The sequence below is a fragment of the Gastrolobium bilobum genome, unplaced genomic scaffold (genome assembly GCF_033153095.1).
Source record: "Gastrolobium bilobum isolate Gb01-03AN ecotype WA unplaced genomic scaffold, APGP_CSIRO_Gbil_v1 utg8703, whole genome shotgun sequence".
Lineage (NCBI taxonomy): Eukaryota > Viridiplantae > Streptophyta > Magnoliopsida > Fabales > Fabaceae > Gastrolobium > Gastrolobium bilobum.
The window spans coordinates 198-144,376 of NW_026895474.1; the positions used below are offsets into that span (position 1 = coordinate 198).

The 144,179-nt window shown below is 34.6% G+C and overlaps 5 protein-coding genes across 7 annotated transcripts; 2 read left to right on the forward strand and 3 right to left on the reverse strand.

Moving 5' to 3' along the window:
* The first annotated feature begins 39,669 nt into the window (after positions 1-39,669).
* On the forward strand, positions 39,670-40,434 carry LOC133313539 (uncharacterized). The gene has a single exon (XM_061514931.1). The coding sequence runs from the start codon at positions 39,670-39,672 to the stop codon at positions 40,432-40,434; it is 765 nt and encodes a 254-aa protein (XP_061370915.1).
* Positions 40,435-48,827: 8,393 nt separating this feature from the next.
* On the reverse strand, positions 48,828-75,541 carry LOC133313565 (1,4-alpha-glucan-branching enzyme 1, chloroplastic/amyloplastic-like). 3 transcript variants are annotated; one of them, XM_061514956.1, is made up of 22 exons: positions 75,316-75,541; positions 74,274-74,428; positions 72,767-73,056; positions 68,634-68,732; positions 68,371-68,413; positions 67,742-67,801; positions 60,478-60,558; positions 59,160-59,276; positions 58,496-58,579; positions 57,111-57,232; positions 56,807-56,926; positions 56,504-56,633; positions 56,286-56,396; positions 54,295-54,423; positions 53,593-53,696; positions 52,618-52,762; positions 51,761-51,908; positions 51,524-51,624; positions 50,508-50,585; positions 50,035-50,190; positions 49,491-49,565; positions 48,828-49,310 (listed from the first exon to the last, which is right to left on the reverse strand). In XM_061514956.1, exons 1-22 carry the CDS (start codon positions 75,443-75,445, stop codon positions 49,197-49,199), a joined length of 2,592 nt encoding a protein of 863 aa, XP_061370940.1. In that variant the 5' UTR covers positions 75,446-75,541; the 3' UTR covers positions 48,828-49,196. The 3 variants fall into 3 exon arrangements, 2 of the variants coding, with proteins under 2 accessions (XP_061370940.1, XP_061370951.1); XR_009751830.1 differs by lacking the exons at positions 48,828-49,310; positions 49,491-49,565 and adding an exon at positions 51,314-51,425 and having other exon boundaries at positions 50,139-50,190; XM_061514967.1 differs by lacking the exons at positions 48,828-49,310; positions 49,491-49,565; positions 50,035-50,190; positions 50,508-50,585 and having other exon boundaries at positions 51,520-51,652.
* A 4,668-nt stretch (positions 75,542-80,209) lies between these two features.
* On the reverse strand, positions 80,210-83,044 carry LOC133313530 (tyrosine-protein phosphatase RLPH2-like). The gene is made up of 4 exons (XM_061514923.1): positions 82,461-83,044; positions 81,339-81,406; positions 81,027-81,206; positions 80,210-80,534 (listed from the first exon to the last, which is right to left on the reverse strand). The coding sequence occupies exons 1-4, from the start codon at positions 82,975-82,977 to the stop codon at positions 80,364-80,366; spliced, it is 936 nt and encodes a 311-aa protein (XP_061370907.1). The 5' UTR covers positions 82,978-83,044; the 3' UTR covers positions 80,210-80,363.
* Positions 83,045-84,626: 1,582 nt separating this feature from the next.
* LOC133313554 (serine/threonine-protein kinase D6PKL1-like) lies at positions 84,627-90,260 on the reverse strand. Its single transcript, XM_061514949.1, has 2 exons — positions 88,314-90,260; positions 84,627-85,711 (listed from the first exon to the last, which is right to left on the reverse strand). Exons 1-2 carry the CDS (start codon positions 90,038-90,040, stop codon positions 84,865-84,867), a joined length of 2,574 nt encoding a protein of 857 aa, XP_061370933.1. The 5' UTR covers positions 90,041-90,260; the 3' UTR covers positions 84,627-84,864.
* Positions 90,261-138,919: 48,659 nt separating this feature from the next.
* LOC133313522 (monodehydroascorbate reductase) lies at positions 138,920-144,043 on the forward strand. Its single transcript, XM_061514911.1, has 10 exons — positions 138,920-139,037; positions 139,503-139,574; positions 141,079-141,130; positions 141,424-141,504; positions 141,674-141,792; positions 141,890-142,109; positions 142,649-142,767; positions 142,850-142,975; positions 143,054-143,194; positions 143,446-144,043. Exons 1-10 carry the CDS (start codon positions 138,990-138,992, stop codon positions 143,767-143,769), a joined length of 1,302 nt encoding a protein of 433 aa, XP_061370895.1. The 5' UTR covers positions 138,920-138,989; the 3' UTR covers positions 143,770-144,043.
* The last annotated feature ends 136 nt before the right edge of the window (positions 144,044-144,179 follow it).

Sequence of the window (144,179 nt, forward strand, 5' to 3'; positions counted from 1 at the left end):
CTTTATTCAGCTGCCGGTAGTCAGTACACAATCTCATTCTATCGTCCTTCTTTTTCACAAATATTATCAGTGTTTCCCATGGAGACACACTCGGTCTGATAAAATTCTTTGCAGATAGCTCTTCAATATGCTTCCTCAACTCAGCCAGCTCCAGTGGCGACATCCGGTATGGAGCCAAAGAGATAGGCCCCACACCAGGCAACAAATCAATCGAGAATTCAATCTCTCTCTCAGGTGGAAATTCTGGTATCTCATCAGGAAATACATCAGCAAATTCATTAACAATCGGAATACTTAAAATTTCTAACTCCATATCACCAACTAATCCACCCAAGAATACATAACTCAGATCACCAGCCTTCAAGGCTTTAATTGTTTGACAGATAGAATGATAAGGAGACAGACAAACCGAGGGTTTCTCGTGAGATAGTATCACCCTCTTTCTGCAACAATCAATCATTGCGCAGTTTTGAGACAACCAGTCCATACCCAAAATCAAATTAACAGAGGCCAGGAGCAAGATAATCAAATCAATAGTGTAACCCCTACCTTCGTAGACAAACCCAACCTCTTTACGAATAAAGGAGGAATCACTAACCTCTCTTGTAGCAGTAGTGATACGCATATGGGAAATCATTTGTGTTACCTTTAGGCCCAACCCCTTAGCAACATATTATGCCATGAACGAATGCCTCGCTCCCAAATCAAACAAAACAGACAAATCAATATTAGAGATGAAAATTATACATTTAACTAGATTCGGTGCCTTCTCCGTCTGCTGCACATTTGTAGTGTACACATGTCCCACAATAGGGACAGATGGCAAGACCTGCAGATTCGCAGCCTGCCCAGTATTGCTATAGCTGTCTCTTGCAAAATGCCCAACTTTACCACACTTGAAACAAGAATTCGGAGCCACAGTACAAGGACCTCGATGATACCTTTTACACTTTTCACATTGAGGAATAGAGTTTCTGTCATTGTAGCCACTCCTCTGACCACCACCTCTTTTAAATTGACCAGGAGGCTGCCTTACCTACAACCCCCTACCTCTGTTGTTATTATGATAGTAGCCACCTCTATTCATATTTCCAGAAGGACCAGCCGTCCTCTTAATTTCTTGCTCTCGTGCAGAATTAGGCTTCGAATATCTGTCGTACACAGTCTTAACCCTTTTACACTGGGTCACCAATCAGCAAAATTTCTAACAGCAATATTAGACATTCTCTACGCAATCTTTTCACTTAATCCTCTTTGGAATTTGGCAGATAAGAATTCAGGAGTCGACAGCACACCCCCGTAATTCGCAAACTTGACCAACTCATTAAACTTGGCCAAATATGCATCAACAGCCATGGTACCCTGTACCAATTTATCAAATTCACTCTGCTTAGCTTCCTGGAGATCCATGGAAAAGTACTCTTCATGAAACAATCTCTCAAACAAAGCTCAAGTCAATTCCTCTCCCTGAATGGTGAATGGGCGAGATGTGTTGCACTACCACTTGTGGGCATCTCCCTCCACTATATAAACAGAATACAACAATCTCTAGGGATCCTGGAACCTCATTACCTGAAAGATTTTGTCCATCCCCATCAACCATGTAGTAACTACCTTCGGGTCTCTTGACCCCTGAAATACTGGTGGTTCGTGTTTTCTGAAAGATATGAGCCTCTACTCATCAGTACCAGCAATTAACTGCTCAGCAACCCCAGAGGACTGAGCAACAACAGTCAGATCAACAGAAGGCTCCAGAATATATGTAGGATCCACAGTGGGTTGACTAGCCTCACCAGAATGACGACTAACCTCACTCCCATCCTGATGAGGTGTAGCAGATGGCGTAGTTGTAGGAGTCACCATAGCCGTATGTGGAGAAGAATCATCCCTGCTGTGCCGAGCTCTATCAGCCCTCATCTTAGTCATGAAGGCATTCATCATATCCTGATTATTTTTCATCAGGTTCTCGGTCATTGTTCTATTAGCAGCCGTCTCCGCCTGTGGAGCTTTCAGAACTGTAGTAATCGGATCAGGTGCAGGAGGATCTGCACCCCGTGTTCCACAGCGACCATGAGCCCTCCTCATGATATCTGTACATATAACACAAAGGAATGAGCTGATCATACCCACCCTGAGGAATCACATATACATTAGTTATAAAGAGTTCACAGATAGCTATACAACACAAAATACAGTCATACATAATCAGAGTTCCCTAGTAAACTGCTATGATACCATAAACTGTAATAGCCTATTGTACACTGGTATTGTTAACATTGATTATAATATTAAGCGAAGTTACAATCACAGCAATTCATTTATAAAAATGCGAGTAAACTTTTTCCTTTTTATTACGTGAGCATTGAAAACAATAAAAAGTGTGATAAATAAAAGCTATGACCGTAACTGAAAAATCTTTGCGAAATAATTTTTTAAACTGTCTAAATATCATAATACACTTCTCTAAAGTCACTAAGGGGTTCCCATAAATCCACTTAGCCTAAATCTCACTTTTACGTTTTCTACCTATCCGAACATGGTTCGGTCTTTTAATTACTACGGAAAATCCACAAGCCGCGCGCTACTCATCTTTTATTATATTATTCTAGACTTAATTATCTTTCTAACAAGCTATCACACGAGTTATAAAGTTCTCGTTTTCTCTGGTTATCGCCGTTTGAAGTTGGACAAGCAAATCTGCCAACCAACCCCAAACAGGGCACCAAATATCCCTCACTCTCTCAACGATTCTGGAACATCCACTCATCCAATTGCTCTCAAATTTTTATACAGTAAGATAGATAACTCAAGCTTCAATGTGACATATATACACCTAAATTGGCCAAGAAATGAAGCGGGAATAAAATTCCCAAAATCTTCCATAAGTAGCCCCATGTGCAGGGGCATTCTGAACAGTCCGTGTTCTCTGTCTCCTACAGGGCTGCGTGGTTCTCCTTTGGTACTCAAATTTAAACAAAAGATAGTTGACATCTCAAGCTTTAAAATGGCGTATGGCACGTCCCTATTGAACTTTTGAGGAGGGAGATATGCTCTCCCAAATTTCACCCAAATTCTGGCAATTTCTAAAAATTTCGCTAGAGTTTATTTTGTTTTTCCAATTAATCCCACCTTTGAAGGTGTGTTATCTAACCTCAATTTGTACCTAATAAACATGGGTGGCACTCAAGGACCAGCAATGCCTTGGTGCTCTTACAACCCTTCACAATTTATATCAATTGGATCAATATACATAATCATTGCTTACTTTCTCAAAGTTAAACTAATTTCAATCATAATATCCATTTGCATGCATCTTTTAAACATAAAACATAATTTACATCCTAGAATAGGCCTATCGCCCTTTCATCATATATATGCTCCCATATTACATCAAGTCTCCATAATACAAATTACAAGCTTCGTTACAAATATTACAATAAGCTCCAAATAAAAACATGCTAAAACATAAACTAAACTTAGCCAAAAATGACATGAACAAAGATGACAAGAAGAATAGTCCTAGCTGAATGCGATGTTCATGTCCTAAGTCTAACCTAGGTCATGTGACCCCAAATTGCAAAATCCACAATACGCCCAAGAGCATCATCCTACGGGCGTCTTGTCCGCTGCTCCAACACCACTGGCACTACCTGAAATAAAGTCCCAAAAGCGGGGCGGGATATATGGATATATCTAGTAACCCATAGGTTTTGGAGAATACTCCGCCCAATGGCTCGCTTCGATGCATATCAATAACATAATACAACATTTAAAACGGGATAAAGCAAGGGATTTAGTGAAGTAGGGAAGCATAGGGAACAAAACATGATGAAGATGGAATGGTCAATGCCAAAGCCACGCAATGTCCGACCTATTGGCCTCGGCATATAGCCTACGAGTTTCAAACCAAGGAGGGTTCCCAGAACATCAACCAAGGCACCCTCCATCCATATACACCTGAGACTTCCTAGTGTGCTCCTCTACGGATGACACACCACGATCCCAGGTCAACTGGAACTCCCTCATGGAGACCTGTCCAGTGGAAGTCCGTAATGCCCGAAGGCAACTGTCTACTGGCCAGAGACTCGGTACATCCTATGTACCACTAAACATACAACAATGCATGAAGATGTTATACTACATTACTAACATACACCTCCAACCACTACCCTCAACGGACATGGTGGAGCACACACGGGGATCAAACCCCAGTACCAAGGGATTACCTTAATAATCTCCTCCGCTTGATAGCTCCCAATCACAGTGTCACCAAGCTTGGTTCACCAGAAATGCCTACACATAGGACATCTCCATTTCAATTTCACCCAACCAAGATATATGCAAGTTTATCAATTATACAAGCATAGGTTCAAGACCACTTACCACAATCCCTTTGGTCCAGGACCAAAGGCAACTCACCAAGCTCATGGTTCCGAGTTCAATTTCGCGGGAAGCAACCTACAATGATCACACAAGGATTATCAATACAAGGTACAATCAACCAAGATTACAAAGCACCAAAATCCTCCCCTCCTACTAGCTAGGTTCGACCATTATAGGCTTAAATTACAACATATTTTTCTTTATTTTCTTTTAATTTTTCTTTAACATCCTAAGACTACCACAACACCATTTTAGATCCCACTTTCCATCCTACAACATCACAACATCATTTTTCCAATTATTTCCTTCTAGGTCCAATGGACACTCTCACACACTCCAAGTATTTTTTTCTTTGACTTTCCATGCATCCACTCATCACACAACACCTCTAAATACCATTTAACAACACAACACATCAATTACATAATTTTTGCATCATCTAACCTCAATCACCCTCTCTTGGCCGAATTATTCATGGCCTCACACCAAAGGCTATCCAATTCAATTTCATACCTCCACACACCTTACAATCCTCCATGTAACTCAAACAAACGCTCAACAACTCAATTACACAATCCTACAATCAATCCAATTCACAAAGTCATGGAACCATGCTCAAAATTCACTAAGTTATAATTCAATTTTCACTAATAATTTTTATGACATTAATCACTCTAAAACATCATTATAAGCCACAATTGTCTAATATACAATTTCCATTTGAGCTCTCTAACTACATCAATCATACAAGTTAGCTCTAGGTTTTCAAAAATTAGATTCATGAATCAACTATTCAAATGTGTGGAAATATACTCACAAGCTAGGCCAATGACTCCTCCAAGGAATACCCAAGCAATGGCTTGAACAAACAACTCCAAAAATCCCAAAATATCCTCCTAGGTCGCGGCTGATTTTGCCTCTTTTCTCCCAAATGAGTGAGTTTCAAGGAAAACTAATCGATGAGATGTGTTTGGATGATGATTTCCAACAACTTTGGTGACAAACTTTGTTGGATTTGAGTGAGTATGGAGGAAGTTATGAGAGAAAGAAAGTTTGAAGGAGAAATGGTCATGGAGGGGGAGAGGGCCGCGGGTTTCATGAGAAGGGAGGAAGGAAAGAGAGAACGAATAGTGGTTGTGCCATGTGGACTAAGTCACTTAAGTGAGGTAGGCCCCACCGCCACCTCACGCGATTTCAAACTAATTCAAATCTCCCACCTATTTCGCTAAATGTCCATAATTTCATAAACTAATTAGAAACTCTAATTTTTAACATTAACTATTGTCTTTTAATTGCTCTTGATCATATGAATCCGGAGTTTTCTGGTCATTCGGAGAAATCGCAGTTTTAAGTTGTTATGCGCGACGTGGGCACGCTTACCCAAACACACTAATTTCCATCAATTTTTTCCAGAAATCATACTTCCTAGTCCTATGTACCATTTATAACTTATGTCCAAACTTAGAGCTCAAAATTCATTCAGCACGCTTTACAGTGCAATTGTACCGCGATATTTTTACCTGGTAAAAACATTAAACTGGATGGTTGGAAAAGCCATTGCCTTTCTTTTGCTGGTTGAGTTACTTTGGTGAAATCGGTCATTGCTGCAATCCCTTCTTTCCATATGCAGAATGGTCTTTTACCAGTAACGTTTTGTGATGAAATTGAGCAGATACAAAGGGCTTTCATTTGGGGAGATCAGGATAGCAGAAGGCGGGCTCATTTAGTAGCTTGGGATCAAATGTATAAACCCAAAGATAGAGGTGGTTTGAGAATAATTAACCTTCGACTCCAAAATGAAGCTTATATTCATAAACTGGCGTGGAAGGTGTTAACTAAGAAAGATGATTTATGGGTTAAGATTTTAGTAGCCAAGTATGGTAGAGGTCAAGACTTAAGGAGAGGTATAAAGGCAAAATCATATGACTCTAAACTTTGGCGTGATCTTGCTAAATGTTGGAGTAATTTCCTTGCTGGTCTTAGATGGGAAATAACAGATGGTTCTGAAGTAAAGCTTTGGACTGATAACTGGTTGGGATGGGAGGAAAATTTGCAGCAGTTGTCGAGCAATCAGGTGCCGTGGGAGGAGAGTCAGAAATCAATTGCAGATTACATGGTGGATGATGGTTTCCGTCTTGAAGTTGTTCATCAATTTCTGGAGTCAGATTTGGCTGATGCAGTAACAAATCATCTCAGGCTTATTCCAAGGAATGAGGAGGATAGATTAGTTTGGATCAATAATCATTACTCAACTTCTTTGGTTAAGGTCGCTTACTGTAATCTTATGAACTTCCCAGCAGATGTTCACACCAGCTTATGGAAAAAAGTTTGGTCGTGGAATGGACCAGAACGAGTGAAAGTGTTTATGTGGATGACTTTGCTTGCTAAACTTTCAGTGCGCAGCAGAACCAGTAAGTGGAGCGGAGGTTCAAATGTCTGTCCCAGTTGTCCAAATCATGAGGAAACTATTATTCATGTTCTTCGTGATTGTAGACATGCTAGGAAAATTTGGCAATCTTGGTTTACAGGTTCGATACCCAATTCCTTTATGAATTCGAATTTGCAGGATTGGTTGACTTTAAATATCGATAACATGTGGTCCTCCAATAAAGTGAAGGACTGGAGGGATATTTTCTTTACTACTTGTTGGTTTTTGTGGAAGTGGAGAAATTTGGAGATCCATGAAGATCATTTCTGTCATGATGAGCAATCACAGGCTTCAATTTGGATGTTTGTCCAACAGATTCTGCAAGCCCGAATTTATCAGCGCTGTGGTGATTCCAACGATAGCGTTTGGACAGCCCCCAAGCAAGGGTGGGTTAAGTTGAATTGTGATGGAGCTTCTTCTAGTGGCATGAAAAAAGCTAGTTGTGGTGGTATATTAAGAGATCACAATGGATCCTTTTTGGGAAGCTTCTATTGTAATTTAGGTTCCTGCAATCCTCTTGTTGCAGAATTATGGGGATTACTGAAAGGTTTGGAACTGCTTTGGGGAACAGGATTAAAAAGAATAGAGCTAGAATGTGATTCTAGCCAAGCCATCCAGATGTTAAAGGAGCAGCATGAAGATCCTAGGGACTCTCAAGTCACTAGCAGATTGAGATTATGGTTAAAAGCAGATTGGACTATTCATCTTGTTCATACCAAGAGGGAAAACAACAAATGTGCTCATTGGTTAGCTAAAGCTGGGCAGACTAATAATCTCCATTTCAAGATTTTTAAAGATCCTCCTCCTCAGTTGATGGAACTTATAGTTGCTGATGCTAGAAATATGTCTAGCTTGTTAGTTTCTGATTTGTAATTTCTTTCTGTTTCTGGGGCTTAGCCCCTCTTTATTTAGTAAAAAAAAAAAAAAACATTATTCACCAAATTTTCAGAAACTTGCCTATCTACTCAATTTTTCGTTCTGAATCCATTTCCAGGGTTAGTTTTCTCATTTGAGACCTCCTACTCAATTTTACTTTCCTAGGGTTACGTGTTTGGCTAATTACCATTTTACACTTCCTTGGTATTTTGACTCTAATCTCAGGATTTTCACTAATCCTACCATTTAATCCTCATTTAATATATTAATACATATTTTAGAAATGTGAGGTGTTATAATACTATAACTTTCCCACAAAACATAGATATCCCAAAACATAAATCTTCATCGATAATGGATGCTCTAACCTTGTGCGGATCCCTTGCCCTGTGAGGGCTCACCTGCTACTGGCGTACTTGAAATATAAGTCTCCAAACGGAGTGAGATTAACTATCTCAGTAAACTCGAGGTTTATGGAGTAGTCTTCACCTATGAGTTCACTTCCTGCAATAAATGTCAGATAACATAGCATAGCCTACATTATATAGCTCAAATCACAACACCCATATAAATCAAATATCTACTGTCATAAAATGTGCACCTAGTATACTAAGATAACACATACACCCCGTACACTCTGTGTCTGGCTCAATTGTGAATCCAGTTGACTAAGATTACATGTGCACCCAGTACACTACGTGTCTATACGAAATATCTAAGAAATATATTGAGCACCCTGTACACTAAGATCACATGTGCCCCTTGTACACTCTGTACCTACATCTCAATTGTATCTCATCACATTATATAATATCATATCATGTCATATATATATATATATATATATATATATATATATATATATATATATATGAATGCAACTATACTGAGTATCTATATTCATCACAATATATGCATATCTGAACCATTATCCAAGTGGACTATAGTGGAATAACATACAGGAGAAAACTCTTAAACCAAGAGCTTACCTGAATATAAGCTTTCCTTAAAACCTTGCTCGTATTCCAAGAAACCATACCAATGTACTTGACAAACCAAGATCACTTATTCAAACATGACATTAGTGTCAATCACCAATCATGTATTAACATTGACTTACTACTCATTCTTTCATATCAACACACTTACTTGCCAATTCATGCCACTACATAAGTCAATACTTAAACTTTCACATAAGCAATTAATCTCACCTATTAGGTAATCAACCTAAACATTAAATTAAACTATGTTTTCAAACCTTAACCTACTTGACATACACATGATTATACTTGAATCTTACATCCAACAATTACTTGACTTGAAACCAATTCCTAAGTCACATTACCTTATAAAGGCCGAATGGTACTAGTAAGGTTACCGTACATTTCTCCAAACTTCACATAGTCATTTAACACACCAATTATCAACTTCCCAAACTCTAATCATGATTTCTCATTAACATGACAAGAAAACAACTTCTTAAACAATTATTCCAAGCATGGCCGAAATGACATCTAGGAATTTCTAACATTAACAGTCTACACTAATTTATGCACGAAAATCCCATTTCTAATCATATTTTCTTGAATTTTTGATATGTTATAGTAGATATGTATATCTTTAATTTGATATAAACTACTCTCAATTTGGAGTCCTATAACTCCAAATATGCTCTTTGCAAAATAGAGGCTAGATTTGCCTCTATTAGGGTTTATCAATCTTTTACAACTTCCAATGATTCCTATTTGTTTCTTTCAACTCCATAAACATTAAATATCATGAATACACATCAACACACATCATAAACACATGATACAACATACCCATGTTCATCCAAAAATCTAAAATTATAACTTGAAAACTAACCATTTAAACTTGAGTTTCTTGACACCAATGCACTCAAAATCACTTAGAGATCATTCCATAACCTTCAAACATGAAAATAGCTTAACTTTTCCCCAATGAACAGTACCAAAATCGCTGCCTTCATAAGAAGAAAACAAGATATTGAAGGCTTTTAAGAAGAAACTAAAACCATGGAAAGATTCGTAAAGTCTCAAGGTTGATTTCTTGTGAAATAGTCATGATGCTTTGTAAGGTTTTCTAATAGGAATGAAGTCTCAAAGCTCTTCAATGGTGGCTGATCTATGCAGAGGAAAATGACAGAAAACTTGCGTGAAAGATGAGCAAGAAACATGAAGATTCAACTTATAAACACTTAAAAGCTAACTAGCCAATTTTGTTTACTTCTTTGATTTCTAACCAATTGAATTAACTAACTTGATGACCAACCTTCTTTCCCTTCTATGTAAGTCGTCCAAGAGCAATTTTGAAGAGGGAAAATCGACATTACTTCATGAACAAGCATGGTAACTTTACAATTAACTTACTTTGTTAACTTAGTAATTATTTTGACCTATAAAAATTATTATTGGTTAATTTTAATAGAACTTTGACCTAATCTTAATTAATTATCTAATCATATTTAGACTAATCTAAGACAATATTAAGTCCATAGAATTTGCTAAACAAATAGATTATACCATTCAAATCGAGTTTAGCCCTAATTTTGCATATTTGCAAAATGGTCCATAAACTTTCTCCTATTTAGACTTTGACCCATAATCTTTTAAATATTTCCCTTTGAATCGTAATTGACTTGCTTGGCATAAATTGTATCCTTGTATATTGTATCATCTTAATTTTATGATCAATTGATCATTACTTGACATAACTTGTCACCATTTCCTTGAACATACTCTACTTGATTCCTTGTAAACTTGATTTGATCTCTTAAACACATGACTTGACAATGTGGGTTGTTATAATCTCCATGATAGTGAGAGAGTTCCCACACACAAACCTTATTCCTCTTTCAGAGATAGTCTGGAAGATCTACCACTAGCCAGCCTCAAGGAGATTGTTCATGCAGAGGAGAGCAGTTCATGAAGAGCAATCAAACACGAGGAGATATTGCATAGCTCTGTGTGACAATAGGTAAATTAGAACAATGATGATCCATTGCATTCCAAACCGCAATGGTTTAAACGCTTTCGCAAGATCTTGATGTTCACCTGTATATCTTTTTTCTCTCTCCAAAACCTTCTCTTTTAAGTTTCATCCAGCGCCTTCTCTGAGTCATGGTCCAAATTTGTCATCTACCCACCGCTTTGATAGATGAAGGAGAAGAAAGAAGAAAAACCAACTACTCGATAGATGAGGAAGAAAAATAATGATAGACATAGGTAATAATAATGAATGAGGGTCATTGTAAAAGAGGAAATGATGTTTTTGATTTTCCCCAAATCGAATACAGCTGTAACTTTCTTGATTTTCTATAAGTAATAAATAGATTTATCAATTAATGCATTGCATTGTATTGAAAATTGAAAGGATTTAAAAAAAAATTAATAATTTCAAAATTGTATTTATACTTTCTTATTTTCTTCATATATCATTTTTTATTTCATCTATATGTATGCAAGTTTATTTTTATTAATTAACTTATTCACAACAATATGTTTAAAACATGATAAATATTATATGTTTGTTTGATTCTTTGTTGAACAATGATGTGTGATTTATTATTTTCATATTAGAATATTTGAAACTGATATTATTTTTTACAAGTATTTGAATATGTTTATATTTTTAATATAAATTATATATTTTCTGTGTCATGCGGTTCAACTAGTGATTTACTGATTGAATCAATAATCCAGTGACCCAATACTTCGACCGGATCTATAACCTCGTCGAGTTTAATAACATTTGATACCGACATTATGTCACAAAAGGAAATGGGCTGGCCGAACATAGAAACAAATGGCACGTCCCCATGACTTCCATTCAAAGCAAGCAAAAGGAAAAAGAAAATCCAATGAAAAAAAAAACTTTAGTTTTTTAACAATTTGGGGGGAGAGGGGAAGTAGAATTGCCTTTTTATGGCTATCCCTTAAAGAAAATTTCTCTTTGAGTTACATGCTTACTTAAAAACGAATAAACCTCAATTTAAAGAAATCATATGTTCTACCAAGACACTCACTAGCGCGATCATGATTTTCCTACCCCAGAGGGAAGGGTCCTTACCCATTTGACCGGTTGTGGGCGAGGAGGGATTCGAACCCCCAACACCAATTCGAATTGAAGTATCCTTCTCATAACGAAATTTTCTTCTTCCAACATTTTAATCTTCCCATTCATTTTCATTATACGTAAATTCCTCTTCTCGTAATTCCTTCCATTCTACCAACAAAGAATCAATAGTAAGTCTTAAATCCAGATCAGATAATTGTTCTTGGATAACAGTTTGCAAATGATCCAACCAAATCGATTAAGAATTAATATGTTGTTACAAGTTACTATTACAAGTTTTATTTGTATTATATATATTTATTGAATCTCAGTTTTGATTAACATTATAGCTAGCTATATCCAACCGAGATACAGGTAAAAAAGAGGCTGACAATGACCAACTATCACTTTTACGTTAGTTTTAACAAGTGATAAGCACAACTTTTTGATCCATGTACTAGTTGGTAGTTGAAGGAAAAAATAAGTAATTTTGTTGTTGCATATTTTTTGATGGGAAATACTTTTCTTATGTTGTAGAAAAATAGTTACCTCATGTTGTAGAAATAAAATTACAAATGGGACCCATAGGTAAAAGGAGAGAGAAAAAAGAGTGGTGGGACCCAATTCTTTATTTTATGTATAGGAAAGTTGTTTATCTCATGTAAAATGAGATAAACATAACCCTTTTTTGATATACATAAATATTAAAAAAATTAATATAGATTTTATTATAATATTCTTTGATTTATAAATTGTTTATTTTGCATTAAATAAATATGCATGATAATATTTTATTAGTATTTAATTTTTTTTCACCTCAATTTTATTAATAGTAATATTTTTAAATAGTTTTTTATATTTATCATATGATTAAATATATTTTGTGTGATGATATAATATATTGTAAATGAGGTTGATGGTTTATCTACCGTGTCATGAAAATGAATTTTAAAAATATGAGTAAATACCCTTTTTAGTCCCTGGCAATATCCACGAAGCCCTTTTCAGTCCATAGCAATAAAAAAAGGGACAAATTGGTCCCTGAAATAACAAAAAAGAGGTCACGTTCATCCTTTCGTTAACTCCTACCTAACAACCCAACTAACGGTGCACAGTTGGCACGTTAGTTTGCTGACGCGGCTTGGTTGTGGGACACCGTGGAAGACGAGACGACGACGTTTTGGTCCCTTTCAAAACCACGAGGGCCATTTTGGTCCCTGTCAAAATGCACGAGGACGTTTTTAGTCCCTGACAAAAAGCACGGGGCCATTATTGGTCCCTAACCAGAGAAAAATAGGCGCATGACTTCATTGCTTTTCTATGCAGTCCAATTTTGCAAAATAGAAGTGCATTACATCAGAAACAGAAGTGCAATTCAATTTTGCAAAACAGGAACACGACATTAAATTGGATTTGTGTGCAGTCCAATTTGTTAAACCAAAAGACATGGATGTACAAGAACTACAACTACGTATATTAGTTAAAAAACATCAAAAATGGTAAACTTAAACATTCATCAACCCTGTGAAACATAATAGCTGGAACATGATTTGAGTATTATTATATTTGAAGACATGGATGTACAGTAGTGCACTACAAAATAAAGCCAACTGCCAGGAATTAAAAGAAAGGCCTCTAATACAATATGGCCAGAATTTACAAAAAAAAACATTGACATAATAAGGCCTCCAAATACATAAAAGCCAGAATTTTCAAAAAAAGTCAGTCACATAATAATAAACCCTTCTCAGTTGGCTCATGCACTACTCCAGGTCATATACAACAGCAGGTCATTTCATTTTCTTGAGGCAGGCCTTGGTGGCCTAAAATCAGGTGTGCTCATGCAGGCCAATAATCTGCTTCGTGTGCCACTGGTTGCTGCATTCATTGTTTCATTACTCAACATCTCATTTGCCTGTTGTGGATTTGATGGAGGTGGGCTGCTTCCTCTCAAGTTGCCTTCATGTGGCTGAGAACTACCAACTGCTGCAGTCCAGTGAACTGCCATGCATTGCAATTATCAACAATCATTTACCTGGCTTCTTCTCTGATTATTCTCTGTATTTAAATATCAACAATCATGCAATTATCTTTTGTAGAAAACTAAATAGTATAATTGTAATGCTACACTACTGAAGATATTGTTTATAAATCGCATAACGCCATGTCTTATACAGACTAAGAGAATTGAAGCAGTTCATAGTATTCTAGGGATCGTAAAAGTTGTTTGCAAGAGCCAAGAATCCTTTTTAACAAAGTGGGAAGCTTAGTTAGAATTGAAAAAGAAATGAATAATCGTTAATAAGGTCGAAACTTCAGTTAGAAACACAAACTTCATAGAAATAAAATGCCAAGAAGGAGTATTTAACTTTGTGATGAAATTTAGTTTAATTACTTTGTGATGAACAAATGGATTGCACTCCTGTTTCTGATGTAATGCACTTCTGTTTTGCAAAATTGGACTGCATAGAAAAACAATGAAGTCATGTGCATATTTTTCTCTGGTTAGGGACAAATAAGGGCCCCGTGCTTTTTGTCAGGGACTAAAAACGTCCTCGTGCATTTTGACAGGGACCAAAATGGCCCTCGTGGTTTTGACAAGGACCAAAACGTCGTCGTCTCGTCTTCCACGATGTCCCACATTCAAGCCGCGTCAGCAAACTAACATGCCAACTGTGCACCGTTAGTTGGGCCGTTAGGTGGGAGTTAACGGAAGGATGAACGTGGCCTCTTTTTTTGTTATTTCAGGGACCAATTTGTCCCTTTTTTATTGCTAGGGACTGAAAAGGGCTTCGTGGATATTGCCAGGGACTAAAAAGGGTATTTACTCTAAAAATAAAATATTTAGCAATTAGGCATTTTCATTTATTATGTTATTTAACAAATTTAATTTATAAACAATTATTTTTATATTTAAATTATTTCAATAATACGACAAGTCATAATTAAATTAAACATTTTTATCCTAACAACATAAATTTATATTTTTTTCACTTTGATTTTATGAAAAATAATTTTTTCTGACTAATCTAATTATATGTGTGTGTGTGGGTGTTATTTAATTATTATTAAACTCGCTCTTAAATAATTTTTATTTTATTTTTAATTTTTCATCCCTTTCTTTGGTTTATCTGTAAGTAACAATCATATTTTGACAATAGCTATTGTGTGTTTGAGTGGTGTCAGAATACGGTGGAATTAAGAGGAGAGGAAGCGTGCAAACGAACCTAGGTCTTCTGGGATAGAGGGTTTCGATGAAAATGTATGGTTCTAAAGATTGGATGTGTTTCTAAAGACAAAGAGGTTCACGATTAAGACTCAATTGGACCCAGTGGCAGAGCCAAGATTCTTAATTGGGCCGGGGGACGAAAATAACCAAAGTTGCGGATAGAACCAAAGTTAGGACATAAGAAAAGAAACTATTATAGATTGGGGGGCGAAAGTAACCCAACTTTTATTATGATTTTATCTAGCATCCAAGAAGAGAAAAGGCCAAAGCTGTAGATAGGGCCATGCAAGTTATGACAAGATGGATTTTAGAGAAGGGTTTCTAGGATATGTAACTCTCACTCACACTCAGTAGAGGAATTGTTGTTGATTCCATTCTTTCAAGTTATTATTGCTTTGCTTCTTCATCGACACACAAAAAGAAACCTCTTTCGGATCAAAAAAATCTCAAGTAAAAAATCTTTCTTAATTTTTTTTTTCGGGGGGCGGGGGGGGGGGGGGGGGGGCAACCTAGGCTCCGCCCCTGATTCGACCTGTGCTTTTTCTATTTAACGAAAAAATTGTGTCTGTAAGATTTTTTTGTTTCAAAATGGAGAAGGTAGCAGTGTGAGTGGTTGATGCAGTTTACTTTATTTTTGTATGTTTTGTGTCATAGGACAAAGAGGTCAAAATCGGCTCAGAACAACCGGTTCAACGGTCCGAGCCACACAATGGATCGATCATGTTCCTGAATCGGTACAAACCGCTTTATAAACTGTGAGAAATTTTGAGAGGAACACATTGGTACCTATATTTTTGTGTGGGGTTCACTATAAAGGGAGTTCTTCTTCCCCTAAGATTTCAAGTTTCATGAAAAAGATGAGTTTTAATGGAGCTTGAGGCCATGGGAACTTGAAGTAAGCCTTCCCCTTCATTCTTAGGTACATTGTTGTAAGCAATCACCTCTTTTTTCTTGTTTCCATGAAATTTTAAGAATTCTAAATTTTGTGATGAATAGTGCATAAAGATGTGAGGATTTTATTGATTGTGGTGGTTGTTTGTGGTATATTCATGTTGTAGAGTTGATCCCACCGTTGTTTTGAGCGATTTTCATGGATTAGAATCCACATTCGCTTGAGTTGGAGATTTGTGGATTTTCACATTGAGGTAAGTCATGGTATGTATAGTTAGAGAGTGATTTGGATATAGCTTTCTTTGTTAAATATGCTTAGGAATGCTTGTTGATGAAAGACAGAAAAGAAATCACTGTTTAGTTCACTATAGAAAATCATGGTTTTTTTGGCTATATGTCAATTTCAAAAATTCAATAGTATGAGTAGTTGGAGGGTGATTTGAAGGTGAGTCCCTTTGTTAAACATGCTTGGGATTGGTTCCCTAAAAGGAAAAATTATAAAATCACCATTTAGAACACTTTGATAAATTAGACTCAAAATCAAGTGTATGTGTCTTGTGTGTGTAGTATTGGAAATTGAATGTGATAGATTAGTTATGTACTATTTGTTTTCACATCTTGTAACTAGGCTGTGACCTTGTGAGAAATCGCGATTGTGACTCTATGGACACGAGATTTGTTGGAGGATATTGTTTGTCAGGTAAGCTTTCAGTCTTTAGGGTTAATTCCCCGTTTGTTCCACCAAACTCCGCGGGAGGGTGGTGGTTTGATATGGTATATTGAAAATGATTTGTTATTTGGTGCATATATATGTATATATATTTGTGTGCCACACAAGACGATGTTTCCTTGTGCATAGTATGAGATGATGTTTCTTCATACGAATATGTTGCAAGACAGTGTTTCCTTGCGTAATTCATACAGTTTATATATTCTCTGGCCAGTAGGATTTATCATTTGTACACTATATTGTCATGCATATTCTGATGCATGCATGGATATTTTATGTACTGTGATTATATCGAAAGTGAGCTTAGGGGTGGAGGAGCCCTCCAAGGGTCCCTAGCTTACTGAGGTAATTATATTATCTCACCCTGCGTTATGGGGATTAATATTTCAGGTACAAGAGCTGATGGTGCTAAGGCATCGCGTGGCAAGAGGCTCGAGGAGAGATATTACCTGGCCTGATGGTCAGGATTAGTTTCTATTTTGGCATGTGCATGACATGTTATTGTTTTGAGTTGTATATGCTATGTCATTCTTTTTGGAGAGTATAGGGGATGTCTATGCCATGCTGCTAGTCTGTATATGTTGTAGTGATGTATGCTCAGGTCTATGTTACTTATTTAATTTTATCTCTTTTTGTTTATTTGATGTAATTATTTAAGTAACATTATGGACATTATATGGAGATCATATTACTATGAGATAGCCTAGGCCGTGGATGGCTAGGCAAGATGTTTATTCATTTATGGCATGCGTATATTGATAAATTGTTAATCAGGTGAAAATTTCTAAGATGAGAATTAATCCCAATAGTTCGAAAAATAGACAGAATGTCGTCCGCTAAATGTAAACAGACTAGATATGGTTGCAATACGTAAGGAAAAAGGAAAAAAATTAACCATGAGCTTCCACATCTAATAAATTAAAATGTGTTCCGCTTATTATCATATGAATGTTAATTAACCGACTGCAGAAAGGGCGTTACATTTTAGCAGTAACCTGGTTCATTAACTTTATCGGTGAGAGTGCATAGTCAAAGCTTTACATTTTTTAGGTTCAGTCAATTGTTTATAAAGAGTAATTTTTCTCATATCTTAAACGATGTAGGACTTTTAAACTCCTTTATTCTCCCAAAGTTCACTTTTACTGCCACTACAACTGGGTCTGGAAATGCGTGTCTCAATTTTTTGGATTTGAGTCTAAAGCTTTATAAAAAAACTAGTGGCATTACGTTGTTCCTCAGTGAGTTGTGAGGGTTGAATTTTGATCATGACAAGCAACATCCTTATGGCAGCAGAAAACAAAAGTGCTGACGATAGTTTCAGAGACAAAATTGGTGCATTGTCACCACTTGTGGCTGCAAAACCAGCCATGGCTGTGGCAATGAGGGTTTAGGGTTTTGATGGAGTTTAAAATAAGCTTGTTCCAATTATTCCGTTGTTGGCCACAGTGTTGTGAAAGCGTAGTGTCGAAACATAAAAATGTACTGTTTCTACGTTTTTATGACAAAAAATGTGTCAGAATAGTAGTTCAAACGAGTTTTGGGTCAAAACAGATGAAACATCGTGTCAACTCGGTTGACTCAGCGAGTTTACTGAGTTGACTCAGTTTTTTTTTTTTAAAAAAAATCAGCGGTATTTTTGAGAAATCACGTCTTCCCCCAAATTAAAAAAAGAATACCCAGCTTGCCGCTCATTCAGGGGTCGTGGTCGTTCATCGTTGCTCACTTGCTGCTTGTTTTTTTTATACATTCATCGTTGCTTCTTCGATCAAAGCAGTTTTTGTGTCGATCTTCCACCAAATCAAGGGTATCCATCTTCTTGCTTCTTCGATCTTGCTTCTTGCTTCTTCTTCACTGTTCATTCATCGTCGTCCTTCCTTGCTTCTTCGATCTTTTTCGTTTCTTCATCCTTCCTTGCTTCTTACTTCTTTTTGCTTATTCATGTGAGGTTGTTCACTTCGCAAGCAGGGGCTGGTGGGTTCAATGCAAATTTTAAATTTTTTTGTTGTGCTTTTGATTGATGTTCACTTTGCTTATTAATCCTATTTTTTAATTTTTTTTATTTTTTTTGTATTGGTGTTTGTTGCAGATTTTGAGTGTGTATTTTCATATTTTGTACAAGGCTAAGAAGGAGAAGCTGCATGTGAAGAGGAAGAACATCTCTAAGGTAAGACAAATCTATACAATTTTTTTTTTGTTAAGTTGAATTTAATCATTTTAATTTTTATCATATTATTAAGTGATTAAGTTGCATTCGTGTTTGTGTAAATAATTTGTGATTGAGACTGGAACAAAAAAATATTAATGATAATTGAAATGATTACCATTTTAACTAAAAGGACAATTATATTTATGATTATAGTTGATTTTTTTCTTAATTTCTTAATTGAAATTGTAATTAAGAATTTGGAAGCGAAATACCAAAATACTCTATGCGTATGATTCCAGTTCGGAATGGAATGGAAGTGTTTGGCGAAATTAGTTAATGATAGTATATAGCGAAAGATTCATCATATCTTCAATTGGTGAATGCAAATATTATAGAAAATTTGTTATGAATGCCAATGATAATGAATTTGTAGTTTAGGTAGTTATGAGGACTTGAATTTCAAAATTTGATGTACTGGAAGAATTAAACTTCTAAATCTAAATGACCACATTAATTAAGATGAAAGATAGTTAGATATCGTTTGGGATTTTTTTATTCCATTTCTTTTACTGGAACAAATTGTAATCCTATATCTCTATTCTAATTTTAAAATATATAACCAGATAATGTTTGGGCTTTTTTTTATACGACTTTTTAGGATGATATTTGTTCTCTCTTTGTTGAATTGTTCGTTACTAAATGCATTTATCTGAACCTTGATTAAATATAGTTTGAAATCATATGGCTTCATCAAGTGTTGTTGGTAGTAATAGCAATGTGGTTTTTGCAAGTGTAAGTAACACTACTCTTGGGGGGAAGAAATTGCCTAGAAATGCTCCTGGAAATAGGTAAGATCCTGCATGGAAGCATTCAATTGAAGTTTCGGGAGCAAAGAAGCTTAAATGCAAGTATTGTCCCAACGTAATGTCTGCTGGAGTTTTTCGTGTCAAGCACCATTTGGCAGAAACATCTAAAGATGTTGAACCATGTATAGCAGTGCCAGATGAAGTAAAAATAGAGATGTTGAATCCTCTTATTGGAGCACAACAAGGAAAACCATTGAAAAAAAATGGAATGCAATGTGCAAGAAGTAGACAAGGAAGCTGTTAGTGGTGGCTCCAATATTTTCAAGAAAAGTAGAACATCTACTCCTGTAACCCTTAACACCATATTCAAGAAGACATAAGGGAGGAGGCATGTCTTGACATTTGTACTGCTATATATAACAATGAGATTCCTTTCAATTTTGTGAATACCGATGATTTCAAAAAGATGTGTGAATTAATTGCTAAGCATGGACCGAGTTTCAAGCCACCATCTTATCATGAGTGTAGAGTGAAATACTTGAAGTAAAAATATGATATGACAATGGCTGTTGTTGAAACACATAAGCCTTTATGGAAGAAAATTGGATGCACAATAATGACTGATAGGTGGACTGATAAAAAAAGAAGAACAATAATCAATTTTTGTGTGCATAGCTCTATGGGAATTGCGTTCCTTTAGTCCATTAATGTATCTCACATTACCAAAATAGTTGACAAGATTTTTAAGATGATTGATCAAGTGCTAGAGGAAGTTAGTGAAGAAAACATTGTCCAAGTTGTGATAGACAACGTTGCAAATTTTAAAGCTGATGGGGCTTTGTTGATTGAGAAAAGAAATAAAATGTATTGGACACTTTGTGCTGCTCACTGCATTGATTTGATGCTGGAAGATTTAGAGAAGAAAATAACCCTTCATAAAGACACAACTTATAAGGGGGGATTACAACTTATATCTATTCAAGAACATCTCTCATTCCAATATTGCACAGCTTCACTAGTGGCAAAGATTTAATTAGACTCGCTATAACTCCCTTTGCCACATTCTATTTGACTTTGAAATGCCTCCATGGCCACAAACCTCCTATAAAAAGAATATTTATGTCAGATGAATGGAAGAATAGCAAATATGCAAAGTCAATGTATGGAAAACTTATTGAAAATGTAGTGATGGACAAACACTTTTGGAAAAGGGTTGAGATTTGTTTGATAGGGGCACTTCCTTTGATTGAAGTGCTTCAGTTGGTTGATTCAGATGATACAGCCATGGGCTCCATTTATAAGGCAATGGATCATGCCAAGGAGAAAATTGAAGATGATTTCAAAAAAAACCTTCATTGTAAGTTATCAATTAATTTGTTTAATTCGAAGTTATAGACATTTTTAACTCAAAATTAGTTCAATTGTTATCTTTTCATTTTTTCAGTTATCAACCTATTTGGGATGTTATTGATGCAAGATGGGCGAGGCAACTCCATAGGTCTTTGCATGCTGCAGGCTATTACCTTAACTCAAAACAACATTATTCTCCTACATTTAAAGTTGATTATGAAGTAAAGGTTGGAATATATGATTGTATAAAAAGGATGGTGGCGGATACAGCTGAAGAAAAAATATATATTGATGAGCAACTTGAGGAATTCAAGCATCATAGAGGTCTTTTTGGGACTACCTTTGCTATGGATGGAGTTGAAACCAAGAGTCCAACAGCATGATGGGAATCTTATGGTGATGGTGTTCCAGAGCTCCAAAAATTAGCTACTCGTGTGCTTAGCTTGACATGTAGTTCCTCTGGGTGTGAGCGAAATTGGAGTGCTTTTGAGACAGTATAATTTTAATATGAAATGTATTTTATTTCAAAAATATGATATTAGTCTACTATTAAATTATTTTCTTGTATTTGTTTAGGTCCACACACAAAAAACAAATCATTTAAAGCAAGAGACAATGAATAATATTGTTTTTGTGATAGCTAACTCAAGATTAGGCAAGACAAAACATAGAGTGTCTCCTCAAATTAATTATAACTTTGATGATATTAAGTCGGATGATGATTGGATTATGGAACCAACATATGACACATTTTTGGAAGATGTTGAAAAAAGATCAAGATCCCGTTGGCTTGGATGATCTAAATGAAGAAGATGGGAACTTGAATGATTTGGAAATTCTCGAATTTATTGGTGAATTTATTAGTGGAGAAGGGGATAAAGAAGAAGATATTGACTTGGACTTCAATGACTTAAATTAGAGATGTTGTTCTCTTTTATGATTTTATTACCTAGGTGTTTTGATTTTAATATGTATTATGTTATGATGACTGAGTTTGAACTTCATTTTTATTTCCTTTAGTGTTTGCACTTAAATTTGTGATGACTTATGTATTGGTGTGTTTTGCTTAAATATATGTTGGATATTATTTTTTTTGGTACGTAGTAAACTCTTATATTTTGTTTATGATTCACGATTTTATGTTTTTGCTCCCTCCCTACCGTTTCAGCGTAGACTCTACGTTTTAACAACATTGATTGGCGAAGGTTGCTGCGCATTTAAACTCTGTCAGCTACTGCCTCTAGAATTGCATAGAGTTGAACAGTGGCCTTAGACTTGTTGGGGTTGTATGGATCATTGTATATTTGCATGGTGACGACATTCTTTTCTAATGGGGTTGTGTCTATAGACCTATTAAATTCCTCAATCTGCATCTTTCTTGTTGGTACTTTTGCATAGCCATTGATGTGCAACGCTGTGAGAGAGAAAGAGATATTCAGAATTTTTTTTTTAAAATATTCATCTTCATTGGAGTTTTTTTTTGTGGTATATGATTTATTATTTTTTATATTAAAATATTTTGAACTGGTATTATTTTTAAATTTTTTATATCTATTTAAGTATGTTTATAATTTTTTAATATAAAAATTATAGATTTGCATATATTTACCGGATCATGCGGTTGAACCAGTGACTTACTAGTTAAACCAGTGACCCAATATCTCGACTGGTTCAATAACCGGGTCGAGTTTAATAATATCGGAAGTGAGTATTTTGAGATTATGGTTGATGCAATTTAGGTTTGTTGTTTCCCCAAGTCCATGTTGTGGAGCCAAATATCTTATGACTCAGAGCCTGTTTGGATCCTCTTATTTTTAAGCTAGAAGCTACTTATAAGCTAAAGCTAAAAAAAAGAGCTTAAAAAAAGAAGCTAAAAGCTGTTTAGAAATTACATAAAAACTTTAGCTTAAAAATTACTTAAAAGCACATATTTCAAGAAAATTATCTCTCTCTCTCTATCTTTATCACTCTTCATTTTTAAAAAACACGCAATTCAAGAAAAACAGATAAGAGTTTAAAAAAAGCTCCTCTTAGGAGCTTTTAGTTTTCAGCTTTTTTCTTCATTATTAAAAAAAGAGTTTTTCGTTATAAGAGCTTTTCTCAAAACCTGTTTGGCCTAGCTTATGCTTATAAGAAGCTTCTAGCTTAAAAAAAAAAAAATCCAAACAGGCACTTAAGGAGGAGCAGGGAAGTTTCACATTAATTATAGATGAATTAAGTGAGAACATAACGGATCATGATATAAATGGGAGTGGATCCTCTCATATATTATTTAGCATGACCATGTCATGTGAGAGAATCATAAGCATACAAGGGTAAATCAATGGTAATAAGGAAAGAGAGAAAAAATATTACGATAAGTAGTTACAAATTTAATTGTCATCATTGATTTACCCTTTGTATAATTAGGATCCTTTCGTATGATATGATTATATTAAATAACACATAAGAGCATTTATTTTCGATGTAAATACTAACAAACCTTTACCTCAATTTAGTTGTTCTTTTTATTAAATGTAATCAATTCATACATGTACACAAATGAGTTTAATATTTTTTAAGTTGTAGGAAATAAATTTTTGTGCTACATGCATATAAAAGTGTGTGAGACCCGTGTGAGGAAAAAAGAGATAAAAAAAAATATGACTCCACGTACTTTTATATATGCTAGGAGATAAATGTATCTCCTACAATGTGAGACATTAAACTGATATACATAAACATTAATTTTTTTATTTACGGTCAACAAGTTTGAATTCTGAAAATTTCCTTTTGTTCTTTTTATTAAATGTAATCAGTTCAATGTGTATATTAACGTTATTTATACATATATCTACACTAACATTAATTTTTTATGTTCTGTTAACAAGTTTGAATTCTGAGAATTTTTTTTTTTAACTTAATATAAACACGAACGTGCAGTTAACTGCTAAGTGTATATGCAGTAACACAGGGTAAGTTACAGCGAAAGAAACAAAAACATTATGTAACCAAGAAACAACAAATCTAAAGCACGCCCATGTTTTGCCCATGGCTCCATAATACCGAACCCCCGAGGAAAAATAAAAAGTTGCAGAACTCGGATTAGTCCTTACTTTGTTTGTATTATTAGATAATAATATAAATCATTAAAAATATTTTCATGTAATAATTTAAGTTTTTTTCATCACCTCCCTTTTCTAGTGGAAATAAATAAACACAAAAAAACAGACATTTGCAATATTCACACATGAGAAATATATTAAAGAATAATATAAACAATTAAAAAGTGTATCACTATTATATATACAAATCTACCTTCCAATGCCCTATTACTTTTATTCACACTCACCTCCATATGTCGGTCATAACCCAATTTTAATAAGGGTTTATTTTTTTAAAGTTACTTTAGATAACTTTATCTAATGTTCGTCGAAACGATATTGTTTTGAGGCGAAAATCATGGTGTATTTGTAATTTTAATTTATTTCAGGGTTACAATAATTTTTATTATTCTAATTTTTTAATTTTTCAACCTTAAAACGATGTAATTTCTGTGAACATTAGACAAAATTATCTAAAGTAACATGATATGTTTTTTCCCCTTTCAATAATCCATGCACGCAGCAAGTTTAATTACAACAAAATTAACATTGATAAATTAATGTGCTATTGCCTGTGCACATCTGCATATGGTCAACTAATACTGAAATTAAATGGGGCAAAGAAAGGTGGTGAGAATCTTCGGACTCCTGTCTTACTTTGTTGTCCTAATATGATTGGGTAATGTAATCTTTTGTTTTTTTGGTAATGGGATGGGTAATATAATCTATCCACCTTTAAACGCATGCCAAAGTGGTTTAACTCTTAAACAATCCAATCATTTGGAAGGAAACTTATCTTCTTCTTTGTATTTTTAATTTTTATTTTTATTTTCTTGCTTTCTTTCTTTCTCTTTCTCTAGAGTGAAGACGGAGCTAGGAATCCCTTTTCACAGCTTTTGCGCTGGAAAGTGGTAGAATAATTGCTCAAGATTTTATTTTATTTTTGTTTGGAATACTTAAGATTGAATTTAGAATACGGTGATGATGACTCGTAAATTTTTAAGAAAATCCACCTCATCATTAGTTTTTAGAGCCCTTTTGTTTTCCTTTTTAAAAAAGTAACTTTTATTTCTTCTTTATTTTAGAAGTCATTTTTATAAAAGTTAAAACTATTTATATTTTTATAAAAATATTTAGTTTCGAAAAAAATATTTGGTTTTTGACTTCTGCTTTTTTTAGAAGTTAAAATTTTTAGCTTCTGAAAAAAGTAAATTTTTGATTTTTTTTGTGTCTTCTGCTTTTTTTAAAAGCAGATATCCAAATGAACTAAAACTGATAAGTGCTTTTTTTCAAGAAAAAAAAATAACTTTTGAAGAAAAAAAAGCCTATTCAAACAGACCTTAATCTCATATGCAACGGATAATAATAACAGAAAGAAAAAAAACACTAAGCACACTCAAGTGTAAGTTTGTGTTTTAGTACGACGCACATACGTTAGAATACAAATATGCACCGTAAACTACCAAGCACATGGATTAATTGGTCGATGTTGTTCCACCTTAATCAATAATTCCAAGTACCTTATGTTAAAAACATGACTGGGAAAGAAGGACCCACGTTAGTCTTAGTCTGTGGAAGAGGAATACATAGGAGGACGAAAATAAAATCTTTCTAATTATTCTTTCTATCAAGTCCATAAAATACGTATAAGACCATAAGAAAACAAGAGACGTTACATAAATTCAATAACTCCAAACAGCTGAAGTAATTTTTCACAATTTCTATGGTTGTGTTTGATGTATATTGAAGGATAATACAAACAGAACAGTATAACACATATGGTTTATGTTATGGGTAAAAGGGTGACTAGAGAAAGACGTGAACCGGTTTGGTTAAGAGATTACTATGGTGTTTAAACTGGTTTAGTAAAAGCTATTGTACATGTGTTGTTAGCAGGGAGAAATGTAAGGACCCGCACCGTTAATTAAGGAAGTTAATAAATTAATTATGAGAAATTAAAAAATAATTTCATAATTAACCCTTATAATTATGACATGGCTTAAATAAATAGGGTAAGTGAATAATAATGTTGAAAGTCGCTTTTCTGACGAAAAGTGCAGATACCGGTTCTGCTACTCGATATAAATGCGTACCGATGAAGTATCCCGGAAAATTATGAAAAGTGTGTATATGTCACTAGAATAATATGTAGGACTGTGACTTCAAGTTTCAAGTCAAAATAATGAGAACGGGTGCCAGAACTGATAGTGGCTATGAAAAAGCGCTTACCGGAAAGGTGCTTCGAAAAATAAAATAAAAATATGATAAATCTTAGAAAAATGAGTAGGTTCAGAATCCTAAGTTTGGAATTAAAATGTTAAGCGTAGCAATTAGCGCTAATACAGTGCGATTAAGACTTAAGTGACTATATATATGATTGGCACATGATCCTAGGTCTAATATTTACACCTCTACGTAGCATTTGCTAGAGCCTTTGTAGTCAGCCACCTTCCTCTCCATCTTTGTGAGCCAAGAGGTCACATTTCCTCTTGGTTTCTTCACCAAACATCCTTGTGTGAGTGAGATAAAGCATTGGGAGTGGGTGAGACCTTCTTGCTGAGTTGGGGTTGCTGTGAGAGGGGTTGTGGTTGCTTCCTTTGAGCTTGGTGAGTGTGTGCACCTTTGGCTTGGCATTTGTGGTGCCAAGAAGTCATCTTTTGTACAAAGAACCAACCTTTGGGGTGCCATTTTCATTTGCCTTGTGAAGTCAGACTTGAGGAGCTGTTATGAGAGCTCCAAGAGCCATTGTTGCTCTGTTTTAAGCTTGGGTAAGTTTCACCATCACTTTGATCATGAGTTTAATGGGTAAAAGTGGAGTCTTGGCATGTTTAATGAGATAAACAAGTAACCAAGGTGATAACTGACCTAGAGGGGTTTAAAGATGCATGCTTTAACGTTTAGAAGTGTTAAAAATGGAACCTTTGGAGTGATATCTCGCGAAAATACAGAACTGCATTCTATCGCGAAATATCCGGATATGGGGTTTTGTGATATCCGGATATGCATATCCGGATATGTGATATCTGAATATGGCCCCGACAAATATCCAAATATTCTGGATTTTCGAAGAATAGTAGTTGTACTGTTCATACAGAAGGCTGTTATGGATTTGTGGACCCTAGATTGATGAAGTAGGACTTCTGTAATAATTAAACTAAGTCAGAATCAAGTGAGTAAAGGCTTGTGGCTTTGTGAGATGCCTTAAGACATGAACACGTAAAAGAGAAGCGTTGTCTTTATGTTATATGCTTATGAGCTATAGTTGTTGATATGATTGCTGGTCCAAAACAGATTGTGATTCTGCTGTGTTTGGACTTGAGCTTATGTGGACTCTTGGCTTGGATAGCTAGCTTGCAAGGTAAGCTTTCGTGTCCTCGGTTTAGCCATTGTGTGGTTCCATCATACCCATGGAGGGATGGTTTATATGCATGATGTGTTTACATGCTTTGATAATTGAAAATGCTGTTGAGCTTTATGTGCAAGGGATTTTAATATGTATATGTTGTTCCACTTAGACGGTTAGCCTGAGTATGTGGCATCATACAAGACGGTGACACTGTGGGTGGGTGATAGTGGCGTCTTGCACTAGTGTGGGTAATAGAAGTATTCCTGCATTTCTCTGGCCAGTAGATTAGTTATAACACACATGACATGATTATCTGCTGCATTGCACTGATTTTGGAACTGATATTAAATTATTGCTTTTAGAACTTATATTGCACATGTAAGTGAACTTGGAGTGGAAGATCCTTGAGGACCCCTTGTCTTATTGAGATTTCTGTTTAGAGATCTCACCCCACGTTTGGGGCACATATTTCAGGATCAGGTAATGCGGGGGTTGAGACCTCTAGCGGCAGGAGGCCGGAGCTTAGCTGATTTATATGCTATTATGCTGCTTATGTTGGATGCTGGATTATGACTGTTGTTTTTATGCTTTTAGCTTCATGTTATGTTAATTGAATTGAGACTGTTGTTGGGCCTTGTTGCCTTATTTGGTGAGCATGGGGATTGTCCATGCCACAATTGTTTATGTATCGTTGTTTAGATTTGACTTGTATAAACTATCTGGGTTGTTCGACTTACGTGTTATAGTGTCGTGACTAGAGACTCAGTTAATGATCTTATTTACGATATGAGGTTATTCAGTATAGATATCTGTCTTTGCATTTACATACAGGCAATGTTTCGGAAATGAATTAAGTAATTCAACTTGGTAATGATAATGACATCATAATTGAAAAGAAAAAGAATATTCCCCATTTTTACTTAAGCGTGGCTTAATACGATGACATGTTAGCAAACCGGGTATACACGGGGTGTTACAGGAATAGTTAGTTAAGATGTTGTTATCTGGTTGGTTAGAGTGCTAGAGACTGATTACGTGTAAGTAAAAGAAATGTGTAGATCAGATTCTATAAAGACCCAAATGTATATTGATTGTGGGTATCTGAATAAAAAAAGAAAACCCATTTCGTTCTTGTTCTGAGTTCTTCCTTTCTTCTTGATACCATCGTGTATCAACTGGTGCTTCCATTGATTTTGAGCTCTGTCATCATGAAACTTCAAGAACTTGCTGAAGAATTCGTGTCTCTTCGCAATGACGTTCAGCAGCATCTGGATCTTCTCAGTGAGCCTTTGGTTGCAATTGACGCTCGTCTTCATGAGATGACGCCTTTAGCCCCAAATCCTGTTCCTTTTCATGTTGTTCATTCGCACGCGGATCAGGAGAATGTTGATGCTCGTTCTTTATGCAAAACAGTGAAGATGGAGATTCCAATCTTCAATGGTCAAGATCCGAATACTTGGATCTTTAAAACTGAATTGTATTTTCAGTTATAGCAGGTGCCAGAAATCTTGAAGGTGCAATTGGTTGGGTTGAAAATGGACGGTGTTGTTGCTCTTTGGTACAATGGCTCTTCAAGAGTGGTACGACAGTTTCGTGGGCTGAATTTTGTGTGGCTCTTCGTCAGCGTTTTGCTCTTCTGAATCATTGAGACATTCGAGGGGTTCTTTCCAAACTCACGCAAATAGGGTGTTTGTTTGATTACATCAAAGAATTCGAGCAGCTGATGAACCAAGCCTTTGAATTGAGTGATGATCTGTTAATGACATTTTTTTATTTCTAGATTACCGCCATAATTAAGAGGTGCAATTCAATTGCATTGGCCCTCTACCCTTCATCAAGCTATTTAATTAGCTATCTCTTATGACTCACATTTCTCTGAAATTCGTTCATCTTTCTTTTCATCATCCAAGAAACCTCTCACTAACCTTATCTCATCCACCACATGGCATCAAAATATGGATAAATAGAATTCATGGAAGCCTTCAGGTTTGTTGACGAACCAATCCCCAACTATAGCTTTACCCTCACCGTCTGATACAACATCAACTTCCCTTCCAATCAAGAAATTGTCATCGGAGGAATTGCAAAAGAAGAGAGACTTAGGTCTCTGTTACACTTGCGATGAAAAATGGACCTCAAAACATAGGTGCAAGGCCAAGATGTTACTTTTGATTGGTGACGAAGACGACAATGGCTCAGAACTAGAGGAAGATATTGTGTGGCAAACAAAGGTGCAAGGTGGAGCTTCTAGTGATGCAACCCTGCATACCTTAGCTGCAAATATTAATCCAAGATCCTTGCAATTATCTGCTAGAATTGTGGATGTCGAAGTGGAAGTGTTAATTGATTCAGGAAGTTCACATAACTTCATTCGTAGACAATTGGTTGAAGTGTTAATTGATTCGGGAAGTTCACATAACTTCATTCGCAGACAATTGGTTGAAGACCTAAAATTGCCCACTTTTCGTTCTAATCATATGCATGTTTTCGTGGGAAATGGAGAGTTTATGATATGTGAAAGGAAGTGTGCTAATATACCTATGGTGATACAAGGGTATGTATTTTATGTTGATTTGTGGATGGTGGAATTAAGTGGCTTGAACGTGATATTGAGCATGCAATGGCTCTGCAACCTTGGTCGTGTCACGCATGACTATACTCAAATGTCCATGTAGTGGCACCAGCGACATTCCAATCTACAATGAATAATATATTCACACCTTTCCTCAGACGCTTTGTTATTTTTTTCCGATGATATACTGGTATACAACAATTCCTTGGAGGAGCATCTTTTACATTTGGAACAGCTACTTACTTGCTTAATTCAACATTCATTTTTTGTTAAACTAAGCAAATGCGATTTTGGTGTGTTTGAGATATCATACCAGGGCCACATTATTTCTGCCAATGGAGTCAAAGCTGATCCAAAGAAAACATCAACTATGAAGGAGTGGCTCCAACCAAAATCAGTTAGACAGCTACGCGTATTCCTGGGATTATGTGGCTATTATCGGCGGTTTGTTCACCACTATGCCATCATTGCAGCCCTTCTAACAGATTTGTTGAAGGAAGATGAATTTGTGTTCAATGAAAATGCAACATTAGCTTTCCAAAAACTTAAAGAGGTAATGTCCACTACACCAACCTTGGTCTTACTTGATTTTTCGAGCCCTTTCATTGTGGAATCTGATGCTTCTAATACTGGAATATGGGCTGTGTTAATTCAACAAGGCAAACCGATAGCTTATTTCAGTAAAAAATTAGGTTCAAGATTATCAGTAGCCTTTACTTATGTACGTGAGTTGTATGGCATAATAGAGGCAGTGTAGAAATGGAGACACTACCTCCTTAGGGCTCATTTTATCATTCGTACTGATAACCAAAGTATACGAGAACTATTGTCTCAAACCATTTTAAACTCTGAGAAACATAGATACGTGTCCAAGCTGTTGGTATATTCATTTAACATAGAATACAAGTCAGGAAAGTCAAAAACGGTAGTTGATGCTTTATCAAGAAAGCATGATGTGGTGCCTTGCTGTCATTACTAGGAGAACCAACCTTTGATGTGTTATCTCAAATTAAAGCTGAGAACAACACCAGTCCAGAGTTACTGTCCATTCACAAGAAGATGTCACGTGAAGAACAGGTAGCTTCAGATATATCATGTAAGGATGGTATGTTATTTCACAAAAATCATTTTCTTTTGAGTTCCAATTCTGCTTTGAAGACATTGTTGCTAAAAGAGGCCCACTCCTCTCCGGTTGAGGGTCACGCAGGGAGCCTTCGAACATTTCTCAGACTTTCAGCCTCTTTCTATTGGCCTAAAATGTGGGTGGATGTAAACAAATCTGTTCAGGAGTGTCCAATTTGCCAACAAATCAAAACTTCAACTCAGGCTCCATTAGGCCTTTTACATCCATTACCCATTCCTGAAGCAGCATATGAGGATCTCACGTTAGATTTTATTGTGGGGTTACCTCGCTCAAATGGATTCTCGACCATTCCAGTAGTTGTTAATCGCCTCACGAAGTTTGCTCACTTTGGCCCCTTGTCAGCTTCGTATACAGCAGCAACGGTTGCTGAGTTATTTTGTGAAATGGTGATCAAATTCCATGGGTTTCCCCATTCTCTTGTATCTAATCCTGACCCAATCTTCACGAGTCAATTCTGGCAGTGGATGTTTCAATTAAGTGGAACTTAGTTGAAGGCTAGTTCAGCGTATCATCCTCAATCTGATGGGCAATCTAAGGTGCAAATAGATATTTAGAACAATATATTTGTGCCTTCTGCTCAGATCAAAACAATTGTTGGTCTTCTTTCTTATGTTGGGAAGAACTTCATTACAACACTTCTGTACATTCGGTGATTGCAATGAGTCCTTTTCAAGCCTTCTATGGTCGTCCTCCACCAAGCATCCCACACTACCCTCGTGGCTTACAGAAAGTCGAAGCTTTGGAAACTATGTTACGACATCGAAATGAGCTCTTAGCACAACTAAAATTCTCTCTTGCTCAAGCTCAAAATAGAATGAAAACCTTGGCAGACCAGCACCGCTCTGATCGTAGCTTTCATGAAGATGATTTAGTATTGGTGAAGCTCCAACCTTACAAGCAGTTGTTAGTTCAACGTCGTGGGAATCAAAAGTTGGCAAAACGCTTTTATGGGCCTTTTCCCATCCAGAAGGTGATAGTAGGGTGGCCTACTAATTACAGTTGCCCAAAGGGTGGAAAATCCACTCTATGTTTCATGTATCAGCTCTTAAACTCTACAAAGGATGTCTTAATGTTCCTTTTCCCCCTCTACCTGCAGAGAGCATGGATAATCAACCATTACAAATGCCCATTGCCATCTTGTCTAAGCGAACTATCTCAGTGAAAGGAAGCCAGTAGCAGCAGGTCCTAGTTCAGTGGTCAGCTAGTGTTCCAGAAGATGCATCTTGGGAAGCAGTATTTGAGCTCTGTGGCATGTATCCATCTTTGGACCTTGAGGACAAGGTCCCTGTTGAGGGGAGAGAACTTGTTACGGGTAAAAGGGTGACTAGAGAAAGACGTGAACCGATTTGGTTAAGATACTACTGTGGTGTTTAAACTGGTTTTGTAAATGTAGCTATTGTACACGTGTTGTTAGCAGAGGAATAGTTAGTTAAGATGTTGTTATCTGATTGGTTAGAGTGCTAGAGATTGATTACGTTTAAGTAAAAGAAATATGTATATCAGATTCTATAAAAACCCAAATATATATTGATTGTGGGTATCTAAAAAAAAAAACCCATTTCGTTCTCATTCTGAGCTCTTCCTTTCTTTTTGATACCATCGTGTATCAGTTTAACTTATAAGCACAATTTTTTCACCCATTGTATGTTATAAGTTTTTATTTTCATTCCACAACTATATATGTTCTAAATCTTTTCAAATTGATCAGATTCATCCCTAAACCATTTCTAACGAATATCCACACAAGATAATATATGAAAACAAAAAATTCCAGTTGAACAAATATCAATTGTACATTTATATATATCCACACAAGATAATATATCTCAGTAAATTATGTCATCATTTCTAACGAATTGTACTTAGCATTTAAGAATAATTTGATTGTTTAAGAATATTCAAAACAAAATTTTAATTTAATTGTGAGACAAAATTGAAACCTATAACAAAATCTAAAGATAAGAAGTATAGATTTACCAAAATTTTGGTTTGTATTGCCATTGTTCATATATGAGTAGAAGAATTTAACATAGAGCAATGGAATATGCTAAATTTCACATTCTTCAAACATTTAAAAGCTTTATCTTTAAAAACCTCTCAAAGAAAAGTGGACTCATGTGGAATATTAAGAAAAATGCTAAACATCATGAAGAGTTTTTTTTTTAATAAAAATGTTACAAATGGCATAACACAATTAAATGTGAGAATAATTATTGTGAGTCAAAAGAGGTTGAGGGTGATTGTTAGTTAGCCTAATTAGACAAACATCTGTGAAGCTAACTTCTGTAAAGTAATAGACTATTTAAGGCATCTTTTAATGATTTGTATGACAGTATAATAATGATAACTTACGAATTCTTTTAGTGTAGTAGTTATATATCATGCCATAAAAGGCATCACGATAGTTAAAGGAACAAAAAGAAACCATAAAGAATACCGAAAATTTGATATAGTACATGCGGTTCACATGATACGTATATTTTATGGTTATAAAAAAAAATTAAAAGCTGCTGAATTAATTTCATTAGCCGAAACCGATGTTGATAAAACTGGACGGTTCGGTTGATCCAAAAATCGATAAATTGATCATATAATTGGTTTGGGTAAAGTAACAGACCGGTCGTATATCAGAATTGGTGCGACCCGGTGCTACCCGATCAATTTTCGTGAAAATCAGTGATCTGGTTGGTTAATCGGTGATTCGGCCCGGTCGCAAAACAAGAAAAAAATTCTAAAAAAAAATCATAATGAATATATTTGAATATTTTTTGCTTGTTGACTTACATAAGTTATGTACCTATAATACTAATATTATCTCAATTATGTATTATACAGGAAATTTTGATTAGATTTATAGTTAGAGATGTCGTTTAATTTACTGAATCTGAAACCCTGTATCACGATCATTATATTTCTGTTTGATCCTTTATTGGATATGTAATTTATTATTTTTTATATTAAAATATTTGAAATTTTTATATTTTTTTAGATATTTGAATATGTATAATCTATTGATTAAACCAGCATCCTAATATCTCGACTGAATGGACAACCGAGCGAGTTTTAATAACATTTGCCAAAACAGTGATTTTTCTCGTAACAGTTTCGGTTATTTCAATGAACGATATATCTCTCAAACTTTACAAAGCTTTATTGTTGTAATCCCCCCCTCTATTTGTGACCCACATTCTTTTTTTAGTCAGTTTTATGAGATCTTTCTTCTACATAGTAATCATCCGAAATTAAATTTAAATATAAAAATATTGAAATATTATTTAATAATTTGGATAACATTTAAATTATCAAACTCATTAAAAAATGTAATAATATATCATTATATTTTTTAAAACTAAATTTAGTCATTTATCTTCTTATAATGAGTATATAGCTTATAATAAAGAATTAATATTTTTTAGTTTTTTGTCGTGAGCCGTGACGCATAATTTTTATGTAAGCTTTTCATCTCTGTTCTCAAAGTGGTAGTTTTAAGTATTTATTAGATAATTAAACACAAGTTTTCATTATAAAAGAAAAAAGGAATCTATATTAGCTAATAATAGAATAATAGTACATGAGTATATGTGCGTTCTACTTGATTCCAATTTTCAACATGCATTTTTTTTATATGTGTAGCTTTGACAAATTTTATTTCTTCACAACATCAATTATCAAAACACAGAAATCAGAATAAAATGCAAATCAAAGTTAGGCGTCTGCTTATTCTTGCAGGTTGGTGAATTAAAAATTTGAATAAGTTGCTCACACTGCCATGGGACAAGGCGACCATTCCAATATTCCATGTAATTTTCAGTATATTATTCACTGTGATTCTCATCAAAATAGTGTTTACTATTGTTGATATTCAATGAAATATATAATTGCAGTTATTTTTATTTTATTTTAGAGAGTATCTCCCAGTAATCTTATAGATTTCCTATGGATTAATCTAGAGTTTGGGACGCGTTTAAAATTAAGACTTTAAAGTTATCTCAAAGATGAAAATGATATTGAGAAGGATCAAAACATGCTCTTACCTACACCTATATCATACGTCAACTGAGCTAGTATTATTTAATAAAATAATTGCAGTTATTAATTCCTATCTTCCTGGTTTGCTTGTAGATATATATGCATGGATCTATATGGCGATTTTACAATTAATGTCGATTTTTCCTTCTTATAACAGACTGATAAATTGAAGCAAGTAAGATTTTATTTTTATTTTTTTGGTACAAAAGTAAGAAATTGTTATATAAGGTCGTTGTTAAGTTAAATTAAAATATTATATCATTTATTACCAAAAAAAAAAATATTATATCATTATTTTAGAAAATTAATCTCAAGATTCATCTTTATTTCAAAAGATTTTTGCAAAGCAATAATTTAACCCAAAAACTTAAATGGTTACGTAAATGTTATAATATTAATAGTTTGATAACACACCTTTTCACCCAAAAATTCACTGAGTTTAAATGTTGGAGAATGCAAAAAAAATCTATAATATTTAATTATTTAAAAATAAAATGGAGTAATCAGAATCGAACATAGAATTATTTGGTCACTAAAATTTAATACCATATAAAGCAATTAATTTAAATCAAAATATTTAAATTATTAAATGAAGCCCACATTAATAATTTCATATTATACATCTCTAATATTTTTAATAATTTCTTGATATAAAGATTAGAACAAAACCTTTATGTACGATCACACGTAATTCCCTGGGCTTTTCTTCCTTTTGTCATTGTTTAACAACTCTGAATCTATTCCATGCCACTTTTTAACCGAACAAGCAAGCTTGTATATAAGTTTCTTCGCATTGTTTATGATTTAAGACAATTATTAATTATGGCAATTACTTACACCGTGACTTTTTATTCAGCTAACAAACAAGGTAGCACTTATTAATCTATTAATCATTATTTTGATTTAACTTCATATGGTAGGTTTGAGATTCCTCGATGTAAGGAATATTAAGGTAACTTACAATGGGAGAGACTAATTGTTGTCCCAACTTTGAAATTAATATGAAATTGTGTGAAAAGTTAAAAAATTTATTTATTTACAAAATTTCATGTAAATTAAAGAAGCTTACTTGCATTAATAAAAGAATTTTTTTTATTGTATAAATGAAAAAAAAGTTTGTTCTAGACCCTTATTTTGATCCTTACATAGTTACATGGTCCATTTATTAAATGACAAAACATCCCTATCACACATATCCTCACCGCCACTTTATACATTGTAGTAAGGGAAAAAGAAGTATCCTTTTGAATGACACAAGTTTGTGTCATTTTAGGTGTTTTACACAAAGTACGACCGGTCGTACTTTGTGTAAAATTGAAAAGTTACTTTTTTCTCTCTCTCTCCAGTCACATCGCTGACGTGTACAGTGAAAAAAGGTAACTTTTCAGAATTATACAGAGTGTGAAAATCACTAAAATGACACAACTTGTGTCCTTTTGAATGACACACACTGAACCCTTGTAGTATAATGTCCCACTAACCCCATCATGCATGTCTTGCAACTCCTCCTTTATGACCTAACAATTTGGTAAAATATATTTACCCCACTAAGTTGTATAAGGAAATCTATAAATGTAAGGCTTCATATCCTTGGGAATGCATTTTTTTCTTCTACGCATTAATCCACCTCTATAACTTGCTAACTCGAGCAAGTCTCTACAAGTGTACCACCACCTATTGCTCATGGTTGCACACGAAGGAATAACTTCACCAACTACTTCAATCCATCATCGAAGGAAACTAGAATCGAAGCAACACATCAGTCCCATCATCTTAAATTGAACTGTTGGTCCCAAATGAACTCAAGAGGAAGATGAATTGAGTTTATTAAAAAATTTGCAGTTTAAAAAATACACACAATTGCGTCAAAAAAAGAGTAAAGGGAATAAGTGATTGTTATCTTAATGTGGGAAAAACTTCAACTGGAGAAAAAAAAAACCTACGATCCCAATTCAGATACCTCTATTCAATTGGGAGACAAATTTATTATCAATCAATTCAAAGTATAAAAATAGACCATATTCTACCCTTACATATAAGAATTAACCTGAAATTTTACTCTAGTTTGCATTTTGCTATTTTGCATCCACTAAATAGCAAAGCCTACATCACAATTCTCACCACTACTCCATACACTGTAACGATAATGTCCCACTATTTGCATTGTGCAAGTCTCATTGCTCATATAAGACCCAACAATTTGGTCACCTATTGTAATCGCTTATCCGAGTAACTCATACGATGGAATCTCCTCTACATTTGTCTATAAAAACAAGGCTCATGCCCCATGTATTCATCTTCTTCGCTATATATTACTCCACTTCTCTTAATTTTTGATTTAAGCGTTAGAGTCATTATAGGTGTACCATCACCTATTGCTCATGATTGCATACGGAGGAGCAACTCACTAACAACTTCAATCCATCATCAAATGAGATCAAAATTGAAGCAACACACCACTTTCATTATCTCATAATGAACAAAGTTAAAAAAAAAACTTATAGGAAACATCACATAAAAAAAAAGTAATCGAAAGAAATGAGCTAGTCGATTTGAGAGGATTAAGAATGTCCAATCGAAGGTTAATATTTTTATCTAGGATCGGTACGCTTGTGGTTCCTATGTGAAAGACACCACAAAAGGTAGCAGATCATTATGCATGAATAGTAATAATGTAAAGACAAAGTATGGATACGCGCTAAACTTTTTCTCTCTGAAAGTTCCTGGGTGTCATGGGAGAAACACGATCGGCGTCGACGGAGGAAGAAGATAATCTGAATCGGAGCATAAAAAAGCCTAAGGGCTTGGAGGTCCAAGATGATGTGATGGATGATCGCATGCAGGGAGGGGATCTTGGATCTCCGAAGCTGAATGTTAAGGGAAATGAGGATCTCTCGAGTAAGCTTCAGATCCCTGGAAAGGCTCTTGCTGATGAAGCTGCGCCACTGTTAGGTGGTTCCTCTGGGAAAAGCAGTGGGCAGGGGCAGAGATTTGTCTCTTACAGAGATAAGCTGCTGAGGCTCAATGGAGCTGATGATATGTCGGATGATGAAGAAGAGGACTGGATGACTAGGCAGAGAAGGGAGGAAGAAGAGGAGGATATGCTGGAAGAAGGATCGGTTGATGCTGTGGAGGATCCTTTATGCCCTTCGTTCAAGTTGTCGAGAAGACAGCACAAAGAGGATTGTAAACAATGGAGGAAAGCGCTGATTATTAAGCTGCTGGGGAAGAGAATGAGAGCTAGGTTTCTAATGGCTCGTGTGATCAGAATGTGGAACCTGATGGGTGTGTATGAGGTTATTGACATGGATAATGGGTATCTGGTGGTTAGATTCCAGGAAGACAGTGACTACAATCATGTGCTCCATGAAGGACCATGGATAGTTGCTGATCATTATCTAACTGTGCAAAGATGGCGGCCTTTATTTAACCCGTATGATGATCAGTTGAAGAAGCTGGCTGTTTGGATCAGAATACCAGGGCTTCCCTTGGAGCTCTATACTACCAAAAATCTTTGGAAAGTTGGCAGTATATTTGGGAGAACACTTAAGATAGATAAGAATTCTATTAGAAGGAATGAGTATGGAGATGGGGATGTAACAGAAAGGGCCAAATTTGCCCGTATCTATGTTGAGGTGGATCTTAGGAAAAGTTTCCTATCGAAGTTCAAAATTGGAGAGAGGGTATTGCAAGTTGGCTATGAGGGGTTACATATGATTTGCTTTGCCTGTGGTATGTATGGGCATAGGAAGGACTTATGTCCTAGCATTGGTGGACAGAAAATCAGTGTTGAGTCTGATGCTCCTGGTGTGAGGGACCAGGATATTGAAAAGAAGGAAAGAGTTGAAGAGAAACAGAAAGATGATGAGGCTTTCGGATCTTGGATGGTAGTCCAGAAACCTGGTAGAGGGAGGAGGATGAGGGTTACTCCGGTTAACTCTACAGCTAATAAAGAAGGAAACCAGAAGTTGGAGGATCAGAAGGATACTGCTGTTGTTGGGACAATTGCTGGGGAGGCTGTGTATACAGATAGCCCTATGCAGGAAGTGGTCTCTGATATAGTGCCTAAAATAGTTGATAAGAAGGAAGTGGTCATGAGTAAGGTTGATGGAGGAAGTGGTAGTGATAAAAAAGCTAAAGGACCTGTTCCTAGTATCCTGTCTTCAGGGTCAGATAAGCAGAAAAAAGGTGGAATGAAGCCTGGCCCTTTTAAAGGAGGCACTTTGGGTCCTAATGGTGTTCAGAAAAATAAAGTCACTAATAAAGGGACTGTGAATAGAAGTCAGGGTACTGAGAATCATCCTCCCAATTCTTCGAGCTTGGGAATGCAAAAGGTGATTGCTAGAAGCAAGGGGTCAGAAGGGGGAGTGTTGCAGCCTTCTCAGGATCCTAATAATCTAGTCAATGGTAATTGCAAAGGGGAGGAAAACACCATTCCTGTGAAGACTGGAGGCTTTGTCCTGAATGGGACAGAAGGTGATCAGGGGATCTCAGGTCCAGGAGGGACCAGGACTCTTGTAGGTACTTGATGATTCAATCCTTGGTGGTTGAGGTACTGATTCTTTTATTTTCATTCATGACTATGAATCTTTGCTCATGGAACTGTAGAGGAGTAGGTAAAAAAAGTTTTCCTGCTTTGATTAAGGATATTAAATATAGGTTAAAAATAAAAGTTCTTGCTTTGTTAGAAACTAGAATTCAGGGGGATAAAGGTGATGTTATTGTTAAAAAGCTTGGTTTCTCTAAGTTTTTTAAACAGGAGGTTGTTGGATTTATGGGTGGTATTTGGATCTTATGGGATGATAGAGATGTTGAGGTGGAGGTTATTCGTGCCCATCATCAGTATGTACATACTAGAATTCACTATATTGAGGAAGGAAGGATAGAGTTAGCTACCTTTGTCTATGGTAGCCCGAGGAGAGTGGAGAGAATTAAACTTTGGGAGGACTTGGTGGTTATTTCTGATTCTGTTGTTGGCCCTTGGATCCTGCTTGGGGACTTCAATTCTGTTTTAAGACAACATGAAAAGGTTGGGGGTCTGGATGTGTGCTGGAAGAGTATCCAGGATATGCAGGACTGCCTTATGGATTGTAGGATTGCTGATGTTGGGTTTAAAGGTCCTAGTTTCACTTGGAGGAGGGGAAAATTACAAGAGAGGATTGATAGAGCTTGTGCAAATGAAGAGTGGAATGTTGTTTGGCCGAATAGAGTGGTAGCTCATTTACCTTATTTCAGCTCTGATCATAGGCCAATTCTTGTCAGCTGTTCTCAGTCTAGTCTAGGGGTGAAATTCAATTTAAATTTCTTGCTGCCTGGCTCACAAATGCTGATTTTAGCAATATTGTAAAAAACTGTTGGGGAAGTAATGCTAAATGGATTGTGGCTAGGAGAGACTTTGAGATTACAACTTCTAAATGGCATCAGGAGGTGTTTAAAGAGGAGATGAGACAGAAACATAGACTCTATGTCAGAATTCAGGGTTTGGATTGGAAGCTGGAGGCTGGGTATGATAGAGACCTTGAGAGATTGCAAAGAGATCTATGGAAGGAATTGGAGACCATTTTGTTAAGAGAAGAATTGACTTGGTTCCAGAGATCCAGAGTCAAATGGCTGAGATTTGGTGATCGAAATTCAAGATTCTTTCACTCAACTACCATTGCCAGAAGGAGGAGAAATAAAATTTGTGCTATTAAAAATGACATTGGAGAATGGACAGTTGACACTAAAGGTATGATTGAAACGGCTGTGAAATATTTTGAGAATCTTTTTTTGGAGGAAGATAGTTCTTTTGAAGATTTTCCTATCAAATGGACCTTTCCTAAATTGGAGGTCCAGGATCTGCAGAATCTAACTAAGACCCCTGATGATGTGGAGGTCAAGAGTATTGTGTTCAAGATGGGAAGATTTAAGGCCCCTGGCCCAGATGGCCTAAATGCTGCTTTTTTTCAATCTCAATGGCACCTGGTTGGCAAATCTGTTGGTGAGCTAATTAGGAGTATTTTTAAAGATCCCAAAAGAATTCAGTTGATAAATCAAACTCATCTTTGTCTAATCCCAAAAATAGACAATCCTGAGTGCATGAGAGACTTCAGACCAATAAGCCTATGTAATGTTGCTTATAAGATTGTCACTAAGGTGGTTGCTGACAGATTAAGGAACCTGATGCCCAGTCTTGTTGCCCCAAATCAGTGCTCTTTTGTAAAGGGTAGGCAGAGTGCTGATAACATACTGGTTGCTCAGGAGATTATTCACTCAATGAGAAGGAAAAAAGGCAAGCAGGGTTGGATGATGATTGGAGTTGACCTTGAGAAAGCCTATGATAGGCTGAATTGGGATTTTATCCATGATACTCTAATGGAATTGGGTCTTCCTGGAAGTCTGGTATCTCTTATTGATTGTTGTGTTGGAACTAGTGAGTTAAATGTGCTGTGGAATGGGAAGCCCACCAAGTACTTCAAGCCTTCCCGAGGAATAAGACAAGGAGATCCATTATCTCCTTACTTATTTGTCTTGTGTGTTGAAAGGCTTGCCCACCTTATCCAAGTAGCTAATAATGTGAAAGCCTGGAAGCCTATTATTCTTAGAAAAAGAGGTCCACCAATATCGCACCTGCTTTTTGCTGATGACATCATTCTTTGTGCTGAAGCTTCCATGGAGCAGGCTCAAGTTATAAATGAGGTGCTTAGAATTTTTTCTATAAGTTCTGGGCAGAAAATTAATTTGGAGAAGCCCAGGGTTTTCTTCTCTAATAATGTTAGCTTTGGAAGATCTAAAGAGATTAGTGGTTGCTTAGGTATAAGCAGTACCCCTAACCTGGGAAAATATTTGGGGGTCTTGCTAAAGCATGATAGAGTGAGTAAAAAGTCCTTTGGTCATGTGTTGGATCGGGTGAAAAACAGACTGTATGCTTGGAGTGTTAAAACTTTGTCTCTAGCTGGGAGACTCACTTTGGCTAAGTCAGTGCTCTTTGCTATGCCCACCTATGCTATGCAAATAGCCTGGTTACCCAAATCTGTGTGTGGAGAAATAGAAAAGTGTACCCGTGGATTCATATGGGGTTCAACTAAAGAGAAAAGAGGTGTCCATTTGGTTAATTGGGAGAGTATGTGTTCTAATAAGCAATGTGGTGGAGTTGGTTTGAGGGATCTACATTCGTTTAACCAAGCTTTCATCATGAAGGTTGGTTTTGGATTAATGACCAAAAAGGAATCTTTATGGGCTAGAGTGCTGAGAAGTAAATATAAAATGGAGGATTGCCTTATGCCAAAGATGCCTAGGACTACTAATGCTAGCAACATGTGGAAGGGTATAAGCTCCTCCTGGAACCATGTCCTGGCAGGTACAAGAGTTATGATGGGGAATGGCAAGCTAACTAGTTTCTGGCTGGATTGGTGGATTCCTGACATTGGCAGATTAATTGATAAAGTTACTAGCCCTGTTCCTGAAGAGGATAAATGCTGGAAGGTTGCCCATTGTGTTAATCAAGATGGGGATTGGGATTGGGATAAATTCAGTATGTATATTCCTGAAGAGGTTTGTGAGTCCATTGCTCAGATTGAAGCACCAAAGGAAGGAGATGAGGAGGATAGCGTTATCTGGAATTGCTCTAGCAATGGCCTTTTTTCTGTGAAATCTACCTACCATCTCATCAGAAATGAATATCCAAGTATTAAGAACCAGGACAGCTATTGGGATCTTGCTTGGAAGTGGAGGGGTCCAGAGAGGATTAAACATTTTTTTATGGCTCTTAATTGGTAATAAGCTGTTAACAAATGAGCAAAGGAGATGTAGACATATGGGAGATGATGCTAAATGCCCCAGATGCATGCTTCCGTGTGAAGATTGCTGTCATGTGATGAGGGATTGCTTTTGGGCTAGACAAGTTTGGTCCTTGTTAATTGATAAAGCTAGTTGTGGAGGCTTCTTTGCTGGTAATTTTATGGAGTGGATTCAATTTAACCTGGGTAGAGGGAGGAAGGATAATCAGGACCAGGCTTGGAGACTTACATTTGGTATCACTTGTTGGATGTTGTGGCAAGCTAGGAACAACTTGGTTTTTAGGAAGATTATTAGCTCTCCTGAAAGCTTTTTCCATAAAGTGAGGGTCTATGTGCAGAATGTGGTACATGCTGAAAACGCTCTAGATGTGGCAGAGATTAGAGTGAGGAATAAGGAGGACACGCTGATGCAGTGGGAGCCTCCCCTAAAAGGTTGGATCAAGATCAATACGGATGGGGCATGTTCACTAGATGGTTCCAAATGTGGTTGTGGGGGAGTTCTTCGCGACAGTGATGGAAAATGGCTAGTTGGTTTTATGAAAAAGGTTGGTCAAGGTAATGCCTTGAAGGCTGAATTATGGGGGATGTTAATGGGGCTTCAAGTTGCTTGGGAGCATGGTTTTAAGCATGTTCACTTGGAGGGTGATTCATCTGAGGCTCTTCAATTGATTCAAGGAATCTGTCCTGATGTCCACCCGTTCTGCAATCTGATAAATAGGGTCAAGGAGCTGATTGATAGGCAGTGGAGGTTATGCTATCTCATACGAGGAGGAGTGGGAATGAAGTTGCTAACTTCTTGGCTTCTAAGGTGGACCATAATTCTTGGGAGTTAGTTTTATTGTCTAATATTCCTTTAGGTTGTTATAGTTTTGTTGAGAAGGATCTGTTGGGGTATGCTAATACCTTCAAAGATCCTTAAGTAGGTTGTTTTGTTTGTTTGTAATTCCCTAATATCCAAAAAAAAAAGACAAAGTATGGATTGTGTGCACAATTAATTAAAAGAATAGAGATTATAAAATGTGTATCTAATAGTCTTAACCCTTTATTTATATTTGAATTACCTATAATGTAGAATCCTTCGTGGAATGAGATTGTTGGGGGGTAAATAAGTGACCTTATCATTTATTCCTTAGGTGTAGGATAAATGGTGTTATCCTTATTTCTTTAGTGAACCACTTATCACTAGTACTATGTTGTTGGAAGCTATGAATCTATTGGATGGTCCAGATAATTAAGCAAACAGCCAAACACTGAAATTAAAATAAATATCAACCATAGTTATTGAATATAGTAAGTGTGCTATATTAGATGTATTTCTACATTAAATGTGACGTCATTCATAACAATAAAATAGGATATTCGTGCAGAACCAACAAATGATATAATTCTGAAATAGTCTGATTGATAGATAAATAATTAATGGCGCGAATTGAAGAAAATGGAACTAGTAAATACAAGCACATGAGGGGCATAATTGTGATTTGGAAATTTGGGGGATCACCATCTTCGCCCAATTCATTCATCATGGATTTGATTTCAGAATCTATCTGAATAAAATATATAAATAATAATAATAAGTAACAAAGGGGATTATTCATATTAGATATATTATTTACTATTTAACATCATCATATCATATATAATGGTGTTAATTATTTATGAACAAATCTATCATAATAATTTTATCATTTTTATCTTAATATATTTTTCTTTCATTTCTCATAATTATTAATTTATTTATAAGTAATTAAAGTTTTCTCACATCACATGAAATGAAAATAAGATTTATTTCAACCTATAATAAATAGGGCAGATATTATTTTTATATGTTCTGCTTTTGGAATATATTTTTTTTAAAATTCAATTAACTTTTCTTTTAAAAAAGAATGAAAAATATGGCACACGAAATTTTGTTTGTAAATGAATCGAAGCCGGGTCCCACTGAAGTAGGAAGGTTACGTTAAACGACAAAACAGAGAGGACAGTGTGTAATGAATGCACCGTCATTCGATGTACCCGCACATAACGCAGCCAATGCTTTGAGTCCATTTCCCACGTGTGGTTAAGTGATGGACCACATACACGTGTCAGACCCATTCTCATGTTTGTCCCCCCAACCCTGACGTGGCACTTCGTCGTCACTACATAGGATTCCCCTCTCCGTCTCAAGTGCAATGCATGCCACAGACTGTGTTCATCAAACTTTTCAGTCGTTGACCCCAAAATTAAATACTTTAAATATTCCCTCATAAAATAAAATATGCTTTCATGCTTGTTTGTTAGTTTGATATTTATTTTTTGGGTTTATGAAAATAAAAAAAAATTCTTACAAACATACAAAGTTATATGGGATTTATGCGAGTTTATATGAAAAAAAGGAGAAAATATAAATACCATATATTTTTGGGTTTGATTTTTCTCATGTTTCAGGAGATAATTTATCTCATGCAACACGCTAAAAAGTGAGTGAGATCCACTTTGAAGAAGAGAAAAAAAGAAAAAAGGTAAGTCTCATTCACTTTTTTTGTGTTACATGAGACAAATTATCTCATATAACATAAGAAACACATTTTCTTATATCTTTATGTATATATAAATAGGGCTTTATATTTCTCATGTTATAAGAATCAAAAACTTTTCTTATGCACACTCAACCAAAGTGGGACCCATTATGAGAGAAAAAAAATAAACTAAAAAAGTAAAAGCACGTGAATCGATGAGTGAGTAGGAACTTATTTTCCTCTTGTGCAACTTAAGAACTTCATTACCCATATAAAAAGATATATTTACATTTTATAACATGAAAAACAATAAATCCTTATTTTTTTTCAGTGGTGAAAGTTGGTGGCAGAAGAAAACAAAAATGTATTATTATTATGATAGTTTTTGAAGAAAACACCAACAACTTCTGACGCTCATTTTCTTCACACTCAACAGCTGGTAGCGGTAGATGTACACTATGATAAAAAAAATCTCATGCACCTTATTTCTTAATAGAATATTTTTATAAACACTTAAGACTAGAAATATTGTAATTAAACCAAAAGGTGTTTGTTTAAGTTGTAGATGTTTGTTTCTATTTAGATAATGTTTTGAATTTAAGTTTTTCTAAATGCCAAAATATTTTTTATGGGAGAACTAACTCCATCATAGATTCATAATATGAATAATTATGCCTCGAACATGATTGTTTATTACAAAAAATACATGTGGTTATAAAAAATATATAATTAAAAAGTACTTTTAATAGCATTAGAATCACTTTATATTAATATAAGAGTGAGTGAATGAATACCAGTGAATGAATTATCAAAATTCAATATAATTATTCTTATACCAATATTAGAATAACCTGACAGTTTTGATAATTGATTTTTCGGTTTAAAAATAGAATTAGGCACTTTAAAAATATTTAGCTAACAAAAATATAATATATATATATATATAAAGATATATATATATATATATGAGCTTTACTTCTCTCGTGTAAGAAGAGAGAAGTTATTTTATGTTATGAAACAAATAAAGAGAAGTTATTTTATGTTATGAAACAAATAAAGTGGATTCATCAATTTAAAAAAAATTACATCTTTTCATATGAGTATAACATAAGAAATGAATCTCATATAATATATTAATTTAATTATTGAATATTTTAAAGGTAAAATATTTCTTCGGTCAATGGAGATAAGTTATATCCGGTGTGGAAAAAATGATGTCATTTTATGACAAAAATCAATATGTTTTTGTAATTTTAATTTATTGCAGGAATATATTAATCTTTTTTATTATAATTTTTTAATCGTACAATCTAAAACAACGTTATTTTGAGCTCATTAAAAATAATTTTATCTCTAAAATAATTGGAGAAATATTTTTTCCTATTTTAAATTAAGTTCTAACCGTTAAAAATATTACTCTTATTATAGTAACTTAGAACTTGTCCTGTGTAAGGCTATTTCCTACGCACCAAAATGCACCACGTGTTGCCGGCATGGGAAATGATGGGTTTTGAAGTTATTGTTGTCGCTGCCCGCTCTCCCAACGTTTTATTTTTTCTGAGGTTGAGGTCAAACATTTTATTCAACTATACTGAAGACTTTCGAATGGTACAAAGAACGAATACGACATCATGTATAATAATAATAATAATATGTTGAAATAGGTCACTTCTGAAGCAGACATGAAAATATTTCTACGTATTTTTTAAAAGCTTTTATGAAGACAGAAGACGCACACGACGAAACCATCTTCTAGGCTGTCAAGTTCAACACATGGAAAACGACACCCAGCACCAGATTCTCTTTATGTAGCCACGAAATTCTTGTGTAGATTCTCTATATTTATGTGCAAATTTATGTGGGATTTGATTATTTTTATTTTTATTTTGGATTTGATTTAGAGGTAACAAGTATGGACACTGTATAAGATATAACATACAATAATGATACATTAAAGTGTCTTGCTTGATATTGAATTTAAAATGTAAGTAATGTTACATATTACGAGTTAAATTTCGTAAATTCCTACATAAAAGAAATTTATATATATACTTTTAAAATATGAACCTTATATATGTGATTGATTTAGCTTACTTACAATTGAAATTAATTTGGCACTGTGCGCAAGAGGTGCGCAAGAGGTTAGACTTCATCAGTAAAGTCATCATTGTTCTTTCTTTTTTCTTTTTTTCTTTTTGATAATCTTGTTCTTTCTTTTTGTTTTGCCATCTCTTTGCATCACCATACTTGTGGTATAAAATAGCCAAGATAGGGAAGAAAACTCAAGACAAGACCTTGTAAATAACATTTTTCTTATTCATAGAGTTTTTCTTTTTATCGAATTATTCATGATGAACAACACTATTCTTGACACAAGGACAATTTCTTAAAATGTTTCTTCGTAAATCCTATATTGTATTGTATTGTTAGGGTTGAGAATTGAGTGGCGAATGGGTCCAACTATATGATTAAAATTGAGTCATGCATGTCGCTTCGGCATGTTCCACCATACTGATCATGCTACATACGGCAACACCGTCGTTTGGTTCGTTCCTAAGATTCTTAATAAATAAACATGTTTTTGGCCTCATGTAGTGATTACCTCATGGTTTTTCTGTGCAAATTAAGATGAATATTTAAATATGTGTTATGCTCGAATCCAATGTGCAGCATTGTGTAACGAATCATTTTAGTAAACATAGTGGAGGCTTCTTCATGGATCCTAATTACTCGACAAGATCGATCCTTGACAACTGACAATGATCTCTACTTGATATGATTGTATGTATTCATAATGAAGATTTGTCCGAGACTGTAGTCTCAGTCATCTTTTACTGAAATAGCTGATCGGATTTGCTTTTACGATTTATATTATCTGCTATATATCACTAGTCCTATCATACTATCATTTTTTTTCTTCTTAAATTTGTACGGGCAATTAAGATAACTTTTTAAAAGATGAATTGTTTATTGGCTTTTCTTTCATTTTCATGAGTCCAATTTGACTTCTTCAGTAAAGATAGTAATAGTAGTCAGCTGTAGCTAGGGTTAGTGTTTATGCCCTCGCCCACATGCCTTGATGTAACGCGCCTCTTTAAATTTCTGTCTATAAAAATAAACAAAAAAAAGATAGAAGGAAAGCATGGTTAACATTCAACCTTTTATTTGATGGGTTTAACTTTTTACAGAAAAATTGTCTGAAGTACATTATGCACTATAAATAATATATAATGTGACTTTTGAAATCAAGACTTACACTATATACTACAGATAATATATAGTATAACTTTTGAAATATAAATAAAGATAAGAGTTTATTTCAAAAATTACACTATATATTACCCATACTACATAGTATATTACAGATAACTTTTCTACTGCACATTTTTTCCCTTATTTTATTCAACAAAACTGCAAATGCAATCTCATGATATACAAATATCCATATCCAAAATAAACCCGAAGCCCAAAGCAATGGGCCAAACAATCGTATAAATCTTTTCTTTCATTTTTTTTGGACTTAAAAAGTTAAATCATAAATACATTCGTGATTCTTAAAAAAACATCATATATTTCTCAAATGCAATTTACACAGGTGAAATCCTAACAAAAAAGAAAGCTTGGTGTGCAAGAAACATGTATTTGAACGTTATCATGCTGCTACACGCTCCACATAGATTAACATTTGGATGTAATTCTGCTTCTTGGTTGTTTCAGGGTTTGTCAAACCATCAGATATGTGGGTTGGCTATGTTGATGAGTTACTGTATCTATATTCTATGCCACTAAGCACTGACACCTTTATTTAACCCAGAACCAGAACCAGAACTTCAGTGCTTGATTTGATCTTGTTCTACTTCATCTTCTGCAAGGGCATACACCACTGCTGTTCTAGAAGGTGCATACAGTAGAAAGGAACTAGGCCGGTCATCGAACCATCCTTCCTGTAAAAAAATCATCCAAGGAACTATAAAGAGATGTTTATGTGGGAGAAACAACAATGAAATCACATCCACATGAATGTAATAACATGAACAGAAGAAAAACAAGACACAATGGCATGCTTTTTAGGCCACGCCTGAGCACAAGAACACTTCAGAAACAAATGAGTTTAGAGAAGTCACAGAGGTGAAGTATTCAGCAGCGTGATTGAGCCTATTGAAGCCACCAAACAATGGATCATCCGAGTCCAAGACAATCTGGGAAAAGGAAAAGCATAATTCATTATACATGATTGAACATATCATCAAACATGGGAAAAGGGTTTAATGGTGGTCGCCTTGGTAGGATTATATAGGCTCCTAGTTAAAGAGGTGAATTTGATATAAAAAACAAATAATTTCAATATGAATATCAATATACATTTACATTCACACTAACAGAGAAAATTCAAACTTGGTTCACTTATAATGGAATTGAATAACCGCCATATCATGATTTCCTAATTTGGGATCTGTATTAGGAGACATTTATAACAAGACAGAGAAAATAACGTTCCTCAAAATAACAAGGCATATATGTACTACCAAGTAATGCACATGCACAACTAAACAAATATCTTGTCACCAATTAACTGTATGTTACTATCTTTGATTATAGGCAATGATTTGATGAATGTGTACCTACAAAATAATTACCACAGGCTAGGTAATAACACACAAATCATACCGTATATTTCCCTGGCTTTAAACAGCCAATTCTGTAATCTGAATAGCTGTTGGTCCAATGAAAATTGAATACAAAGACGAGGTTGCCCCTTTCAAAGACTATAACCCTGTCATCTTCATTTTTCCGTGATATATATTGATGTTCAGAAGTCATGAACTACATCAACAGTAAGCACACAATTATTACACATTAATTACTACTGCATCTACCCCCAGGGATAAAGAAACTAGGTTAAATTCAATGAGCACACAACACTATAATACATATTTAGAAAGAACAAAAAGTAGAATAAACAAGCAGGTAGAGCCTGTCTGAGATAAAAAGGAAAATCAATTATCAGCTTTCACAAGGTATCTTTATTATTATGATGATGATGGTACTCAAAATCAACTTGAGTCTTCACCAAAGGAAACTTGATTAGGGAATTTCCTTGACATGCACAAAAGTAGAGGCAGGAAAACAATAGGACTCACCCCAAATCTTTCTTCCAGATGATGCATGGCCTGATCAAATTCTTGCATCCCCCGGTATCTTAGAAGGTCTGAATCCCCCTGGTTAAAAAAAGTAGAAGATAAATTTGTGACCCATGAATTATTTCCTTGGCAATTTGGATGGCCAATAACATAAGTTTGTAAAATGCCTATGGATTAGACTAATAAATACAAAAGGTAATATACATTTACAAAACAAGTGTGCTTTAATATGGAATGTCAAATTGATGTATCTAGTAACGCAGCATTAGTTCTAAGAGTTCCACCCACAAAACTGGTTGATTCTATCCGGAAACAATGTTTCATAATTATTATAAATATATTACTACCTTGTGCTTGGTACTAGTTTCTTTCTCCTTGTTTTTATTTCTTATGTCAACATCATTTATCTCAAATTAAGATGAACTCATATGAAAGGAAAAACAGATTAAGAAAAAATAAATAATAAATGAAAAATAATATAACTTATATTGTGAAAATAAATGAAAACATAAAAATTAAAAAATTAAAATTATTTCATTTAGAGAGAGTTTGGGATAAATGGATGTTGATGTTGATATTGAGAGAGTAAGAGAGAGGGAGTGGAGAGGGAAAAAAAGAAAAAAAAAATTAATAACACAAATTCTACCCCTCTATGATGCTAACAGCTTTTCTCCCCTCATCGTAAGACAAACCACACGCCATTAAGTCAAAGAGAAGACCATAAAAGAAATCATGAAAAACCGGAAACAGTTAACCCACTTTGTTGTTTATATTGGCCCACATTAATTGCTATATTCAAATAATACCTTTAATAAAAAATAAAAAAGCCACTCTCCGTTAAACCCGACTAGCGAGTGTGGGGTAAAGGTAATCCTTGTACGCAGCCTTACCCTTGCATAATTGCAAAGAAGCTGTTTCCTGAATTCAAACCCATGACCTTTTAGTCATGAACATAAATACCAGGAATATAAATTAGTAATTGCATAAGTTGTGATTGAAGTAACCCAGAAACTTACTAAGTCAAATCTACGCCTGCATTTATCAAAACTGTTATTGTTCCCAGGAACTACATCACCATTAGGAAGATATCGAGCTTCCCTTGGAAAATCAATCCACTCTGAACAGAAGAACAATGAATTAACAACCTGAACATTTTCTTGAAATCATTAGATTTTAAAATACAGCAACAACTCAAATCATTGGTGAATCTTTACTACATAAAGTATGAAAAAAAGGAAATCACCAATGCTTACCAGGATGGCCAAATTCATTCCCCATAAAATTCAAATACGCTTCACCACCAAGGCTCATGGTAATAAGCCTAATCATTTTATGTAATGCTATGCCACGATCTATAAGAGGAGTAGATGGTCTGTCTAAAGACATGAAGTCATACATATCCTGAAGCAGAAAAAAGAATATAATATAAAATGTTCAATGACAAGCAGCTAGAGTACACACTTGTAAACTAAATGCAAATGTCCTTGATGATTCAACTGGAAGAAAAAAAGATATAACAGCTGGAAAACTAAGGGATGTCATTGTAGGATCTTCTAAACTACAACCCATCCTCAAAGGAGCAGATTACAAGGGCATATGAAGAGTAAATTTTGACGAGATTTAAAATAGTCGAGTTCTTCTTTGTTTATGCATATGATACAAACAAAAAAGTGTAAAGAACCAATTTAACCCAGAACCTTAAGGTGTTAGGTGAGAGCCTTTTTAATGGTTTATACTATTTCCTAATACGCCCCCTCACATGAGAGCCCATTGAGCTTGAAGGGTGAATGATGCATCAGGTCCAATTTACCTATGCTAAGAAATTTCACAAGAGAATGTAGAGGGCAACAAGGATCGAACCCGTGACACCGAGGCTTTAATATCATGTAAAGAACCAATTCAACCAAAAATTTTAAGGTGTTGAGTGAGGGTATTTTTAATGATTTATACTATTCTCTAACAAAAAGATTGGAGCAGGCAGTTTCACGGGGATGAATATCAACTTTTAATAGATTTTGGAGTGCAGAAAAAATAAAGTACACAGCTATAATATCATTATTATGTAAGAAGCTCTTATATGAGAAACACAACATATGTAAGAGCTAAGCACCTTGTCCATCAACCAAAATGCGATTGTCTTGTCGCCAACCAAGGCTTGGTCATGACTTTCTGCATAAGCCACACACTTTTCCAGCCATCTTCTGTTTGTGAGTGTGTCAACTATATCACCCATTCTCAGGTCTTCATCTTTCTTCCTACACACAAGGACATGGTTGAAATCACACCTTTTTTTTTCACACTACTAACAAACAGTGAGATTGAATGACAATGGACACACAGGTCAAATATAAGGGCTTAAGGACAGCTAAGATTTTGAAAAACAACTGGCAACCAAAGGGGGACGCAATTTGATGTTGCCTTTGGTTTATAAATTCAATGTCAAGACACATAAATTGTTGCGTCTTTCCAGATACAAATAATTAGTCATTCAGTAGAAGTTAACGAGTGATTTGCCTGCAGTAAATTCAAACAAACAATCGCAATTCATTTACACTTACATGACTTCTTCAGATTTTGAAGGTCTTAGGCTTAGCACTCATTATTAAGTCAAGGTTACGCCAAATTTAGCATGCCTTTGGAGCTGGCATTACAGAGCCACACTTACCAAGGCAGTAAAAATTTTATATGCAGGCTAATAAGTAATACTTGTTGAGAAGAAAACCCACATCATATCTGATTTGCATGTACTATTGCACATTAGATTGATACTATTTTCATTTGGGCCCATTCTCATTGGCGCGCATATATGTGACCATTTCCAAGCTTTCTTTCTACTCATTCTTTTGTTCTTTCAGAATTTGATGTATATAGTCAATATATATATATATATATATATATATATATATACATATACATATATATATATATATATATATATATATATATGTATATTGCATACTAAGCAAGTATACCGTAAAGAGCTTCATATACTTTATGTTTCAGTATAATTTTCCACAACCAGGAGTACTGCAAAGGGAACTTAATATGTTTTATTTGGACACCAAAAATAAACACAAAGTGTTACTTGATAAGCTCAATCCACTTGTCTGCAATCGCCATGTGCAGGCGATAATCAAAGCCAACACCACCATCTTGAGTAGGAAGGCAGAATGCTGGCATTCCACTGACCTGTAAATGGAAAGAATTTGTAAAATTCAAGTGTCAGTTTTCATTGATATTGAGAAAAATTATACTGAACTTTCTAACAAAAAAAAACAGTATTCTGTATTTTAGTTCTTTACAACAAAAACCATAATACATTATTGGGCAACCAAAATACTTGACCATGGAGAGCTAATAAAGGTTGAGATATACTCCTCTGCCACTGATATCATTATCGGATGAGAAATCTGGATACAAACTCACTCAAACTCAAACAGAAATAACAAAGATAGAGCATCACTGAGGGGCTGCAACCTTCCTTCCTAAACCTCAGTAAATTCTTGCTTATCTCTCTCTTCTCGGTTCCCTCCTATATTCACCCACCCCACTAACCGAATCACCTTTGTTGTCCTTTTCTGCCACATCATCAATTCTGTTATACTCCACTCCTGCTGCATGAATATTCCCCAAAATTCCCATCTCACCCAGTACATCCTTTCTTAGCCTTCCTCTCATATACCTTAGTAGTAGGAGGTCTATTACACTTCTAGAGGGAGTTGTAACTGAAGTTACATAATTTCTAAAATCAATTTTGCACATGATGACTTTGGAAAGGATAACATACATCTTCACCAATTGTAACAGCTTCAGGGAAGAGTCCATGAATAATATCATTAACCAGCATCAGGTAAACCACAGCATCAACATCAGTTGTGTATCCAAAATACTCGCTGTAGTTTCCAGTAAAAGCTACCTGCAGGAAAGCAAAAAGATATTCTTATAATAAAACAAGGAGGTTGGAAATTGAGAAAGAAATTTTTGTATGAGTGAAAGCTCATGCTTTTCTACTAAAGGTAACCCACTATTAGAATATCTTTCATCGGATTTCTAACAGTGTTTCTTTCCTTCTTTGTTTCTTTATTTCTTTTTCAACTTTCATATCCTCTTGTCTGGATCAGATGTTAGAACCATTTCAGTATCTGGTTCTAGTTCTACATGATTTTTTCTTATAGTAAAATGGTTCTAGAAAACAAACAATATCAGAATCAATAACAAGTGAAAAAAATCAGTTCTATTGAAATGGCAAAACTAAGGGAGGCTCACAGCATGAAAATTACTGTCAAGGGGGTGATACCAAATAAAAAAGATTTCCAGTGCCAAATTAGCTCAAGGGAGTCTAGAATCCAGTAATCAAACTGTGAGAATATATCATGGCAAGGAAATGTTAATGCGATATAATAAGAAACACAGCCTTCATGAAGACAGAGAGTATGGCTGGAATTGTGTAATTAATCAGACTACATATTGCATATACTATGTATAGAACCAATTACAGGAATAATTGGCTCCTATATTAGAGCACTAATTAACTTACAGTAAATGAATGTATCTAGTATAGATTCTAACTCTGGATTATACCAAAAAAGACTCCAAGCATCTCTAAGGGCAAAGGGAAAACCCGAATGCAAAAAGTCTCCCTGACTTTGCGAGGGTTGGGTGAGCATTGATAGTAATAATTGTTCAGAGATCAAGCTAGGAATAATTGTGCAGAGATTTGTTCTTTGGTCATTGTTAGAATAATAGTCTAGATTCATAAGCAAATTTAGCACATCTTACACTATTAGTAAACTATAGTTATTACTGTAGTTAATAGCCATTAATTAACTTGGTAATTGTAAAGAACCAATTCAACCCAAAAGCTTAAGCTTTTGGGTTGAATTGGTTCTTTACATGGTATCAGAGCTTGAGTGATTATAAGGTCACAAGTTCAATCCTCACCGCCCCCACTTTAAAGTGGAATTAAAATAAAAAGCACAAAAAGGTAAACCAAAAATTGGGCCTGTGCAATATCCACTTTAAAGAACCTTGAGATACACCACCCCAAAAGCTAGCTCATAGGGTGGGAGTGCCTAAGGCCTTATAAACTCCACATTAGTTGGCACATACAACCAATGTGGGATTATATATCTCAACACGCCCCCTCACATAAGAGCCCATTGGGCTTGAAGAGTGGATGATGCAACAGGCCCACTGGCCCAGCCTACCTGTGCTAAGAAATTCTACAAGAGAAAGTGGGAGGCGGCAAGATTTGAACCCGGGACATGAGGCTCTGATACCATTAAAAAAACCAATTCAACCCAAAAGCTTAAGCTATTGGGTAGGCTATATTAATGGTTTTATATATCTCAACAGTAATTACTAATTAGTCTGTGATTAGCTCTTGTACTTAATGCACTAATACTATAAATAAGATAGACAGTAGACACAAGACACATCTCCTCCCAAATATTCTCTTTTTCAAGTTTCAACATTCATAAAGGAAGGAATTTCATAGTAGGAAGAAAAAAGGTCACAGAAGAGGATAAGATCCCATCCATAACAGATGCAGCAAAAGAAAACAAACAGATTCATCAAAATAAGAAGACTCCTCAATTTCTCTGCGTTGTTTACTACTTCAGAGAAAATTCATAATGAATTTATGATTTCATCCCCTTTTTCTTTTACTTGGTGATTCAACAATCCTTGATGACTAATTACAAATTATTAATGAAGGTGAGTTATCTTAAAATACCAAAAAACTTGGGAGAAAAATCACAGAAACCAATTAGGATGTACCTGCAATCCATGATGAGTATACATCATTGATGTGACACCATCAAATCTAAACCCATCGAATTTGTATTCTTCTAGCCACCATCTTGCATTTGAAAGTAGATATCTTAGTACCTAAGTTAAGAATAAAAATAAGTCACCATCGATCAGAGGGTATGGAAGATCATGAGGGAAAATGTTAGCAGAACTAATGTCAACGAATTTGTGAAGATGGAACTAACTTCCCAGCTTCCATAGTTAAAAAGGCGAGAATCCCACATCCAGTGATAACCACGTGATCCAGAATGGAAGTAATGACTGTCAGTTCCATCAAACATGTTCAGCCCATCCAATGTATTATTTGATGCATGGCTACATTCATAAGGGATTGGTAATCAGGTCTAAGCCGGAGTTGAAAGATGTAGAGTTGATAAGTATTAATAATTTAAAACAAGGACAAAAAAAAAGGGAAAAGCAAAAGTATACAGTCCATAGATATATTCTCATAAAGGAATTAAAAAATAAAAATAAAGTACCATCATTACCTATGTACAATGTCCATAAGAACAAGCAGACCAAGTTCATGGGCTCTATCTATCAGAGACTTAAGTTCGTCAGGAGTTCCAAACCGGCTGCTAGGTGCAAAGAAATTTGTAACATGATACCTGCATCACAGAATAATATTATTATAATTAAGACACCACTTTTATGAGAAAAACACTAATGCATGAGAAACATGAAATATAGAGAACAACTGCCTGTTATTCTTAGAATCACAGTGGGAGTGTGGAACCATAAGCAATACTCTTGAACTAGGAGTACATCAAATAGGAAGTAGAGGAAAATTACCCAAAACTAGCATAGTAAGCATGCTCTTGGATAGCCATAATCTGGACAGCATTATAGCCCAGCCTTTTAATGCGAGGTAGTACTTCATCTCTAAAATTGGCATACGTGTTAATTTTTGGCTCCTGCACCGCATGGTTGACAACATTGTAAGCAGTAAGAAAAAAATAAAAAGAATACCTCAAGTTTGACAACTGCGAGCATTAGGATTGTATTACTAGCACTGCATTATTACGTGACCTAATCATTAGTATAATTACATTAGGTTAGTGTTTATTAACACCTCGTGTCAATCTATCTCTATTCCATCGCTTCTAGACAAATCTTATTATTTCAACATGGTATCAGAGGAATATCATTTTCCATGACCTAATCCCATCATTATTCAACTTCTGAGTTCCCAAAAAATCTAGAACTACTCCCACGAAGTCTCTACTACCCATGACTCTCTCCTTGTTGGCTGTGCACTGATTTGAGCCACTGGAACCAAAATTTTTGCTCTTAACCATGGTTGTTTGTAGGTTGGGGGAGCTTTAAAACCAGAAATAAGGCCTATGCAGCTGCTGCTAACTAGCACCATAGAGTTGAGAAATTTGAAGAGGGTCATATGTCTCACGTGCATTTGAGATGGAAATTTCCTAGTTGCTACCCACAATCTCAAATTCAGGAAATTTGGGCCATGTAAATTGCTGAAGAAAATAAGCTCTAAGGCTTACCTAATAGAGTTACCTTCTGGGCTGCATATCAATCCATACTCTTTTGAGGGATTTAATAAGGTAGTAACCCCTGTTGCTGAGCAAGTTGGCAGTTTGCCCACAACACAACAAGGAGTTATTGACGACTTCCTTGATGCTCTTTTTATGTTGTTTGTTTCAGTCCATTCTGTTTTGTTTTTGAACAGTTTTTTATTACATATTAAGTAGTCACATGACTAACATGTGACCTTTTAATAAGGTTTAGACCTTATATAGTCGTTAGAGTTTTGTATTCAGCCTTCTTTTAGCCGTACTATCAAATTTCAAATCAGAGTTTTTTAACCCTAAAACTAGAACCCTTTTAATATCGTTATACTTCAATCTATCCTACTTCTCTTCCCCATTCTATTGTTTAAGCTGCCGTCTACCATCTTCTACTGCATCATAATAAAGATACCATTGTCCTGCTCTCACAGAAGTTAAATACATTGGCTTCTAGCAAATCAAATATTCCCATTTTAGAAAATTTATATACCAGCAAACAATTTAGTCCTTGAAATTCAGCCATTAAGGATAAACAAAACCCTACTCTAGCATGTAATGGATCGATGACTTCAAAATAAGCCAACCAAGAGATGGAAAGAACAATTGAATGATCATATATCGATATCACAATCGATTAAAAATACCCACCGGACTACTCATTCCAACGTGTGACTCATATATTCTAAGAGATTTTGGTTTCTTTGGCTGTGGATGTTTGAAGATATATTTTTCCTGTTAAAAAGAGAGAAAAAAAAACTAATCAGCACAGGAGGAATAACAGTAAAAGAAAACAAAACTAAATCAATAAATCATCTTAAACTTAGTTAACCATTTGCAGAAGTTAATGAAACTAAAGTACCCATCACGGGTTATATTAAATTGCAACTGAGATCTGTCCAGGCAACTGGAAATTACTGTTATCAATAAATCATTATCTTCATTTAATATTCTAAAATTTTACAGCGTACTGTGCAGCATGCCGCCAAACATTGTAAAATGATGCAATGTTGTGTTGGCTACCCTTTAGTTTTTTGGTAAAAGAATATATTGTTAGACAGAAAGGAAAGTACATTTGGGGGCAGGATAAAATCATCCTAACAGAAAAAAGAAAAGAATAAAAATGCAAGCCAAAGTGGCTTAAAAATACAACAAAGATATACAATCTCTTAACATATCAATAACATAAATTCCCTTAAAACAACAAGGAGTATTGAGTAGAGCATCAAAGAGAGGCCATTAAAAATCCTATCCCATAACATGTTCAAGTAACATTTCCAAATGTAACCTACATGGAAGAAATGCATAACCTTACCTCCACAGGTGGGTCGTAGTATATGCCATTATATGGAATGTCACCCTGAGCCTGTACAGAGAATTTGATCCAAGCAGGAATTGAGTCCTTGATGCCAGATGGAGAATCCATGCGAATCTAAATACATATATTCAGCTGATAAGTTAACAGAAAATTCCCATTGACTTAGTTGAAGACATCTAGAAATGTTTAACATGTACTGTCCCAGCTAAAAGATCATCCTTATTAGCATTTCTCTTAATACAGAAGAAATTTTATTAGAGAAATGCATATGACACGCAATGCATTGAGGCCTTCCCCTCTTTGCATGCCTTCTCCCAAGAAGCTTCTGAAATGGCATAAAATAAGTATTTCCAAACTTTTGGGACAAATCCAATACTATCCAAAAATACCAGTCTATACCAGAAATATCTAGCACCTGGACAGTGTTGGACTTAATGGCTTCCGTAGTTATACCAATAGCAAATAGTGTACTTGTAGAGAGACAAGGGCTCAGCAAAAGAAAACCACTAATTCTACCAAAAATAACTCACATTAAAAATATAAGTCATGCAACCCATAATCATCCAATGTTTGACAGACATTAACCATAAAAGATCTATGTACCAACAAGCAACAAAATACATATGTAATTAAATTTAAACCTGTTAAATCATTTACAAATTCATTTAGGCTGCATTAAACCTACAAGAATAGGATATTAAAAAACCATCAATTTGAGTAGGGCTGTATTTTGGCTAGCTGATGTTTTTTGTGCAAAACAGTAAGCAAATCACCTATTTAGATACTGTCAAGTAGTGGGATACAATTCTTTCTTTCTGGTGTTTCTAGGCTGGTGTCAGCACAGTAAATGTGGAGCTGCTTTGGGAGAACTGAAGAAGAAGAAGAAGAAGAAGACATATTGTCCTAAAAATAGGGGACTCTTTTCAGATATCCGTTGATATTTACTGATGTTATGACATGTAAAGAATCCCAAGTTCTTTACATGACAGATAGCATTCTTCTTTATACATGGCTTGATCTTGGTCTTCTTCCTTAGCACAATTCTTTAGAAAAAGAAAATAAGAAAAAATATTGGAAACATTTATGTAGAAACAGAACCGGATTACATAATTGGAAAATCTTAACAATTTGTGATACATGATTCATTGTGTACACAAACACTCAGTTCTCAACAGAAAATAAAGCATGATTTAATTGTTTCATAAAGAATAAATCATAAAAAATATGGACCATATGAGCATATATGGAGAACACCCCAATCCATAAAAATAAAAAAATAAAAAATAGTTGATATTTTGTTCAAGAGAAAAATCACCTTCACTCGAGATCCATGAGGAATTGGTGGTGAACCATCCACATTGTTTGGCAAGAAGATCTCCCAAACACCAAATTCATTCTGTTAAGACAAAACTAGAACATTTAAAGATTGTAAAAATGGTGGTACTGCAAATTACTGCGTTATTTTTACTCAGAATAAAAGGTTACATAGATACACTAGAATAGCTAGCTGTCAAGAGAGAAAAAAGGAATTCCAAAAGGACAACTAAAACTAAACTTCAACTTATAGATATAAAACTACCAAAAACAGAAAAGGGAATAAATTTACAGCTCATAATCCCATGATTTCGAGATTAATCCAATCTCTTCATCCTTGGATTTTAATTTGGAACCCAACAGATTGCCATTAACATAACAAAAGTTGTCATTCAAATTTGACTGAGGGTATCCTCTATACAGGACCAAGAGCCTGTATTATTAGTTACAATACAATCACATCCATCAGTACATACATAGTATGATCTCTGTTTACAACTGGAGTATCCATGATTCTACTAGCAATACCAGTTTAGGGTGAAAATCGCTTTATATGGAATCACTAACTTCTGAGGAACACAACAAGCTTTCTACTTGCATTGTGAAACTTCCATTGCCTACTAACATCACTATCTTCATTAAATGTGGGGACTGGGGACCACAAATACATTTCAGAAAATCATAAGCAACCAGCATAGCTGACATATTGTTAGAGTACAATATAAACCATTAAAGAGGCCTCACCCAACAGCTTAAGCTTTTGGGTTGAATTGGTTCTTTACATGGTATCAGAGCCACGTGTCCCGGGTTCAATCCTCGCCGTCCCCCATTTTCTTTGTGGAATTTCTTAGCACAGGTAGGCTGGGCCTGATGCATCTCCACCTTTCAAGCCCAATAAGCTCTCTTGTGAGAGGGCGTGTTAGAGTACAGTTGAGATATATAAAATCATTAATGTAACCTCGCCCAAAAGCTTAAGCTTTTGGGTTGAATTGGTTCTTTACATGGTATCAGAGCCTCGTGTCCCGGGTTACCGCCTCCACTTTCTCTTGTGACTTTCTCTTGTGGAATTTTCTTAGCACAGGTAAGTGAGCCTGTGCATTGTCCACTCTTCCAGCGCAGTAAGCTCTCGTGTGAGGGGGCGTGTTGAGATATATAAAATCATTAATGTAACTTCACCCAACAGCTTAAGCTTTTGGGTTGAATTGGTTCTTTACAAGTACAATATAAACCATTAAAAAGGCCCTCACCCAACAGCTTAAGCTTTTGGGTTGAATTGGTTCTTTACACATATACCAAATGTAACAAGAGATCTCTGATTCCAAAGAATATTACAAAAGATAGATAAATCGATCAACCATTACCCTGTGCCACACCATGCAGTTTTTTTCAGTCCTCCCAAGTTTCTTGCACGTTGTCCTTCAATAACCTTTTATTCAAAATTAAAAGTTTTGACTTTTCTATAAAGAAATGTTTGACCATCTTCATATGTCTACTCACCAAGTCCCCCGATAGACAAATGTAAGACAAGTCAAAACTCAAGTCATCCCACATCATTAGGATTGAAAATTTAAGAAAGCAAAAAAATGTTTAAAATAAAACAACAAAATTGTCTCTGGTCATGTTAAAGATTTCAGCAAGAGAACCACAGGAAGTCACTAGCTAAACCTATTTGGTCATGAAAGTGTATTGAGCCTATACATACTTTTTCCTTCATACTTTTTTTTTTTAAAAATAACCTTTGTCAAGAAACAACTATCCCACCAACTTAAACTGTTAGGTGAAGCCATATAAATGGTATTTATATTTAACATGCCCCCTCACATAAAAACACTTTGGGCTTAAAGCGTGGATAATACTCAAGCTCATCTATACCTTGTGCTGAAAATTCATTTTATTTAGAAGAATGAACGTAGTAAGGATCAAACTCATTACCACTTGGTCATAAAAGTTATGATAACATATCATGAATCAACTATCCCGAAAACTTAAGAGATTAGGTGAAGCCACATGAATGGTATTCCTATAAGGATTTTACTGAATCCTCAATATACTAATTATCCAAATACCATCAATATTTATTACCTATTGTTGTAAATAATTGTATTTCTTTATTTCCATTCTAGAATCTTCTTTGGGCTAAGCCCATTAGATTATTTAATCTCTTTAAATAGAGAGCAATTGTACAGATGTAACACACAGTTTTATCAATAAGATTATCTCTCTTTCAACTTGGTATCAGAGCACTCGATTCTAAGGGCTCTACTTCCGTGACTGCTGCCTTCAAAGCGGAACCATATTTGTTTGCCTCTCACCGCCATCAAGCCACAACCGGAATTTTTTTCCAAGGACCTTTTGGACCGAGAGGATCTTTGTTTGACTCTTTTTCTACCGCGGTACTGTTCATCGGCAATGTTCACTGTGCGCACTGTTCATCCACCGGGGGGGGTAACTGTTCACGTGACTTTTCATCGGTACTGTTCATGTGCACTGTTCATGATGTACTGTTCACGCCAAAAAAAAATGCTCCAAGACAGAACTGCTCAATTTTGTCTCCTCTTTCCAGATTTGTGTTTTCTCTTCGGTCAGACATCATTTGGATTTGCGTTTGTGATATTTTCACCTCAACATTATGGCGAGTTCAAATGGTGCATCTTCGGAATTTATTTCTGTTCGCCGAGATGAGTTGGAGCAGATTGGACTATGCTTGATTCTTTGAGTAAGCCATCTAAAACTAGTACTTTGGCTATGACTGGTATGAGCTCCACTACTCATTCTTTTCTTCTTGTACTGATTTTAAACATTCTTGGATTATCGATTCTTGTGCTATTGATCATATGGCTTGTTTTACTGACTCCTTTCTTTCTTATAACCCTAATATTGGCACCCATACAATAGCCGTAGCTAATGGCTCACACACATCACTTGCGGGTTTTGGTAACATATATTTACAGCCTTCCTTACATCTCCAAAATGTTCTTTATGTTCCCAAACTCTCCACTGATATTCTTTCTATCCATAAAATTACCAAAGATTTGAATTGCACTGTAACTTTCTTCCCTACTCACTGTGTTTTTCCGGATCTCGCCACGGGGAAGACGATTGGGTGTGCTAAGGAGCACAGTGGGTTGTACTATCTTGTGCCAGAATCTTTTGCAAAGTACGCTAAAGATCACACCCTATTGACTCAATCTCAGTCTACTGCCGACTCTTTGATTTGGCTCCACCATAAACACTTGGGGCATCCTCCATTTCATTTGCTTAAGTCTTTATTTGCATCATTATTTTTGTCAAAGTCTGTTGAGTATTTTCATTGAGATGTTTGTGAGTTTGCTAAACACAATCGTGTCTCTTTTCCTTCTAGTACCATTAAAAGTATTGAGCCTTTTGATCTTGTTCATTCTGATATTTGGAGTCCTTCTAAAGTTCCTCATGCTTCTGGTAATAAATAGTTTGTTTCTTTCATTGATGATTGCATTCGTGTAACTTGGGTTTATTTAATGCATGAAAAATCTGAGGTTCCACAGTTATTCTTTCAATTTTATAAAATGATTGAGACCCAATTTGGTAAAAGAATTAAAAGACTAAGGTCCGACAATGGTACTGAATATGTCAATCAGCGTATTTCCAAATTCATCCAAGATCAGGGCATGATTCAAGAACTTACTTGTGTGGACACTCCTCAACAAAATGGAGTTGCTGAGAGGAAGAATCGTCATCTTCTTGAAGTTGCTCGTGCCTTACTTTTTCAGAATCATGCACCCAAGTGCTATTAGGGAGATGGCATTCTTACTGCAGCTTTCTTGATCAATCGCTTGCCTTCTCGGGTCCTTGACAATGTAAGTCTTATTCACTCAATGACTTCATTCTTTCACTCTGTTCACTCTATGCAGAGTCTTCAGCCACTAGTGTTTGGGTGCGTTGTCTTTGTCCACGTTCATAAACATCTTCGCAGTAAGTTGGATCCTAGGGCTCTCAAATGTATCTTCCTTGGTTATGCCCCTTATAAGAAAGGCTACAAGTGTTATCAACCTGCTAGTTGAAAATTCTTTGTCTCAATGGATATCACATATCATGAATCTGAGTCCTTTTTCCCAAGTCCTCATCTTCAGGGGGAGAGCAGTTCTTCAGTAGATTCATCACCTTCTATTTTTGAGTCTAGACCTTCCATGTCTTCTCCTACACCTCTTCCTCTTGTTTCTTATTCTTCTGTGTCTGACCCATCTGATACACTGAAAACAAGGAGGATTGTGACACCTGAGTTGGTATATCACAGGAGAAAGCAGCCCACACTGCTTCACCAGCAACCTCAATCGTCTGAACCACTAGTAAGTCCTTAATCTCTTGTTTCTGATCCTAATATTATTACTTCTCCTGTTTCTGAACCTAATATTATTGCATCTAATGATTTACCTGTTGCTTCTGATAGCTTACCCAGTACCTCTGATGATTTACCTATTGCCCTAAGAAAAGAGAAAAGATCTTGTACCCATCACCCTATCTCTCATTTCCTCTCTTTTACTAACCTTTATGTGCAGCACAAAAGCTTTATTTCAGCACTAGATTCTATCTCAATCCCAAAATCAATACATGAAGCATTAAAAGATAAGAATTGGGCTTGAGTCATGCAAGATGAGATGAATGCCTTGGAGAAAAATAAAACATGGGAGGTTATTGATAGACTTGATGGAAAGAAAGTAGTAGGGTGCAGATAGGTTTATGCCTTGAAATAAAATTCTGATGGTACTCTTGAGAGATATAAGGCTCGGTTAGTTGCCAAGGGTCACTTAGACCTATGGCATTGATTATGAAGAAACTTTTGCCCCAGTTGCAAAGATGAATATTGTGAGAGCTTTGTTGTCCCTTGCTGCCCATTACAACTGGAATATGAATCAATTTGATGTGAAGAATGCTTTCCTTAATGGTGAGTTAGAAGAAGAAGTCCACATGGAAATCCCACCTGGCTTTGGCTCTATGGATAGAGGAAATAAAGTTTGCAAGTTAAAAAAGGACTTGTATGGATTGAAACAGTCTCCTCGTGCCTGGTTTGGGAGATTTACTAAGGTTATGCTAGCCTTAAGATATAAATAGAGTCAAGAAGATCATACACTATTCTTCAAGCACTCCCAAGATGGGAAGCTAACTGTGCTCCTTGTATATATTGATGATATTATTATAACAGGTAATGATATTACGGAGAAACATTTTCTACAAGAACGGCTAGCCTCCGAGTTTGAAATTAAAGATCTTGGGACATTGAAATATTTCCTAGGGATAGAGGTAGCTCATTCAAAAGAAAGAATTTTTATCAGCCAGAGGAAATATGTCCTTGATCTTCTTAAAGAAGCGGGAAAACTTGGGTGTAAACCCTCTAATACTCCTATTGAGCAGAATCACAATATGGGTTATGAAGAGAAGAGTCCTCCAGTTGATAAAGGACACTATCAGCGGTTAGTTGGGAGATTGATATATTTGGCTCATACTAGACCAGATATTGCTTATGTTGTCAGTATTGTAAGTTAGTTCATGCATAATTTAAAAGAAAAACACATGCAGGCAGTGGAGAGAATTCTTCAGTATCTTAAAGTTACTGCTGGTAAAGGACTGTTGTTCCGGCGTAATGGCAATCTCTCTTTAGAAGTTTATACCGATGTTGATTATGTTGGATCCGTAACTGATCCTCGATCTACCACTGGTTATTGCATGTTTCTTTATGGTAACCTAGTGACATGGAGGAGTAAGAAGCAGGACGTGGTTGCCAGATCGAGTGTTGATGCTGAATTTCAAGCTATGGCTCAAGGCGTTTGTGAATTATTGTGGTTGAGAATTATACTTGGTGATCTTAAAATAAGATGTGAAGGACCTATGAAGCTGTTTTGTGATAATAAGTCCGCCATTTGTATTAGCTCATAATCCAGTTTAACATGATCGGACTAAGCACATTGAGGTCGATCGCCATTTTATCAAAGAGAAGCTTGATAGCGGGTTGATCACCACTCCATACATCCCTTCTGGACGTCAATTAGCTAATATTCTGACAAAGAGACTTCCCTCAGAAAGGTTTCAAGAGCTAACTAGCAAGCTAGGAATGATAATTCTTCAGCTTGAGGGGAAGTGTTGTAAATAATTATATTTCTTTATTTCTTTATTTATTTATTTCCATTTGAGAATCTTCTTTGGGCTTAGCCCATTAGGTTATTTAGTCTCTTTAAATAGAGAGCAATTGTACAAATGTAACACACAGTTTTATCAATAAGATCTCTTTTTCAACTCCTATACATTACCTAATACATTATTTTCTATAAACAACTCTTTGAATTCTGAATTAAGCATTTTAAAGACAATTTTATGATTGTAAAATGGGTATTGACTGCAACTCTATTACTATTGTCAAGATTGAAGAATCAACTACTGCAAAAGCTTATGATGTTAAGTGGAGCCATGTGAATGGTTTTATATCTCTAACACACCCCCACACAAAAACGCTTCGAGCTTGAAGGGCGGGGCACAAGCCCTCATAATTTGATTAGAAGAATGGATTGGCAAACTCCTAACCACATCACAGATACTTTGTTACCATATCAAGAAAAAATTCTCCTAAACTTAGGTATTAGTGGATGCACATGAATGGTTTTAAAAGCATTTGCAAGCATATAGCAAACCAAGCATGAACCATAATAGAATAACTACCAAATCATTATGGGATACAGTAAATAATTCTTAATCTTACAGGTATTTAGAGTTCAAATTGTTAATCCTAATAAATTTTATGACACTGTTATAGAAGAGTTGATAAAAAAGGACAGATATCCTAATTGCAAAACCCGTGTTCAGAGCAAAGTTAATAAATTTAATTCCAATACTACCCTCATGCCTGATAATTATCTCACATTATTCTAATCATCACCAAGTCATATTTTGCCATTAATCTTCCCTCATCACATCAACCTGTGTATCTCAGACAAATTCATATAACCCTAACGAAGGCTAGTCCCTACAGCATGTAAATGGTCCCTGTAGAACTGGGAAGGACATGGAACAAACTTAATTTGACACAAAGAATAAATAGGAACAGAAAAAGGGGGAAAGAGGAGGCATCTAAGCTAGATTATAGATCAAACAAATAGGAAAAAGTATAAAGACGAAAACAGAAGTTGATTGATCCATGCTACAACCAGCACTCATTTGCATATATCAATTTTTTAGTGAAATGAAACATCCTAAATTTCATAAATATAAACTTTAAAGGCCAAATAATGGTAACATACCCGAGTCATCACATCTGCATTTGGGTCCCAATTATTGAAGTCTCCGATTAACGCTGCGGACTGAAAAAGTATCCAACAATAAAATATATATATATATATATATATATATATATATATATATATATATATATATATATATATAATGTCTCCCAAGGGAGATCCTGAATTTGATGTTTCCAATAGAATGTTTTTATCATTTCTACTACCCAATGAACATATCTACTCCACCAGTTAATTTTAGATGTTGGCAATTTATCATTGATGCATTATATTGACACTTTAATAGTAATCATATGTAAGGCTAAATCCGTAGCTCAAACAAATAAATATATGAATGTCTGTATAAATTAAGAAGTTTGAAAGAGAGCATAATTCATCAAGCAACTCAGAGAAATCCATTGAATCTCTTATCTCGAAGATATATGAAAAGATTGTAGTAGTTATAAGAAACAATGATTGATGCACTCAAAAACTGCAACACTGGTCTCACATGAATGGATAATGAAGCAGAGCATCTCTGCACTGCTGTCAAAGATTGTGCTTAAAGAATACAAATACTATAAAAGAATTTGAACCATAAAACCATAAACAATTTTAATATCAAAAGCTAAGAATTTGAGATGAAGTACTCTAGCTCCAGGTGCCCACTCCCTGTAAGTAATGCCTGTAGCACTGGAAAAAAAGAGAGTTAAACTCGATTAAAATATGAAAAAGTTCCTCATTTGGATTAAATAATTATGATAGCTTTATCTTTTGAATGGTTATGGACTTGGAATCTAGGCAATATACAGATAATACTTACTATTAATCACCTTATGAATGCAGAGTAACTTCATGAAAATGAAAAAGTTGAATATATACATGAGCATCAACCAGTAAAATTAATATATACCTGCGTGTAAAGCCAAATTTTTCATAACCACGAGAAAAAGCATCCAGGCCACCTTCATACTTGTCAATTTCCTCGCGCAATTTTTTGTATTGTCCATAACTGAAAGAGAAAAATGTATTTAAAAAAATCAGGTTTCATGTTGCTAACAGCATGTTAAGTATGGCAAAGCAGGTAAGAATTTGGAAAATATAAAATAAAATACTTAAAAATATGTTAATAAACTAAATCTATAAAAAGCAGAAAATTGAATTATTAATTTATTATTTTTGGATTAAATATCAGTGGCATATCCATCATATGAAATTATTTTTACAAGTAATTAAGAAATGATAATTAAAAATAGGGATTAATGTTTCTCATGTTATAGGAGATAACTACACACATAAAAGTGTGTGGGGCCATGTGAAAAGAAGAGAGAAAAAAGAAAACATGAGTCCTACATACTTTCATGTGTGCATAGGAGATAAAATTATCTCCTATAACATGAGAAACAATAATCCCTTAAAAAAAATAGATAAAATTCAATTACCCCTTTGTGGTTTGGGTCAAAATAATTGTGCCACCATATGTTGTCAACTTTGTCAAGTTGCTCCCTCGTGGTGATAGGACGTAGGAAGTTAGGAAGCTATAGAATTAGTTAAGTGGTTATAGTTGGAATGGAGGGAGCTTAGCTTAAATAATAGGAGGCATAGAAGGGAGAGGGATTCAGATTCATTATTGTTAAAACCAATAGGAATTTAGGAAGGGGAAAAGGAAGAGAGAGAACAAAAATTCTGAATAATATTCTATAATGACGTGAACAGATGTTATAAGATGTGATACAAGAGACAAAGTACTAAGCTTTATTTATACTAATAGAAGGCTTCTCCCATTTCAAAAGCTGCTTTTTTTTATAAAAAAAAAAAAGTGCTTTTAGATATTCTAACACTCCTCCCTCAAGCTAAAGCTTATTACAATTAAACATACAAAATGAAAATAAAGTAAAAATATAAACCAATGGTAGGAGACAAGGTCAGATTACATGTGGGACTGGAGATGGAGACTGCACCTAGGACTACACTAGGACCAGAGATAGAGGCCAAATTGCATCTAGGATTGGAGAAGGAGACTAGAATGATTTTGGGACTAGAGATGGAGGCCAGATTATATTTAGGAGTGAGCCAATATTAGGAAAGACAGGCTAAAACAAAGGCTATATGTGGAAAGACAACTAGAGAGGGGCCAATATGCTGAAAACATAGTTGTCAGTAGCAGTTAGCGGCCGACCCCGAAAATGGTATAGCAGTGTAGCGGGTAGCGGTATTGCCGCTACAGTGAAGTATTAATTCCACATCATCAACATCAACATCAACAACACCTTTATCCCAAATTAATTGGGGTCGGTGGTAGATGAACCCACATGAAAGATACAAAACGGTTGAAAAAAAAGTAAAAAAAAAATAAAAATAAAAATAAAAAAATAAAAAAAATAAAAAAAAAATTAATAAATTAATAAATAAATAAAAATACACAAATAAAATAATAAAATAAAATAAAAATATATGTATATATAAATAAATAAAAGTAAAAAAGAAAGGGACAAGAAGAAGTGGGGGAAATGAAGGGGAAAAGGACTAAAAAGGGACCATCTGGAACATAGGAATAACAGCGGGTCTAATCCTCCACCATACTTATAGCTTTTCTCCATTCCTTTCTAAGACATACTGTCCGCCAATCTATATCCCACTCCATTAAATCTTGTTTTACTACTTTCCCCCAAGTAAGCTTCGGCCTACCTCTGCCTCTTTTTGTGTTTAGCTTTTGGTAACAAACTTCTGTTCTTACAGGAGCATCCATGGGTCTTCTCATCACGTGCCCAAACCACCTCAATCTATGTTCTCTCATCTTCTCGGCTACCGGTACTACTCCGACCTTTCGTCGAATATCTTCATTTCTTATCTTATCCATCCTTGTGTAACCACACATCCACCTTAACATCCTCATCTCTGCTACTCCTATCTTATGCTCATGTTGCCTATGTGCTGGCCAGCATTCCGCTCCATATAGCATTGCCGGTCGTACTGCCGTTTTATAGAATTTTTCTTTTAACTTCAGGGGAATTTTGCGGTCACACAAAAATGCAGATGCACTACGCCATTTCATCCACCCTGCTCTGATTCTGTGATTTACATCCTCATCAATCTCTCCACCGTTTTGTAAAATGGAGCCCATGTATTTAAAAGCATTTTTTTTGGGTACCTCTTGACCATTTAGATGCACAGGTTCTTGGTCCTCATCTTGTACCAGAGAAAACTCACACTTCAGATACTCAGTCTTGCTTCGACTTAATGTGAATCCTCTGGATTCCAATGTGCTTCTCCACAATTCAAGTTTTCTATTAACACCCTCCTTGCTCTCATCAATAAGCACAATATCGTCTGCAAAAAGCATACACCATGGCACTTCCTCTTGAATATCTTTTGTTAGTTCATCCATAACTAAGGCAAAGAGGTAAGGACTTAGAGCCGACCCTTGGTGTACACCTACCGTGATAGGAAAATAACTTGATGATCCGTTACAAGCTTTTACACATGTAGTAGCCCCATCATACATATCCTTGATTGCCTTTACATACTTTAATGGAACCTTTTTCTTCTCCAGGACCCACCATAAAACTTTCCTTGGAACCCTATCGTATGCTTTCTCAAGGTCTATGAACACCATATGCAAGTCCTTCTTCTTTTCTCGGTATCTTTCCATTAGTAATAGTCAAGAAACGAGGCAATACCGCTTTTAGTATTAATGCTCAAATATAAGAAGTCACACAAAATCAAACACATAATTCCACAATCAATGTCAAATACAAGGAACATAAAGGAAAGATACAAAACTAAACAAAAATGAACAATAAAATTGTCAAATAGTCAAGTACAAGAAGTGAACTAATGAAGAAAATCATCATCATTTTCGGATTCTCCATCAAATTCCAACATGGGAGTAGTGTAGCGGTGTAGCGGGTAGCAGTATTGTAGCTACGCTACGCCGCTACCTTCTGCTACGGCCAATGTCACGTAGCATCGCGGTTTGTAGCGGCCGACCGCCGCTACCCGCTACAGTAGCGGTTTAGCGGCGCTGTGGGCCGCTACTGACAACCTAGGCTAAAAAACAGCCGGAAGCGGAGCCAATCTACAGAAAGACAGGTTACAATGAAGCCAATATACGTAAAAAAGAAAGCTGGAACAATAGCAACAATGTCTAGGGAAACAAGAGCAGAAGATTAAAACTTAATACGGAAAAAGTCTCAAAGGAGAGATAGAGAGCAAACAAAAATACAATATAGTTTCGTGGTAATCGAGTTCCATGAACTAAACACAATAGAAGGGAGAAACTATGCTCGAGTTGGATACATACTATGTTAAAATTATTGGGATTTAGGTAGGAAAGAAAGAAGAGAGAATAAAAATTTTAATCAATGATACCACCTGGGTCTTTGTGCTAAGAGAACTAATTACTAATCCTGGGGTGGCACAGTGAAATAGTAAGTACACCAACATGAAAAAGGAATTCCAATAGACAGAAAATGTTACCTTTTTATTTATCATGGTTTCCCATGGCAGTTTGTTATATTAAACCATTCTAATGGTATTCTGGTTGAACCAATTACATTGCTCATGGAATCGAAAAATTTATTCTTTGAAAATATTACTTAACGAAAAACCTAATCAATATATTGCTGTAGGGAGAAAAAATAAAAACAAAAGATAATAACAGAACATATAGCAAAGAAAGCAGCCAGTTACCTTATAGTGCAAAATACTTTTAAAATATGAAGCTATAGCAAGATGTAATGAATCGTAAAAATCTTATTAAACATGGCACACACTTATTAATATAAACAACAGAGGTCTCTGCAAGGGAATTAACAAAGAGTGAGCAACTTGATTCAAAGCATTATAATGCCTCCTATGCAATAGCTGCACATATGAGCAACAGATTGTCAATTATTTTTTCATATGATAGCATAGATATATGAACTTATCAACTAAATGACAATTACAAATACATTATAAAAACCTTCCAATTCCTATTTGATTTATAAATTCAGGTAATTATTTCACTTACGTTAAGAAGATGAATTTAAAAGGTTAGCTTACCGGAAATCAAGATGCTCACGGTAAGCTTGCAAAAGTGGATCAATTTCATATATTTTCTGCCCAGAGCCAGGTTGGGGAATGATCTTAGGTTTAACTTCATCTCCTTCTAGTTTTACTTTCCTGTCTGTAGACACTGATGTCTTCTCAGCATCAGCATTGGCATTAACTTCTACAAGTGATGACAAAACAGAACCATGCTTATCTTCAACTTCTCTGTAACTGCTACCTGCTTCGATGTCATCGTATTTATTCTCATCTTTCATGGTTAAATCCCCTAAGTTTTGAAGAGCCTAAAATATACATTCAGCAATGAGCACTTAAAGAAATTTAAGATTTCAAAGAAAGCCTTTGCCCTTTGCGACTAATAATAACAAATGAACAGAAGTTACAAACAAAAATAGTGAACCAAATGTAATTGAAGGATTTCTACCTACGGAAATAGAGGAGGAAAAAAAGAAAACAGTGGTGCCTACAGTAGACGGCCAAGAAAATCAGGTTTGACCACCAGCAAAATAACAGTAATTTAGTCCAAATAGCTCTAATATTACATAAGCTTTGATTAATGACAATACTAATAGGCATGCAAGTGATTACTTCCCTATAATTTAAGACAATCTTTGTGGATGCACCTTAAACAGTCTTCTGTATTTTTTTTTTTCCATCAATCCACATCATAAAAAAATTACCAAAATACGTTCATGGTCCCACTTTAATATAAAATGCTTCCAAGTTCCAAGAATCCAGTTCATTAGATACTTAGTGTCTTTACTTCTAATTTACATGTGAGTACAGGTTGCTGGCTAGTTCGAATGTATTATTGATAACTGAATTCAATAGAATCAATACAAAACCCTCATTTTCCTATCTATAATTGAATTATGTAATTCCAGTACACTTCAGCCTACAAACAAAAAGTGCACTGTATTCAAGTCCAAAATATTATTAAACAATTACGAGTATTATGAGTCTACATATCTAGCCAAAAAACAGTGATTTGCAAGTAACAATCTTGACTAATTGCAAGTTGCAACATGCCCATTTCCTTCAAAATTCATAATTTTTTCTAACTGATATTGGATCAGATAAAATCTATAGAATAATATAACTTTTATAAGGACAACTCAGGACAAAAGGAGGAATCCCTATGTTTATCAGAATAATAGATGTGAACAGAATTCAAATGTACTATAGTTCTTCTGATAGAGTTAGAAATGCTGATCAACACGTATTTTTCAATCTTTGAGGGACAGTAGAATAAGAAATTAAACCACTCTCACCGTAAAAGAACTCTAATTTGATAAATAAGAGTGGAATAATGGATTAATTATGCCAAAATTAAACTAAAATGCACCCTTTTGCAACAAAAGTGCGACAAAAGTTTATACATTCTTTGAATGTATATGACATGAAAACCACAATTCCAATTGAAAGAAAGGAATTCAACAACTTAACAAGCATGCAAAAGGAATTATAAAAATACAAGCCACATGGAGAAGGACAAGGGCACCTGTGGATCCTCCAAGATCATATCAGGATTTTCAACTTGTTCTGTCAAGGATGAAGTGTCATCTTGACCTTCAGGAATAAGTACTTTATCAGATGCAGCAACCACAAAAGATGAGGAATCAGAATCATGGGAAAATTTTCCAGCAAGGGTCTTCCCTACATAAAGTCATCAAGTAAAAACTATCAGTAAGGTGTTTACAAGCCAATCACACAGAATTACTAATTTTATATACAAATTAGATTGAATTTTATGTTACAGCAGCCTAATTAAAAAGATTGAATGTTAGGTTCATGTATTCAAACTGATCAATCATTAAATACGATACCTACAGCCCATTTTCACAAATCAACTGATGCTGATTTCAAAATGTTAATAATGGTCTACTACCAATCATTGCCCCTCCAATTGCAGACTATTTCCCTTTAATCATCAAACCTTATAATGATTTAGATTCAATCTTATATTCTCAAGAAACAATAAAGGAGGGTGGGGAAAGGAACAGAATTCAACTACAAAATTAACAGAATCATGTGATGTATATTCTATAGTTACTCAGTTAATTGCCAATACCAGTTTCCAAGCAGAAACTATATAGAAGACACAATGTGCTATAAACGAAACAAACATATCTAAGCCTTTCAAAGGCGTTTTAGCCTCTCAAAGTCGTTACTCTTAAAAATTGAACAAACAATCAAAGTCGTTGGAATTAAAACCAACTCAACAACAATTTTCTTACCACCAAACACGTGGATCATCTGGTAAGAGATTATTCCAGCTTAACTAGTTGTCTCGAATTCGAGTTCGTGATGCACAATTGTGTTAAAATTTGGTAGAAACTTTTTTGCCGCACATGTGGTTTTATCATGCTCTAATCGTACTCTTGAGTAATCCATCAACCGAGTAATAATATTCAAAAAACCAACTCAACAAGTTTCCACTTCTCATAAGCAAGCTCTACTTTCTATAAGTGAAACGATGATGAAACGAAACGGTAAAAGTAAAAAAGCATTAACAGCGAAGAGAATGAGGGAAAGTGGATTACGCAGAGAGAAGGAATCATTGTTGAGAAGAAAGTAGAGAGTTGAAGTCCTTCGATCGCCGTGGAAGCTCGGAGACTTGTGCAGGAAAGGAACAGCAGGGAACCGTACACCTGAAATTGTACTATAAACCATGTTTGTTTGTTCTTGTTTCCTAGGGTTTGTTCTTGTTTCCTAGGATGTTATGAGTGACACTGAATAAATGTTAACGGTGCCAACTTAATGAGTTTGAGTTGGGTTGCTGAAGAGGAATAAAAAATATCGGAGAGATTTTAGTACACCTTGATATGTGAGAACTGCAAGTGGTGTTGCTACGTCCGTGTGCTGACAAGAGTTAGCATGGTGATTGGGATTGCGGACAACTAACAATACTCTGCCACGTGGCAAAATGTTTGGTTGGTTATGTTTATAAAGTTATGGTTGTAAGCCATCAAGCTTAATTTAATGATGATGGATTTTGATAAATTATATAAAATTATGTGTTTAATTTTTGGAAAAATTGTTTATCCTTTAAGATGACACAACTTATTAGGGGTGTTCATCAACCGATTCAAACCGATTTAAACTGTGGTGACCGAACTGAAAAACCGATAACCGAATAAACCAAAAAACCGAAAACTGAAAAAACCCCGCAAATTTTAATTGTATTGGATCGATTTTTGGATGGGTTGATGAAAACCGATCCAATCCAAACTGATTCAATATATTAATTTCCCTCTATCTACTTAGGTTTTTCCCCAATCATAGCCCAAAAAATTCTAAACTCAAGACCCATTAACTCATCAACTAAACGCAAAAAAATATCTAGTCACATCTCATCAACAAAATTTTATTTTTGTAGAGCTTCATATCTCATTGGCAAAAAAAACTATATTATAGTATACTAATACTTTTGTATTTCAAAAAAAAAAAAATTTACAAAGCCAATATATACAAAATATGTTATTTGCACAATAATACTGAAATAAATTTTAGGATTTTCAAAAAACCGAAAACCGATCCAATCCAAGATCGGATTTGAAAAAAAATCCAAACCGAATGGATGATTATATGATCAAATCGAAAGGATTGAATCGGATGATTATATCGATCCAATCCAGACCGCGAACACCCCTACAACTTATATCATTTCACTCTCACAAAGAGGTGGGACTCACACCTTTATTTTTTTGTCAGCTATCTCTCTTCGTTTATCTATCTCTTTCTCTCTCTTAAAATGACACAATTTTATCTCTTTAAAATGACACACATTTTTTCCTTAATTTTTACTTGTAGCCTAAAAACAATTAGGAAAAAGTGTGTGTCATTTTGAAGGACGTAAAATTGTGTCATTTTAAGAGAGAGAAAGAGATAGATAAAGGAGAGAGAGTTAACAAAAAAAAAATAAAGGTGTGGGTCTCACCTCTTTGTGAGAGTGAAAAAATATAAATTGTGTCATTTAAAAGGATAAATATTTTTATCAAACAATTATGGTCTTATGCGCCAACTTTTTTTTGTTTTTTTCCTTCCAAGGATCTGTTTCTCTCTCTTTTCTTTTCGTTTTTTTGTTTTCCTTGCTTCTGTCATGTGTGTTGAGTTGTGTACCCTAGGCTAGAGGAAAGGGACATTGGAGAAAGGTACTTTTGAGTTATGACGCGAGTTTTGGCCATTGCGGGGTATGTGTCCGTTCTCTCTCGTTTTGACTCAGAGATGATTAGATTATAAATAAGAAATCGATACTTCCCTTGCTAAATTGATTAACTCAACGATAAAGGTTGCTTAAGTACAAAATCTTGATTTGAAATAATTTTTAACAATATTTATCATTTAAATATTTGTAAAGAAAAGCCATTGATTTTGCCCGAAGAAAGCATGCTAGGCTGAAAACAAAGTGTAGAGCTGGCAAAATATGTTAATTCATTCCGCCCCATTTTCAACTCGCTAAAACTGATATAGGTATAGGTATAGGAATAGGTTGACATGTTATTGGTGAGTAGATAGAAAATATAAATGCAGCTTGCATAAGAAAAAAATTACTTTTTCCTAGTGTGTATTTTAATATTAAAAAATATAAAGAAGTTATATTGGGATTAACATGTTATTTAATGATATGTGAGATTAAATGAAAAGTTTATAGGTGTATAAATTCTTAAAATTATTATTATTGCAAAATTACTTTAATAATAATATTTTGCATGGAAATGCTTGTCTTTTTATTTTGTTTAGTTCAACATTAATTTGTAATGATAAGTTATAATGACAGTGAACCAACCACTAACAACCGTATATATTGCAATTTTGTCATAAAACTACAACATTTTCAAATATAAAATCAAATGTGTCATCTATAATATACATGACATTAAAATTATGAATATGTTGTTAAAAAAAAATATGGTATATGGGAAATAATAATCTCATACTGTATAAAAATATTATCTTATGTCATAGACACTTCGATAATTATGTTATTATTTTCTCTTTTTTCTTTTTTTTTAGTGGTAAACCCCATTATTTTTTGTCTTAGCATAATATATGCTCTTTTTTATAACATAAGAGTAGACAAGCACATGATATATATGAGGATAATAAGTGAAAAAAAAAAACACATTTGACCCACGGATTGACCCATCTCTAACATGCTTTAATCCACCTACATAGTGAGAGTTGTGTTAGGTTGGCAGATTAAATTATATAATTAGCCGTACCCCATTTTGGCGAATTGGCCTGTTAGAGGGTATTTGGTAGAGGAAAAAAAATTATTTGAAAATCACAATTTTTTGAAAATATGATGAAAAAGTGAGTTTTTCGAGAATGTTATAAAAAGTTATTTGGTATCACGGGAATGTTTGATTAATTTTCTTGATATTATGTGTGATTGATTGTAAAATATTGTTGGAAATGTAGATTGAGGTTAATTATGTCCCAAAAAAATTATCAAATATTCTTATCTCATGAGATTCTCAAAATACCACTCATTTGATGATATAGAGAATTTTTTTTCATAAACATGAATCCCGAGAATCTGACTTTCTCAGAAAAAAATTTACAATCCTCATACCAAACGTGATTAAATCAAATTCTCAATCTCAGTTTCTCATGATTTTAAAAAAATTTCTTCTACCAAATACTCCTTTTAAGTTCAACCCATTTTGTCAAAAAATATTTTTGAAATATTCCAATTAATTCATTGTTTCGCGATTAGTTTGATTCAGGACGAATCCTGATATTAAGACTTTAAATTTATTTCAAAAGTAATATTAAAAAAAGATCAAATACATATTCTTACGCCCACTTACTCACTTGTTTTGTGCCTATATTTTATCAATTCTAAAAGAGACCAAAAGAGGTGAATTAAGCAAATCCCAAAAAGCATCAAATCTACTATATCATCGTTTTATGTAAGCCACTAGTTGAATTATATGAAAATATCTTAGGTGCATCAAATCTATCTAATTGGATACATTTTTTTATATTTGAAAAACTTTTCATCATTTTAAAAAAAAAACCCTGTCACGTTAAAAAAATTTCTCTTTTGGAAATTACGTATTGTTTCTTATTAAGCGCGTACTCTGCAAAAACTCATTATTTAATGTGACTCCCTTTTCGATCAATATAGTAGAAAGTTCCTATTATGAATGGTATTGATGGGGAAGAAAAATATCTATGACATGTTTTGTACGATAATGACCTTTCATATGCTGTGAATTATCTTTCTTTTCCGTAGCATTGCACCGTCCATTAATAAGTGCATAAAAAATATCCGTGATGTTGCCCCAATTTCACTCTGGCTTAAGCAAGATAAAGACAACAAGACCAATCTTTTTCAAACAACCTTTTCATTCTTTCTTTTTTTAACCAATTTATGCTATGAAAAAAAAAAAAATAAGCATGTGGATCACTGGCCCACCAGTCCAGTTCTGTTTTTGTAACCTTCGACTGGATCAATGAATCCAATTAACTGGCACAAAAACTGCATACTCACTTGGTACCAAAAAATTGAGCAATTAAAGTGGAAACGTGTATTAAATTCTTTTCAGAATTATTTTTAGAAAAAGATTTAAAGTCTTAATTTCAAAACTTGTTCCGAATCAAACTAGTCACAAAAATAAGTCGATTGAAATATTTAAAAAAAGAAAAAGAGCGATGCTTTATTAATACTTGATTTGGGATCATGTTCTACTTTTGTACATCATTAGCATACAAAAGCTGAGAATTACTGAACAATAAAAGTGTAATTTGTAATTTACTCAAAAAAAAATTTCATTTTTGGTACATCGGTATCTATTATTATATTCCATGCATTTTGTGTCTATTCAGAATCAATGAAGGAGGTATTTTGCGTTTTGCAAGACATGTCAAGAAAAGAAATTAAATGAGATTGTTATATAATCTTTCATTCATTTTATAAACAAGTTATAATTCTCAGTTCAAAAAACACAAATCTACCAGAACCTTTTCCTTCAATCAAACTACTCTATATATATACATATGTAGAAAACCTACAAAAAAGAGAGTAAATATACAATTTAATTTTATAACAATATTACTTCTACTGTTTTGATATTTTGGGCAGCCAAGAATTTTTGGGAAAAAAAAAACAACATAAGCACAAATTGTGTATGTACACTCTTGAAAAACTATGTTTTTAAACCCCGAGAGTTGTTTTGTTAGTAGCGACCCAGGTAGACCTTAGGATTTGACCTGCCTAAAAAATATTGAGTTTGATTCTTGACAATAGCAATTTCGAAGAAAGGTGAAGAGGCTCAAACCTAAAATCGGATTAGTCGGGTTCATTAGGATTTCGGATACCTGTTCGTATCTAAAAAAAAAATAAAAAAGTATGTTTTTATAACTGCAATTTGAAAGGTGAGGGATTTAAATCCATAGCATTGATGAAGAGAAAAGTGAAATGCTTTATTGACAATCAGAGTAAGAGGACAAACCATCTCAGTGGCTCTCGTGTTTCAGATCAACAACAACAAATATTTTCTTATCTCTATAAGCTCATGAGACCTAAAGCTTAATAGCTTAGGCTAAACTGTATACTGACAAAACTATAACAAATATGAAACTATTTTGCCAATACATCTGTATCACGAATAATCTTCATTGAAGGAAGGACAATTGCAGCAACTGGCTTATGTTCATATCCACCACCTTCATCAATGATCATCCTTAAGCCTTCTACATGGAGTTTTCCATGGTGACCACTAACAATGATGGTCGGACTTGCCCTTAGTTCCTACAAGAAAACAGTAAGCTAATTTATTTGAAAAAACTACAAAAGCAAGCGGGGTGCACAAGGCTCCCCAACATGCGAGGGTAGGAGTGAGAGTCAATTATACACTGACTTTCCGGTCACAAAAAGCAACCTTATCCCTGTTCCAAGGCTCACTCTTAAAAAGCTATAAAGGAGGGATCTTTTGACTTCAATATAAGACTAGGAAGTCTTACTTTCCATCTCAGCTGTTGATTTCCGTCCATCTAACAGTTATAATTTATTTGAGATTAATAACCAATTAATTGGTATAACTCAATAAATTATTGTTGTTAGATGGACAAAAATCAGCGACCGAGATCAGAAAATAAGACTTCTTAATCTTACACCGGAGTCAAAAGATCTATATATATATATATATATATATATATATATATATATATATATATATATATATATACTATCTAAAAACATAAGATGTTGCAGTAATTAGAATATTAAGCAGCCAGCTATCACCTCTGGAATATCCCAAACATTCTTTCTCCCACTTAGAGCCTCCACCTTAGTCACCCGAGTATCTCGAGCTTTCAACAATTTTAATTGTTCTTTAACATCTACTTCTTTCTCCAAACCAGCATGAACAGCAATCAACTTGCAGCATTTAACACCACCATCAGTGTTCACAAAGACATCGTCCTAGTAAAACATGACCCGAAGAGCTTTCAGCAGTTGTTCCTTTGATTAAAATCAGTTTGAAAACGAAAACTTATAAATCTACGTGATATGATATGACTAGAGACACAAAGAGGCAAAGAGAGTAAGCCCCACCTCTTCATGGACCCAAACCAAATCAGCAAGAAACTTCTTGTGCTCATCAGGAACTGCCTTAACCAAATCTGCATGCAATGAACTCCCCCTTCAGTCCAGGAAACAACAACACTCAAATTTCAAGAAAGGGCTAGTTACACTTCAAAACTTGTAAATAGCATTTTTTATTCATAGCACTGAAAAATGAAAACCCCTACGCTATGTAAACATAATGCAACTATGCCATTCACAGAGAACCTGAAGTTTTATAAAACCGTACATACTAACACAGCTAGCAGAATCCACAAAACAAAGCAAATTCCACCAACACCACCTCATCATTTTCTTCATTTCTACTCAAAAACCTAAACATATCAAAACACCCCATTTCCACTAAATTCTAAATATCCTCAACATATCAAAATACCAAGATTAAAAAAAGAGTAGTGTTAACATAAACAGTGAATATTGCAACAGAAACATACTATCCCACTATTCAAAAAAATCCAATCGCTTACTATAAAGCTCCTAGCTCGTCACGATTCAAAATGAAAGGGCAAAAAAGCAAATCCTAATGCACAAGGCTCCCAACTTGCAAAGGCAGAGATAAGGTCGATTGTACCTGGCCTTACTCTTTTATTTTTGCAAAGGGGTTGTTTTTCGTACTCAAATCGAATTTGTCACCTTTGTCAAGCAGGCCAAAGCCAATGACAGGAGACTATCACCAACAACCACAATAATAGAGCTCTACGCTATATCTTTATCCAAAACCTTAAAACTGAATGAAAAAATCATATTTTTGAAAATCGAGATTCCCAGACAAATAAAAATTTTTCTTGTACCAAACATCTCCTAAGGTATTAGTTTTACAGTCCTCTCACTTAAACTTCACTCGATAAACTGCACGCGATTAAACTTCACTCGGCCAATGACCAATCTTAATATCATACATATATGCATAAGATTCACCATGTACTTGAGTCTGTTATAACATAATTATTTACGAAATCCAAACACCATGGACATAAATTGAGTATAAATGTGGAAATTAATAAATTATTTTATTCCAAAATAAACATTTAAAAAAAAATAAAAGAAAAAATAAAAAGAAGATTATGTATTAGCTAAAGCAAGGAAGCGAACCAGCAGAACCATGAGGAACACCATAGGACTCAAAGGTGGGTCCAGCGTCATAAATGGAACCCTGATACTCTGTGCCTTTAGCAGTGTTAAACTTAACCTTGATGGTACCACCCCACCTTCTCCCTTGAAGGTGCATATTCTCATACCCATCACCCTTGAACCACCCTTCTCTCTCCTCGCTCGCCTCGTACTCCTTCCACCCATCGGAAAACTCGGAGCCGTCAGGAGGCGGCGGAAGGAGGCGGAGGAAGGCGGCGAAGGCGAGGTCGTGGTTGCCGGAGAGGAAGACATGGTTCTGATGAGGGTAGCGGGATGGCAAGGCGATGAGGAAATCGATGACTTGGCGTGTGTTAGTGCCTCTGTCGCAGTAATCGCCCAAGAAGATGATGGTGGCGGTTTGGAATTGTGATGGGTCGATCTGGGTTTCGAGATTGGACCACAGATTTTGGAGCTTCGTGATGTAGCCATGGGTGTCACCTATGCAGCATACTATCCTGGCTTTCGGGGAATTTGACATTGTTTCGTGTTGTATGCACAAGCACAACAGAAGAAAATCTGGTTTATATATTTATGGATAAAAATATACTTGCTCGTTTAACAAAATGTTATTTGTATTGCTAAGGTTTCGATATTGTTCGGCCATTTTACAAAATGGTTGTTTGTTGAAACTAGGAAGGCACACACTTCAAAAACTCTGATGTGTTGTGTTCGACACTTTTTGACACTCTCGGACACTCCAACACTCCTCGATACTCCAACACGCGTTATAGAAATTCAAAAATAATTTAAAGGTTGCGTTGCGTTGAGTTTTTAGTCCCAACTATTAGATTCGTTCGATTATGATTACTATTTTATTGAGTTTAATATAAATATTTGGGATATCTTATGTTTCTTTGCAAAATTTATGAATATTATAAGTTTAGATTCATTTTTTTGTTAAATTATTGAATATTAAATATAATATAGACTACATAAATTAAAAATATTATTTAATATCAAAACGTGTCCTAACGTGTCGAAATCTAACATTTTTTAGAATTGACGTGTCGGAGTGTCGTGTCATATCGTATCACGTGTCCCGTGTCGGTATCGGTGCTACATAGCCTTGAAACGATCAACTTATTCCAGAACCTGTCAATTTTGTTGGAGTAAATTTCTTAGCAATTTGATAATTTTTAAAATTAATTTAAATAAATTAAAACTTTTGAAGATAAAAAAATGAGTTTTATAAGAATTATATTGTACGAAAAGTGATTGTCATATTATAAATATTCGTTTTTTGTGCCTTAGTTTTTTTTTTTTTCAAAAAATGCGGACCCCATAACATGTTGTGTGTGTAGGAAACTTTTTTGTGTCATGTTACATGATGAATACAAACCCTTAAAAAAATATACAAAAAAAATTAAATTTATATATTTATTCTTTTATTGTTTATTATCTATACTACTTAATAAAAAAGTGTTAACGGTTGTAATTTAGAATCATATTTATTAATTAATTATTAATTTTCAATAAATTATAATCGTTAGATTGACGAAAATCAACGGTTAAAATTTGATAGTAAAATATAATAAGAAAAATAGATACTAAGTATAACCTTTCAGTATAACCTTTCTTGTTATAAAAATATAAAAAAGACTGTTTATGTTCATATTGGACATCAAGATTTTTTTTATTTTATTTTTAGTTCTTAAGGGAACCTTCTTGCTTCTACTCAGATGGCAATTCCTTTATGCTTTATTTTTCCTTTTGTTTTACTTGGTAAATGGTAAATTATAACATAATTCAATCGTCATCAATCAAAAATATCCAGTTAATCCCTGATTAATGGCACAAAATACCCTTGGATTCATAGCAATTCTTGAGAGTTAGTGAATACAAATGGAAGCTGTTTGGTGACCCGGGATTAGTGCAATAATCATCATTCCACACAACGCGAAGTAGATAAAACACATTAGTATATTAGTATAAGCAAAAGGATTTCCCTTCCTTCCATTCAAACCCAATCATCGGGTAAAGGATTGGGGTGTGTAAATGACTATTTGAATCAGCATTATAAATTTCTTCTGTTGCCATCACCAGAATCAATGAAGTGCTTTTAGTTTGGCTTTATTTACTTTTGGGATACTCTTACCAGTAACAAAATTCTTTAATTTACTCCAGCATGGGAACTGAATAAGTGTCGCATTTTTTGGTTCCCAGGAATTTATGTTCTTTCATATTGCGACTATCAACTATTCAAGTTGCCATACAACCTGAACTTACTACACCTAATAAGGCACATTTTACCTGTTATAATTACAACATAGGCTTACATAATTGTTACAGCTCGGCACATGAAGCATAGAGCCAGAAACAAGGGAATCCATAAAAAGAATGCCACACTTGCCAAAGAGCAGTCTCTTCAAAACAACTCAAATTCCACTTGCTCCCCAGTTGTTTTACACTCTAAATACTTGCCACCCTTGCCCTGTGGCTGTGAGGTCATGTCTGAGACTCCAAACTCACAAAAGTCTGGAAGTTCTGGTGGGATAGCACAACGTATTAAGGCCCAATTAAGGCCCTCGAAGAAGGGATGCTGTTTAATCTCTGCAGCCCCTTTCTCAGACCCCAAACGGTTTTCAGGCTCTTTAACCAACAACCCTCTTATGAGATCCCTCGCTTGGAAACTAACAAATGGGCTGTCAGGGAATCTGAGACTTTGCATCACCACGTTGGCTAATGTTTCTTCATTATTAGATCCTTTAAAGGGTGTTCTACCATATAGAAGCTCATAAAGAAAAACACCAAATGTCCACCAGTCAACTGCAGCTCCATGTCCCTCTCCTTGGATGATCTCAGGCGCTAGGTATTCATGAGTACCAACAAATGAATTTGACCTTGCATCTGTAGGCTCAGCCACGAGTTGCGGCAATGATCTGATCTGAGCAGCAAGATCAGCTTTTAATTTCCTTGCTTTTGCAGCAGTAGGTAAGAATCTAGGGCTGAAGCACGGAACTTGACAGGATGGCTCAATACAGAATGGCTCAATGCAACTCGATTGTGCACAAGGACCAGAAATCTTAGCAGGATCCACATCAGATGATTTCAGAAGAGTCGGGCTAACATCACACCTCAGTGACAGGTCAAAATCCGTGAGCATAATGTGGCCGTCTTCTCGAACAAGAATGTTTTCAGGTTTCAAATCACGGTAAACAACTCCAAGCATGTGCAAGTACTCCAAAGCAAGAAGGACTTCAGCAACATAAAACCTGCGGGTACAAAGGTTCTAGTGACTACAAAGCAATTTGTTTTTGTGTTGTGAACAAGGTTGGCTTGAATTAACATAAAATTTCTGATCAGAAACTGAAAGCCAATTCAATTATGTTAGCTATCAAAGCAATTTCCACCTTAACAGCTATTATATATATTTGTTGAAAATTTTGCATGAATGTACAGGGACAATTATTAATCAAGACTAATGCCGCAATACACATAACTTCAATAAAATTGTTTTGATAAATTTTACTTTTTTAAAACTAAATTATTAGTTTTAAATGTTTTTTTAATTAGCTTAATCTTGTTTATGAAAGAGAGAGCAATAATACATATACATAGAGGGTTTTATAAACGCATAAGAAAAACACAGATATTTAAACCAGACAAAGTGGCAAGAAGAAAAACAAACAATTAGTTCACTGTGGAAACTGGAAACTTTTAAAAAGATAACAAGATATCAGTTGACACAAGTTATATTTCATTAGAATATAAGGATGGCCTAAAAATAAGCAAGCACCCATTATTTAATATCCCTATTTCTACTCTCATTCTCAATGACTAGAACTTCATATATTTAATATCACGATCTTAAATTCCTTTTTTTCCTTCTCAATAAGAAAACTTACTTAACAAGCTTAATTATGAAGCTTTTGATAGAGATATAAGACCACAGCTTTTTTAACGTATTCAATTTCATTAGGGCAAAAAACAAAGGAAAAACAGAAAAAGTAACTTCAGTATTTTGAATGACATGCATTGCACTCTATGCAAAAACAATGTCATACCCCGTTCTATCTCACACCCCATTGCACCCTATGCAGCACTCTATGCTACTGGAAGGATGTCGCACACAGCCACATATATGTATAGGCTGACAGCAAAAACTGCCCCCAGAAAGCAGATGGCTATTTGAATATTTACGAAAATTCCAGCAACAACCAAACCATGCTTCCACCATATGGTGCAGGAGGAAGTTATTATTACCAAATTTTAGTCAATAATTGAAACAACCTCTTTTGCTACGCTAAACAAAGTGGTAATTAAGAATAGGGATCATAAGCAGTGAATGCTGCAAGGATTAAAAAATTCAGGGCACAGCAGCAGTGACAGGCTGGTGGTTTAGTAGGTCAGTAGAGGTGGAAGAGTACATTTGACTGAAGCATGACCAATAGAATATCAAATATGCAATATGCATTGCACAAGCTAGCTGCATGACAGCAGATCAAGAAGACAGCACTAGTAACATGATATCTTCCTTAAAAAGCTCCATCAATCAGTAACCAAAGTCACTGGCAGGAATTTACAAAAAAAAAAAAAAAAAGTCACTGGCAGGATTTCATCATCTAACTCTTTCTACTCTATCAATTTTATAATAGGAAGGAAATGTCTGCCCTGAAAGAATGAGTGTATATGATGGAACTGTATTTCTATTAATGAAGAACAGAGGAGACTAGCTCCTTACAACAACACAAATACAGAGAATTGAAATGCAGAAAACATGAAATTACAGAAAGCAAAAAACAGATAATTGAAAAGAAAACTCTAGAGGTCTGCCAAATCAGAACCTGTATCCCCTTCCTAACCCATTTATTTAATTCATTCCTAGCTAGCACTACCTATCCTTTCCTCTTATATTCTCATTTTTCCCTAACCGAATTCCCATCTCCTAATATTCCTTACCAGCTCAGCATTCAGTTATGCTATAGCCTTAACATAACAACCAACTTGAATGGGTCTATCAATATATCTAACCAAGTGAAAAAACCTCATTGAGACTTTTCATACCTTCAGGATTTACAAGGTAAAAAACAAACTTTTTCAAGTTATGCAAGCTGCAACAGCATATATATATATATATATATATATATATATATATATAGGGCTTAACATTTCTGCAGCAGTCGTAGATAGTGTTATCTACAACTGACACAGAAAAGTGGGCCCCACGGCTTCTTAAAAAAAAAAAAACTCAGGATCCGTTGCCGTATCCTAGGATTCGGACGTGTATCCTTGCTTGCTGTAGGTACAGCAGCTGCAGAAATCATTTTGCCATATATGTATATATATATATATATATATATATATATATATATATATGGGGCAGGATCCTTTGACACCAGTGTCAAACTAATAATTAATTAATAATTAATAAATTATAACCATTAGATTGGTGGAAATCAATCGTTAAGATTTAGTGTCAAACTTTTTAGTTTGACACCGGTGTCAAAGAATCCTGCTCCTATATATATATATATATATCCTTAATGCAACCTCAAAAGTCATAGAACTATATTTTATATAGTGCAGCAATGAAGCATATATTATACGGAATAAACATATCAAAATTCAAAATCTTATTGACTGCACTAGATATACCAGAAATGCATGACAAATGATGATTCATGAGAATATTCATAAGCATATTTCAGCAACTACGTGAATTAAACAGATTTGTTTGTAACCAGAAATACTTAAGGAATCATACCATTTATTGCATACCTAAAAATATAGTTGGTGGGAGATTGCATATGACTTCTGACAAAATAGAAAATAAAATCCTAACATATTACTGGACAGTTGTTCTTACTATCATACCTTGCTGCTGGCTCTGAAAAACTTCTACCAAGTTGTTTCTGCCGTAGAACATGAAGATCTCCACCTGGACAATACTCCATGACCAGACATGACAGGTTATCTGATGTAAACTGCACATACAGTGTTGGAAGAAAAGGATGATCCAGCATCCTTAATATTTCTCTTTCAGTTTGAGCCCTAGGCATCTTCTTCCTTCTTGCCAAAAATTCATTGTCCATGACCTTAATAGCAAACAAGCAATTTGTGCCAATTAATTCAGCAAGATATACAGTCCCAATGTCTCCACAACCAAGTTTCTTCAAAAGATTGAAGTGTCTCAAGCCCAAGACTCCATGCTGCATTTGAGCATGTCGTATGGCTTCCCATCTAACATCCTTTGACATGTGAGGTCTATTACCACAACTAGAACCACTGACATTGCTCTCATCACTGGTACTTGTACTGCTACTGTGGTCACCTTGGCTACTCTTTGAACTTTGTGAAAATTCAAGTTGCTCTTTCAATCTGGTGTTCTTTTTAACTTTCGTAACTTCTCTGCCGCTATTACAGCCAGTTGATGCTGACTGAGGGTGCACATTACTCGAGTTTACTCCATCTCCAGGACTGATAGAGTCCAATTCTATAATACCTTTGCTGTTTTCTTTGCTTGTATTTTCTATAGCACACCAACATCTCTCGCAAACGAGTTGAGTTGTACCAGGAACTGACATGTTATTTACTTCATTGGGTGTAGGATCAACTAAAGAAGAAATTGAAACCTGATTTAGTTTCTTCTTACCCAAATTCTTGTTCTTGATGACCGATTTAACTGTTCGGGGAGCATTGCGTGACAGTTTGCACACTCTATTGCCATTTACTGAAGTAGATGAGGAAGACACTGTTTGTAACCTACCTTTGCGCCCATTCTTTGACACAGGTGCTTTATTTCCTAATTTTTTAGGAGAAGAAGCATTTTCAGGCAACTCTAATATACTTCCATTGGTGTTACAAATAGATGTTGAAGATGTAGATGTTTGTTTTTCTATTTGAGCAGACTCCAATGGCTGTGATGGAACCTCAACTTTACTTGATGAACATGCCCCAGTATCATTTTGTGTAGTTGCAATGGAAGAATGAACATTTTGGCTCAATGGATTGCTTTTGGCAGTTTGATGAGACTGGGATGCTTTATCCAAGGCAAGAGAATTGCTTTCATCTGACACTAGAGATATCTCAATTGTTCTCCCTTTACTCTCACCATTAGAAGGTCCAGATCGTCTATCTTCAGCTACAACTGAATTGTACAATGTCTGTATTTTCCCAACCTCGGATATTCTAGGAGAAGCTGTTGACTTTGATAATCTTTTCATTGCAGCCATTTCTGATGCCTTAGATATACATAGGTCTCTTAATGCCTGCTTCAAAGTCACTGGCTCAGAAGTCCCAACTCGCGGGGACCGAGGAACACCCACTGTGATTGGCTTTTTTAGTGCACTTTTCATCTTAGGGCTTGTCCCATCTTGTAAAAATCCCAAATCCCTTGATGAAGATTTAAGAGTAAATGATTCAAACAGCTTATTAATATCATCATCTATATTATCCTTGAATCCCAGTTTCAACACAGGAAGCTTCTGATTTTTCTCAGCCACACTATATCCAGAAGTGGACTGATGTATCCCAGTATCTTTCCCTGCATTTAGGTCTTCCCTTGCTTCAACAATTTCACAAGTGCCGGAAAATGAACCCATTAGAGATAAATAGCTCCACTAACTTTGGTGTGGTAGAAGTAACAGAAACCTCTCAATGCGAAAGTCTATTCTAATTCATTTCACATGCAGTGTATTATACACCATAAACTCACACCTCAAGGACAGTGAACCCAATCCAACTTTCAAAATCCAAACCATTCTTTTGTTCAAATCAAATTTGAAGTACGAATGGTACATCCACTTCTTTAGCAGTTACGTAACATTGAAACCCTGATGCAATGGCCAACATTTGAACGTATCAGGAGACCAAGAGGAAATATGAAATATGAAAATTGTAAAGTAAGTAAGAAGAAACAGGGAAGGACACACATTGACAGAAAAGAAGACACAGAAATCATATGACAACAAAAACACAAATCATCAAAACTGTAAGAGATACCCCAAAATCAGTAATACCATAAGCCTCTCACTTGCAGGACAAGGGCCAGTTGCAAAGCACATATATGAAATTGCACATGGAACAGCAAGACACTTCGAAATTTTCTTTTCTTTTCTTTTTCAAAATTCTAACGGTTAGGCACTCTCTGAAATTAATGTGAAGATCAGAATACAAGCCAATCTATCTCATAAAATACAAGAATTCAAATATTTAGTTAATAAACCAAATTAAGAGTAACCACGAGATAAATCAATAGGATTAAACAACAGGATGTTCAAAGCTGAGCCACCAATTCAATCTGGATAGTGCCCAAACATGCATTTATGCACAGGACCTAGTTTATAACAAGCACAACAATTCCCCTTGCTGATTCTGTTGGTATATAATAAAACTATCCGGTTTGAAGCGGGATTGAACTATTTTTTTACCATTTCAAGGACTTCACCCAAATCAGATGAAATGTAAAGCAAACCAAAGTTGTAAGCCAGTTCTTGTTTATGTTTACTACGACATTATCCAATTAAGAGAAAGGATCCGAAGAAATGTGAATTTACTTAAGGATCCATATCCCACCACAAAAAAAAAAAAAATACACACACACACACACACACAAAAACCGAAAACGAAGGAGTTTTAAACAGAGAAACCAAGTGTAGAATCCAAAAACAGAAGCAGCTTCTCCGAGTTGAAGCTCAGAAACCACAAAGAGAAAATCTCGAAATCTAGTTAACAAATTCAGACAACGCAACACAGTATATATGAATGAACAACAAACACCGTTCATCAGAGATGCGAGGAACGAGTTAGTACAATAAAAACTGTACAGAGTGCGATCGGAAACACAGAAACCGCACCTGCAAGCAAGCGAAGGCGAAGAAATAGGAGCACATTGACGCCACAGGAACTTCGGCAGATGGAATCCACAGCGCAGAAGACTCAATCAAAGTGGAAAATTAAGAGAGAGAGAGAGAGAGAGAGAGAGAGAGAGAGAGAGAGAGAAACCCTAGACGAACATGGAGATGATGGATGAACTCAGAGGTAGAGAGAGAAAGCGAAGAGAGAGAGAGAGAGAGAGAGAGAGAGAGAGAAAAGAAGAAGAAGAAGATGCATTATGTTAATTTTCTTCAGTTACGCTTTCAGCACTGGCACTGATTATTTTGTACAAAAAGGGACCCACACCCTGTGCGATCTGCTCTGCTCACAGACAAAATATCACTATAATCTTGAACCAAAAAAAAAAAAATATTACTATAAATTAAATAAATATAATTTGAACTCTTTCTTTTATGAAATTTATTTATTTTTTTAAAGTATCATGGAATTTTTACTATTTAAATATAAATAATAATTATAATCTCATTTGTCGGTTTTTTGGCGTTTTGCTTTAAATAATACTCCACCACTTGAAAAATAGACCATCTCAGATTTGCCTTCCTATAATAAACATGTATAATTTAATAATGTTTAAAATACTTTACATAGTATCCGATGCTCTTTCTTTCTTTTTTTCTATTTTTTTTTGGGTTTAAGCATAGCAAGGTGATATTCTTTGCCATGTGATACAAGGGATAAGTATTATTCCAATTAACCATGTTAAGTTATTAATCTGAGTCTAATTTTCCAAATTAGTTGTTTGATGTTGTAAACATTTTCAGAACAAATAAGAAAAAGTTAACATATTTTCCCGGTATATGACATTTCAATAACAGCTATTTATTAATTGATCTCAAGTACTTTTACAACTATTCTTGCATTTATTTAACTAATAAACTCATTTCCAAATTCAATTTATTAAAAAAAGCATATGAACCCTATTTTTTTAGCTTTAAAATTAAAACCACAGTAGAAAAGAGAAGTCAATAACACTTGGGTGGAGTCCTTTTGAATTTAAAAGGACTGTGGTCATCATGAACCTAATTTCCTGCACATTGTGTTGCCAATAATGGCGATGATCATTGATCAAACAATGAATCCCAAAGTCGAGACAACTTGAATTCCCCCAACCAATCAGCCTTCAATTAATCGCCAACTATTTCTTGTACACAAACTTCAATGGATACAGACTATAACATATATAATAATTCAAACTTACAAATTGAACCATGAATTATTGGTAGATCCACCAATGCCAGACAATTTCAAAAAAAAAAAATTAAAAAAAAAACTATAGTATTCTTCAATTTAGTTTGGGTTGAGATTTCACTTTTTAATATTTAAATTAACATTTTCAAAGAAAATTGTTAAGTCCAGCTGAATTAATTATTCATTTGAGTAGATATATCTCATAGCCAAGGAACGCTCATTTTGTGTTGATGAGTTATGTGCTAGATTGCGAAATCAATGACACAAATCAAGGGGTATACTTTCATGGTATTTTATTGTTTTTGGGTATTTACGTAATAGTCATGGTATCTTACAAATTGAAGTGGGTGTATAAATGCCCACACACATATATATATATATATATATATATAGGGTTTATTTTTCTAAAATTACTTTAGATAACTTTATCTAATGTTTATCGAAACGACGTCGTTTTGGGACGGAAATCATGGTATTTTTGTAATTTTAATTTATTTCAGGGTTATAATAGTCTTTATCATTCTAATTTTTTAATTTTTTTAACACCAAAATGACGTCGTTTCAATGTACATTAAATAAAGTTATCTAAAGTAACATTAGATACTTTTTTTCCATATATATACATATATATATATATATATATATATATGAGAAAAGTGTGTATCATTTTAAAGGATGTAAAGTTGTGTTATTTTAAGAGAGAAAAAAAGATAGATAAAAGAGAAGAGAATTGACAAAAAAAAAATAAAGGTATGGGTCCATCTCTTTGTAAGAGTGAACGGATATAAGTTGTGTTATTTAAAAGGATAAACATAAACATTTTTTCATATATATATAGGGGCAGGTTATATTTACAAACTTTTTTGTTTACAAACTCTTACAAACTACACTATGTAGGACCGGTCCTACATTAATCACACAGTGTACGACCGGTCCTACATTAGTGTAATTGCAAAAAAAGTTTGTAAACGGATCTTGTCCCATATATATATATATATATATATATATATATATATATATTTGACAAGAAGAACTTTCACATTAATAAAAGCCCAAGGGCACTTGCTACATAATTTGCCAATGGAATGCAACTTAGAAGATTGTATCTTGTCCCCAAAGTAGATTTGAGTATATCTCCTATCTACAAAACAACAAAAATAGAAAAAGGCATAAAGTTAAACACATAAAAACCAACCTAACAGAGAAACAAAAACGTCCAAAAAAGGGGGCAAACAAGAAAATAATATGTTTTAAAAGAATGTAGATTTCGATTAAAACAACTCAGATCCGAATGATTTGAGTGAATTATTGAAAAGAGATGGTAAGAATTGCCATAAAAGGAGAAAAATGACAGTCCTACTACTCCAAAGAAACTGCAGAAATAAAAGGACTTAGACTAATTAAGGCAATCTTTTTAAAGTATTGATAAATTGAATGCTAAATTTAAGTGGTGGTTACATATTTACTAAAATAATCAAATATAAAAGGGTGCCTTTTAGAGGAAAGACTATATAATCAATTGAAGAATAGCAGTCCCCTAATGACGAAGCTTACCAACAAAAATAATCAAATGACATAATAGCAGGGCCTACCCAAAGACTTAAATCAGAAGTCAAGCTGAGGGGAATTAGCAACTAATCTTAATTCTCACCTAATGATATGTGCAGTTGACCTAACAATATTTGAAAATAAAATAGCATCAATTCAAGTATATAACCCATCATGTATTTTTTTTTCCCTTTTTGCTTTATGTATTTTTTTCCCTCTCTTATATATTCATAACAATGGGATAGATTTATATAATTATTACGCCACTCGACTCAAAATTAATTTTATGGGTTATACTTTGATCATGTTGTAGAAAATTAGGTATGCTTCCAACAGATCCATCGACTTGTGTATTTTTATTTTTATTTTTAAAAAACAGATGAACCCCACACTTGGTATTTCTATGACATGATACAATTATTTTCCTACAATATTATTTTTATAAATCCCTAATTTTATACAGAGTAAATATCTTTTTTGGTCCTCAGCAAATTTCACGATGTCCGATTTAGTCCTTAACAAATAAAAAGGCTCATCGTGATCCCTAAGAAATTCAAAATGGACTCATTTAGTTGAAATCGTAGTTCCTAACAAATTCAAAAAAGACCCATATTAGTCTCTAAAAGGACTAAAATGGGTGTATTTTTAATTTCTTAGAGACTACGATAGACCTTTTTATTTACTAGAGACTAAAGCGGACATCGTAAAATTTGCTGAGTACCAAAAAGAATATTTACAATATTATATATAATTACGTAGATTCATTTTCCCGTCTAAATAATGGGGATAGCATCCAAAAAGAATAATTAAGATAATGAAATAAAAAAAAACCGTAACACTGAAACCAATTGATAGAAGTAACATAACAGAATTAAGACGTGGATATCACAATAGCCACAAGGTATGATGCAGAGGTAGAACTTGTTGCACTTATGTAGTAGCAACTAGCAACTATACAAAAAGATTATATTTACCGACATGAATAATTCATAATTGCAGAGAGAAAATTGAAAGCGAAATGAGAACGGTGTTCTTCTGCACCATCAAATAGGGAACGCAAATTTCACTGATCCATTTTTTTGGCTTATGTCTGCAGAGTGTCCCTTGGTATGCCCCCACAGACGGAGTCCCTTTGGCGTATCTTTATGAATTCTTGAACTTGTAAAGAAAACGAAATTTTGAAAAGGGACTCAGCAACTGTTGCATTACAAATGTCAGATATCTTAATAGTTTAAACAGCGACGCCTTTAATTGGACCACCTCTTTCTCCTTATTATCAACTTGTTTTCCATTGATAGGTCTCTTTCACCGTATTCAATATCTCGTTCCGTACTGGATTATATATGTCATCCTTCATTAGATTTTATCAAACAAAAATACTTGGAGTATGGGATTGCTCATAGGTCATAGCTACGCATCATCATACACGAATTAAACTATATATACAATATAATAGCGTGAATTTATATATAATGCTTTTGATTTACTAGATGTTTGACTCTTGAATCTAAACATATCCTCGGTCGAGATTGGATATAAAACTTATAATATCTGCTTCAATATAATATGAATTTTTATTTTTATTTTTTGTTGCAGAGTGAGTATCGTTATAATGAGAAGAGAAAAAAATTAGTGGGATATAATAGAAGTTCTCCATAAAAACAGAATATTAAATTCATTTACTTTTATGGGTAGAAAAAAAATTCTCCAAGAAAAAATATTAAACTCATATAATATATGTTTATTTTTTTTTCTTTGCACAAGAATAATTGCATCTTAATGTTTTTAGTAGAAAGATATTAGTCAAGATAATATCATTAGTAGTCAAGATAATTGGTTGTCCAGTTTTTTGGTTACTTGTTGGAAGGTTTGGAGCCGGAGGAATATGATGAATCATGGAGAAGAGGTGCCCATGGTTGGGAGTAAAGTAGAAATAATTAAAAAAATTATTTCAGAGATGGATAGTGCTCTTACAAATCTAAAGTCTTCTAATCAGGGTCCTCTTATTAGCAACATCCTTGTGTCTTGGATCTTTCTTGAAGATGGGTTTGTGAAGGTAAATACGGATGGAGCTTCCCGTGGTAATCTTGGTGTGGCAGCTTGTGGAGGTGTAATTAGAAAGTATTTGGTTAGATGGATTTGCGTATAAGTTGACTTTCTGCTCTCTTTTTAAAGTTGAATTATGGGATATTCTGAGGGATTTAGAAAGGGCTTGGAGCAAGGGTTACAGAAAAATTATCTTAGAAAGTGATTCGTTGTTGGCAATTACTGTGCTCACCAATTGTGGTGTAGTAGTCCGTGAGGTGCAGTTGGTTTCTCGTATACGGACGTGGCTTGGAAATGAGTGACAGGTTTATCTCCATCACAATTTCAGGGAAGGCAACCCGTGTGTAAATTGGTTAGCTAACTTTATTTTAGATTCTGTTGAGCTAGCTGATCAGTGTTTTTTAGTTATCGTTCGCTTGGTGTGCAACATTTATATCTTGGTGATCTGGCTTCGGTAGGAAGGGAGCGTGTTGTGGCACTCCTGTGTAGTTTCATCTTTTGTTTTCTTTTGTTTTTAGCCCTTTTGTTTATAAAAAAAAAAGATATTAACTGTTTTGGATAAATTTCCTGGGGGATTACATGTAAGACTATACTAACTTTATATTATAACCATATATGAAAGTTATAAATTTTAGTAATCGTATTTTAATTTGTGTGATGTTTTTAATATTTTTATTGAAATTGTTGACGCACGTGATGTATAATTGAAGTATATAATGTTAAATAAAAAAGGTGGTGATTTTAAATATTTGGTAAAAAAATATTTATACAAAAAAATGGTAAATAAATTTAAATTATCTTTGATTGTGAATAATTTTTTGTTTTGTTAATTTTCATAAACTATAACATTTGAATCAATAAGTAGCGGTATTAACTTGGATTATAATATCATTTGAGTCAATAATTTTAGTATAATTTTTAAAACATTATACGAAAAAAAATATTTGAAAAAATATAATTTAACACAAAGCATTTGATTTATTAGATTATTATTAGATCTATGAGACAAAAGAAGACAAATGTACGAAAGAATTTCGGGATTATATCTACATTCGAACTGAGTAGTGGGCGTTACTCCAGAACACATTAATTTTTTTTATATAATATTCATTAAACATGTATTGATGGTGGATAATGCTAGATTGAAGAAAGTGACATTCATGAGTAAATAAAAAATATTTGAAATAAATTACCATTTTTCTAAATGTCGTATGTTTCAATTAATAAAAATAGAATGAGAAAAATAAGAGACTAAAAATCAAGAAAATAAAATTAATTAATAAATAATGATGTTAACAAAATTACGATTAACCATAAAAACTTAAATATTATAAAAATTAAAATCAAAATGTCTTACAAGGATTTATATCAACTTAGATTTAATTGGAATTGAGGTAGTTCAAAAATAATAAAATAATACAAATATGGAAAATGAAAAAATCAAGAAAATAAAATATAGAAAGATATAGATAAGGATAAATAAAAAAATAAGATAATGCTATTAAAAATGTTTGTATAGTTAACATATATATTTAATGGCTTTAATGTATCTAAAGTGAATATAGATAAGTTATCTACATTCGCTCTCAAAATGACGTCGTTTTGGGTTGAAAAATTAAAAAATTATAATAAAAAAGACTATTATAACCCTGAAATAAATTATAATTACAAAAATACCTTAATTTCTGTCTCAAAACGTCGTCGTTTTGAGCTCAATGTAGATAAGTTATCTACATTGACTATAGAAAATGTGAACCTATATTTAATAGATAAAAAAATAAAAAATTAAGAGCCTAAAAATAAAGTAAAAGATATTTTTCAAAATGTTAAGATAAATGTAATTTATCTCATATTATATATATACACACCCTTGATCATAATTAAATGTTAGCACAAATTGTTAGCTCGTTATAAAGTGCGTGCTTTAACTTTTATTTCTTCCTTTTAATTCACAGTTTCATTAAATTACACATCATTCTTAAATTCTAATAGAATATTTTTTTTTATCATTTTGTACAATTTTAATAATATATATACCTTTTAAAGTAATCATATATTTTACCAAAAATAAAAAAATGTAATCATATAATAAATTAAAAAAGTCATAAATTTTTGCTTATTTCTTTTCTCCGCAATGCACAATTACAACTTAAATAACAAAGTACTTGTGTCATGGTAGCACAACTAATATCTCCAATAATGATTAATTCCATACCTAAAAGGAAGAAAAAACAAAGGTATTAAAAAAAAAACATTTACTACTTCATATCAATACATGGCAACATTAATATTCAGGCCTTTTGATCATATTAGTTTAAAATATAAAATATTTTTATGCAATTGGAGCAGTTCTTAGTCAGCGTAAGAATAAATTGCTACATGTTATTTACTATGCTAGTAAGGTTTTAAATGAGGCACAAGTTAATTATGTCACAACTGAAAAAGAAATGCTAGTCGTAGTTTATGCATTGATAAGTTTAGATCTTACTTAATAGGTTCTAAGGTTATCGTGTTTACTGACCATGCTGCTTTGAAGTATTTGATAACTAAGCAAGACACAAAGCCACGCTTGTTGCGTTGGCTGCTTTTGTTTCAGGAATTTGAGCTAGAAATTTGGGATAAGAAAAGAGTGGAGAACCTTGTAGCAAATCACTTGTCTAGAATTCAGGTCACAGAGCTACAAGATGGACCTTAGATTGAAATCAAAGAGACTATTCCAGATGAACAAGTGATGGCGATCCTCATACGCCTGTAGTTTGCAGATTTTGCAAATTACAAGGCTATTTGAGCATTTCCTGAAGATCTTACATGGCAGCAAAAGAAGAAATTCTTCCATGATGCCAAGAGGTACCACTGGGACAATCTATTCTTATACTTTACATGTCCTGATGGAGTAATGAAAAGATGTGTAGCTGAGTGTGAGATACCAAAGATACTTTGGCATTGTCATTCATCGGACTATGGAGGACACTTTGCTGGGAATAGGACTGTGTAGAAAGTCTTACATAGGGAGTTTTATTGGCCTACTATATTCAAAGATGCGAAGGAGTTTGTGGAAAAGTGTGATAGATGCCAGAGAACGTAAAATATTTCTCAAAGAGATGAGATGCGTCTGAACTGCATACTGGAAGTAGAGGTATTTGATGTATGGGGAATTGACTTCATGAGACCCTTCCCCAAGTCATATTCCAACTAATACATTCTAGTAGTTGTTAACTACGTGTCAAAATGGGTGGAAGCAATGGCTCTGCCTACCAATGATGCAAAAGTGGTGGTGTATTTCCTGCGAAAGAACATCTTCACCAGATTTGGAGTCCGAAGAGCAATAATTAGTTACGGATGAACTCACTTCTACAACAAATGGTTTGAAAGCTTGCTCACAAAGTATGCAGTCATACACAAGGTGGCCACACCTTATCATCCTCAGACAAGTGGACAAGTGGAGGTCTCCAACAGAGAGCTTAAGCGAATCTTGGAGAAGACTGTGGGAAGCTCCAGAAAGAATTGAGCAAAGAAACTGGATGACATACTCCGGGCATACAGGAAAACTTTCTAGACTTCCATAAGTATGTCACCATTCCAACTGGTGTACAGTAAGTCTTGTCCTCTTCCTGTTGAATTAGAGCATAAAGCCATATGAGAAATTAAATTTTGAATTTTGAACTGACAAAAGCTAATGAAAAGAGATTGTTGCAAATACATAAGTTAGATGAATTCAGATTAGCTGCAAATGAGAATGCTAGGATCTACAAGGAAAGGACAAAAAGGTGGCATGATAAAAAGATTATCTTAAAAGAATTTGAGTCGGGACAACACGTATTATTGTACAATTCTCATTTGAGGTTATTTCCAGGTAAGCTCAAATCCCACTGGTCGGGCCCATTTGTTATTAAAAAGGTATTTCCTATGGTACACTTAAAATTTCTCCTATAGATATTGATAAGTCTTTCAAGGTTAATGGGTGTAGGTTAAAATTATATCATGGAGGACAAGTGAACAGGGACAAAGTGTCTGTCCCTTTAGCTTCACCTGATACTTGAGTTATGCACGTCAGGCTCGGGACGTTAAACATGCGCTAATTCGGAGGCAACCCAATAGTTTTTAGTATATTCTTTTCCTTAAGTTTACTATGTCCTAGGTTATTTAATTTTTGCAAGATTGATGGCGTGTGCATACATTAAGTTCAAGAATGAGAGTGCAGAAGTTGTAGGTCTAGCGCCACTAGCACCAAAAAACTCAAGTCCACTGTTTCTTGCGCTCTTGGCATGGTTGTGGTGCTATCAGCACCAGACATCATATAACCTTATGAGTTACCGCGCTAATAGCGCGAGATGGGCGCCTTCACCGCCAATATGTAATTCTCGCGCTCTTGGGGTGGCTGTGGCGCTATTAGTGCCATCTTTCAAAATTGCTTCTAAGTTGCCACGCTGATAGCGCCATATATGAATTGACGCGCTCACAGCACGACAACACGAGTTTGGCGTTGTCAACACTGGAAAGTGATTTTATTTTTAAGTTGTCGCGCTATAGCGCGGGGATTAAAATTTCAAAATTGAATTTTAAAAATTTCAGAAACCCTAATCCCCCTACTGTAACACCCCATTCTAGATTCTTTTTGTTAATATTACGTATGACATTAAGCGCAGTTACAATCACAACAATTGAATTATAATACGGATAAACTTTTTCCTTTTTCGTTAATATATATTTTTGTTTAAAATTAATTCTGTAATTAAAACAATTCCGATAATTGTAATCATAACTTAAATAATATGCGGAACACTTAAGGTTAATCTGAACATGTCATACATCACTCCCCTAAATTGTCAAGTAATACCCTTAGACCAATAAGGCTTAAAACTCATTTTCATTAATATTCAACACTAAATACCTGCAATTTTTATTTACACAAGGAATTATATACTTCCCCTATGGTCCTCATCTCCCACTATGTTATATATCTCTTCATTAGCTACGCGTGGGTTCAAATCGCACTCAATTTGGAGCACCGCAGCTCAAGTTATGAATTTTTTAAGAAAAAACTGCTGAATTTTACAGGGTCCCGCGTTGATAGCGCCAGAACACTGACTTTTCACTGTATTACGGTGCCCTCATCGCCAACTTGGCACTGATGGCGCTAATCCACTGTTTGGTGGCACCAATAGCGCCATCTTGGCACCAAAAGCGCCACGGTTCTGGATATTACACTATATTTTAGTATTTCACCCATAACTTGAGTTATACTTATCTGATTGACGCAATTTTGGTCTCGTTGAAAAGCTAAGAAAAATATCTATAACTTTCATTAAGACACAAAGGTCCAAACCTATCATAGAGGATATGAAAAATGGACAACAAGACATGATATCTTTATATTTACATTAATTCTTAACCTAAATGTCTTCTTTCACCTAATTGGCATTGTATAACTACTACAAGACATAATCCTTACAATTTTAAGACACACATTTATCAAAATAGGTATCCATGTCTTTCCATTATATATACAATAAGAACAATATTACACAATATCCAAATGTCTTTAATAAATAACCATGGGGCTTAGCTACAAAATACTATGATCAAATCCTTGCCTCCCATCAACAACAAGAGACAACAAATGAGTTGAGCATAGGCTAAGTCCACCAAAACTAAGCATGATGTATATATATCAAATGGCTTTCAAATTTAAATCATATACATGGGAACTACTAAATGTTATGCATAACAAAAATAATGCAACATCCTCATGTATCAATCTAGTCCAAGTATGACCACTTGCCACCAGAGGCTCCTGCAGCATCTGTACCTGAAAAGGGGTCCCCACAACACGAGGTGAGATATACGAATATACCTCAGTAAACCAGGGGTCCTTGAAGCATTTCTCCACCTCATTGTTCATTCACAGTATAATAGCAATAACAGTAAATAATGCAGTAAATACATATCCATGTAGTGTGTCAAACACCTCCAGGAGACATCCCTCGAGATCTCATGTTGTCCTAAGGATACTCACATGCAAAATAGTCCTACTGGCCAGCTAAACTACCAAGTATGAATTATGCATCGTCATGCAACATACAAACATAGGGAAACACCATCCTATGCCACAACCAGTGCATACACATACGTATAACAAAGCATTAAACTACTTTATTGCATTTACATACACTATCAACAACCACTACCCACTCAGGGCTTGGTGGAACAAGTGGGTCGAATTCTTGGAAAGGGGATATCTCTCTCCACAAAGCTTCCCACTCAAAACTAAGCTTGGATTCACAAAGAGGGGAAGATTCTAAGTAGTTTTGGCTTTGGAATGGATTGATTTGGATGAGAAATGGAAAAGTTAGGGTTTTGCTCACAAATGTCTCTCCATCTCTCTCAAGTGCCGCACCCACGAGGAAGAAGAAGGAAGAATGAGGTTTGGTTTGTGTTTTGCTACTTAGTATAGGTATTTCAACTGGATAAAAACTTATCTACTTATTTGGCTCTATTCTCTTTCAAACTTTATCCTATGGTCTGAAATATTTTTCTAGGAACATTTCTAATTTTACTTTTATATTTTGAGTACTTTTTTCTACACACATTTTTATCCTATAATTTTGACTTACTGCACTTTTTACCTCAAAAGTGATCCTAATTTATTTAATTAGATATTTACCTAATTCAACCTACAAATACAAGATTAACTGCCTAATTACATGCAATTAATTAAATCTTATGGTGAGGAATATTATACCTACTTTCCCCTTTTCTCTTTCAGTCGTGCCCATCTCTTTCCTCTCTTCCCCTCTTTCTTCAACAACCATCACCCACGTCTTTCTCTCAATCTTCTTTCTCCATAGTTCCCGAACCAAGCACCGTGACAAACCACCACAGCCCTCCCACAGTCAACCGTCAAAGCCACCATAACCCCTTATCTCCATCTTTCTTCTTCCTCTCAACACACTAAACTACAATCCACCGGTAATCTTCATCTTCTTCGCCCTTCGACCACCATTCCATAACCCACTCGTCCAGACACCACTGTAAACCTCCATAACCGACCACCACACATTAGTCCATACAGACCAATGGTTCTTTCTTTTTAGGGTTCTAATTTTGCATCTCCTGCTCCCACACATGGCTGGAAAGAAAGTAAGATTTTCCCTTTCTTTTTCTTGAATTTTCTGTGGAAGAAGTAAAATCTATGAGTGTAGTGCAGTTTTACTCGACCTTGATCTTGAATTGTACACTTGGTCCCGCGAATTCTTGCATAGTTGCCCTTATAATATATGTTTGTATTTATATGGAATATTTGCATAGATGGTTAAAGTCTGAATTGGTGACCTATTTGATGAAAACCTGAGAATTGGGGACTATTAATCATATGTGATGCCCTCCGGATAATTATAGAGCATTATTGTGAGCTGATGGATTATTATTGGTGACATTGGTACTTAATTGGTTGTTTGTCTATGAGCACATATGATTTGAAGAATAATAATGAGATGAATGTAACTTATATATGTATATATATATATATTCTTGATAGCACCATACACCAATCTAGGTGATGTCAATCTTGAGAAAGCAGCTCTGCTTTATGTGCTGATGAGTGAGCAAAGCCTGCACATCGTTTCTGTCCTGTCTGATCACATAGTGCACATTATCACTAATGGTAAGAGTGATGCCAGACTTACTCACAGCTCATTGATTACACAACTCTGCATCAGAGCAAGTGTAGAGATTCCAGATGCGGAACCAGTTGATGTGAAGGTTGATTGTCTTATGACTCAGAGCCATTTTATTTCTCTGAGTAATAAGGCTCAGAGAAATGCCATCTGGAAGGCCTCACTGCATTATATAGGATCACCAGCTACTCAGGATCTACAAGCAGGGGACCCTTATGCTCTATCTTCTTTCCTTTCATCCTCCTCTCAGAGAGTACCTGCTTGACCACTTTATGAGGACTCTCCCATCATCCTAGATATGTAGAGTCAGATCCAGGGGTTGACAGTCCAGGGAGATTATTCGACACGCATACTCCAAGATTTATGCAAGGAGCGGAGCATTGATACCACCAGTTACAAACCACACTTTTCACCACCAGCAGCACCAGAGGAGGATGCAGAGCACACAGAGCCTGCACAAGATGCACAGGATGACACCATGGAGGATGCTTAAACATATACATGCTGCAACACCATCTATCTTTAGTTTTTATCTTTTGCTATTTTTATTTCTTTTAGCTTTTATGTTTTTAATTTCAGTTACGTTGAGATAGCTGGGATATGTATATGTCCTCCAATACATTTGCTTTCTATCAGTTACTGATGTTTAATCTCTGCGTGTGTGTGTGTTCCAATAGCGCAAAAGTTCTTATTCTTCGACTAGTTTAGAATTAAATATTGGGGACAACAATTCTCCAAGTCTGGGAATTGTGGGCGCATCATATTCGATAATTGAGGAATTCACACCAAAGAGAAAGACGAGAAAGATGTTGTGAACATCACATTTTGTCCTACCTATTCATCATTTTTAATTTCTTATTCCATCAAAAGAGAAAAAAGAGAGAAATGAATTAAGAATTAAAAAAGAGGAGATAATGATAACTAATGAGCCAAGCATCTCTCTGATAAGTGCACAGCCCAAGCAGTCCTGCATTTTCAAAAGTTTAACAAAAAATGGAAGCCTCGGGTAGTCAAGTGAATAAGACATAAAAGTTGCACAAGATTAATAAGACCTTTGGAATAAGTAAAACAAAGCTCAGAAGAAGATAAGTATCAAAATAGAAATGTCAGTCTTGTGTGAAAATGTCAGTCTTGTGTGCACTGCACAAGGAATTCAAAAAGATGACAGACCAACGAGGTTAACAAGGAAAGGTGAAAAGAGTGTAGAGCATCAGAGAGTTGACCCACAAAACCGATCTAAAATTGCAAGCTGAGCAATGGTCTTTTGTCCAATCATTTTTTAATAGTCCAATCATTTTTTAATACACCCATTTAATATTTAGTCCCTAAGTATTAATATTTTAATAAATATAAATTATGAAAAAAAATTAATTTTACACATACATAAAAGTTAATGCGTTAATAAATAATTTATAAAGACAAAACTCAAATCAACGTAAAATATATAGTTAAATACCTAAACAGTAAGAATAATAATATAAGGCTTTTGAAATTTAGTAATCTATATTTGAGTATTTTTTTACTTTTTATTTTTAAATATTTTTATTTGAAATAATATAGGTGTTTCAATGTTATAAGAATTTAGTAATCGTTTACCTTTTAAACCCATGTGTCCAATGTATATCTTTACACTCAATGACCCTTCACTCATTTGTTCTTTGACAAAATTGTGTTCACGTCTTTACTTATTCTTTACAAGATAGTATGAAAATTACACTTATTCATATTCTCTAGTAAAAAATTAAGAGGGGCAGTTGTGAACATCACATTTTGTCCTACCTATTCTTCATTTTTATTTTCTTATTTCATCAAAAGGGGAAAAAGAGAGAAATGAATTAAGAATTAAGAATTAAAAAAGAGGAGATAATGACAACTAATGAGCCAAGCATGTCTCTGATAAGTGCACAGCCCAAGCAGTCCTGTATTTTCAAAAGTTTACAAAAAAAGGAAAGCCTCGGGTAGTCAAGTGAATAAGACAGAAAGGTTGCACAAGATTAATAAGACCTTTGGTATAAGTAAGACAAAGCTCAGAAGAAGATAAGTATCAAAATAGAAATGTCAGTCTTGTGTGCACTGCACAAGGAATTTAAAAAGATGACAAGCCAACGAGGTTAACAAGGAAAGGTGAAAAGAGTGCAGAGCATCAGAGAGTTGACCCACAAAACCGATCTAAAATTGCAAGCTGAGCAATGGTTTTTTGTCTACAATACGAGGAAGAAAAATCAGAAGAGGAGGGGGGAAGGAAGCAAAAAAAAACCAAGGGAAGAGATATAAAAGATCTACCCACTCTTCCATCTTTAAAAAGATCTTCTTCCTCCTTAATCCCACCATCACCTTCACCGTTGAGATACCGAAAACATGGGAATATTTCCAAGCATCAAGAAAAAATCTAAGAAAGAAAAGAATAGAAACTAGAAGAAAAAACCCCAAGTTACCTTTGAACCCAAAGACACCTAGAACCTACAAATCCAACATAGCAAACACAGTGAAGGCGTGACACCAACTGGAGCACCACCATCTTACCACCATGCTTGCAACTTCGACCACCAGTCCTAGTCCCCGTGCGCCATCGCACTACAGCCACCAGTTACCAATCAGTTATTATACAACTCTTGGAGAGAGAGGAAAGTCACAGTGACTGTAGCCATTGACGCAAGCCGTCGATCACCATGAGCTCCACCGTGCACCAAGCATCGCCTCACCGTCAGACCACCGGGAGCTCCACCGCCGCACCACAGGCTTCGCTCCAACACATCCAAGCTTTCTTCGGGGTCCTTCCACAACGGTAACTGTGGGCATTTTATTTCTTCAAATACCAAGAGTTTTATTAACTAAGCTTTAACTCTACTTTATTATTATAATAGTGTTTCGTCTTTTTTTTAAGCATTTTTGCTAGCTACGGTATGTTTTATTAGTTGAAAGTGGTCCGAAGGTGTCATGACCATTACATGGTTTAGAAATGTGAACTTGTGGGCCCGTATGTTTGCTTCCTTTTTATTGAAACCAATTTCACTTTTACTATATTTTAACTTTATTTGGTTATTATAATATTATTTTGTCCTTTTATGTCAGTATTGTCTAGCTAATTATTAGTTAGGTCTGAGCCGAAAATACAGTAAATCATTATATTGTTATATTTAATTTTCTTCTTTAAAAGATAAAAAAGAATCATCAACGGCTTTTTTCCTTCTTGTCTTATTTCATTAATTAGATTAGATGTAGAAGGTACTTTTGACATGATGTTGAATAAATAAATAAAAATCAAAAAGAAGAAATGTCATGATTGTCTACAACTTCAGCTTTTTTTATCTCTCAAGTAGATTAGGTAGCCTTTTTCTTGATATTAAAATAAAACAAAAACCAAAAATAAATAAAAATAAAATAACCAAACTGTACATGTTTCCTTATAATTCATAGATAGATGGTTATCTTTTGTATTGGGTATGTATTTATCCATTTGTTGATAAAATATGATCCAATATTCTGAAAAATAAAATAAAATAAAAATAGTGATTACGTTATCGCCTCTGGATTACTAGTACTTGTTTGTTTACATTATGACATATATTATATGCAACATTAAAAATAAAAATCAAATAAAAAATATGGAAACTAAATCAATAGAGCTTTATTTTAAATCCACCCAAAGATTTTTAATGTTGATGTATGGTCATCCATCCTCAAGGGATAATTTAATCGTGACGATTTGTTAATCCCATCTTTTGAATCATTTTAGCCGTGACAGCTTGGTGATTCAAGATTTATTGTAAAATTTAAAATAAAAAATAATAACGTTAAATCTATTTTTAAAAGGATTAGCTGAGTTGAGACAGCTTGTTAATCCCGTAGTCTTTTCAATCATTTTAGCCGTGACGGCTTGGTGATTCAAAATTTATTGTAAAATTCACAATAATAGAAATGAAAACTATTGAAATAAATATAAATCATCAAAGCCAAAACTTTCCATTGATTTTCTTTAAAATTATTTTTAAAAATTAAATGCAATCAGCACACAAATATTTTTTACAGAACGACGTAGCTTTGAGTTCTCTATTGTACCGAGGGATACGTCGGAGCGGGACCCTTCCCGTCAAGCACCAAAAAATAATTTTATTTTCTTTAATCATTTTTGTTTAATTCTTTGTGGTGAAATAAATATTTAAAATCTTATCAATAATTTGCACAATTAATATAAGGTAATCATTTTTTAAACGGACGGTGTAGGGTGCTAACACCTTTCGTACTCGTAATCGATTCACGAATCCATTTTCTATTCCAAAGAAGAGTTTTCTCAAACCAAAAAGTTTTTTTCCAATGTTTTCCCAAATAAACCTTGGCGGAGACTCCATTGTTTTTTAAAATTTCAATCTTTCGCCGTCACGTAGCGATCCGGTTGCGACAGATGTCTAACATGATTTTTCTTTTTTGATTCAGGGGAGATATTTTAACCTTTCTTTTTAATTTTTTTTTTAGTAATAATTACTCTCTGAAAAGCATATCCAGGTTTATATAAGCTCAATTAGTCAATAAGTTGATTAAAGTTTAGGAAGCATGTTTGCTATATTATGGAATTTCGTAATGAATTACGGTCATGATAATGCATTAAATATGATCCTGAGTTTATGACTACTCATTTTTTTGATTTTATCTGTTGAGAATTCTTGGGTAATGCTTTGATGTGGAACAATGTTTTAGATAGAGATAATATAAAATCATTAAAAATCATCATCACTTATCAGCTTAATCGGTTAGAAGAGATTGTTGCTTTATATAGTATGAAAGTATGAGCATGGGAAATTTGCTATAAAGTAGATGTTATAGTAAACTCCAAAATAGGAAGAAATGAAAAGCGAAAGCATGAGTGTTACCTAGGAAAGCTTAAAACTCCTAAAAGTCAAGCCTTTCATTTTTAAAAAAGTCATAATTCAAATACAAGACTACGAAACAGAGAGTTTGCTAAAAAGGGAACAGTGACCAAAATGTCACTGTTGACCAAGTTTTTTCTTACCCAAATGTCATGCGAACAATGTTATTTCCCAATATGCCACGTGGACAAGTTCTCTACAGTGCCCAGCGAACTCGATTTGCTAATGTGACACGTTTTTGGTGGACACCAAGTTCGCTACTCCACGTAGCGAACTTGGTTGCAATTAATGCACGCTCCCACTTGCCATGCAATGTGGCAGACATGCAACAAAGTTCGCTGCAGTGGGCAGCGAATTATGTGTAACGGCTAGGAGGCCACGTGGCAGACATGCACCAAGTTCGCTGGGGTGGGCAGCGAACATTTCCCAGCCTATATAAACCCCCTCCCTCCCCCATTCCCCCACCCCAGCTCCTCTCCCTCTCACTCTCTCTCACTCTAACTCTTTCTCTTTCCTTTCCCCCCCCCCCTCATTCTCTATCTCTCTACATCCAACCATCTTGGCAGAAACGCATACGACTCATCCCAATCCCCAAAAGTCCTCACAATTGCCTCTTGCTTTGTCTTCCATGCCTTTCTGTATGAGATATGAAATCCAAGAATTGATGCAATCCTTTCCTGGATTAGACCAATTTTAACACTTGGCTCTTCCCGTATCACTTCTGTGTTTTGTCAAACAAGAATGTATTAGCGATACAGTGTTATTATTATTATAAACACAGAGGCTATTTGACTTACCGATGATCAATGAACAAATGAAATTTGAGTCAAGTTGTTTGTGATCTTGTGAAAGTGATTGACTAACACATGTGTGGATGTTGTTCCATATGCCTATAAACCATTCAGTATCGTCTTTTTTTGAGTATACCCTCATCCTCCATGGACAACTGTTATTGTGATTTTGACAAACCATTATCGGCCTTTTAGTATCATTTTTTTCTACGACAACTGTGTGATGATTCGCCATACAGTATTATTTTATTGCCATCTGTACATCCTGCTTGCTCTCAAACACCTGGTCCTTATAGAGCTCTTGACCCATCTGTCAATTTGGTATTTGTGCCCCTTGCATTACATCACATTCCTGATCTGGGTTGCTCAGTTAATATTCGTGTAATGGCTTATTTGCGACCAAAACGGTACAGTATCCTCCCTTGTACAATCCCAGTGCATGTTATTACTAATACCATTTGAAATAAAATACAAACCAACGTAAATAACCTAACCTGCCACTGGTGGTGGGTCATGTGTTCCGACAATGCCCGATGATGGAATCTGTTCACATAATGCACTACAAGGCCCCTTTTCGAAATCACCATCAACGTCTGTATCCGATGAGTCACTATCAGGAACAAGACCTTTGTCAACCTCTTCCTCGGAACTATCAGTACGCCACACGGGATCATACATGTCATGGGTAGGAATCACATCTGAAGGCATTTTTAGTGGGAGTGATGATGGTGAGGGTGACATATGCATATCTTCCGGATAGACTAGTGGCTCCCTGTTAATGTCTATGGAGTAACTGCAAGGGAGTGAATGTTGAGTGCTTGCCTCTCCACCAGTGTTTAGTTCCGCATACAATTCGATGTATGAGGACTCTCCATGCTATCAAAATACGTCAACTACTAACGAGATATCTTCATCCTCCACAACCTCTATAGTAACCCTCTACACCAGGTTACCGGAGGCGCCTCTAGCAATCAGTCGAGAGAGGGATTGACCCCGTTGTAATCTCAACTTCTTGTATATTATTTTCTTCAGGTCATTATCTTTGCAATGGGGGCTCATGCGGAACATCTTCGTATCTCCTTCAAACACTTGACCGTTCGGTCCAAAATATCTCCTTCTATTGTAATATAAAATGGCGATTAAATCATTGCTACTCTCACTCATTATGTTGTGAAATATGAAGTACAAATTACAAAGAACAAGCAGAAAAAAATGGGGTTCTTTGAAAAAAAAATGCACCAGAATAACAAATTGCAGGTGGGAGGGGAAGGGGGTATAAATAGCACTGAGTTTGCTATACAGGTTAGTGAACTGTAACTGACGGCAGGTAGTTCGCTGTCCCATACAATGAACTAGCAGGGAGCTACCAGGTGGCACCAAGTTCACTGCAGGGTACAACGAACTTGGTCAGATACTGCCACTTGGCACCTAGTTCGTTGTCCCATGCAGCGAACTATGTGGGTGGTGCCACGTGGCACATAGTTCGCTTGGACCCTCAGCGAACTAGGTGCACGTCAGACACGTGACACACCTAATTCGCTGCATATGGCATCAAACTTCTCCAATGTTCCAGCATTAATTACAACCAAGTTCGCTATGTGGAGTAGCGAGCTTGGTGTCCACCAGAAACGTGCCACATCAGCAAACCAAGTTCGCTGGGCACTGTAGCGAACTTGCTCACGTGGCATATTGGAAAATAACATTGTTCGCGTGACATTTGGATAAAAAACTTGATGAATAATGACATTTTGATCACTATTCCGCTAAAAAGTATATACAAGCCTACGTACGTGGCCTATATTGAAGTACTTTCAATATATGAGTTTTTCCATCGCCAATTGTAACATCTTTATAGTACGCTTAATTATGATTTTTTTTTTTTTTTTTGTCTATTTAACAGTTTGACAAAAGCTCTTTTTTTCATCTTAAAATTTTCAGTCTTGCAATATAAGTCCTTTGTTCACTTTTTAACCTAGCTAGGAACTTGTTATTGGTAAAGAGATTAAAGCTTACTTTCATATGTACAAATGCATGTGGTGAGATTAGTGAGATGAAATAAAATATCATATTGTGGATGGACTTACATACATGTTCGAGTCTAAACCTATTCTTGATTTACAGTTTCGTTAAAACTCAAAGAAATTGCTTCATAGTCTCAAGTTGTATTCACATAAATACAATTTATAAAACCAATAGTTTGTTTCAGTTCTAAATTTATGCTTTAAACACTCAAATTGTTAGTGTAGCATCTGTAAATTGTCTAAATTCATGAAACGCCAAAAGCAGCATAAACTTCTAAAATTGAAAAATAAATAAATAAATAAATAGAATATCCACATGGGTACGGGCCTAACAATAGTGGGAAAGAGATGTGTGCCGTGTGGGGTGTTTGTCTTTTGCCTTTAAACCCAAGGAAAGTACACCCACTTGGAAAGCAACCTTGTTCCCGCCTCCAAAAGAAACAAGAACTAGTTTCACCAGGAAAGCAACTACACCTAAATGCCTTCAATATATATATTAATTGAGATTAATATTTCTCACGTTATAAGATATAATTTTATCTTTTATACACATAAAAGTGTGTGAAGTCATGTGAAGAAAAAAAGAAGAAGGCCTTATACACTTTCATATATTTGTAGGATATATATGGAGATAACATTATCTCCCGTAACATGATGAATATTAATCTCATATTCATTTTATGTCCAATTGCCATAACCTTTTAGTTTCAGAGCTTTTAGCTAGTTTTCTTGTTACGATACGACCACATTTCTGAACAAAATAATGTATATACACAAGTCTCAATTGAAATGCAACATTAGAGGGTGGTCCTTCCCAGTTCTCTTCCGTACATGGTTGATATATATGGTTCATTCATTGTCACACCTAAATAAATTAAGGGGTTTGCATTTGTCATTTAAAATGACACAACAAACTTTTCTACACACACAATATTTTGTGGGGCTCATACTTTGTAAAGAAAAAGAAAAAATTACGACACGCAAAACGAATCTCTATAACATTATACAATCATTTTTCCTTCAACATAACTCTTATAAAACCCATAAATTAAACAGCAAACCAATTATGAATAAATATTCCTTCCTGGATAACGTGTTCTCGGGTGCAATGTTCTTTGCCACGTTAAAATCGTCTCGTTCACATGACGGAAAGGAGGGAGGTGAAAGTCTGAAAGGGATTTTATCTCCTCATAAGTGGATATTATCGTTGCAATTTTTTCACAACTTTTAATTTTTATTTGAAGAGTTGAAAACTAATATAAGATTTCTGTCGAACAAGGTTATAATGGCCTTTTAATCAGAATGATGTAAAAATAAAAACAAATATTATTCAAAATTTAAACATTTTATAAAAATGATATCATGAGACGCGTATGCAGATATCTGCATTCAAGTCTCGCATGAAAGAAGTGCGTAACTTGTAACCTGCATAGCATCAACACTCTATGTGGTTCTCTCCATGCATGATTTGAATGTGCACATCCGCGTACAAATCTCACGATTTTATTTTTATAAAATATTAAAATATTAAATCATTCCGATAAAATATTTCCTCTTTAGCTTAGATAAATCAAAAGACCAATTTACAACAATTGTTAGTGTTCGGTTTAAGACAACAAACATGCAGTGATGTCTACGCGTGGCATTCATGCCCTAGAGCCACCGACAAGTCAAAAGCTTTTCACTTTCAAAATTTGCGGCGTCATTAATCATCATGCGCTTTGCAAGCTTCCATATGCTTTGCTTCCAAATAAGTGAAATAACTTTTTAAAATCCTGACGTCACCGAGGCAAGTCAATGAAGAAAATTGGGTCTATGGTGTAATATTTATAACATTTGACTGGAGTAATTTTTTCAGTCAAATATATTATCTAAATAATGTATAAACGCGGCACTGCGGATAACGTTTTAAGACATGACACATAGACAACTACATTTTGTGTAGTGGTTCTAAGCCCACTGAAACGCGTTACTCTCTCAGTCGCGTCCTTAAAATATATGCATAGAATCCGATACTACATCAGCCACGTGTCAAAACGTCACGTTCACAAAAAAGAGACGGTAGAATATGAGCCACATTCCAGAAAGATAATAAAGACACGGTACAATATGTATTGGCTATTGCCATTTGAGAAACTACTATATTCAAAAGTGTATATATTTTATCTGAATTTTGTTATTATCTATGTACCAAAAAAAGTGGGCCCTCGAATTATGGTACATAAATAAAATGAAACATGTTTTATTGTCTAAGGGGAGGATTGACAATCAACCCCACCCACAAATAATAAGAAGGATTAACAACTAGCTTCAGTTCAATGACACATGTTTGCATGACATAAAAATAAATCTCTGAAAAGATACTTCTCAAATAACATGAACCCTCCCCAATGAAAAATAACAAAATCCGACATTTAAAAAAAATCCCATCACCGACTCTTCAAATTTTATCAGACAAACACAATATTGAATAACATAGCAGGATCAAAACATACACCAGTAAATCAAGAAATAAATTATATATATATATATATATAAAAATATAAATCACGCAAAATCCAACTCACGTACCACATGCTACCACGGTATTTCAACGTGTACGATCCACTCTTGAGGGCCCCTTTTTTTTGGTACATAGATAATAACAAAATTCAGATAAAGTATATACACTTTTGAATATATTAGTTTCTCAAAAGGCAATAGCCAATATATATTGTACCGTGTCTTTGTTTATCTTTCTTATCGGAACGCGGCTCATATTCTACCATATCTTTTGCATTATTTTTTTTGAATGTGACGTTATGACACATGGCTGATGCAGTATTGCATCATGTGCATATATTTTTGCAAAGAACGCGGCTGAGACATGTCTCAGTCGACCCAGAGCCACTGCACAGGATACAGTTGTCTATGTGTCATGTCTTAAAACGTTATCCACAGTGCCACGTCGTTATGTATTATTTAAGTAATACATTTGATCAACAAATTATTTCGGTCAAATATTATAAATATTACATTATCAAGGTCAAAAGGTCAGAAAATTGAGTGTCATATATTATTATTGAATTTGAATTTTTTTTTAATTGATGTAATAATATCATACTATAAGAATAAAAAAAATCTAATAAGAAATTTTATCATAATTCTTTTTTATATTTTCTGCTCGTTACATATAATTATTATGTTAATAAGCAACTTAAGAAGAACCAAAATCTTGAAATTCAGCAACCTCCTATTATCGGCTTAAACTTTTATTAATATATAACATGGAAGTGTTCCATTTATTCTTTCTTTTGCATTATTGCAATTTGCATGGTTCGTTCAGATAATTAAATAGAATAGACAGGTGTCTGCTTGGCGCTGATTTGACCTTTCATCCGATGAAGGGATGTGAATAATTTGATTCTAGTTCTCTGTAGCAACCCAATGTTGTATGGGCTATGCTATGGTAGGCCCTAAGTTAACACTTTATTTATATTGGGCTGTTTTAAAATTATAATTGTATAGGCATTTATAAGTAGAGTAATATAACTATCATATTACGGGACAAGAAATTAATTTTCTGCTCACAAACTTCGGCTATCGAGCTTTTTTTAAAAATAAAAAAATTTATGGGTCCCATAAACTTGTATCTATGGGAACTGATTTCTTCCTTCCAGTAACATAACAAAAGTAACCCCCTTATAAGTATCATAGGAAAGTGGGTATCCTTCTAGCAAATCCTTCAAAATTTGTGATTTTTTTATTTAAGAAAAATTGATGGGCGTTATATATACTTGTTTTTATGGAGTAAGATACCCACTTTCATGCAACATGATACTTATAAAACCTATATGTATATGGAATTAATATTTCTCATGTTATAGAAGATAATTCTATCTCCTACACACACATAAAAATGTGTGTAAGCATATGAAGAGAAAAGAGAAAAGAGAAAAGAGAAAAAAAAAACATGGATCCCATATACTTCTATGTCTATATAGGAGATATAATTTATCTCCTACAATATAAGAAATATTAATTCATTATATATATATATATATATATATATATATATATTATATATATATATATAAAAGTAAAGTCCCTTTTGGGTCCATAACAAAAAACACGGTATCCACTTTTGTCCCTTACAAAAAAAAATTAGTCTCGAGGTCCCCTAAGAAATTCAAGGTGATCCTATTTAGTTGAAATCGTTAGTCCCTCACAAATTCAAAAAAGACACATATTAGTCTCTCAAAAGGATTAAAATGGATCCATTTTGAATTTCATAAGGAGCAGACAACTAATTTTATTTTATAAGGAACTAAAGTGAGGACCATGTTTTTTTGTTAGGGACACAAAAGGGACTTTATATATATATATATATATATATATATATATATATATATATATATAGCAACAACAACATAAAAGTGGACTTATTAACAGCTTATAGTAACAAAGTAGTAAAAGTTGACGTGTTATAATATACTACAAGTCAATTAACCAAAGAGAATATTGACCCAGGAAAAATAAACTAAAAAAATTATACAATTATTAACTTTTTCATAATTGAATTTACAATTTCTCCCTTATATTTTTTATAAAAATTTTTACTTTTGTTCTTAATTCTATTTAACCTAAAATAGATAGTCTTTTATAAATTTTATTCCTTTAAAAAATGTAATTGAACTTTTTGAGTGCTAGGATTAGATCTCTTTTGGTAGAGTATGTCAATGTATGAGTGGTCTAGAGGTGTAGTAGTATAGACCAATGCTCTATCATGAAGTTACCATAAGTGAGTTCAAAACGAAGGATGAGTATTAAGGGTAAATGTGATGACACGGTGGCTGAAGGTGGTTGGAATCTAGCAGTCTCAATAAGGTGAATGAATATGCAAAAGGTGATTTTTCCATTGTAGAGAGGGATATTATAGTGAAAAAAAGATTCTTAAGTGTAAGAAAAAGTCATAATCGTTATTGCCCTTGTAAGCCCCATTGAGTGCGAGACAAGTGTCCTCATCTGTGTACGTGAGGTGCATGTTGTAACACCTTGTCTGCGGCCGTGTATTATCATGTATATGATACGAAGTGCAACATAATTAATTATAATGCGGAAGCTAAACTTATAATGTCACAATGAAACTCATGTGAATAATTTTTTTCTTTTTTCTTATGTATTGCAATGTACAAATTTCATATTTTTCTTACTCTAAGTGATTGGTTTTTTCATTAGAACATCTTTTATTCTCAAAAATTGAAACCTTATCCATTAATCATAATCATTAGGCATTTGGCTTTTCAATCCCAAATGACAGAAATTAACTACACAGATGTGGTAATCTCCTACTGAAAAGAAAAGATGGCTAAACAACCACACAAGATGGGGGGTGAATTGCGTGTTACTTCTAATTTAAGAAACAATTCAAAAAATCAACTTTTTAACAAGTGTATCAACCAAAATCAATTGAAACAGAATGTAAACTTATTTTCCAACACAAAAAAGAATTAAAACAATTCTTCTAACATCAATTCAGAGGCAATATGCAACAGATCAAATTTGAAAGAGAAAATAGAAGAATTTCAATGTTTATGCCCACCCTTTTCAAGAAATCATGCAAGAATGAATTAAAACATAAAGTAATGATCATAAATCCTAAAACAGATTCAATATAACATATATCAAGAATTAAAATGAAATTCAATTGATAGAAATCAAAAGAGATAGGATAAGGAATAATCATACCGAGGTTTATTCTGGTTTACTCTCTAAACCAATTGAGAGCTACGTCCAAACTGAGGTCGATCATTTTCACTATCATCAAGCTTCCAATAGGTGCTTGAAGAAATCTTTTTACAACTGGAATTTTACAAGTCTATAATCACACCTTGATCACACTTAACCTTGTTGAGCAAGTGGCTTCTTTACAAGAGGATGCGGGAGAACATCTAGAGAGGGGATGAATAGGTATTTCCAAATTTTTTAAAAACTTTTTCTTAGTAGATCCTTAAATCTGTAAAATCTAGACAAAATTGAACTATTAAGCTCAACCACCACACCAACTCAACAAGATTGACAATTATCAATTTGTTTTGTAAGTTCAGTCCAGATAACAATCACACAGCTATAACAGTTTTACTAATTTTACCTTAGCTTCCTATATGCCCAAAATGATTTCTATATGATGTATATCAATAGAAAAGTACCTGACCTTTTATTTTACAGAGCAAACGCAACAACAAACTTGCTTACTTAAAACAGAAAATGATTAATTTTCAAATACCAGAAAACAGTTTAAGTGCCACAGCAATTATATCAGAACCAGTAAGGTGCTATAGCACTTTAAAAATATAACAGAAAGCTACTACAACACTTTCAAACAAGAATCAGTGTAACTGTCAGTCTCTAAACAGAATATTCAAAAATTAAATCAAAGAGACAATAGACACACGATATATCCTGGTTCACACCCACTAAGCCTAAGTAGGGTGCTACGTCCAGACTGAAGTAGCTGCATATAATTTATTTATCACAAGTGTACCTGTTTTACAAACACGCGTCACACAAGCAATCAAAAAAGATATCAAAAACCTTCCTAGTGCCTACACTACTCCAAGCTCTGAGAATCCTCTCAAGCCGAACCTACGGAGTTCACCAACTCCTCTCACACAAGAACTCCACTCTCCCTAGTGGATTTTTGAGGCTCCAGGCCTTGAGACACACTCTCAAGCCAATAACAAGGTCGCCAACCCACGCGGTTGCACCCACACACCTAGGACAGATTTACAGTACTCAACTACTCCACTTTAACAACCAATACAGAATTTTTCAGAAATGTAACAAGTGAAATAACCCAAAAATACAGTGTCCTATCACACCAAATATATCACAGTAATAACAAACTAAGCTCCACAATTTTATGAAATATGCAAAAAATTAAACCAATGACATATATATATCAAAATCTCTAAAATTAATGCACAAAGGAGCTTGGATATTACAAAATTAATTTTTTAATCAATGGACACCAAGAAATCTGATTTAAACAGAAAATATCACAATTATAACCAGAAAAATTAGATTTGAAATTTATCTCATAATTTCATATAAAATTCAGAATTAATTCTAGATTAATCTTCTAACACGGAACCACAAGAAAATCTGAATTAAACACAATATGCCTCAATGAAACCAGAAATTCAGATTTAACATGCTTAATCAAAATTCTTCAAGATTTCAGAATATAGGGTTCAAAAAAATATATTAACCAAGAATATGAGTTGATTAGAGTTTATCACAATGAAGCCCCAAAAGATTTGTTTAATCTGCTCCCTTAAGAAAGATCAACGTTATTTATACCCAGAGAGAACACTAGAATCGAACGACCTTCTAATGCACAAGAGATTCAACAACCATAGAGTAAACATATGGAAAGTAAATGAGCAAGGTCTTCTGCGAAGCGAATGCGATATAGAGAGAGAGAGCACTGTTCAAGATACTAAAATTGGAGACTTCTTGGAATGTGGTTTTTCTTTGGAAGAAGATGAAGAGCACAATTGTATTATGAAGAAAGTTTGGATCAGTGTTTCAAATTTGAAGTAGAGCAATTTTGTAAATAACGAACTCTCAGTTTCTTGATGGAAGATTTTCGCACAGAGAATATGATAATAAGAGATGAGCGTCCTTTTTTGTATTTGGATCAAAGAGAATAGTTTTTTGTGCAAATTTCTTTTTCTTTTGTTAAAACTAAAGTTAAGCCTAATTTTTTTATTACTATTATATATAATATAGATAGCAAAAGGCTAACCCACGTGACCTGATCATCAATTTTTTTTAAGCTTAGTAAAGCTACTTTTGTTATTATTTTATTATTTTATTTTCCAAAAGCTAAAACCCACGTGATAATTTGCAAAGCTATTATTATTTTTTATTACTTAACATTATATAGAAACCAAGGAGTAAACCAGCGTGATAGTGTTAGTATACAAGTTAGCATGATATGTATTCGAGCTTAGGTAGATACTATATGATATAATATAGTGTGTAACAAAATTTCTAAAAATACCTAACCACTTATACCTTCAAACTCAATCTTTAATTTGAGATTTCTTATAAACCTTTTGTCATCATCAAAATATGTATTACATTATGCTTAGGAGGTCTTCAAACCTAAACCCTTAGGATCACTCCAATTGTCTCTCCAGCAATTATAGCAATTTACTCTTGCTAAACAGATGTAGAGTCACCTTTCTATGTTCAAACAAAAAAAATAATATAAAAAGATTGAGAGATGAGAGAGTAATTGAGATTTTTCTCAAGGATGTGCAAAAGCAAGCCAATATGGGTTCAATTATGAGATTTCTTTGATTCTGAGTTTTTTAGTGTTAATTGTTGTTTTCAGAACCTTAATGATATGTATTTATAAGTGCCCAATGAGTTATTAATCGTTAAATGTCGTTGGACATCTAAAAATTTGAATTTCTTCGAGTTTAAGTCACTTAGAAAGTATTTGATTACTTTTCTACCTAGAGAAGTATTCGATTACTTTTATGCAAAAATTAGTTTTCATGCTGATTTTCGAATTTTAATGCATCCTAATGATTTTCAGTGACTTCTAAATAATTCTAAGTGACTTCTAACATATGTATGATCATGTTTCACACTTGCATAACAACTCTTGATGTGCGTGGATATTGTATGCATGATCAAAGTGAATATGTGTCACCTATATGAGTTTATGGTTTAGTTTTGCACTTCCGAAAATAAAACTCAATAAACTCAATCTTATAATTTCTATGACTTTAATATAACTATATAACTAGTAAGTGCTTGAGTCTTCATTGTCCTCTTTGTTTGAGTCTTCTAGTACTCCTTTTAGCTTGAAATCTTTGACTTGAGCTTTGACTTTGCATATTTGAGCCTTCTTTCTATGTTTGCACTTTGTTATAGGCTCCTTGTACCATTTGTAACTTGTTTCCTTGCCTTGTAATGTTAGCTTTCATGTTGAGCTATGTTGGTACTTTTGGGTGCTTTGTTATCATCAAAACTTCATAAACATAGTCTTTTTGACCTATGGTTCAACACCTACCATCATTGATTAAAACGAAACGGACAACATCTTGTCTGTATTTTGGACAATTGGGGATAATTCCCACTATGATAATAAATACTTGATAGACAATTTAATATGATTCATGTATACCTTAAATTATCCACTAACTTAACTTAGAATCCATCCATGGATTGCTATGCATTGGGCTTCATGCCCTTACTTTATAACCATTGTATAATCATATATTAACTTTCATAATATACCAAGTAATGGATAATATTTTAGTCTCATCTGGACATACATTATTACTACATCAAAATTACATAAACCATGATTACCTCTCTTGAATCAAAGATACATTAAGAATAGTACAAAATATACATAGTCATCATCTAAATCCATACAGTCTATACATAGTCATCATCTAAATCCATACAGTCTATAAAGTCTATATACATACATTCCTCCAAAAGAATCTTCATAGGTCATATACAAATTGTGCATAGCTACTCTTTATGCTCTCCAAAATACATAATCATATCATATACATCAATGGTCATCAAAAGTCTCATGACATGCAATAAAACTCTATCTTGGTCTCTCGCCACATGATGCTACAACACCATCAATATCAGTACCTGATATATGGTCCCCACACGAGGTGAGATAACAATCTCGATAAACTAAGGGTCCTTGGAGGATTCCTCTGCCCCTAAGTTCACTTCAGGTGCAAAAACAATAAAACATATATCAATCTTAATCAAGCCATTCCTGTAGCCAACATGCTATCACCATAATGCTCATATGACATTTCCAAGAGAAGTACATACATGCTCCTTTTCTCTTATTTTACCCACTTAGGATTGCATCCACGTAACTCTGATCCCAAGGAAAATCCATTTTATACTCCGAGAGAAGTCTCTACGGGCTCCTCCTCCCAAGCACTTCCAAAAAGAGTCCATATGGGCACCTCCTTTCAGGCATTATACAATCAAGCAAACATTCTACTAGCCAGAGAATACAACTGGTATACATCACACAAGGCATCTCACCTCAAGTATACATAACATACAAGCATATAAACATATTATACATTATGTCAAATCTTAGTGCAATTACATACACTATTCATAAACCATTACTCCCTTAGAGTATGGTGGAACAAACAGGGGATAAATCCCAAGGTCTGAAAACTTACCTAAAGTAAGCTTCCTATCCAATGTTTTCTTTAAGCTCAAGTAAGCTTTCCCACACTTGACTATGCTTGAAATTATCAACGCAACCAAGTTCCTACAAGTACCACCTAATTCATAGGTGAAAGTGCAATCAATAACACATACATACACAAAATACCAAGCTAAGCAATTTTCATTCCATCAGATCAAATGGTTAGAAACTTATCTTAATCTTGATTCATTCAAGATTCAAGATCATGCTCCATTGATTGATCCAAAGCTTGGTTTTTCTCCAATAGCTCACTTGATTCAACACTATAAACCAAATGAAAACAATCACTATCACACATTACTTAGAACCAAAGTAACCTTACTTTGTTCATAATTCGAAATTTCTAAAAATGTTACAAATGATGGTTTCATTACTTTTCCTAAGTCAAGAACCAATCTTTAACATATTTTATGAATACACTAAGGTTCATTTACATTCCAACATCATTAATCATGGTAGCCTTCTTTGAATATACACTTTATTCATGGCCATAATTTTGAAATACACACGGTGGTATTTTCATGGTTTTTCCTTCAACAATCCACTTGATTTAATACTATATCACCGATCACAGAACAAGGTTCCATCAATATTTCACATCATTTCATGAATCACAAGAAATCCATACTTTATCCACAAACTAAAAATTCAAGTGTGACCAATTGGTGGTTTCTTTACATTTCCTTTATCAATAATACTTTCCTAGTATCTTTTACAAAGGCATTCATGCTCAATATTACATTTACACATCCAACCATGGTAACCATCTTCAAACAGCCATTCCATTCATGACTCAAAATTTTGAAAAGCATAGTTTAGTTTTTATGAGTTATTCTTAATCACATATACTTTCTAATCACACTTTTTCAATGGACTCAAGCCAAAATTAAACCACAACTCAAATTTGTCACTATTCATCTTATGAACCCCTAAACTTAAATCATCAAAAATATACATGAAAGCTCATGTTTCTTACCTCAAAATCACCTAGAAGGATCAAAAGAAGGCTTCTCCAAGCTTAAAAGCAATCAAGACTCTTCATTTCTCCTAAGACTTGAAAACGGCGCCACCTCTTGGGGAGGAATGATCTCCTCACACAATGCTTCTTAAAGGAAAATAATGGTGGATTATTGTTAGTTAGGATATTCTAAGTGACTTTCATGACAAACACCAAGGTTTTTGGTGGCTAGATGATGAAGTTGTGATTTTAAGTTCCTTAATCATGGAGAAAGGCTATTTTCAGGTGGGGGCTATTCTTGGAGGGGAGATGATCGAAATTAGAGAGGGAAATCAGAGATTAATTCACTTAAGTGTTTTGACCAAAAGTCAAACACTTTTAATATGAAAAGACCAATCTACCCTTAATGAAATCTCCACAAATTCATCTATAATCCATGGATTAAGTCATCTAACATTTATTTTGACATTCACCAAAATAATTTAATAGTATCACAATATAGTATTTTAGAGTTTCGGGTAACTTTTGCATAATTGTATTTTTACTAGAAACTTTCATAAATTGTATTTTTGTCTCGAAAAGTAACTTTATTTGTATAATTAGATTTCTCATCTAATTAACCCCATTCTAGTTTGATTCCATAATTTTATGGACTTAGGTGAATTGTATTTCACAGAGTTAGCCCAAGTTCGGACAATTTTTGTCAAATTATCATTAATTACCATTTTGCCCCTGATGAGGATTTAACCCTAAATTTAAAATTTTCACTCAATTAATCCTCTAATTAGACATTAATTTCTAATTAATATAATTTGATTATTTGGATTGTTATACATGTATTTGGGAAATAAGATAAGGTGAGGGAACATTTGTCTCTCTTTAGGGATGTAAATGTGTATATAATGAACCTTAATGGCCATCTCAATGGACTGAGCGTACATAGTGAATCTAGAACATTAATAATATTTTTCTAAAGCTTATGAAGGAATATGAGACAATAGCTCTGATAAAGGAGTGCAGAAATAGAGATGTAAATAGGTTGGGTTGGGCGAGACTTTGCCTTAAAGAGGCCAGTCCTGTGTAAATTACTTTAGGCCTGACCTGATCTGTTAGCCTTATATATGTCTAAATTATAAGCTTGGTCTGACCTATATTCATAAAATAAAAGCTTGGTCTAGGCTTGTTAGCCTGTTTAAGCCTATTAAGCATTCAATAATTAAAAAATAATTAAAATAATATTACTTTATTATTCAAAATCATTAAAATAATAATTTATTTATTTTACTTAAACTAAATAATATGATATAGGCCGCCTATTGGGCTTATAGGCTTGTATCGTAAAAGAAAGCACATGGCCTGCTTTCTAAATAGGCTTTTTTTGATACTTGAGCATGTTCTATTTGAATATATATAATAAATCGAGTCTGGCCTGATGTAAGCCGAGCCGTAGACCCTGTTAGGCTGGCTGGCCCATTTACACCCCTAAGTGCAATGCCATTATTAAAAAAAAAACTACCTCTAAAGCTCAAAGATCTAGGCAGCTTTAGCATTCCATGCCCCATAGGCAATATTAACTTTGGCAGAGCATTTTGTGATATTGGAGCCAATATCAACTTGATCCCATTATCTATTTTGGAAGCTCTAGGCATTCATGAGTTAAAGCCAACCATGGTTTCATTGCAGTTAGCTAAAAAATGTAAAAAGAAACTAGATGAGGTATTTGAAAGTGTAGTATAAAGGTTGACAAATTTATCTTCCTTGCAAACTTCGTGATTTTAAATATTGAGGAAGATGTTGAGATGCCACTGATCCTTGGAAGACCCTTCCTACCCGCTGCAAGAGCTCTATTTGATGTAAAGCAAGGAAAATTGATTCAGAGGGTAAATAATGAGAATGTGACCATTGATGTCTTTGAGGCCATGAAACACCCTATTGATAAAGGACATTGATTCAAGATTGATGTTGTTAATGATGTTGTAGCTGAAGCAATTGAGGAAGTGAGTTCTCCCCTTCTATTTTTGAAAAAGGCATCGGGTTCAATAAAAGAGCAATTATTAAAAGAAATAAAGCAAGATATTGATGCTTTGTGAACTCATGAAGACTTTGAACTATTAGTGGAAGAGTTAGAAAAGAAAGATAAAGTTTCAACCCCTGGAGCACCTAAAATGGAACTAAATGAACTACCTCTTACCTTGAAGTATGAATTTCTTGGTGATAACAACACTTATCCAGTTATCATCAATGTTAATTGGTCAACTATTAAGGAGAAAAAGCTTTTGAAGGTGTTGAGGGAGCACGTGACTGCCATCGGATGGTCTATTTTTTATTTAAAATATATAAATCATTCCTTTTGCATGCATAAAATTTTAATGGAGGATGATGTCAAGGCAATCAGGAAGCCACAAAGGAGACTTAATCAAGTGATAAAGGAGGTTGTGAGGTAGAAAGTGATCAAGCTTCTAAATGATATGATGATCTATCCAATTTTTTATAATGCTTGGGGTGAGTCAGTTCAGGTAGTGTCCAAGAAAGGTAGGATCATAATTGTGCATAATGAAAATAATGAGTTGATTATCACAATAATAGTAACTAGGTGGAGGATGTGCATAGACTACGGAAGGCTTAATTATGCTATAAGGAAATATCACTTTCCACTACCATTCTTGGATCAGATATTAGAGAGACTTGCGGGTTGTGCTTATTATTGTTTCTTAGATGGTTATTCAGGATATAATCAGATAGTAATAGCTCTAAAAGATCAAAAGAAGACAACTTTCATTGCCCATATAGTGTCTTTATGGATGATTATTCTATTTGTGGTTCTTATTATGATTCCTGTTTAGCAAACTATCTTGTGTGTAATAGAGATGTCAGGAAAGTAACATCATGCTTAATTGGGGAAAATGTAACTTTGTGGTAATAGATGATGTTGTCTTAGGCAATAAGATCTCTGAAAGAGGTATAGAGGTAGATAAAGCAAAGGTAGCTAACATGCATGGTATTCGTAGGTTTCTTAGTCATGAAGTTTTCTACCGGTGCTTTATTAAGGATTTATCTAAGATTGCTAAATACTTTTGCAAATTGTTGTAAAAGAAAATGAATTCAATTTTGATGACGGGTGCTTGGCTGCTTTTAATTTATTGAAGGAAAAGTTAACTACGCACCTATTATCACATCACCTGATTGGAAATTTCCTTTTGAATTGATGTGTGGTGCTAGTGATTTTGCAACAGGGCTATTTTGGGTTAAAGGAAAAATAAGCTTTTATATGTTATATATTATGCTAGTAAGATTCTTAATGATTGCACAGATGAATTATCCCACTATTGAGAAAGAATTGTTAGCAGTTATTTATACCTTTGACAAGTTTAGATCTTGTCTGATAAGGTCTAAAGTTATTGTTTATACTGATTATGTTGCTTTGATGTATTTGTTGACAAAATATAATGTTAAGTCATGACTGCTTAAATGGATGCTTATACTTTAGGGATTTGAGCTTGAGATCAAAGACAATAAATGAGTGGAAAATTTAGTGGCTAATCACATCTCTAGGATCCAAGAGAAGGAGATTCAAGATGGTCCAGAGTTGGCAATTAGAGAAGAATTTCCAGATGAGCACAAATTGGCAGTTAATAGTGTATCTTGGTTCGCTGATTATGAAAACTCCAAAGCAATTGGAGTGATACCTGAGGAGCTCACTTGGCAGTAGAAGAAGAAGTTCCTACATGATGTGAAGAGGTATGTATGGGATGATCATTTTTTATTTTATAAATGTTCAAATGGCGTCCTCAAAAGATGCATACTAGAGAAAAAAGCTCAGGATATACTCTGTTATTGTTATGGTTCGAATTATGATGGACATTTTGCTGAGAAAAGAACAGCTGCGAAGATGCTTCAGAGGTTTTTTATTGGCCCACATTATATAAGGATGCTAGGAAATTTGTGGAGGCTTGTGATCCTGATAGAGAATAGGGAACATCTCTATAAGATATGAGATGTAGCTAAATAATATCTTAGAAGTTGAGATATTTTATGTTTGGGCATCAATTTCATGGGCTTATTCCCTACTTTATATTCTAACAAGTATATCTTAGTGGCGGTCGATTATATTTCCAAATGAGTGGATGTAGCTGCTCTACCTACAAATCTTGCGCGAGTTGTGATTTCCTTCATCAAGAAGAATATATTTGTACGATTTGGGGTTCTTAGAGCCATGATCAGTCATAGCGGCACACATTTCTGCAATTGTCAAGTTGAGTATGTGTGTAAGAACCCGCACCGTTACTTAAGGTATTTAATTAATTAATTATGCAAAATTAGGAAATGATTCCATAATTGACCCTAATAATTATTATGAGGCTTTAATAATTATAGTAAGTGAGTAATAATGCTGAAAGTCGCTTTTCGGAAGAAAAGTGCAGATACCGGTTCTGCTAGTCGGTATAAATGCGTGCCGAAAAAGTATCCCAGAAAATTATAATAAGTGCATGAAAATTACTAGAATAATATGTAGGACATGTAAAGCGAGTTTCAATTCCAGATAATGAGAACTGGTACTAGAAACCGGTACTGGCTTGGAAAAGTGCGTACAGGAAAAATGCTCAGAAAATTATAAGAAAAATATGATAAATCTTAGAAAATTATGTAGTTTCATAATCCAAAGTTTGGGATTAAAATGCTAAGCGTAGCAATTAAAGTTAATACTGTGTGTTTAAGTGGCTTGGGCTATAAATACCCTTTTTTAAGGGCACATAGCCCTAGAAAACAGAAAACCAACGTGAGAGGGAGCTGATCAGCTGCTTGGTGACTGCCCTATTGGCCTTTCCTTCCATTCTTGAACCAAGTCTTGATCTTTCTTGATTTTCCTTCATCCTTTCACTTGGGAAACACTCGGGAAACATCTTGAGAGGGTGTGAGGGTGCTGTGCTTGAGGTTTGGCCACTGTTTGTGGGCTGTTTGTGCTCTGAGTTGGGGTTTGGGTGGAGTACCTCCTTGCTCATTGGGTTTTGAGGCTTAAAGGAGCTTTCTTGTTGAGTAAAAGGACCACCTTGGTATACCATTTTCGTGTTAAGAGAGAGACAAAATCTTGGAGTGACCTTTTGAGCTCCAAGAGCACCTCTTGTTGGCTGGTTGAGTTTTGGTAAGCCTTGTCACCTTTGGTCTTGAGTTTTTGAACTTAAAAATGAAAGCTTGATGCATGTTAAGGATTAAAGATGATAACTTGTTGTTGGGTAATGTTGAACACACCTAGAAATGCATGTTTAGGTGTTTAAAATCGGTAAAAACCCAACCTTGGAAGGATATCTTCACGAAATGCAGTTTCTGCATTCTGTCGTGAAATATCCGGATATGTACCCGAACAATATCCGGATATGTGATATCCGGATATGGGTTTTGTGTATCCGGATAATAGATATCCGGATATGGGATTCTGGATATCCGGATATGTACAGTGAGATATCTGGATATTTCATATCCGGATATGGTCCCGAGGAATATCCGGATATTCTGGGATTTCGTAGAACAGTAGCTGGGCTGTGTGTACAGTAGGCTATTGGGGGTTTGTGGACCCTAGATTGATGAAGTTAAACTTCTGTAATTAATGAACTAAGTCAGAATCGTTGTGATTAAGGACTTATGGCTTGGTATGGAGCCTTAAGACGTAAAACATAATGAAAGACGTTGTCTTTAAGTTTTATGCTTGTGTTGCATTTTTATTGATATAGTATTGGTCCATAACAGATTGTGAATTTGCTGTGTTTGGACTTTGAGCTGTGGACTCTTGGCTTTTGGAGTTAGCTTGCAAGGTAAGCTTTCGTGTCCTCGGTTTAGTCATGTTGTGGTTCCACCATGTCCCATGGGGGTATGGTTTATGCATGCTGTGTACATGCTTTTGGATATTTGATATGTTGATTGAACTTTACATGTAATGGCTTTTAATATGCATGTGTTGTTTCATCTTGACGGGAAGCCTGAGTATGTAGCGCCATACAAGACGGTGTACCGGGGTGAATGCAAGTGGTACTTGCACGGTGTGTAGGTGATAGACGTATACCTGCACTGTCTCTGGCCAGTAGATTAGTATTGACACACATGACATGACTATCTGCTGCATTGCATTGTTTTAGAAATGATAAATGATAAACTGTTTTTGAACTTATATTGCACATGTAAGTGAGCTTGGGGTGGAAGATCCTTGAGGACTCACTGACTTACTGAGATTTCTAGATTAGAGATCTTACCCCACGTTTGGGGAATGCTTATTTCAGGATCAGGTAGTATGGGTACTGATGCCTTAGGCGGCAGGAGGCCGGAGCTTAGCTGATTATGTTTTACTGCTTATGTTAGCATGACTGGATTTGGATGCTGTTATGCTTTCCGCTATTTATGATATGTTGTTGTTGTTGTTGAGACTGATGTTGGACATGTTGCCTTATTTGAGTAAGCATGGGGATTGTCCATGACACTTTCTGTTAGTACTTGTAGTTTGGAGTTGTATAAACTGTTAGATGGTCCGGTCTACGATGTTGTAGTTCCGTGACTAGAGCCACACTTATATTATCTATGTTATGAGGTATTTCAGTTAGCTGTTTTATTGCAATTACATACAGGCGATGTTTTATTAATTGATTATTAAGCAAGTTGGTAATGTTAATGGCATCATAATTGAAAAGAAAAAGTAATTCCGCATTTTAATTAAGCGCAGCTTAATACGATATTATGATAACATTACCGGATATATACATGGTGTTACAATGTGCTTGCTAATTATAGTGTCAGACACCGCATAGCTAATATTTGTTATTCTCAGACCAATGGGCAGGTGGGGATTTCTAATAAAGAGCTGCATTCTAGAGAAAATCGTTGGAAATTCTAGGAAGGATTGAGCTAGGAAGCCAGATGATGCTCTTTGGGCATACTACACTGCCTTCAAGATGCCCATTGGTATGTCTCCTTTTCATTGGTATATGGTAAGTCTTGTCATTTGCCTGTTGAGTTACAGCATAAAGCCTTTTGGGCAATTAAATATTTGAACTTTGAGAATAGACTTTTGCAATTAAATGAGTTAGATGAGTTCAGATTGTCTGCCTATGAGAGTGTGAGTATCTATAAGGAGAAGACCAAGAGAAAGCATGACAAGAAAATTATGGTGAGAGAGTTTACGCTTGGGCAACATGTATTGTTATATAACTCGCGCTTGAAATTCTTTCTAGGAAATTTGAAATCTAGGTGGTCTAGACCCTTTGTGGTAAAAGAGGAAACTCAATATGGTATGGAGGAAATCAGCTCTATTGAAGTAAATGGGCAATGATTGAAACCATACTTTGGAAGGGAATTCTGACACATGGGTAAGACATACACGTCAGGCTCGTAATGTTAAACAAGCACTTTTTGGGAGATAACCCAACAATTTAGTGTTTTATTTAGTTTATTTTTCATCTTTTTAATTAAAATACAAAAGTAAGTCATTGAGACTAATGGAGTCGATTGATTTAACTTTGAGATTTTGCATGTGCAATATTATTAAGAGTGCAAGTATGTCTATGTCCTTGACTTCACTTTAACTTAGCATTGAAAACTTGCACATTTTGGTAAAGCACGTTTAGCGCGCTAAGTTATTTGACATACATACTCTACCATTTATGTTTAAGGAAAGAAAAAGGAGAAATTCTTCACTATTTGAGACACACGCTAAAACGTACAAATTACACATTTGTTCAGTGTTTGAGCGCACTAAAACATGTAAATGAACCTTTTTTTTTTTTGCCAAACGTGCCACGCAATATAGCGCGCTATTCAATACAGTAACTGATAAACCCTTGGTTTACTATGTTTTTAGGCTAAATTATATAAGAATTATGTAGTAGAATGCATGGAATTCAAGGTTTTAATACATTTAAGTCATAAGATAGGAAATTGAGCTGATGTGTTGTTAATATTTGCATTTTGAAGGTAAAACCTTAAGAAATGGTGCTAAAAGTGCTAAAGAAAACATGACGAAGAAGTAGCGGATCAATATGGATCAAAGGAAGCTCAAATATTACAATTCAAGGTCCAGAATAGCACGCTCAAGCGCAAACATGGACGCTCGAGCGCTTGGAAGCAGGAAAAACAGCCAAACTGGGCAATTAAGGGCGCTCAAGCGCCCAACAGCACGCTCAAGCGCCCAAGATGACAAGATTTCAATTCGAAGAGCACGCTCAAGCGCCCAAATGGCCGCTTGAGCGCGCATGGGCAGCAACTCAAGAAAATTTCAGCAATTCAGGGCGCTCAAGCGCCCTGTAGCGCGCTTGAGCGCCCAAACACAGACCAGACAGCAAGATTTGGCAAGATTCCGCTGAGATTTAATGAAGATTTGTCCAATTATGATATGGAACTAAAGCGGAAACAAATCAAGATGATTCCTGAGAAGATTGAAGCAAGATACAACGAAGATTTAAAACTCTAATTCATCTACCAAATCTCCAAGATTTTACATGAAAAAGGAAACAAAGATGAAATCAAATACAAATCTTGTATGGATTCATTGGAAGATTAGATGATGGATACAACCCCAAAAAGCTATAAATAAGGAGCTTGGGGTCAAGACTAATTCACCAATACACAATTCCAGAGCATTACACCAAGACGGAAGAAGGAATCCTGTTGCGGAGCACTGGAACATTGAGAAACCAAGTCAACATCACACCAATGGAGGCTTGGAGTTCTCTTTTCTTTATTATTTCTTTTCTTTTCAGTATGCTAGAGTAGTTTTTTTATGTAGTTAAGGGTAGATGGAACCCAATTGAATCTTTATGTTTATGAATTAAATTGTCTCTGAATCTGTTCTTTTTATAATTGAATAAATTATCTGTATTTAATGCTTTCTATGAGTTTGTTCCTTATAGAATGATTTTGGGGAATTGTATGACAATAGGGATGTTGGTGCATGAACCTTGACTTGATAATTTATCATAATCCTTGTGATCTAGGAATATGAATATGAATAGACATAAGGTAATTATGCAATCTTGTAATTCTTGATCTTAATGCATGCTTTCTTGGGGGAATAATCGGGGAACTAGAGTTCTTTCAATATTACATAGATTTATGGTAACAAGGAATTGGGCCGTAATTAACTCAGATAGAATTGATTGGCAATATATTAAGAAACATATTCTTGGCTTTTTAATTCATAACATATTGAGGATATTGGGGGAAGTCGAAACCTTAACTACGCTTCTTTAAATTCAATCAAACATCGTCTCATTCATTCTTTTTAATTCTAGAATTTCATACTTGCATGTTCATTGTTTTTAAATTTAGGTTCTTTGAACCACGATTCTCTTCATCTAAATTCTCTCAAACCAAACCTTTGATTGTCCAACTAAAACACAATTAGTGAACTAGTGCTTGAAATTCTAATCCTCGTAGGAACAATATCGTATTCCGGTACACTTTATTACTTTCACGATCGATATACTTGCCATGTCGCTATCAGTAACCCTGCGCGCTACAGGACGTTGCCCCTGCACCACATTAAAACACAGTTGTTCACTTTTCACTTTTTACATTTCATTTTTCACCCACTTTTTTCAACTACTAACCACCACAACCAACACTCTTTCCTCTTTTCTCCCTCACAAACCACCACTCGTCATCACTGCATCATCTCCATGGATTTTTGAATCGAGGATTCATTCTCCCTCTCTTCCTTACGCACCTTTTCTTACCTCTCACTCAAGGATTTCTAGGTAAGTATCTCATTCTTCTGTTCAACTAACTCTAGTGCAGAATTTTGGCTTGTGATAGATTATTTTTCATCCCGTGCATATCGTTGTTAGTTGCTCTTGATTTATGATGAAGAAATTTTGGGGATTTTGGGGTTTTCGGTTTTGATTGTGATACCTATGATTCTTGTTTGACAATTTCATGATTCATGGTGGGTTCTTGAAATTAATATAATGGTACCTCAATTGACTGTATTAGAATTGTGGAAGTATGCTGAATTACCGAATTGATTGATGAATACAACCTAGAGTTCTTGACCATGTATTTAGGGTTTATAATTGGGGCTTTTTGGAGTTTAATTGTACCCCACAGAATTGACCACCTGGGCATTTGTTTGAGAGATTAACCATTATAGAAGCATGACAAAATACTAATTTTGCTTGAGAATTTGCTGGACTAGGTTAGAGATTAACCTTGGGACAGTGAAATTAGGGGTCTCGATTTGCAAAATTAGGAATCTTGGATTTTTGCTGCTAATTCATAAATTAGTAGTGTAATACCGATTGAAGTCGTTCATATTGACTATGGCACATGCTGAATAATGATTGGGAATTGGGACATGTTGGTTTATTTTGAGCATAGTTATATGAGCACGTGTTAATTATATGAGCATAATTGCAATTTCTCCTCGGTAGATTTACCCAAGTTTCTTGCCTTAGTAACAAATAGGAATGTGTGCTATACTAAATCTTGAAAGTATTATACCATTGACTTATTGACTAGGCATTGAGTTATGGATTGGAATTTGATTAGCATTGGAAAAATTGACTGTTGTATATTGTATTGCCTATATCATTTAGTACCTCTAATTTTTAATGGATGTTGTGATATTGAATTATATTTGGAATACTAGTGTTTATGTCACAATAGTTTATGGTTTATATTGCATACTAGTGATAGCCGTTTATGGCATGACAATTTACACAAACTTATATAAGCGTAGTTGATTCGCTCCTTTCTTGATGTTCATGAGCTTCTTAATTTTTTTGGGGAGTGTTAGGAGTATTTGTGTTATGTTGGATTCTCATTAAGAGTATACTTATTGATAAATTCGGGAATTGGCTGCTATGCTGTTAAGTTTAATCTGGAGTGTAGTAAATGTTAAATCTGGGAATGGTTTTGTGCTTCATTGTTATATCATTGATTGACTGAGGACTAATCTATTTTTTCAGGTAATGACACCCAAGAAAAGGACCAGAGTAGTTGGAGAAGGAACCGGCTCAGGGACTATTGCCTCTCCCTTCCGATCCCCTATACATACAGAGAGAGACCGCGATATAATGACAGAGAAAAAATTGTCAAGGAAAGGAAATTCTAGCAGAGGATACATACCCAGACATTCAGGAAATAATAGATAGGAGGCAGTGGCAAATAATATGCACCCTCCCTAATGCCAACTCAGAAGATATTTGCAAAGAATTCTATGCAAACGACTATGTACCGCCAAGGAAGAAAGCGTCAGTACACCAGCTATGTTAGGGGGAAAATCATATCTTATTGCCCCTAGACTATAGAGAGCCTATTGCAGAAGACATTTGGACTTAGACAGTAGTGTAGCTACAAACGTATTATGTAGTAGCTAAAGCGCCTATCTGATTAGAGGAGTTTGGAGACTTGGGACCCCATGGGCATTGTTGCACTCATACCACATACCATCGCATTCCCTTTGAGCCCAAGGCGGATGACTCACCTAAGATGATCACCAAGTTTGGTACCACTCTATAGCGAGTAACCTTCTTCCTACCTCCAACAGCTCCAAGGTAGCAGTGATAAGGGCGACACTGATTTATAAAATCATGAGCAATGAGCCTGTGGTTGTGTCTAGCATCATTGTGGACAACATATATGAAATGACACAGTCTAATGCGGTCATGGGGACCCTAGGCCACAACTCACTGATGAGGATGCTGAGGTTGCGATACCCGCTAATGGGGAGAAGGTCCAGCTTCACCCTATGATCACCGCCGATATTTTATATTTTATATGTAAGAGCCACCTCCATCTGCCTCCACCACTCAGCAAGATGTAGGGCCCTCTAAGCGGCCAACATGATCAGGGTGTCAGCCCAAAGGGAAGACTACCCACTGCGAGGGTGACAACCAAGCTGTTTGGGATGAGGTCCGAGCAATTAGATAGACACAATAGGAGATGCAGGTGAATTCATTATTTCGGGATAATGATTAGATCCAAAGGAAAGAGGTCTTTAGGATGAAAACAAAAAAATTAGCCCAGACAATGATTCATGCGGCATAGTCAATAGTCATTCCAGGAGTACATGTGCGCGAGGATAGCAAATCTATGTCGGGACCGTTGGACTGAGGCTGCAGAGTTTCGACCAGAGAAGTACTCCAGCCCCGAGGATGATGACGGTGCTTATACCCCAGAGGAGGGCGCAGAGGAGTGATCACCCAATACCTCAGTGTTTATTTTATTTTTATTGCTTTTGTTTTTATTGTCCCTTCTGCTGGTGTATATTGAGACCAGTTCCTGACATTAGTTATATGCTTTAACACTTGTTACCATTTTACATGCACGATTGTTTTCTTTGTTTATGCGTCTGGTATGCACAAATGATTCTATTTTTTGGTATCTTCTTGATTTAATTAATTGCCAGAAGATGCCGAAAACTAGAATAATCTACACATACAGGAAATAAAGAAAATGATTGTGCATGTAAAATGATAAGAAGTGTTGAAGAATACAACTAATGTGAGGAACTAGTTTCAATACACAAAACTCGAAAGGGCAATAAAAACGAAAAGAAATGAAAATAAAATTAGCATTGAGGTAATGAGTGAACAGTCCTCTGCTTTCTTCTCTGGGGTATCAGCACCGTCATCATCCTCGGAGCCAGAGTACTTCTCTAGTCAAAACTCTGCAGCCTTAATGCGCACATGTACTCCTAGAATGACTGCTGACTACGTCACATGAATCGTTGCCTGAGCTGCATAGCCCTCTGAGTCGCTGCATCTAGTGTCTAATCGCTCGGACTTTTCCCAAAGAGCCTGGCAAGACAAATATTTTTTTGAACATTCCTCCATTTAACGTATACACAAATATCTTCTATTTGACAGTATCTACATTTTATGCATCTTTGGTAGAAAGTATATATTAAAAATTATATATTAAAACATTTTCTTAATTTATACCTAATTAATTCAGTAAATAATATATACTTTTTTGGTGATTTATTTGAAAATAGAGATCAGATATCACTACAATATTTTAAGAGAACTCTATCTTTTCGACAGTCAAATACTATTTGGAAGATAGATGTTTTATTTCATTACGCAACTGCATGTTTTTAGGTGTTGTTTGGTTTGGAGCTTTTCAAGAGATATCTATGTTTCTCATGTATGGCTTTTAGAAAAATCATGTTTGTTTCAACATATTTTCACCAAAAACTCATCTATGCAATTTGTATGGATTTATGAGAAACATAGATATTCGCACTGTTTAGAAACTCAATTTGAAGGTGGGATTTTTTAGAAAACCGGTTATCTCACTTTTAATGCACTGTTGATTTCATAAAGTTACCTAATTTTTCCAGTAAAGTTTTTCCCCACCAAACAATTTTTTTTTACATTTTTCTACCTATCTCACTTTATTTAACTTTCCAATCATTTCTCTATCTATTACATTTTTCTACTATTCTAAAAAATTTTCCTCAACCAAACGCAACGCCCCCTCAGTGAACTCTTTGCCTATGTTTAAGATCTTCATAGACCTGGTGCAAGTGTAGACAAGGGCCATCATCAAAAGAGTGATGCAATCAGTCAACTCAAAAGATATATACTTTGAATTATTAAAATTAAACTTTAAGGGTAAAGTGTGTGTCATTTTAAAAGATGTAAAGTTGTGTCATTTTAAGTGAGAGAAAGAGATAAATAAAGGAGGAGAAAAAATGGACAAAAAAAAAATAAAGGTGTGGGTCTCACCTCTTTGTGAGAGTAAAAGAATGTAAGTTGTGTCATTTAAAAGGATAAATATTTTTTCCAAAGTTTAAATATATTTTAAATTAACACGATCTAATTAAATTGGGCTCACTTCCATTTGATTTATCTATAGTGATTTGAGATTGTTTACAAGGTTGAAAAGTATGAAAATCAATTAATAGATTTTTTATTAAGTTTAATTATTAAAATATTACTTTAAAATATGTATCTATTTTAAGTAGCAATTAATTTAAAACCTTTTGATACAATTAATTTAAGTCCCTCGATATAAATTAATACAAATAAATTATTTGAAATTGATATTTTAAAACTTTATTTATATATAAAAATACCTACCAATAAGGCAACTCTAATATGTTTTGTAGTTGATATTTTTAAACTCTAGTTTATGTTAAGTTTTGGGTTTCGGGTGCTTTATAGTTAGTATATTGGTTCTTGTTGCAATCGAAGTTTAGGGTTGCATTGCCTTATTTAGCTTGTTTTTCCCCGCTGTACGTACATTACTATAAATTTGGAAGTAGTGCTTATATAATTATTTTATGATTAGATAACCACTAATTTAAAATTTTTGTTCACTGTCTTGCATTCTTGTTAGGGAAAAAAAAAAAAGGTTCAGATAAGATACAATTGTCATCACGGATGACGTCAATAAGATCTACCATCTTTTCTTGCCTTTCGGCTGTATATGACAAACGAAGAGGCCGAGATGACGGCAATTTGACTATCAAACGAAATGTTAGAAAACAATTAATGCTACAAGTTATTAAATAATATCGGTAGGTTGTTTAAATTCGATATTTATCACCAAAGAGTTTTTATTTAATAGATAAATATTTAATACATATCTAAATAATTAACATAAAGAAAAATCTATGATTAAGATATTTCAAAAATATTTTCAGAAACATCCATTTCAAATACTTAGATTTTGTAAGTTATAGTAAAAATCTAATAATTATAAGGATTTATTTATAAATATTTGCTTTTGTGTGATTAATGAACCTGGATGTAATAACGTGCCAATTCGCCATGTATTCCATCTTCAAAGTCAAATTGATCGATCAAATTCCTCATTTAATTTATGTTATTTTTTTTTTTTTTTGATAACAAAAAATAAAATAAAATAAAATAACATAAATTAAATGAGGAATTTGATCGATCAATTTGACTTTGAAGATGGAATACATGGCGAATTGGCACGTTATTTTTTAAATTACACATTAATCTGTCTCAATTCAATTAAAGTTTATCAAATAAGCTTCATATTAACTATCTTTATTCTAAAAAAATATAATAAAATATTATTAGAGTCAAATATTGTAAACAATTACGCAAGAATTAATAATTATTACTTTCTTCATTTAAAAGTATCAATTATTACTTCAAAAAATTAACATGACATTAATTTTTGTATAACCTTATCTCTTGATATTTTTATACATAAAAAAGATAAAATATGAATTGATTGATGATATTTAAAGGGACAATTATATTTACTATCATTTTAGTCTTATTTTTTTATTATTTGATTGATTATCGTTGGATTTTTTTTATTTTTTAGTCATTAATTTTAAATTGATCCAACAATAACTAATAAGATAATAATAATAGAAAAAAATGTTTGTCATTTTAAATGACATAAAGTTATATTATTTAAAAAAGAGATAAATACAAAAAAATATTTTTTATTTAAAATTTAAATTAAAAAAAACCACTCACTTTCTCTCCCATAATTTTCATTTCTTGTGTCCACTTCTTTATTTTTTTTTTTTTGGAGTTACCCAACCCTAATTACCTCTTTGAGGCGAGTTGGCTCCCTCCGGTATCCCCACGAGCTTCGACTCTTTGAGCCGGCTATGAGACTAATCTGGAGTGCGGGAGATCAGTGATGGCTAAAGGTTCAGCCCCCTCCCCAAGAATGCATTCAGCAAGAATCGAACACATGTCCAACCCCACTAACTCAGCGCCAAGTTACCAACTGAGCTGCACCCATTGGGTGTGTCCACTTCTTTCTTAAAATGACAAAACTTATATCATTTGATACTAAAAATATCAATCCATAATAATAATAAGGCTAAAATATTATAAGTATAACTTTCTCGTATTGAAATAATTTTTTTTACGTGTGTTTTCTTTTTTTCCCCAAATTCTAGAATGACGTGGAGCGTCATGTCTGCCGTCTGCGTCTTAAATAGCAATTTAGGGAGAACATCTTCTGTACATCTGTAATAGGTACATCTGCAATTTAACAAGTGACACTTGGATAAAAAAAATATTTTTCTCTCCTTTTCATAAAGCATGATAGTCATTCCCTATTTTCTATTGAATAGATGCATTGAGTGAATGATACAGCAGTAGTACCATAGATATTTCCCAATTTTGGGCACTGCAAATAAATAAATGATTTTGGTAGCAGCCACGTCAACGCGATTCCTTTCAGACTCTGCGTTTCCCAAAATAACCTCCAAAAACCAAAACAGAGAGAAACCCAATAAATAGGATCTGACCAATCACGAGACCTCACTTTCCAGTGACTCTTAAAACACACAGCTAAGAACAGCGTTTCTCACTTCAATGGCGAAGACCTTCAAGTACGTCATCCTCGGAGGAGGAGTTTCCGCTGTTAGTTTCACATCCTCTTTTCCATCTTCACTTTTTCACTCTCAGATTTTGCCTTTAATCTAAAGTCTTATTTTCGCTGTTGATTCGTGTTGGATTATACTGGATCTTTGAAATTCTAACATAATTTGTGTTTAAATCGGAGTTCTGGTTGATCCATGTGAATTTACTAACTGAATCGGAGAACAGTTTTTTAGAATTTCCGTTATAGGACTACGAATAGGTAGAGTCGTATTTCATTTCACTTCCTGCGTTTACGATGTTGAATTTCTGTTTTTAGCATAATGATAAAATGTTAAAACTTTGATCGTTCTGAAGAGGTTTTCTTATTTCTGTTTACGCATTTTAGTTTGATTTATTCTGTTATCATTAGCTCCGTTAGCTAGAAAACCTTTTTTTTTTTTGTTATTGAATTTTGTCATATTTTGATTTTTGGATACTGTAGTTAACTTCTTTTTAAAATCTCAGGGTTATGCAGCAAGGGAGTTTGCTAAACAGGGAGTTAAGCCAGGGGAGCTGGCAATCATATCCAAAGAAGCGGTATACTTCATGTGCACTGCGCATTGCGTCATATATTTGATGTTTATGAATGCATAACATTCTAATTTGACACTCTTTTCCTTTCTTCTCTGTATGAAATTAGCTTTTCTAATGTTCATGAACGGTTTTTTCTGCTTTTCCATTTCGCAAATTGATCGTGATAGTCCATTTCCCTATAAACCTTGGACCTCCTAGCAGGTCACTAATTTTAACTTATCCTCTATGGTTTAATACATTCTGAATAGTTTTTAGCATTGCAAGGTTCTCTATTTGAATCCCATGATTCGGCAAGCCATCAAATTGTATCATGTGATAAATCTCTGATATTCGTGCAATACATGCATGATAAGGAATAGCACAATTCCTCGGTTTGTTGAAAGAAAATTTCTTGCTTTTCTTTCACCAATTCTCATAAGAGAACGTCAAAGAAGCTTAAGTTCTGAAATGAAAAGGAATTGAAGGAACACTACTTAACAGACCCTACTTGATTATTCCATTGCACTTTTTATTCTTGTGAAATAGGGCCTTCACATACTCACTTTTTCATTCTACGTATCCTATTTGACTGCTCCGTTGCTATATTTTCAATCTTCTGTTATTGATGCTTAACAATTACTCGCCCACTCTATACGGACTTTATTTGGTTATATAATAGCTTTATTTTCATTTTTCTATAACATAGGCTTCGTACAGTTACTTTATATGGCTCCTAATACTAAGTAAAAGGGGAAGAAGGATGTTACATGAGAACATTATAATGCTATAGACAATATATTACACATCAAATGTATTTGTCGTCCAATATCTGCAATGGTAGTGTATTTAGGATGAACTATCACTTTATTGTACACGTAAAGATTATGAATTCACCAACCTCAACTAGTTTGGGATAAAAGTATTGTTGATGTTGTCAGAAAGATTATAAATTATGATTTATGAGTTTACATATGACTTTTGGCCTATGATGGCATTATGGTGTTGTTGGAGTTTACTTTGACCTTAAGACATGTGAAATTTAAGCATTATTTGAGATTTTGAGCATTTTCTTAATGTTTTAGGTGTTGAATCGTGTATAGCTTAGTTTTTTATAGATGTGTTTCTAAATTGTATAATATGTTACTGTACCGTGGGGGCCCATGCAACACACTGCCCCTTGGCTCAGGAAGCCATCCATCTGCTCTGAGAATGACGATTCGCAATTCACGTTTCAAACATTGAACAAACAATTCTCAATGTGCTTCACAATTAGAAACGATTCTGTTTTCAGTTCAACGCATCAAATTTGCTGTCTTACCGCTATTTCCTTCAATTCCTGTGTTTGGTTGTTATTTTCCACCGGTCAAGGAGGTGAAAGAAATATAATGCCCATATTCTTTTTTTTAGTATCTCCCTTATTGCTCTCTGTACATTTTTCTTTTCAAATTTTGTATCGCATTTTTGTCACTTGAACTTCATGCAATTATGTTTTGCTACATACTCCCTTATTTACTATATGTTTGCGCAGGTAGCACCGTATGAACGTCCTGCTCTAAGCAAGGCTTACCTTTTCCCAGAGTGTAAGTTTGTAATGCTATTATACGTACATATATTATTTTTCCTCTTTCTTTCTTTTATGGTTTCCCATCCCATTTACGGGTTAAATATTGGTAGCATCAATGTTGTATTATTGTTCTTTTGATTGCATTTCTTACAATTTTATATTGTTGAATTGAACTTAGTGAAAGCTATATCTATTGTTATTGAATATCGGCTTGTCATCTCTGTTGAATTCTCTATTGAACATTAAATATCGGCTTGTCTTGCTAGTCTCACTGAATATTTAACTTGATGTCACAATTGGATTTTGCAGCCCCTGCTAGACTTCCTGGGTTCAATGTCTGTGTTGGAAGTGGGGGAGAAAGATTGCTTCTTGAGTGGTACAAAGAGAAAGGTGACTTCGGCTTTCACTCCATTATTTTAGTTCAGCATTATTATTGGATGGTATTAAGAATCAATATTGGGCTCTTGTGAAAAGTAAAAGGAAGAGAAAAGTAAATAGAAGAATGGGGCTTAACAACAGATTTCTCATACAAAATTGCGAATTGAACTGATGATTGCAGGGATAGAATTAATTCTTAGTACAGAAATAGTAAAAGCAGACCTTGCTTCAAAATCCTTGACCAGCGCAGGAGGAGAGACATTCAATTACCAGATTTTGATTATTGCAACAGGCTCAACAGTAAGGATCCTTGTGGATATTTTAGAAGATGTTACATTCATTATCCACGCTTCCCATCCTTTTGGCTCTTACTAATACTAATCAAATTGTTTTGCAGGTTATAAGGCTGACAGATTTTGGTGTTGAAGGAGCTAATGCTAAAAACATCTTTTATTTGAGGGAGGTGGATGATGCTGACAAATTGTACGAGGCTATCAAATCAAAGAAGAATGGAAAAGCTGTGGTTGTTGGGGGAGGATACATTGGTCTGGAGCTTAGTGCAGTGTTAAGACTAAACAATATTGATGTTACCATGGTCTACCCAGAGCCTTGGTGTAGTAAGTGGATATTTATAAATATTTCTTTTTACACCTCCCAGTCATGTATTTCAAAGTTATCAAATGCGGATTGCGGCATGTCGCGGCCAACTCCGAAAAATGCTATAGCGCTATGGCGGGTTGTGGTTGCAGAATAGATATATGGCAGAAATAATAATAAAAAGAAACATTTTTTAAAGGCAGAGATAAAAAAAAGAGAGAAGCAGATAGATTAAAAAACCTTTAAAAAATTTCTGTTACACATTTAAATTTAGGACAAAATTGATATTTTGCCTTATGACAACAATATGTACGCAAATGCGATCGCAATGGTCGCTATTGCATTCTGGTGCGACGCGGTGCTCTTTCTTGCAAAGAGGCACTGCAACGCCCATACAGCGCGGCTCGCGGCGCTATTGCGGCGCAATTAACTACTATGATGTATTTATTAATTATTACGGATTTGTATGTGTGTGTGTATATATATATATATATATATATATATATATATATATTCTAATTTACAAATTTATAAACTACATTGTAAACTGATGTTGCAGTGCCAAGACTTTTTACATCTGGTATAGCTGCATTCTATGAGGGATATTATGCAAATAAGGGGGTCAATATCATCAAAGGAACTGTTGCTGTTGGATTTACTGCTAATTCTGATGGAGAGGTATGTGATCCTGGAACAATGTGATGGGATGGCATTTTAAAGTTCCTAATCAAACTGGGTATGACTTTCATCCATCATTCAGGTAAAAGAAGTAAAACTAAAGGATGGCAGGGTCCTGAATGCTGATATTGTTGTTGTTGGGGTTGGAGGAAGGCCTCAAACATCCTTATTCAAAGGGCAGGTTGAAGAGGAGAAAGGTGGAATCAAGGTTAGTGATACCTCCAGAGGCTTGTTGATTAATGAATCTTGTTATTGATATCAATGATGGCATTTGTTTTGGTTGCAGACTGATTCCTTCTTCAAAACAAATGTTTCTGATGTATATGCTGTTGGTGATGTTGCTACTTTCCCTTTGAAATTGTACGGTGAGTTGAGAAGAGTTGAGCATGTTGATCATTCTCGCAAATCAGCTGAGCAGGCTGTAAAGGTGAGAAGCTTCCCTAGATATGTCAACTTCTCCAATTATGCGCGAAACACAAATATATCATGGCGCTGGCATGCGCTTTTGACCCTGATCCAGTTTTGAAAACATTAAGTGGTTTCTCAAGCAACTTAGTAGATATATGCTCAATTTTTTATTTTTTATTTTTTTTTCCTGGTCCTTCAAATGGAAGTCTCTTGTCAAGAGTCATGCTTGCCGGTGCTGTTTCTCATTTTGTGATAACGTATTTTATGTAGGCCATCAAGGCAGCCGAAGATGGAAAAACAGTTGAGGAGTATGATTACCTTCCATACTTCTATTCCCGTTCATTTGATCTGTCTTGGCAATTCTATGGCGACAATGTTGGTGACACAGTGCTATTCGGAGACAACAATCCGGAGTCATCAAAGCCCAAGTTTGGGACATACTGGATTAAAGATGGGAAAGTTGTCGGGGCCTTTCTGGAGAGTGGAACTCCTGAGGAGAACAAGGCTATTGCCAAAGTTGCAAAGGTCCAGCCTCCGGTGGAGGATGTGGATCAACTTGCAAAGGAAGGTCTTTCCTTTGCTAGTAAAATATAATTGTATCCTTAGAATTTGGGAAGGGTAAAAATGCTTGGTGATTGCACAGAATTACTGGCTTCATTTTACTCTGGGTTATGCCAGAAGGAACCTTACTTTATGCTTTTTTATTTGATGTGGTTGGAAGGGATACGCTTTACTGTGTACACTCCATTTCTCTTGCCAGTTTTTTGGTTGTTTACAAACTTGATGTGCGCATCTTTTTGCATGGCAGGCCAAAAAAAAAAAACACTTAGAAATAAGATTTACATGGTATTTGGTTTGCATTTTTGTTTTCCATTCCTGATAATCTTTATGTTGAATTGCTGGATTCTATGTTTAGCGCAAGATTTCAAAGGAAAAAAAAACACTCGCATATAAATGATTTCTGCTCAATTGTCTCACTTCCATTTTCATGGAAAGGTGGATTT

Bases quoted from the DNA above. Each gene is read 5' to 3' on its own strand.
- LOC133313565 (XM_061514956.1), bottom strand. From the start codon at position 75,445: ATGGTTTATAGTACAATTTCAGGTGTACGGTTCCCTGCTGTTCCTTTC. The intron at 74,429-75,315 runs GTAATCCACTTT...GACTTTATGTAG, and splicing joins CAATGATTCCTTCTCTCTGC to GGAAGACCCTTGCTGGAAAA. The intron at 56,397-56,503 runs GTTAGTTCCATC...TTCTTAACTTAG, and splicing joins TTAACTATGGAAGCTGGGAA to GTACTAAGATATCTACTTTC.
- LOC133313539 (XM_061514931.1), top strand. From the start codon at position 39,670: ATGAATCTTTGCTCATGGAACTGTAGAGGAGTAGGTAAAAAAAGTTTT.
- LOC133313522 (XM_061514911.1), top strand. From the start codon at position 138,990: ATGGCGAAGACCTTCAAGTACGTCATCCTCGGAGGAGGAGTTTCCGCT. The intron at 139,038-139,502 runs GTTAGTTTCACA...TTAAAATCTCAG, and splicing joins TCGGAGGAGGAGTTTCCGCT to GGTTATGCAGCAAGGGAGTT. The intron at 141,793-141,889 runs GTAAGGATCCTT...ATTGTTTTGCAG, and splicing joins TTATTGCAACAGGCTCAACA to GTTATAAGGCTGACAGATTT.
- LOC133313554 (XM_061514949.1), bottom strand. From the start codon at position 90,040: ATGGGTTCATTTTCCGGCACTTGTGAAATTGTTGAAGCAAGGGAAGAC. The intron at 85,712-88,313 runs GTATGATAGTAA...TTGTACCCGCAG, and splicing joins TTTTCAGAGCCAGCAGCAAG to GTTTTATGTTGCTGAAGTCC.
- LOC133313530 (XM_061514923.1), bottom strand. From the start codon at position 82,977: ATGTCAAATTCCCCGAAAGCCAGGATAGTATGCTGCATAGGTGACACC. The intron at 81,407-82,460 runs GTTCGCTTCCTT...CATTGCATGCAG, and splicing joins TGTTCCTCATGGTTCTGCTG to ATTTGGTTAAGGCAGTTCCT. The intron at 81,207-81,338 runs GTGGGGCTTACT...ATGTTTTACTAG, and splicing joins TGGTTTGGGTCCATGAAGAG to GACGATGTCTTTGTGAACAC.